The following is a 121,896-nucleotide window of genomic DNA, read 5'->3' on the forward strand; positions in this document are numbered from 1 at the left end:
AGCCCAAGTGCTGGTAAAGGACCACCGTTGATCTCATATCAATGGCCTGACTTAAAGGGAACCTGTCAGATCCTTATAGCCCAGGGGTTTAATGTCCTAAATCACCCCATTTAAAAAACATCTGTGCCCACATTTTTTTTTTTTTTTTTAAATAAAGCTTTATACTTACCTAGAGAGAAGTCTCATCGGACTCCTCTCTGGGGTCCCGGCGCCTGCACAGTTCTTCAGTGAATCTGAGGACGTACACCTCGACTTCCCTGCGTAAATTTGGAGATGTGGGGCATACACCCTGAAACCAAGGTGAAGAACTGCACTGGTGCGGGGAGTACAGTGGCAGGGTGAGTATAAAGCATTTTCATTGCAGGCACAGATTGCTTTGCAACAGGGTAATTTGGGACACTAAACCCCCAGTCCATAAGCACCTGTGGGTGGTTTATCATCCCAAATCACCCTGACAGATTCCCTTTAAGGACAGGCCACCGATATCACAACCCCAAAACACTCAAAAAATATTCTAGAAAAGGTTTTCCCTGCATTTTATGTAATTTTTATATAGAACTGTGTTCAGAACACTAAATGAAAATGAGCCCTAGACGCTGCATATAGGGGTCAGAACAGGGTGTTAGAGAGGAACTTTGACCAAGGACCCGGACATTTTTACTGGTTAGACTGCTGAAAATATTGCACATTATTAAAAAATAATAATAAAAAATAAAGCTACATTTTTTTCTGTTTAAAAACCCGGAGCACATTCTTACAGCATTGCAAAAGTCTTGGTTTATCTATCTTACGTAATCTACATCTCTTCACCAATGAATCTCTATTACTGTCATTTGCTTTAAAAAAATATTAAGGCTAAAACAAGTGCATTTGATTTGGACAATGGCACAATAAATTTCCAGCAACGATCTGAAGGCCCCCCCCCCCCCCCCCGACCACCGACCCCAGACACGAGAGCGCTCCGCTTATATATACCCTATTTTACAATCACTTTGCAGGATTTCGTGAGGATACAATGGATTCGAGGCAGGTTATGAACGGCTTCACAGTCTGGTACAGCAGATATTCGGCAACGCTCGGCAGAGTCGCAAACAAATGAGAAAAAACTAATTTGAGATTAAAAAAATATATATTTTGTTTTACTTAAAATTCCATCAGAACTTCTATCACATATAAAACATAGACGGACACCAGACGGATTCATGTGCAATGGCCACGTCTCGTACGAACAAGTCTGAATGATTTTCTATAGTCTGAAGGTCTCGCCACCGCTATATAACTGCATGAAGTAAATGCATGGTCAAGACGAAAACACTTGGTTTTATACATATATGCCGCAACACGGATTACTCCACCAGCCCAGGATAAGAACACGAGGTCACGGATTATACCACATGTGCTGCTGGGGTAAGAGGCCGCAGAAAATGACAAAATGGCCAGAAAATTCCAATCTGTCTTTTTGAGGATTAATCTAGAATATTTACGCTCAGAATATTTATTCAAGCTATAAGATTTACCGTCAATGACATGACATCGCTAGAAGATAGCGAAGTCACTGACATGACCAAAGTGAAGGTGGCCATACACATTACATAAATGTTGGTTGAACCTGATGATTTTGGCGGGCCAGGACGCCCATCTAATTTGTAAGGGGTGTCCCAATTCTCCATTTGCAGCGGATATCCAAGATTTGAACTCCAAAAAGAGAACCTGCCACCAAAAAAATGCAACTCATTCCTCTCTTCCTACTGAACCGAGCATGCATGTATAAACGGATCACCATAGTGGCTTCCATTTCACAAAATCATGGTCAACCCCTTTAACAGCGTGGCAACAAGTTTCTCCACATCATGGTGACCACATTTGATCCAATTATGTTCTCCATTTACCACCCTCTTTATATAGCCAACAGACTGCCCCAAAAGCGGTCAACAACCCAACTGGTTTAGTTGGGGCCAAACCAGAGAACATGCACAACTCCATACAAGTTTCACACGCGTGCTGCCCTGTTCACATCTGAGTCCATAACCCCTGTGCTGATTTACTAATCCTGATGGGTCCTATGCTGTTTAGTAGAGCGAGGATTGATTGATAATCCAAACAAACAGAGGAGAATCAAGCCCTCCCCTCTTCATCATGGGCCCAAGGGAACCAAAATGTTGAGAGCCAAGCGACACAATCCCCTAAGGTTCTCTGCATCTGGATGACCCACAGATCAACCATAATAGATTATGTAAGTATACTGCATGAAAAATAGTTGTTAATACCCACTTTCTTTTCGATTTCAAGAATAAAAGACTAGGATATGACATCTAAAAAAAAAAAATGTTGATCATCTCTAAGTAAGCAGCTTTACAAGTGAAAATCGTGATTTTCCATCTCGATACAGAGACGTAATTCCAAAATAACATATTAAGTGCAACCGTGACCAAAATTGTGCTCAGGAAGCAACCATAAGACGCCGTCACCAATCAGTTGTTGGGAAAGAGTATATGCCAAAATTGGGGATAACTATACATGCAAGAAATGCACATTGGGTACACGTTTTCAGGGTTAATCCTCATTCCGCGAATGCGTTACATAGAATGACCTGTTTGTGGGAAGCGTGGTACTGAGCCATGATATTAACTTCAGCAGGTGGTCGCCATCTTTGTAAAGATTAAAGAGAATTAAAAAAATCCAATAGACACCATCAAGACTGATTGCATATTAAGAAAATCATAGAAAAGCAGAAAAAAAAACAAAAAAACCCTCCCTAATGTAATACAGATCTGCACAGATGGAGCTTAAGAAGTCTGTTGCACAACTGTCCCAGGCATCGGCCTGGTAAACCGCCATGTCCTCGGATACCGATCTGATTTATTAGCCACCCTCCTGCTACATGGGAATGTATCTCCTAGCCCAATGTACGCCGGACTCCTGCTCCGCATTGCCATCATTGCACGATTTCCCAGCTTTAGCTCAATCCTGTTGATCCTCCAGCGTAGCAATGTATTTGTGCTTGATATTAATGTAGAAAAATACAATCTGGCACTTATTCAACCACTGGAACGCTCCTATCACGCCCTTCTATGTCCGAATCCAGAAGGTTCCATCTCTGGTCCTGGTTCTTCAACATGATTCGAATGCACCGATGTAAGACATATACAGTCCCAGTCAATAAATGGTTGCACAGCAGGTAGGATGAATAGAGCCACACAGCTTATGGATGCATCGATAATCTATATGACACGATATGACCGGTGTGGAAACGTCAGCAGCCATTTTGGAGCCCCGGAAACGATGCCCAAACCGCTATTATAAAACACTGCAGAGTTTCTAGGGCACAAGTTGACAGGCCGGAGTGTCACCTTTTCTGTAAGGCAGGTGCAAGATAAGATTGCTGTCTTTGTCTATATTTCCTCATTCGCTCCGACCTAGAGTGCAGTTTGTTAAAAAGCTCGTGGAATTTGCATTGTGAAAATAAGGTTTCCAGAAAGCCTTCTAAAAAAACGTACACAAGTCTCCTGTTTAGTTGGGTGTGCTGAAACATTTCAAAGACCCGAAGGATTCCCTTTCTAGTTGTTTCTGCCCCAATAATGTGCTTCAGTTCATCTGAGGGGGGGACAAAAAAAATAAAATCATGACATATCACAGTATAATAAAGTACCCCTAGAAATACACTATCACTGATGCAACTTTATAGGATATCTGTAAGAATATTATATCCAGATACAAAAGTGTAGCAAAAAGTAACACTATTATACTTAAAGGGGTGTGCCGGGATTTGAGAGCTAGGATAGGCCATAAATATACGATTGGTGGGAAGTTGATACCTGGCCCCTCGCCAATCAGTTGTATGAGATGAATGCCAGGTCTGGTGCTGTATAATGTCAAAGACAGAGTGCTCTATACATTGTATACGGATAAATCGTGGCCAAGCATTAAAGGGATCATATCATTGGAATCCCTTTTTTTTTATCCCTAACACTTAGGAATAGCCTTAAGAAAGGCTATTCTTCTGCTACCCTTAGATGTCTTCTCCGCGCCACTGTTCGGTAGAAATCCTGGTTTTCGTCAGTATGCAAATGAGTTCTCTCACAGCACTGGGGGCACCCCCAATGCTGCGAGAGAACTCTCCAGCGGCACCTCCATCTTCTTCCATCTTGGAACGCCCTCTCCTTGTGTCTTCTTCCATCCTCGGCTTCAATCTTCTAGGCCTTGGGCAGAGCTGACTGCGCATGCCCGGGCCACAAGAAAATGACCACTTACACCAGCTTACTGTGTAAGCAGACATTTTCTTGTGGCCCGGGCATGTGCAGTTGGCTCTGCCTGAGGCCTAGAAGATTGAAACCAAGGACAGAAAATGACACAGGAAGAGGCCGTTCCAGAAGAAGATGGAGGTGCCGCTGGAGAGTTCTCTCGCAGCATTGGGGACGCCCCCAGTGTTGTTTGAGTGCTGGGGCCCGCCCCCAGTGCTGTGAGAGAACTCATTTGCATACCGAAGAAAAACGGGATTTCTACCGAACGACGGCGCGGAGAAGACATCTAAGGGTAGGGGAAGAATAGCTTTTCTTAAGGCTATTCCTACGAGTTATGGAGAAAAAAAAAGGGTATCCAATGATAGGATCCCTTTAAGATTTCTTGCCATAGGCAGAGTGCAATGAGAAGGTTATGTGTGGCCATATTCTTCTGTCCTCCTGTTTCACATGATTTAAATAAAAGGGTCATTTACAATACCTGGCATGATTTCCAGCAGCTTTGTTTTTGCAGCAACTCTTGTCCGCATTCGTATGCTTCTGTCTCTGCGGGGAGCAATCTCTGCCAATATCCCATTAGGCCAAAACGAGTCTCTGCAACCAATGTAATGTTAAAAAGACATCACAGTATTTGATTCCATCATTGTGTTCTTACTCCCTCAATATACACCATTCAGACAGAAAGGAATCCATAATATAAGGTAACACTATTCATTAATTTGCTTACTTATATAGCGCCATATTGCTCAGTGCTTTACATTATCCGATATCGGGCTCACAATTTAAATTCCCTAAAAGTATGTGTTTGGAGTGTGGGAGGAATTTGGAGTACCTGAAAGAAACCCATGCAAAAACTGGGAGAACATACAAACTCCTTGCAGATGTTGTCCTTGGCTAGACTCCAGTGTTCCAAGGCATCATAGTTGATTCAGAGGATCCTTCTATTGGTTTGGGTCCGATGATCTGATGGTAACCCACTGAAAATTATATATTTTCCGGGCCCCTGGGGGAAAGGGGATCACTATCTCAGGCACCAGACCTTAGTGAATAATGAACTGCACAGGTGCTCCTGCATGGGGGTGGGAGGGGGTTTATGGGGGTGCACAAACTCCAATCACAGTTACTGGTGATGGTTAGGCGCCTTCTATCACAAGCTATAATAAAAAAAAAAAAAATCACAGTGTATATATTGGTTTCTTAGATTTACCAGATAGACATTTACACTATCTCCAGCAGGCAGAGATAGGACTGTCTCTAGCTGCCCATGTGCCGCTGCTCTCAGACATCATGGGATTAAAAGGCAGAGCACAGGGAAGAGAAACATTAACTCAATGTGGTGCCTGAACCACATGGACCAGAAACGGAGAGGATGATGGACTGCAGGTATTACAGTAAAGCAATATACATAAAAGTAGTACAGAGTTCAATAAACAGGTGAGGAACGTATGGATGGAAAAAAAGTTTTGGTCTGCTTCTTGAATAGTTTCCAAAAACTTACAGTATGTAAAGTACCCGGAAAGAAAACTGTAGTATGCTTTTTTTTTATCTGAAGTTTTTGATGTTACTGCTTTTACACTATAAAAGGTACAAAGGCTCTGTTCACACCTGTGTGAAGCCTGCATTGCAGATACTATTGTGTTTTTATGACAAAATAGCACTACAGACACCAGGGCAGAACCCAATGAGATTTTAATGACATGTTCATCATGGACATATCCTTGGCTTACCTAAAATGCTTGACATAGTCCGCTACTTGGTCAGGTGAGGTCATGGACTCCACATGATCAACTATTTTTCTGGTGAGAAAGAAATAAACGGATTGTTAGTTCTCGGCTACTGATGAAGAAAACATCCCGTGTTGGTTGAGGAGTTTCCCTCCTACAGCAGGGCTTGAGCAGTTACCTATTAATGGTGTCTCCATATGTTGCCCGAATGAGCTGCTGGAGAAGGCTGGTGATTTGTCTTCTTAACCACTGATTTCTTTCCTTCAGGTCAAAGACTTCATCCATGAGCAGAAGCATCACACGAAGAGGGATATTGTCATCAACCTAGCAACACAAGATTGATGGGATCTCTCAGTTAAGACATTTAACAGGGACTGTCAATAGTCGCTGGCCCTTTACATGGGAAATGACACGGGAAACAGGTTTATGTAACCAATAAATCAGAGACCATGGAAAGGTCTTTCAAGTATTATTGGCAATATGAATCATGATACAGTGTTGTATGGATTGTTCTTCATATTATCCTCAGGATAGGGGATCACTTTCTGATCATTGCGGTCTGACTGCTGGGACACAAAGGGTCCAGAGACGGGGGACTTATTTTTCCCATCTGAAAGGCGTGATAGGCCGAGCAGGCAGGTTGTTGTTACCTTCTACTGAGCAGCAAGAGATGGCTGTCCTGTTCATCTCCAGAAAAAATGAACCCATTTTTATTAACTGATGGTACAAAGAGCACTTATATAAAAGTAACAATTCAGATTAGGGAACAGCAAGCAAGAAGGGGAAGCAATGCAGGTCCAGTCTGATGACGCGGGGGTGCTCGGAGCACAGGGGGGAATGCACCCTGTGCTCCCGGAAGGCTGATTTACATAAGGAAAATACGTTTATTTCGTGAAAACGCCTACGCGATCAGGAAACAAAATGTCTACAATAGCCTTTCTAAGCTACAAGAAGATAAATGTATTTTAAAAAATTTAAATTCCAATAATAGACCCCCTTTAAATGTATTTGAAATTTACCAGGCTGTATCCTCACTCTGGTCTGCCTTGGTCTCAGCCCATCCAGTTTCATAAAAAGTGGTGAGTGGGGTATAGAAAGAACAATGTGGCGAACCTTTGGGACAAGAAGGGGCCAGATACCAAAGGTGTGTCACATTTACACCCCATCTGTGCCCGAAAACTGGCACAGGTGATAGTAAATGTCCTCCATTGGGCGAAATTGTACATACCGGTAAGTTCTTGTAGCAATTTTTAGCCAAACAGACTGGATACGAAAAGTAAAAGTATAGCAAACACTGACACTTCTTTAGCTCAAAAACTGCATGTAATATTCTAACCTAAAGTATATTTAAAGGGGCTCTATCATTGGGAAAAGTCATTTTTAGATAAGCACATCCTTGCATGGCCTTTAGAAAGGCTATTCCACACCTATCTTTTGTATGTAAATCGCCTCAGTAGATTTGGAATAAGTCCGTTTTTATTCATATGCTAATTAGCTTCCACCATGCACCGGAAGTATCTGTGTGCACCGTCTGCTCTGTGTGTATGCAAAGCAAAGATGAATCATCAGCACAGCAGCCTCTGCTATACATACACAGAGCAGGCAGCGATCACAGACACTTCCGATGCACAGTGGAAACTCATTAGCATATGAATAAAAACAGACTTACTCAAACACTACTGAGGCGATTTACATAGAAGTGGTATGTGTGAAATAGCCTTTATAAAGGCCATGCAAGGATGTGCTTATCTAAAAATGACTTTTCCCAATGATAGAGCCCCTTTAAAGGGTTATTTAATATAGTAAATTAAATCGGTGAGATATATCTACTTTACCCCCAGGAACAGCATCACTCTTGTCAATGGGATGTGTCTGGTATGGGTAAGTGAATACAAACCCCAGACTTAACTCATCTTAAACATCTTTAAGAATCTAGTAACATACGCCATATACCATACAAATGTGGACAGGGAATAAATGCTAAGAAACCCCTACAAATATACAAGAATTATAGGTCTAATTTACTGCTGTATGGAATATCCCAATATTTTACTATTGATTTCCAACCAACAGAAAAAGTTATGTATTGGGAAAGTCACAGAGATGAGAAGAAATGGTGTCAGCAATCCCTACACAGAATGTAGTATAGAAAAGATGAGAAGACAGTACTAAGTGAAGCACCTGATCATTTTACAGCCATGACGAACAATCCTAAGTACTTTAATACAAAGGCATTTATCAATGTGATGGTAACACGGGGATGTTCAGGAAGACACCGCGGAATGCTTTGATGTGACATATAAAAATTCACAGAGGAGGGCAGGTGCAGATTTACGACGATGACCAATATCCATATCATTACTGTAAGTTCTGGTCAGAGATAAAAGATTTCCGATCTCACTGGAGAACCTTGAAGGTGGCGTTCTCCATAATCTTAAGAAAATACATCAGGACTTGTGTATGCACAGAGCGTATTTTCTAGAGGTGTGAAGTAGGACTACATGATCCAGCTGCATTCAGGTGTTTGTAGTCTGCAGAACATGAACATTCATACGGACACACATTGTTTGGAACGTGCGCTGATATTTGACTCAATAATAAAACGTGAATGAATAAAACTACAAGTAATAACTAGAGAGTTTACAGTAACACCCTACTGGCCAAAATGCCTCTTACGAACTGTATGTCTTATATTGGCTCCTATTAATACAATTTTTTTGGGGGGGACTAGTTTGGGAAAAGTTTACCTTATTTCAGTCATTTTGGATAGCTTTATTGGTTAACTAAGTACTGGGTCCCTGGTGTGATTCTATTGCGCGTTGAGTGCTTTGTCTTCAACTATTATTATTGTTTTTTATGGTTATGCTTTAATAGTTTTGCCCATTTGTCACTTAAGGCAATACCTTTGTTCGGTATGTATCAGAAAAATAACATGATCATAGGATATTCCACTCTGCCATCAGCTGTAATTGATATTAGAGTTGGCATTAAAGGGGCTCTATCATTGGAAAAAGTCATTTTTAACTAATAACATCCTTGCATCGCCTTTAAAAAGACTATTCCACACATACCACTTGTATGTAAATCACCTCAGTAGTTTTTGAATAAGACCGTTTTTATTCATATGCTAATTAGCTTCTCAGTGCACCCGGAATTCGCTTTGTGCACTGTTTGCTGTATGTACAGCACAGGCTGCTGCTGATTCTCACACATAGCAGGGAGAGGAGAGCTGGCTGATAACTTCCTGTGCACGGAGGAGCCTAATTAGCATATGAATAAAAATTGACTTATTCGAATACTGAGTCCATTTACATACTAAAGGTAGGTGTGGAATAGCCTTTCTAAAGCCTATGCAAGTATGTGATTAGTTAAAAATGACTTTACCCAATGATAGAACCCCTTTAAGCGTTTAATTCCCCTGCAGCGTCACCACAGGAGAAAAGAATCACTACAAGTTCTCATACGTGTATTATACCTAGGGCCCACTCTTTTTAGTGGTAAGTGTCCTCCAGAAAAACAGACACACTTTGTAGCATCTCCTGATCCTGCTCCGTAAAGTGAGAATATCCTAATAGGGTATGTGAAGATGTTCTTGCTCAACCACTTAATGGCTTAGAAGACTTATTTTCAGAATATCATGTGCTCAATATTTTTAGCTGCTTCTTTTTTGGCTGAGAAAAGCACACAGCTCGCCTCTGGATAAAATTATCCGCTGCCGAATTCCCATGGCGTCGTGCGTGTGACACCGCATTAACAAATAAAAATAAAACCACTGTCTGCAGATAAAAGACAAAAAATGAGGAACATAAGGAAATAAAGACTTCAACTAATGCTGTTGTACAAGTAGCGGTATAGGACAGACATGTACCCCGCAGCAAGAAGAGCGTGGACTATTTACTCACATTGTCATCTAGTTGTGCGGACACTCTGCAATGTTCAGGATCTGAATCAGGCTTTGGTACAAGGATTGGACCCTTAAGGAAAGAAGACAATCAGTACATTACACGCCAGAAAGGCTAAAGGGTGCACTTACAAAAACAACCTAATGAAATCATGTAACTCTATGGATGTCTGAAGGGAAGGAGAGGGAGCCAAGCTCTCAAATACACAAAAACAATGAGTTTTTAAGATTAAAAAATGATTAAAGAAAGGAAAAAAACAAACTTTGTAGCCAAAGAATCTTAGTTAATTTGAATAGATGGGATGATTTGGGGGCAACATATTCTTTGCCCTCTGGAAGTATTATTACATGAGTACATGATGCCAATGCAAAGTACACCCAGATGCAGATGGTCCTGTCGGCAGTGCTGGGTCAAATGTTTTCTCAATTTTAGTTCTTTTTTTATGTTTATAATTTTACTAGATATAGAGGAAGCTTGGGTAATTTGCAGTGGTATAATGATCGGGCCCGGCGGAGTATGGTGTCGGCGGCCAGCACCCTGAATCACTATGATATGGGACGGGGAAGTCCTGGTTTCCGACTGCTATACATAATGGTATTGGAAAGGGGCCCTGGCATATTGGCAGGCCCCTTTCCAATAGATGGCAGCTCAGGGGAGGTGACTGGAAATAATAACTACATATATTCAGCTCTCCTGGGCTCAGCGGTCTCTCTGGTGCTCTTCTGCCATGTATCTGAGGCCTGTGATTAGGCCCCAGTGGTCACATGGGGCACAGTGGCCCAATTACAGGTCTCAGCAGTGACGTCTGAAGAGGACTGAAGACGCAGAAGACCGCAGGATGGAGCAAAGGATGCCCAGAAAAGGTGAGGAAAGCGAGTATGAGTGTTTGTTATTTTTAATTGCCTTCCCTGGGCCTCCGATTATTATACTCTATGATCTGAGGAGCATATAATACTCCACTGTATCAGGGCACTGTGGAGCATATAATACTGTGCAGGACCCTGTAACCATCACTATCAAGAATTTGCTGTAGGGATGGGGTAGGGGGCCCAGGACATAAGTTTGCACCAGGGCCCACAAGGCTTTAGTTAGTTAGCCACTGGTAATTTGACCTATTTTATTTCAGTATTCTTTTATATGATAAATACCATATATTCTATACAAAATAAAAATGTAGTGAAAGACATCAGCCAAAATATTAAAAGGGTTTTCTGAGGCTGGCAACTTATTCTTAGGATAGGCTACCAATATCAGATTGGTCCAATACCAAGGACCCCAATGATCAGCAATTTGAAGATACCGAAGCATTCAGGTGATCACGGCAAGCTCTTTACTGAACACCAAACACATTACTGTACATTGAATAGGGGCTGTGTATGGTATTGCAGCTCAGCCCCAATGACTTGTATGAGACTGAGGTGCAGCTGTACCATGTGACCGATGAATGAGAGGTCGTTGGCACAGAGAAGAGCTGAATTGCTTGCAAGCGCCATGGTCTCTTCAAACGATTGATCTGTGGGAGTCCAGGGTGTCAGACTCTTATAGATAAGGGCTTCAGTTTCAGAAAACCAGAAGCAGTTAAAGGGGAGTAGAGATAAATTATATACGTCAACCCGGATATCCTTGCAGTGTTACGCAGCTGCTCAATTTAAAGAGCAATACCTCCCATAAATAAAAAGAAGAATAAAGTAAAAAAAAATAGATAGAAAATAAAAAATTGAAAACTAAACAATGTCACGACCCCACACACACTACAGGTTATAGACACAACCCCAATGACACAATAATGTGTGTCACCGGTGTAAAACGTATTCGCACTTACATAGCAATTTTATACCATGAGATACAATTTTAGCTGACCGAAGAAGTTACAGACCTTAAAAAAAGATTGCTTTATATCTTGGCCGAGTTTTTCAGACATTTTGCCCATGTTGTCAGACATCTTATTCATCCCTTCAGCTAAGCTGTCTGGTATGGATTTCACGGCATTGGAGACATTCCTCATTGAATTGCGCAGCGGGTTTACAAACGTGTCCATCTATGAGAAACCATATGAGTGACACATTGCTTTTCTAAAAATGATACTGTATTGTATAGTCTGTGAGCTGATACGTTGTTACCAAAGCTAGATTTCCTAAAATGGAACAATTGTTTTCACTAAACTATTACTTTTCAGTGGCGTAATATTTTATCGTCTCCTTCACCAAGTATGATTGTCCTGCAGAGTGCATAGGGCAGTACTGGTAATGTTCCATCTCGGGAAACGGAACGTCACTGGAAATTTAGAAAATATGCCTAGGTCGGACCACCTGGTGATCTGGGGAAATATACATTTTTGATAAAGTAAGTTAGTTAGAAGTTAGGCGGAGGGGGGCTGTTTAGTTTAGGGTTAAATTGTAATTTTATCCCTTTTTCTCTACAATAATTCTCCTTTTCTCCTGTCCATGAGATTAGATTTATTAGACTGACATTGGCAATACACGCCAACCATCAGATGTGTAGAGAGGCTTTGTAACTCTTCCTGATGGTTGGTGTAAGGAGAGAGACACATCAGAAACATCAAGCATGTCCTTTCCCTTACTTATGCTAGAACCAGCGACTTTCTCTCCTCTTCCCATGCAGTACACATGGATGCTCGGCTAAGCATGTGGATGGAGGTGCTGGGAAAAATCTTACGTGTATGGACAGCTTATGTCGACCATTTTAAGCCCTATATTTTTGAGTGGGATTGCCAATTTGTTTTTCTATACATAGAAGCGCTGCTTGTCAGAAGTCCAGTCTAGGTGCAGGTTAACTGTATTCTGGTCCAATATCACTACAAAGATCATTATAATCATTAAGGCCCCAAGCACACAACCAATGCTTCCGATGTGGGACATAGCTTGCAGTGGAAGGCATTCTGTGATACCACACTTCTATGGGGACTTCCAATCCGTTCCATTCCGATGACATGGAGGATAGGACTTGCTTTATAACCAACCAGGACATCAGAACGGAACAGATCGGAAGCCCCCGCAGATGTGAATACATCAGGGAATGCACTTACAGGTCACTCCAAGCGACATCTGACTTCATTCTGCTGCAAAATCGGCCCCACATCCTAAGCACCCTCGGTCATGTACATGGAGTCTGAGGGACATTTTTAAAGAGGGACCTGATCCTTTCATGTCTGTTTCAGTAACTAATTAGATTTTAATAATCCTGAAGAATTTTTTCTTAAAAACCTGCCTTGTGCCATTCCTCTGTTAATCTCATTAGAAATGTATGAATACATTGACAGCGGGATGTTACCAGTTGGGGGATGTCCATTATGTATTGACGGTATTGGAGAATGGACGCATTGGAAGAGGAAAGGTAAGACCCATTGTCCATTTATTACTAAATTTCTAAGCCGAAAAACAGGACTAGCACGAGGTACAGTATGAGAACATAATGGAGAATTGTTATGTCATAGGGAATGGAAGTATTTACATAAACTAAAAAGAGAGGACTGACGGGCCCTCTAAGACTTTCCAATAACTGTCTCTATATACAGTATATCCTGAGGTATCTCTGCATTATTACATTTCAAGACTTTATCAAGAACACTTTTTGTTTTTAGTCAGTTTTTTTTTATCATCCGTACCTTTCGTGCAAAGTCTCCTTTCCCTTTATTGTAGGCTTTGTTCTCAAGAAAGTCAAATACACAAGGGGCAAGGGCTGGACAGGCCTTCAGCAACTCAGGACTTAGTAGTAACTATAAGAAATGGTAAAAACACAAGTAATAAATTCTTGAACCCTTCACAACCTGTCCACCACCCCCCACCCCCCCTAAAAAACCCTGACACTTTAAAGCAACCACCTTACCCTGTAAAGACTACATACCAAATCGCTGCTGTTAATATTGGCGCACAATGACCGACTATAAACCATAAATGCCGTAACCCTATAAAACTTTACAAACCTTACCTGTAAATACGCATTCAAATCATTTTTTCTCTTTTCCAAAAAATCTTTATCCATGTTGTTGAAGGTCTTCTTCCCTGGCAGCTTCAGGACACCAGCAAGGTTCTCAAACTGAAATAGATCACCCAAAAATAAATAAATAAAAAACCGCCAAAACATCAGAAAGACAATTTAAATACTCCAATATACAAGCGAAAAGATAGTCCCTTACTGAAGCCAGTCATATACTAAAGTGCCGGTACTGACAGGTGGACTCAAAACAAAACGAGACAACTAGATGGACTGAAGTGGCACAAAAGCCCTAGCTTAGATGGCTAATGGGGCAGCAATGAGGGTTGAGTAACCTTACTTTCTTATCACCCCCTTTAAGTAGGCCACATACTATGCAACATTATCTCATTAAGACTGTCCCCTTTCTGAGCGTTACTAAAGTGAAAAATGTAATTTAAAGAGGACCCTTCATGTCCGATACACTGCTGGAAAACCAGCAGTGCACTGAATTCAGCACACTATCGGCTTCCCATTACGTGCCCCCAGTGAAGAGCTATCAGTGCCGGTACCGTAACTCTTCACTGTCAGAAGGGTGTTTCTGACAGTCTGTCAGGAACGCCCTTCCTCACAGTAGCGTCTATCGCGCTGTACTTTGAGAGGGGCCATGAGGCTGAGCGGTGAGGAACGCCTCCTCAGTACTCGTCCATAGATGAGTGCTATCAGGAGTAGAGGAGGGAGGGGTTTCTCATCGCTCAGCGTCATCCCTGGGTGGTAAGGAAGACATAAGAATGGATCATTGGGGGAGGGGGGGTCACACCTCTTCTACTTAGATGTAAATGTAATGTGGCAGTCACTGTCTTAGGGAGCTATGGTGTAGCTTCTCTCTGGCCCCCCATACTCCCACTTTGTATACTCCTATGTAAAATCTGAAAAGAAAAGAAGGGTAAGGGCAAATGAAAACATATGGTTTTCTCTGAACGGAATGGTTGGCATAGATCTGTCTGGAGAACTTTGGCGCAGCTGCATAAGATATATTCCTCCTATAAAGCATGACTGCTGGTTTCAGGTGCGTATTTCAGACTATCACTATGAATAAGCAGGATTGATGGGGAGGGAACATCTTGAACTCTTAAAATTGCCTGTCAGGAATGATGTACTCCAATGACAGTATATGCTACGGGTAGAAGAAGAGGAGCAGGTTGGGGCTTTGTGTGTGGCATGACAACGAATATTCACGATTTTTCTACTATTTAGCATCGCTGACTTGCTCAGTAGGTTTCTATTTCTAGTGTTACAGAGGTGATGGAAATGGAACTATTCAAAAATAATCTATAGAATAGTACCGTAAGGGGGGTTTCTCACAGCCCAGTGATGATGCTGAGCTGTAAGGATGGCCCTCCTGACGGTGGGGAGATATCGGTGCTGAAATTAACAGCACTGGGGCACAAACTGGGAAAGCAGACTGTGTGCTGAATTCACACTGCTAGCAGTATATAATACTGCACATCAATGAGGACATGAAAGGTCTTCTTTAAAAACATTTGCCCCATTAAAGGGGTTGTCTTGTTTGTGACCAATATCAAGGGACAAATGTAAAGGTTGAAAGTTCTACAATTTTCCATTATACTTTTCTACGTCTCTGCTTAATTCTAGTGGATAAAATACAGTCCATGGTGATGTGATGTACAGCCCATGGTGATGTGATGTACAGCCCATGGTCATGTGATGTACAGCCCATGGTCATGTGATGTACAGCCCATGGTCATGTGATGTACAGCCCATGGTCATGTGATGTACAGCCCATGGTCATGTGATGTACAGCCCATGGTCATGTGATGTACAGCCCATGGTCATGTGATGTACAGCCCATGGTCATGTGATGTACAGCCCATGGTCATGTGATGTACAGCCCATGGTCATGTGATGTACAGCCCATGGTCATGTGATGTACAGCCCATGGTCATGTGATGTACAGCCCATGGTCATGTGATGTACAGCCCATGGTCATGTGATGTACAGCCCATGGTCATGTGATGTACAGCCCATGGTCATGTGATGTACAGCCCATGGTCATGTGATGTACAGCCCATGGTCATGTGATGTACAGTCCATGGTCATGTGATGTACAGTCCATGGTCATGTGATATACGGATGACCACATACGGTCCATGGTCATGTGCTGGACACACAGGTCCACAGCTCGTTACTTAGCAGATGTCTGATTACTGTGCACCTGTGTGTCCATCACACGACCATGGACCGTATGTGGTCATCCGTATATCACATGACCATGGACCGTATATTACGTGACCATAGACCGTATATCACATGACCGTGGACCAATTTTTATCCACTGGGAGTAAGAAAAATAGAGAAAAATATAGAAAACCATGAAAAATTGATACAGAAAAGATGCTGGAAAATTGGAGAACTTTTCATTATACATGCAATAAAATTTGTCTCTTAATATTTGTCTAAAACTGAACAACCCCTTGTATAAATCAAAGCTCTATTCTTTCATAAGCTTTCTAGTTATTGCTAAACCACATGAAATATCTCAAAGTAAATGTAAAAAGCAATATGTCCTCCAGTGTGATAACCGCATGTGTGCTGCGGCAGTCACTGCACTATTCATGGTCTGGAAACCAATGACAACAGGTAAAATATTCCCTGTGCTAGGTTACAAGGCAATTCACATGAAGTGTTAGGCTGATTTTTTACGTTGCTGAACAAGTGCTAAATTCAGTGGGTGGGAAAGACGACTAAGCCCGGAGATCAGGAGTTTATGGACAGCTGGAAGTAGGATCTGCATTCACATTGCCTCATCTACTTTAACAATGGATCTGGAGGGGTCACTTTAGGTTCAGAACACGTTTTGTAAGATTTGCCTCTTAAGTCACTTCATTTCATGTACTTCAATTAGACTGAAAACAACTAGCCTTGGAACAGAAGAAGAAAACTGTTCCTCTAGAAAGTGGCAAAACGATATCGGAGGCAGAGACAAGTCATCGCTTCCCATCGTGGTTAACCCACTACATAACTCATGATCTGACGCTAGAAAGAAACTCCTTACCTCGGTTTAGAAGGTAATATAACAATATGTGGCTGTTTATGTGAAAAGGGCCCACACTGTCGATATGGAGTTCTTGGTATCATTGTAACGGTTATGGTGTAACATTGTCTAGTCTCAACAAGTCTCAACAAATTTGTAAACTTGACATATTTTTTAAAAATTTTTTTGCATAAAACAAAATTGTGATTTTTTTACCCAAATATGTTTTGGACTATTTTCTCTATAATTAGTATCGACGATCTGGGCCCTTTTCACGTAAACAGCCACATATATGAGAGCCAATAAAAGGCACATTTCTGGTGGCACACAGAAATGCCTACAGCTGTCTCCGCTCAGACCCCACAGACCCATAATCTGTCGCCCAAAGCCTCTACACTCAATTCCCAAGCTCAGTTTTTAACTTCCTAAGCCCTGTGACCAATACAAGAAATGATCTGAGCCACTGTTCCCCGGCCATTCTTCTGCGCTTCTCCGCATTAGCCCACAAATGATCTGGTTACAAGATAAATAGGACTGAGCTTCAGTGCGGAGCTGTGGGATACATCACTGCCAAACACTAGACAGGCAAAAGGAAGGAAAACACCAATATCAGTCTGTGCAGATCGGGAATATTCAGGATCCGGCCCAGTAACCCTACAGGGATGAATGACATCAGTGCTGTCCGTGCTGCAGGTTCTACTGTCGGGTCTTTGTAGACATCTACAAGCAGCTTTTCCTTGTCTCAGCCTAGCCAGTCATGCTTGGTACCGATGGATGAAGAGGATATTGTGTACCTACAGTGAAGAAGCACACACAGCAGGGGCACTGCATCCCCTCTCCTGTATATTCCCAGAACTAGAACATATACCTCCACAGCCGGTTGAACGCCTTCTTAAAGGGGTTTGCAGGATTTGTTAATTGATGACCGATCCTAAGAGTAGTTCAGATCCGATACATGGGACCCTATTTAAAGCAGCAGTGGCACTCCCTGAGCACAGCTTCACTTTCACAGGCCACATAAAATCACACTCATTGGTGGTCTGTTCACAGCTCAGTCCCATTCAAGTGAGCTGCAATAACAGTCACTATAAGGGTCAGGCCGCCCCCCTCTGACATTTTTGGTGAAGCTACTCTACTTCTGGCTAATCCCATCCACACTTTGCAAAAAATAATCTGCAGCGGAAATGCTGCAACTTGAAAAATGCTTGTGTTTGTGCAAATTGCAGCATGTCAATTATACCTACGGAAACAATGATGTGCTCTGTAGAGGCTTAATGAAAAGCAAAAAGTCTGCAGAGGAGAAAACTGAAGAACTTTTGTGACAAGCGATGTGGGGGAGAAATTAAAAAAAAAGAAAAAAGAAAAAAGGGAGGTTAGTCTAAAGGTTTCCTTCTTTCATAGCCAGCGTAATCCTCCATAATATTTACATGCCAAGGGGAGTTCTTCTCACTTGCAATACAAGGTTTCGAACAGTGCTGCAGTACCTAAAGCCACTACTTCACCTTATGACTAGTGAGCATCGTCCTGACACTTAAAACTTATCAGGAGCAGTGTCGTCTCAAAGGGGCTGATCTGCGTGAGCCTTGAGTGCTGGACACTCGCAGATGTAACATTGATGACCTATCCTAAACATAGGCCATCAAAGTTATAAAGTGGTCCACCAAAATATATTTATTCCCTTATCAATTGAAGGACATGTGGATCAGGCATTCATATTACCCCATTCATTTACACTATATTGGCAGTTTTGTGTGTCCTTACCGGAAATGAGAACCTTGTTTGACTTTTTGCAACCAAAACAAAAAAAAAAAAGAAAAAAAGATTTTCGATTTTTCCCATGCTCCTGAACACAGTCACAATGTGTATACCCTCCCTACATACGTCAATTACAAACCTAGTCCCATACCTGTTCAGTGATCCGCATATGGAAGTCATGGAAGTCACTGTACCGGCGATAGGTTTTCCATGTTTCTTCAATGCCATCTAAGCCTCGCCGCTGGACAGTGATAGCGTACAGTGCATAGGTTTTTCCATGTTCATTACAAACTCCTGCCACAGCATATGGGTCACAGTCAACATGAACTGGTAGTATACAATGTACAAGGACACATGCACATACAAAAAAGGGATAGAAGAGAGAGCATGAAATGGCCGGTGGAATGAACAGAAAATGAAATTGTATGAAATCAAACAATCTTATGTTCCTATAATAGGGAGTATATGAAGAATGTCAGTGGGCCTAGTATAATGTGTGTCAGTTACCGATTTCATACAGGTTCTCTAGATAACTATATTTACCTATAAACTGCTTAAGACACCGTTCAAACTGGCACTTTTCCCTTTCTATGGGTCTAACGATAAGAAGCCATCAAATATACTGGAACCTTGACAAAAATGTAATAGATCCTATAATAGACTGTTTCAATAGCAGAACATCATATCTGTTAGATACGGTGTGACATTTCAATCTCGTGGACCTTTATCAAACACCGGCCATGCTGGGAATACAAGAAGGACTGTGGGTGCAATGAAGACTGGTAAAATCTCAGGGTGTATGAGGTTTTACCACTACTCGTGGTGCCCACAGTCATACCTGGCATCCCAGTGCCGCAAGTGTTTGTGAATACTTCACCCAACAAATGTATACATATATTGCATCATAACGGAGTGCCTGGTTTTCCTTTAACATTAGAGTAAATTAAGAGACAGCTGTAGAAACAAAATAACCGTATTATATGGTTGCAATGGTGGACCTAGCCTGTGATCCTGAAGAAGATGTAGAAGAACTCTCTCCAGTAAAGAACTCACACACTTATTACTTATTAATATTATATAATGTAAGCATTTTATGCTGCAGATTGGCATTGGGAATTATTTTCCAAGTGTTCGAGAAATTTAAAAAAAAAAAAAAAAAAAAAAAAAAAAAGAAGGCTTGAAGCGTTTCAAGAATGTGTTGGCTCTTCGTCTGCTCAGACAGTGAGCACATACTTCATATCAAGCTGCTGGTATCATCTTTCATATGGTATTTGACTCGCCTATTAAAAGATTTATAGTTCAGGAAAACATTTAGCACTGTCAAGTAATGATAATGTCCTGGGACTAAGCGCAGGTTGTGATACTGTCCAGCAGGACCCTGCTATCCCTTCAGAGACTGAGGAATCTGTGCGCAGGGTCTTCAACATTCTTCTGAGTTGTCTATGGTAACATCTTTGGGTCAAAATAGATAAATGTTAGCACCCAATGCTACATTTACAATGGCTGATGGGCACGTTATCCCCGAGAGGTGAAATTGTATATCCAATAGTATATAAGATTTCATTCAATTGTAATCACCCACTAACACTGCCTGACCCAGAAACCAATGCTCTCAGGCCAGTCACTTTGGGGCAAGGAGGTTTTGTGGCCACGGAGTAAATTGTGCCAAACTAACCCATACTGCATATCTTGTTTCCATTTGCAGTTGGATACTGTTCAGTGTTATCAGCCATTTCTGACTAGAAGCGAGCTGCCCTTTCTTCAGGCGGATTCTGTGGCTGCTTCAGCCGCGGCATACGCTTTGCGGCAGCACCCTTCCGGACTAGGTTCATTCAAACTGTGATGTTTTTGCTTGGCAGTGGTGGCTGCTGATGTGCATCCTCTTCCCCTCAGTCCTCTGCTATTCTGGCTGGGCTAACAGGTATGAATGCTAGGACTTGAACAGTTGGTCCCGGCCTAGCAGCCCTCCTCAGCTTAGGAGTGTATAAGACGTCTCCTGGGCATGTAGCCTAGTCCTGGAGCTGTTTTACAGTATACAGCTGTAAAGGGGACATTTATCAAGCCTCTTGAGATGATTTTTGAGTGTTATTATGTATCTTGAGGCCATTATCTTGGGCCTCATTTAAATTGAAAAAAAAAAGAAAAAAAGAAAAAAAGACAACTTGTACTTAGAATGAAAAACAGAATAGTAAAAACCTGGCCAATACCCGGGGCAAATATCAGCAAAGAACACTGATCTGATCGCAACTTTGACACAGGATAAAACATGCAGGTCATCGATGGGGTATCACCTGTAAAGTCTGGGCAGAGCTGCCAATAATCCCTCAACTGAATGTTCCTCCCTATTCAGTTTGCATCAGCTGTGTAATAAAACCAATAGAAATGAACACCGATCAATGGGTTTCTTATTGGTAATCACTCCTGGTGGCGGACATGTGGCTCTCTAATACAACCTTAAATCTTCCTGACTTAAGATTACGAGCCCCTATGTCTAGCGCAAAAACATATATCCAACCATATTAATGTATCGCTGCTGGTCAGAGATAAAGACTATCAGGGTGTAGAACCGGAAGGCACATTCATCATACGTCACACTGTTTGGTCACATGGCCTATTTGCAACTCAGTCCCATTCAAGTGAATGAGACTGAGCTGCAATAACAAGCAGAGAAGTTATACTAAGCAAGGCGCTGATAACACTAACTAGCTATCTCCAGTGTTGGTTCATGAAAACTGTGAAAGCATGGCAGATGTGGGTGCATATGATAGAAATAAGAGACAGCAAACCAAATACAGAAACACGAGAGGCAAAAACGATAGGAAAAAAAAAAAAAGTACAATCTCTCACCAGTGTCAGAAATAAAAGCATTGATTTGTATCAGTTCTTCAGTGGTGACGTTTGACAGGTCATCCAGAGACTAGAAAAACATGTCAGAGAAAAATTGCATTTTATTAGAATAGAATAATATAAAAAAGAGATAAAAAAATGTAAACAAAATAAATAAATAAATCGCACAATACATTTCTACATAAAACAGCCCCCTATAGGCATTCAGTCATAGTTTATGCCACTTTCCTTTTAAACGTGTCGAAAATTGTGCAACTCGCTGACCTTCAGGGTGACCTTTCCCCCCAATTCATTGCCTGTTCTGTTTATTGTAACTGAGTGACACAGGGGAGCTGTATTATTTGAGTAGGCATTTACTCCAGACATGGAGCCGGGCCAGAAACAACTAATCTACTAGTGTTCAAACACCTGCACAAGCACGGCAGTCCCAGAATAGCACTAAACCCTGCACACCGAGAGGAAAGGAAAAGATTCCTTCATATACGCACTATTGTTTCCCGGACCTCATACCAACACCAAGGTTTCCTTCTCACTCACTGAAACGTTCCTTTCAACATTAATAACACAAGAATGCCATTCACTGGGGCAAGCGGACACTTTCCCTCACCAGAAAGGTCAGGAGTGACGGATATAATTTCTTATGGTCAACAGATCAGTCTACTAAAAATAGAGCTTTTATACAGCGCCTCGTACGGGGGGGGGGGGGGGGGGGGGGGCTCGGGAGCCGCAAGGGCTGGATTTTCAGCTTTTATTAAAAGAGCCCAAGGAGTCTTATTTACCTAACTGAAGATTACCAGCCCCAATGTCTCGCGCAAAAATATATATCCAACCATATACAATGTCTAGCCCAAAAGTATATTAATGTATCGCTGCTGGTCGGAGATAAAGACTAACAGGGTGTCAGGAGCAACGTAGAACCGGAAGACATTATTAATAATGTATCTTATCAGGGGGAAAATTCACATTCCATAAGGGATAGTTGACACAAGGCAAAGTGGTCAGGATTTTGACGCGGAGTCTGCGTCAAAATCCTGCCGCCTCCCATTGAAAGCAATGGGAGCCAGTCATCTCCTGTTTCCATGAGTGGTTTTGTTCCCGCTCATGGAAAAAAGAAGCGAGGTGCCGGATTCCGCAGCTAATTCAGCCCCAGTGTCCGCCTCGCAACAGCACCCTCCGGACTAGGCCCATTCATTTGGGCCTAATCCGGAGCAGAAAGCAGCGACGGGATGCCAATACACTGCACCGGCATCCTGTCGCGGTAGCCGCGATGGAATATGCACCGCAGAATCCCCATGTGAACTAGTCCTAAACCTTTTTTTTTTATTTATTTTCAATTTTTATTTATTTATTTTTTACAGTGGCTCCTTGTAAACTTTTTACCCACAGATCAGACCATGATAAACTGCCACATGTTATCATGATAGCTGACTATGTCCCCCACCTCTGCAAAAATTTCTGCTTGTTATATCCACATGCTGTGACCCCCCTCCTCGTGTCCTACAACCAAGTCGGCTGTATTATTATTATTATAATTATTATTATTATTAACATCAATCTGCACAGAGAACTAAATGATCCTGCAGTGTGTCTGTGTTTCTTTCGTTTTAGTTGCTATGATTCCTAGTATTTCTCTATCTGCCATGAGCTTCTATGTGTTTCTCTCTTGTTATATACTACTGTACCATCTATGAAACTGTATCACTGAAATTTCCCCATTGTGGGACTATTAAAGGAATATCTTATCTTACTAGTTTTATAGCTTTAAATGATACAGTACGCTACATTGGCTCTATAATTCACAAATTTTCACTTCTCATGGCAGTCACGCATTTCTTTTCTGACTTTAAGACTGACAAAGATGTGCCAAATTTATTAAGAGATATAGGATTAAAAAGTTGGTGTATTTTACTACGACAGTCTTTACTCTAAGACTGTTGTCAGTCTTAAGGGATTTCCAGACTTCTAAGATTGAGGGCCTATCCTTTCATTCCGTAGGGGTCCAACATCTGGCATCCCTGTGGATCAGTTGTTTAAAGCAGTACAAAGGTCATGTGATGTCACATTGGTCAATTTTTTTGTAACTCAGTCCCATTCAAGTGAATGAGACTGAGCTGCAATAACAAGCACAGAAGTTATACAAAGCAAGGCGCTGTGCTTCATATTCAGTAAAGAGTCCACAGAACTTGTCCGATCTCTGTTGTCAGCAAATAGCGGAGTTGCAGTGGGTTTTATGTGTTGGATCATTGCCCATCTTGGATGGCCTACCACTGGATAGGTAATCAGTAATCTGGAAATCCTCTTTAATAAGCTTGCTCTCTAATATGAATAATGCCTTGTTAGTTGCACTCAAGTAATGGGACAGAATAATGTAAGTGAAGCCATCTTTGACATCATATACCAGGGAAATGCAAATACTGTATACTAGACTTGTGGACAATACTGATAACAGTGGGGTATAATCTTCTGTCAAAATGAAGAGAATACAGGGTAACATTGACCATTATATATATTATTCTCACACTTTCTTGTTTACTGAGTGGAAAAAAGAATGATCTCCAGCTCCACCTTTTGGAAGGTCGCTCCCTATAGATTAATGTATGATGGCACTGGAGCCTATTCCTCTTTTCCACCAATGAGGTGTTATTTGTATATTCCTTACGGTAGGTTCACATTAGCATTTGGGTTTCTGTTGTTCGGGTGTAAATGGGGAACTGAAAGATGGAGAGCCTGTCCACTTAAAAAGCGGTTACCCGCAGACCTCAAAGACTACAAAGGGGTCTGTTGAGTTTCCGACGGTTTCAGTATACTGAAACCAGCAGAGAGAAACGTCTTCCTTGGAGGACTTTTCTCCCCACTGATTACAGGCAGAATCTGTGACAGACGCACCTACATAGACTCCAGCACTGAGGTGAACCGAGACTTACCCCAAATTCTTAGCAGGACATGCATGGTCTAATAAGCCCCTGTACCATTCTCTCCCTTCAGACCCGGTTTTACCTACACAGTAACCCTATAACTTGGATGTCTGGCTGCTAGTTTAGTCTGAGCAAATATAGTCTTGTACTTGGCTACAGAACAGGTTGGTGCTACATTACGAATTCATTATTTATTGATGTGAAAAAACACACAAGGAAAATGTAGATACGACGTAAGAATTACATACCAAATTGATGCTGCCCGTTGGTGACCCATTAAAAGACTCTGGGTTAAAGGGAAAAAAAAAAGACAAATCAGGAAATGATTTTAGAACACAAAGGGTTAATCAGTTCTTGTAACCAAGGCTAAAAATCCCATCAGCTGAAGCATGCATAGCCCAGAACAGTATACAGCACACACCCAGCATCGCAACGAATCCCCCATAGGCCTCCAGCATAAACATTGTAATGAAGCCGCTGGTGCACCTGCAGCAAGTGAAGCGCCGGTCACTGACAGCACTGACCCCAGTACATCACGTGTCATGTGACCAGCGTACAGTGCGGGGCAGCGTCTGCAGTCAGCGCATTATTTAACCCTTTAAGGACCAAAGTCATTCTGGTATAAGGAGAACAGAAACGTTGCTTCTCTTAACAGTCTAACATTTATCATTTTTATTATTATTTTTAGCGAGAGGTTGTGTCTATAGACTAATGGAGTTGTACTTTCTATATGTATTATTTTGGGCTAACTTGACAAAAGTATTTGAGTCTTTTTTTAAACATTTTTTTTTAGGAATCTCCTCTTTCTATGTTTCACAATGCTCAAGATATATCTATTTAAAGTGATCCCCCCACATTGATTTCCTCTTCTTTACACACACAAGCCTGTAGACTGTATACAGCGAGAAGTATAATAATGCAGGATTTAAATGAAAAGAGACAAAATCAGCTTATAAAGGATATTACAAAAGGTAATAATGCCAGAACTTGCCAGAAAATATAATATTATTGAAAAGTTTAGTTACGGTACATTTTAAAAGGAGTTTAAACTATATTTAAAACGGGTTTCTGGGGCATACAGATTGTGGTCCTATCCTTATGATGGGTCATAAGTTATTGGGGGAGGTCTGACACCCAGGACCCACACCGATCAGCTGATAAAGAGGCTGCAGCATTCAGGTGGGTGTCTAATACCAGGCAAAGCCACTACAAAAAAAAAAAAAAAATTGAGCTACACCTAATAAACAATGAAAGGGATGTTAGAACAGCGGGAGTCCTACTACTGATATGCCCAATGACCTGATGGACAATGGCCTACTCTAAGGCTTGTATTACAAATACTGAAAGGGCTACAGCCAGAATGGGAGAAGAGCAGGCTGTAGTGGAGTTAGTATGGCTGCCTATTACCAGTAACAGTAATGGTACAGGCCGTGTCTGTGTGATCATGTTTATGTATAGCAGTAACCAGCACCGGCTCACATCATATAGGTACATTGGTGATGCGGGAAGTGTGTAAACCCCCTACAGTTTTGGACGATCGGGGCTTGAGATAAGTTTATTACAGAGCAGCACATTCAGAGACGCTGTAACGTTAAACTGCTCTAACTCTGGAGCCGCGGGGGCAATCCTGGTCTTGTTTAAAAGCCAAGAATATTGGCATTAAAACCAGACCAAAAATAATGTCTATAACCCCATAGATTTACAGATATCACTGGTTAAAGCGGAGTTGCATATACTCACACATTTGGGTTAACCAGTGTGCAGGAGAACACAAACAGCTGACAGCGCGGAGAGGAGAAAATGATTTTATTATTCATCTATCTCTTTAGCTGACCTGAGGGAAGGGGAGACCATGGACTTTTGCTCAAGATATGAACCCCCATTATCAATCAGACGCATACTTGCCATTTAACCCCTTATATGCTGCAGTCAATGCTGAACACAGCACCTAAGTTGTTTTACAGGGGGAATAAAAAAAAAACCAACAAAAAAACAAAACAAAACAAACAACCCACACAATTGGTATCACCACATCTATAACAGTCCCTAAAATAAGAATAGTGTGTAATTTATGCTACACAATACACGCCATAAACCTTAACAATTCAGATGCTAGAACTGATGTTTTACGATTATCTCACCTCTCAAAAACAATAAGTAATAAAAACTGTCTTATGAACAAAATACAAGGTCTCTTAAAGCTACACTGAAATAAAATGAAAAAAGGTAATGAAAGTGGGAATACAGAGAGGGATGAGATGTTACTGGTTTAAGGCTAAAATGTGATAACCCGGAGATATGAATATGAATCAGTAATATTTATTTCAGCCATGAAATCCTCAACGTAATATCTCTGCTTTCTTTCAGTATATGGAAGTGCTGGACATCTCCCCGCACAGAGTTGTGTACACTGGAACAAGCCACGCACACTCCTTAGTTTCCGACCACATTCTTACTTGGCTATTCATACTACAAACTCTATCACCCTATGTATGCCGCATACCTCTTAATATAGATAACAAAGAGTTAACTATTATATCCTATGTTATAGATCAAAGAACCAATAAACGGTTACAGTATTACGCCTTTTAAATGTCGATATTCCAGGATCATCTAGAGACAACGTTTGACCACTAGAGGGCATTGTAACACTGTATAACAGGAGCTCAGGTCTAATCCATATAAACTTGTCAGGAGTCTTCGTCACTTCACTCCCGACTAAAACTTAAAAGCACAACCTCACAAAGACAGAGGAAAGGTGACAAATCAGAAAGATTAATACACTGTTTGTATGTTACAAAGTTCTTTAGCCCCTTCTGACAACTGGCCGGGAATGCAGCCTAGAATAAAATATCCAGATATAAAAAAAAAGTGAACAGAAGGTTCTGTAGTATTGAATATGAAGTATTGGTGGGGGGCTAGGTGCTACAATCTCCCCGCTGATCACTGTACCCCTTTATTTCTGATACCCACCTACCCCAGGCCCCCATGACAGAATCACACCCCCCATTGTAAACTTGCTGGCATTGGCAGGGCCAGAAGTGAAGCAGCCCAGGTGACCGCTGTTGTCCATTTACTGGCCTCACTAGTCACATGTTGGGTACCGGTGACATATTAACATTGATGTCACCGCTCGATTGCAATCAGTGGGGCCATGAAATGGAGCGAATGCTAAAGCATAAAAGAACCTACACACTCAAAAGGTACACAAGCTGAATGGTATCTTTTATAAGGTCTGAGGAAGGAAATATATGACATTTTGGGTCATGGACCAAACCTGCCAGGGGTCTGGGTGCAAGAGATGAAATGCAGCAATACAACCATAGAAGGGCGCATTTCACTTTGTGCCCCAGTCTTTGGCTAGTACCTCTACAAAAGCATGTGCTGTTACCTTTCTTTATTTCATCCCACCCCCTAAGTTTTCCAGTTTGTCTGGAAAATGCCTTTAATTTATTCAGAAATTCCTAGGAGAAATAACTGAGGAATGACACAATGCAGGGTTACTATAGACAAAAATGGATCCGTAGTCTGCAAAAAACAAGTCCGCAGTGCATCAATATGTCAGTAATCCGGGACTGTAATTTAGGACAACAGGAAAGCGTTACATGATAGGACTGCTGACAGGTCCTTTATAAAGCAGTTACCCAGATTAATATCTATAACAATCATCTTATGTCAGCCTTGACACAAAGCTCCAGAAGGTCCCGGGGGCCCTATTTAGTTATCTGTAGCTACGATGTACCAATCCAACAAGTCACTATATGTCATTTATACAGACAACATAAACCAGCAGCGGGACCACCACACCATCACAGCTGGTTATGTAAAAGTGGGTGCGATTTCATAAGGTCATAATTTCATATTGGGTGTGATTTCATAAGTGATAATTTTGTAATTTGTGTACTATTCTTTATCTTTTTTTCCCCCATGTGAATATTAAACCAGTTCTGAAGGACTAGTCCAGGAATAGGATGCTCCTCCTAAGCGCCGTTCAGGTCCTGTGTCCATATAAAAATCTTACTGGAAAATGATGCATGATGATCAATACAGCAACATTAATGGAGCTATGAATAATAAATGCTAATAAATAAATTATTTAGGAATAAATCTGAAGGCTGTGTTTAGTTATCCAACACACGGTATGTAACACATGACTGCCTATAAATAGCAGAGCCATCTTTACCATGTACGCTGCTCCTTACCTCCATCGCCATCATCAGATCCTTTAAAGCTTGGTTCTTTTAGCATGTCCAGCTCTGCGAGCATCCGAATATATAGAGGATTGTGGCGGAATGAGGGATAAAATCGTTCATCCCGCAGCATGATGTCATAAACCTGAAAAAAAAAAAAAAACAATTATATATATGGATGAATGGATAGATGGATAGATAGATAGAACATTATACAACAAAAGGATTAAAGTGTAACTAAACTTTCGGAAAACTTTTGGTTTCCTGGCAGTATTTGTGTCATTAAGAAATTTTCTAATGTATTTTATGAACAAAATTTGGCTCCTTTCAGTGAAATCCTGCATCATTTCACTCTTTCCCTCGCTTCTGTATTGAGAGCTGTAACTGCCTCTCACTGGATGTTACTGTGCATGGAGTATGGACTTGGAATTTGAGCTGTGTAATATGTAGAGTAAAGTGAGGTCCTGTTATCTCTCCGGCAATATAAAACACAGAAATGTGTCGGGACACAGTTGGGATTAGGATATTAATATCACATATATTATGACGCTGCTTACAAATATCCTAATTTTTTATTTAATTTTTTTTTTTAAATGTAGATTGTAAGCCCCATATAGAACTCACAATGTACTTTTTTTTTCCTATCAGTATGTCTTTGGAGTATGGGAGGAAATCTACACAAACACGGGGAGAACATACAAACTCCTTGCATATGTTTTGTCCTTGGCAGGATTTGAACCCAGGACTCCAGCGCTGCAAGGCTGCAGTGCTAACCACTGAGCCACCATACTGACCCATAAATATCCTAAGCTTGACTGTGTTTTTAAACAGTGATATCTCTGGACAAAATTTAGATAGTACTGCAACATATCAAAATCATATGAATGAAGAGAATCTCCTCTTTTATACGGCACCAAAAGCAAGTTTCCATATTTTACAACCTCTATGATATAACTTTTGTATTGACCCCCCACCCTCATTTTTGTACATGTTACACTGCCCCCGTACTCCATACACAGTTACTGGGTGAGTGGCAGGAACAGCTCTCAATACAGAAGCAAGGGAAAGAATAAGAAATGCAGGATTTGACAGAAAGGAGCCAAAATTTGTTAATAAAGTATATTAAAAACGTATTTATGACACAAATACTGCCAGAAAAGCAAAAGATGTCTGACATTATAGTTATACTTTATGGATCAAATATATGTCCCCATCCGGATTCTGCTACCTGGGACGTACAGAGGAGGTGCTGTGCTGTGAAGACTCAAGGGTGAATTTCTTGGTGGTAACACCCAAGACCAACTACAGTATTTGGGCTCTGTTCATATCCAAGCTATGGCTACAGTTCATACTGGAAGCCATACTGGAGTGTCAGAAGCCTCAGTGACTTATAATTTGGTATACTGCGGTATTTGTTCAGTGAATAATTGTTAAATGTCCACGTACTGACTCCTCGCATGGAGATGGAGTAAATCTACTACTAGTCAGTAATCTCTGAGAAGGCAGGAAAGGAATCAAAATGGAATGAGGTTTAATAATTTTTCTGTCAGATGGGGGTCCCATTTCTGGGAGTACCTCCTAGTTCATATCAAGGTGGTTGAGCCTGCAGCAGCGGCATATAAGAGGGAATAAACTGGATACATATATTTGTGGCTCAGTTAATGTAAGTCTATGAGATTAAAGGAAATCGTCAACTACACAGAAAAAAACCCAACAAAACTAAAACATGGCCGACAACTTAAGACACTTGCCTTTTTCTGGACCTCATCAAATATCTCAGGCGTGGGGTCTTCATTGTTCACCACTTCCTCAAGCTTCGCTAACAAATAGTCGTCGATTTGAACTCTTGGTGAAGCCTGAAAAGCAAATAAATAGCCTGAAGTTCTGATGATGGAAAACTGATCCAAATCCTGCACATGAGTATCAAGAACTGGAAGTGATGCACATACAATGTGGTCACATCGGACTGCTGATAGACAGCTGCTCGCTACTTACTGCTACGTAATGCAATCCTGCACTCTGTTACAATAACCGATTGTACATTAAAAGGCTTTTTCAAGTAAACTGGAAAACCCAGGTATATTGGGGTGAGGTAAAATAAGCTAAGAAACTATACTATGAATGGTCCTCCATTGTAGTGCCGAAGCTCCATTGCATTGCATGTCAGGGTTGGCTAGGCCAGACGTGAAGCGGCTTAGATGACTGCTGAGGCCTTTGAAGCTGTATGTGCACGTTCTGGTGTAGATCAGGGTGGGCGCCTTCTCTTTTACAAAAGTGATGTATAAAAAATTGAGAGTCTTCAGTAGCTGAAACCTTTTTTAATGGCTAACTAAAATGATAACAGATTGCAAGCTTTCGAGGCTGCTTAGGCCTCTTCATCAGGCATAGTAACTATGAACATAGAAACAATGTCTGATGAAGAGACCTAAGCAGCCGCAAAAGCTTGCAATCTGTCATCATTTTAGTTAGCCATTACAAAAGGTATCAACTACTGAAGACTCTGAATTTTTTATATTTCATATCCACTGGATAACATGGTACAAAGATATTTTTCCTTATACAAAAGTGATGGTAACCTACAGTATGTACCACCAGCTTTTCTCACTCTCGCCTTATGCTGATTATAGCTGCTAGTTCTTGGTGGATAGGTAAGCATTAGAGATGAGCGAACAGTGTTCTATTGAACTCATGTTCGATCGGATATTAGGCTGTTCGGCATGTTCGAATCGAATCGAACACCGCGTGGTAAAGTGCGCCATTACTCGATTCCCCTCCCACCTTCCCTGGTGCCTTTTTTGCTCCAATAACAGCGCAGGGTAGGTGGGACAGGAACTACGACACCGGCGACGTTGAAAAAAGTAGGCAAAACCCATTGGCTGCCGAAAACATGTGACCTCTAATTTAAAAGAACAGCGACGCCCAGCTTCGCGTCATTCTGAGCTTGCAATTCACCGGGGACGGAGGTTTCCGTCCAGTTAGCTAGGGCTTAGATTCTGGGTAGGCAGGGACAGGCTAGGATAGGAAGGAGAAGACAACCAACAGTTCTTATAAGAGCTAAATTCCAGGGAGAAGCTTGTCAGTGTAACGTGGCACTGACGGGCTCAATCGCCACAACCCAGCTTTCCGCGGATCCTGAATGGAATACACTGTCAGTGTATTCCCGTATACCCGATATATACCCCCGATACCCGTTCCAACGGTGTGCCCCCCCACCTTCACCCCAGAAATACCCTGCAAGTCCCCTAGCAATAGAATTGGGGCTATATACACCCACTATTTTTGCTACTGCCATATAGTGCCATTGTCTGACTGGGAATTCAAAGAATATATTGGGGTTACGTGCACCCACAATTTTTGCTACTGGTATATAGTGCCATTGTCTGACTGGGAATTCAAAGAATATATTGGGGTTACAAATACCCTCATTTCTTGCTACTGCCATATAGTGCCAGTTTCTGACTGGTAAGTCAAAGAATATATTGTGGTTACGTGCACCCACAATTTTTGCTACTGGTATATAGTGCCATTGTCTGACTGGGAATTCAAAGAATATATTGGGGTTACAAATACCCTCATTTCTTGCTACTGGTATATAGTGCCATTGTCTGACTGGGAATTCAAAGAATATATTGGGGTTACAAATACCCTCATTTCTTGCTACTGGTATATAGTGCCATTGTCTGACTGGGAATTCAAAGAATATATTGGGGTTACAAATACCCTCATTTCTTGCTACTGCCATATAGTGCCAGTTTCTGACTGGTAATTCAAAGAATATATTGGGGTTACGTGCACCCACAATTTTTGCTACTGGTATATAGTGCCATTGTCTGACTGGGAATTCAAAGAATATATTGGGGTTACAAATACCCTCATTTCTTGCTACTGGTATATAGTGCCATTGTCTGACTGGGAATTCAAAGAATATATTGGGGTTACAAATACCCTCATTTCTTGCTACTGCCGTATAGTGCCAGTTTCTGACTGGTAATTCAAAGAATATATTGGGGTTATAAATACCCTCATTTCTTGCTACTGGTATATAGTGCCATTGTCTGACTGGGAATTCAAAGAATATATTGGGGTTACAAATACTCTCATTTCTTGCTACTGCCATATAGTGCCAGTTTCTGACTGGTAATTCAAAGAATATATTGGGGTTATAAATACCCTCATTTCTTGCTACTGGTATATAGTGCCATTGTCTGACTGGGAATTCAAAGAATATATTGGGGTTATAAATACCCTCATTTCTTGCTACTGGTATATAGTGCCATTGTCTGACTGGGAATTCAAAGAATATATTGGGGTTACAAATACCCTCATTTCTTGCTACTGCCATATAGTGCCAGTTTCTGACTGGTAATTCAAAGAATATATTGAGGTTACGTGCACCCACAATTTTTGCTACTGGTATATAGTGCCATTGTCTGACTGGGAATTCAAAGAATATATTGGGGTTACAAATACCCTCATTTCTTGCTACTGGTATATAGTGCCATTGTCTGACTGGGAATTCAAAGAATATATTGGGGTTACAAATACCCTCATTTCTTGCTACTGGTATATAGTGCCATTGTCTGACTGGGAATTCAAAGAATATATTGGGGTTACAAATATCCTCATTTCTTGCTACTGCCATATAGTGCCAGTTTCTGACTGGTAATTCAAAGAATATATTGGGGTTATAAATACCCTCATTTCTTGCTACTGGTATATAGTGCCATTGTCTGACTGGGAATTCAAAGAATATATTGGGGTTACAAATACCCTCATTTCTTGCTACTGCCATATAGTGCCAGTTTCTGACTGGTAATTCAAAGAATATATTGGGGTTACGTGCACCCACAATTTTTGCTACTGGTATATAGTGCCATTGTCTGACTGGGAATTCAAAGAATATATTGGGGTTACGTGCACCCACAATTTTTGCTACTGGTATATAGTGCCAATTTCTAACTGGGAATTCAAAATGCGCAAGGCTCCCGGAAAGGGACGTGGACGAGGCCGTGGGCGAGGTCGGGGGAATGGTTCTGGGGAGCAAGGTAGCAGTGAAGCCACAGGGCGTCCCGTGCCTACTCCTGTGGGGCAGCAAGCATTGCGCCACTCCACAGTGCCAGGGTTGCTTGCCACATTAACTAAACTGCAGGGTACAAACCTTAGTAGGCCCGAGAACCAGGAACAGGTCTTGCAATGGCTGTCAGAGAACGCTTACAGCACATTGTCCAGCAGCCAGTCAGACTCTGCCTCCTCTCCTCCTATTACCCAACAGTCTTGTCCTCCTTCCTCCCAAAATTCCCAAGCTTCACAGAACAATAACCCCAACTGTCCCTGCTCCCCAGAGCTGTTCTCCGCTCCTTTCATTGTCCCTCAACCTGCCTCTCCACGTCACGATTCCACGAACCTAACAGAGGAGCATCTGTGTCCAGATGCTCAAACACTAGAGTCTCCTCCATCTCCGTTTGATTTGGTGGTGGATGACCAGCAACCCACCCTCATCGACGATGATGTGACGCAGTTGCCTTCAGGGCATCCAGTTGACCGGCGCATTGTGCGGGAGGAGGAGATGAGACAGGAGTTGGAAGAGGAAGTGGTGGATGATGAGGACACTGACCCGACCTGGACAGGGGGGATGTCAAGCGGGGAAAGTAGTGTGGATGTTGAGGCAGGTGCAGCACCAAAAAGGGTAGCTAGAGGCAGAGGTCAGCAGCTTAGGCGAAGCCAGGCCACACCCGGAATCTCCCAAGATGTTCCAGTTCGTACCCAGCCCCGAAAAACTCCCACCTCGAGGGCACGTTTCTCGAAGGTGTGGAGTTTTTTCAAGGAATGCGCCGAGGACAGATATAGTGTTGTCTGCACAATTTGCCTCTCGAAATTGATTAGGGGCTCTGAGAAGAGCAACCTGTCCACCACTTCAATGCGCCGTCATTTGGAATCCAAGCACTGGAATCAGTGGCAGGCAGCAACGGCAGGACAAAGGCCGCCTGCCGTTCACGCCACTGCCACTGCCTCTGCCACTGCCTCTGCCGACTGTGCTGGCGATGCACTCCAGAGGACGAGCCAGGACATCACTTCATCTGCCTCCGCCACTTTGTTGACTTCTCCCTCATCCTCCCCTGTTCCTGTCTTATCTCCTTCTCCTGCACCATCAAAGGCACCATCAGGCGCTTCTTTACAACAACCCACCATCTCTCAGATATTGGAGCGGTGGCAGAAATACACTGCTAACCACCCACACGCGCAAGCCTTGAACGCCAACATCGCTAAACTGCTGGCCCAGGAGATGTTGGCGTTCCGGCTTGTTGAAACTCCCGCCTTCCTGGACCTGATGGCAACTGCGGCACCTCGCTATGCCGTCCCTAGCTGTCACTACTTCTCCCGGTGTGCCGTCCCCGCCTTGCACCAGCACGTGTCACTCAACATCAGGCGGGCCCTTAGTTCCGCGCTTTGCACAAAGGTCCACTTGACCACCGACGCGTGGACAAGTGCATGCGGACAGGGACGCTACATTTCACTGACGGCACACTGGGTGAATGTAGTTGAGGCTGGGACTGCTTCCCAAACTGGCCCGGTGTACCTCGTCTCCCCGCCTAACATTCCTGGCAGGGACACGAGAAGAACACCCCCCTCCTCCTCCTCCTCTACCGCCTCCTCCTCCGCCACCGCCTCCTCCTCCGCCACCGCCTCCTCCTCCGCTGTTAGATTGACCCCAGCTACGAGTTGGAAACGTTGCAGCACTGGCGTTGGTAGACGTCAGCAGGCTGTGCTGAAGCTGATCAGCTTGGGGGACAGACAGCACACTGCCTCCGAGGTGAGGGATGCCCTCCTCGATGAGACGGCAATATGGTTTGAGCCGCTGCACCTGGGCCCAGGCATGGTCGTTTGTGATAACGGCCGGAACCTGGTAGCAGCTCTGGAGCTTGCCGGACTCCAACATGTTCCATGCCTGGCCCACGTCTTCAACCTAGTGGTGCAACGTTTCCTAAAGAGCTACCCCAATGTTCCAGAGCTACTGGTGAAAGTGCGGCGCATGTGCGCCCACTTTCGCAAGTCGACAGTAGCCGCTGCTAGCTTAAAATCTCTCCAGCAACGCCTGCATGTGCCACAACACCGGCTTTTGTGCGACGTCCCCACACGCTGGAACTCAACGTTTCAGATGTTGAATAGAGTGGTTGAGCAGCAGAGACCTTTGATGGAATACCAGCTACAAAACCCTAGGGTGCCACAAAGTCAGCTGCCTCAGTTTCACATCCATGAGTGGCCATGGATGAGAGACCTTTGTGACATCCTACGGGTCTTTGAGGAGTCCACAAGGAGGGTGAGCTCTGAGGATGCGATGGTGAGCCTTACAATCCCGCTCTTGTGTGTTCTGAGAGAATCCCTGATTGACATCAGGGATAACTCAGATCACACAGAGGAGTTAGGGATAGCATCCGATCCGTCACAGCTGGAGAGTAGGTCCACACATCTGTCCGCTTCACTGCGTTTAATGGAGGAGGAGGAAGAAGAGTTGTCCGATGATGTGATGGTGATACAGGAGGCTTCCGGGCAACTTCGAATCGTCCCATTGTTGCAGCGCGGATGGGTAGACATGGAGGATGAGGACGAAATGGAGATTGAACTTTCCGGTGGGGCCAGAGGAGTCATGCCAACTAACACTGTGGCAGACATGGCTGAGTTCATGTTGGGGTGCTTTACAACCGACAAGCGTATTGTCAAAATCATGGAGGACAACCAGTACTGGATCTTTGCTATCCTTGACCCCCGGTATAAAAACAACATCTCGTCTTTTATTCCGGTAGAGGGGAGGGCCAATCGCATCAATGCTTGCCACAGGCAATTGGTGCAGAATATGATGGAGATGTTTCCAGCATGTGACGTTGGCGGCAGGGAGGGCAGTTCCTCCAGTAGGCAACCAAGTTCTCACCGGTCCACACAAACGAGGGGCACACTGTCTAAGGTCTGGGACACCTTGATGGCACCCCCTCGCCAAAGTGCCGCCACGGAGGGTCCTAGTGTCACCAGGCGTGAGAAGTATAGGCGCATGTTGCGGGAATACCTTTCCGACCACAGCCCTGTCCTCTCCGACCCCTCTGCGCCCTACACGTATTGGGTGTCGAAGTTGGACCTGTGGCTTGAACTTGCCCTATATGCCTTGGAGGTGCTGTCCTGTCCTGCCGCCAGCGTCCTATCTGAGAGGGTGTTCAGTGCAGCCGGTGGCATCATCACTGACAAGCGCACCCGTCTGTCAGCTGAGAGTGCCGACCGGCTCACTTTGATAAAAAATGAACCACCACTGGATAGAGCCTTCATTTTTGTGCCCACCTGTGTAAAGCACCCCAACATGAAACTCCATGTCTGTACTCAACCTCTCCAATTCCTCCGCATCCTCATACTCATCCACCATAAGCGTTGCACAATTCTGCTAATACTAGGCTCCCTCCACCCTGATTTCCCCCAACTCTGCTGGTTAGAGGCTCCCTCCACCCTGATTTCCACCAACTCTGCTGGTTAGAGGCTCCCTCCACCCTGCTTTCCCACAACTCTGCTGGTTAGAGGCTCCCTCCACCCTGCTTTCCCACAACTCTGCTGGTTAGAGGCTCCCTCCACCCTGATTTCCACCAACTCTGCTGGTTAGAGGCTCCCTCCACCCTGCTTTCCCACAACTCTGCTGGTTAGAGGCTCCCTCCACCCTGATTTCCACCAACTCTGCTGGTTAGAGGCTCCCTCCACCATGAATTGGTCCAAACTGGGGTTTTTAGAGGCTCCCTCCACCATGAATTGGTCCAAACTGGGGGTTTTTAGAGGCTCCCTCCACCATGAATTTGCCCAAACTGGGCTGTTTAGAGGCTCCCTCCATCATGAATTGGTCCAAACTGGGGTTTTTAGAGGCTCCCTCCACCATGAATTGGTCCAAACTGGGCTGGTTAGAGGCTCCCTCCACCATGAATTTGCCCAAACTGGGCTGTTTAGAGGCTCCCTCCACCATGAATTTGCCCAAACTGGCCTGTTTAGAGGCTCCCTCCACCATGAATTTGCCCAAACTGGCCTGTTTAGAGGCTCTCTCCACCATGAATTGGTCCAAACTGGGCTGGTTAGAGGCTCCCTCCACCATGAATTGGTCCAAACTGGGGTTTTTAGAGGCTCCCTCCACCATGAATTGGTCCAAACTGGGCTGTTTAGAGGCTCCCTCCACCATGAATTGGTCCAAACTGGGGTTTTTAGAGGCTCCCTCCACCATGAATTGGTCCAAACTGGGGGTTTTTAGAGGCTCCCTCCACCATGAATTTGCCCAAACTGGGCTGTTTAGAGGCTCCCTCCATCATGAATTGGTCCAAACTGGGGTTTTTAGAGGCTCCCTCCACCATGAATTGGTCCAAACTGGGGTTTTTAGATGCTCCCTCCACCATGAATTGGTCCAAACTGGGGTTTTTAGAGGCTCCCTCCACCATGAATTTGCCCAAACTGGGCTGTTTAGAGGCTCCCTCCACCATGAATTTGCCCAAACTGGGCTGTTTAGAGGCTCCCTCCACCATGAATTGGTCCAAACTGGGGTTTTTAGAGGCTCCCTCCACCATGAATTGGTCCAAACTGGGGTTTTTAGAGGCTCCCTCCACCATGAATTTGCCCAAACTGGGCTGTTTAGAGGCTCCCTCCACCATGAATTTGCCCAAACTGGGCTGTTTAGAGGCTCCCTCCACCATGAATTGGTCCAAACTGGGGTTTTTAGAGGCTCCCTCCACCATGAATTGGTCCAAACTGGGGTTTTTAGAGGCTCCCTCCACCATGAATTGGTCCAAACTGGGGTTTTTAGAGGCTCCCTCCACCATGAATTTGCCCAAACTGGGCTGTTTAGAGGCTCCCTCCACCATGAATTTGCCCAAACTGAGCTGTTTAGAGGCTCCCTCCACCATGAATTGGTCCAAACTGGGGTTTTTAGAGGCTCCCTCCACCATGAATTGGTCCAAACTGGGGGTTTTTAGAGGCTCCCTCCACCATGAATTTGCCCAAACTGGGCTGTTTAGAGGCTCCCTCCATCATGAATTGGTCCAAACTGGGGTTTTTAGAGGCTCCCTCCACCATGAATTGGTCCAAACTGGGGTTTTTAGAGGCTCCTTCCACCATGAATTTGCCCAAACTGGGCTGTTTAGAGGCTCCCTCCATCATGAATTGGTCCAAACTGGGGTTTTTAGAGGCTCCCTCCACCATGAATTGGTCCAAACTGGGGTTTTTAGAGGCTCCCTCCACCATGAATTGGTCCAAACTGGGGTTTTTAGAGGCTCCCTCCACCATGAATTTGCCCAAACTCTGCTGGTTAGAGGCTCAATCCACCCTGATTTTCAAAACAAATGTTGGTGCCAACCTCAACTTACTACAAGGGCCAAATTCACTGCTGGTGACAAGCTCTCCTCACTGCAAGTGCCAAATACACATGTTTCAAGGTGTTTTCCTACTGTCAGAGAGGTGGTATTGAGTGTGTAAAGTGTGTAGTTGTTAGGCTGTGATGTTGGGGTAATAGAGGGTCTTTGGTGTGTTAGATGCCCCCAGACATGCTTCCCCTGCTGTCCCAGTGTCATTCCAGAGGTGTTGGCATCATTTCCTGGGGTGTCATAGTGGACTTGGTGACCCTCCAGACACGGATTTGGGTTTCCCCCTTAACGAGTATCTGTTCCCCATAGACTATAATGGGGTTCGAAACCCGTTCGAACACACGAACATTGAGCGGCTGTTCGAATCGAATTTCGAACCTCGAACATTTTAGTGTTCGCTCATCTCTAGTAAGCATCACTTCTGTTGCTCTGTTTGGTTCCCCATCTGTTTCATGACAAAATGACCACTGACTTCCAATGGAGTGCATTAGTATGGAGGGTCCTTGGGAAAGTGCACTATACATATTTACTGTATAGCCAATTTTTGGTTAGCATGGTGGTGGATTGCATTACAGAGTCACAACCATTTTTTTTAAAGTTGCAAGAAGTACACCAAGAACTTCATGGATCAGAATTTCCTGGCTCTTTTAAAAGGTGGCTGCTTGAAATCGATTTGCCAGTAACATGCAGCTTTCCGATGAAAGCCGAAAATGTCAACAGCACATCTGAAGACACAGGCAGATGAAAATGTCTTCTAGAGCAAGAATTCCCTCAAAGCAAAGGTCCCTAATTTCCATATAAATAAAAGTACAAGACATTTATCACCTATGCCCAGGACTAACGCTCTGCTGTTTTTGTTAGCCCCATGTACATTAAATAGAGTCACTGGCTTTTCTTTTAAATGGGGCCTCCTGTGGTCACACATCTATATATCCTGTGGCTCGAAAACAAATGCCCTTTTTGGATAGCCCCTATAAAGAGGACCTTTCACCACAGCTACCAACAATCAGTTAAAAGGCACCGCACCACTGATTCTGCCACAGTTGGAATTTTATCTCTAGCTCCCACCCTTCACAAGCAATCAATGCTGTTAGTTTTCATGCCTGATATACTATTCAGGCTCTGTAGTGTCAGGAGGGCGGTGTCAGGCAGGAGCAGACAAGGTGTGTGATTCTGAGCTCTGACACTGGCTGCCTCTGAATCACACCCCCTACCTGACACCGTCCTTCTGACATTACAGAACTTAAATAGCACATCAGGCAACAAAACTAATGGTTCTTTTTGCTCAGGAATGGTGGGATATTGAGAGAAAATTCTAACTGCTCTGGAATCAGTGGAAGGGCATCTCTTAACAGATACTAAGAAATTAAAGTGGTGGAGGTGATAAAAGGTCCTCTTTATGGCCCTACAAACAGGTTTATTAAATTGTATTACTCATTTCACCTTCTACTATGAAAGCCGTACCTTTTCTGATAAGTATTGGTCAAACACACCAACTGCAGCCGCTCTTAACAGCCCCTTTGTTTGATTGGTTTGGTGTTTCCCATCACGTTGACGACTCCGAAGCACCTCCAGCTGCTGCTGAGCAGTCACCCGGTACCCCTCCACTGTAAGCCAGAAGAAGAGATGTGCTTGCCCCCCAGTCTGCTGCATAAAATCTACAGCAACAAGAAACCTCATCAGAAATTAAACACATACATTGATTCTTCATACATCATAGAAACATGACAATTAGTACAGCCAATACACCCTGAATTGGAGATAGGTACATCTGAGCCACATGAGCATACTATATGAGAATCTTTCTGGTTTTAGGTTTTGAAGGTACAGAATATTATGAAAAATAATGTGGTGAAGCTGCCTATGGACATGCGAACATTCCTATAGATAGCAGCTCTATAGGACAATAAACCCAATATAAGGAAAAGCGGATGTGGATTTGCATTGCTTAGCTAATGACACTTAAATAGAAGCGATCTTGAGCTTTTTAGAATTGCTCAAGCATCTGTGTATTATGCTGAAAACAAGCAGATTTCTGTCATGGCTAATTGGGACTGGAGATAAGGAGTAATATGTCTCCAAGAACAAAGATGTCTTCATAGCGATGATCAGATCGGTGCAATAATCTAATTATAATAGTGTCAGAGAAGGGGCAGCACATGAGAGGCGAGTGACTGTCTCATGGGCTTGTGACATCAGTATACAGTCAATGGGATATATAACCGGGCAGTATTCAAGACCTATTCAACTTCCTTCACTAAACACCCCAAGAAGCAGAATATCTATCAGTGCACAGATCTCATGTACATACATTATATTAATAGTTACTCAATGAAACCAACTTGTGAAGTGTCCAATTCCAGGGCTCTGTACACTGTGCAGCAGCAATGATATGAAAGATGGGAAGTCTGAGTGTGGGACCCCCACCAATCTAATAGAAACAGCCTATGCTAGGGCTAGCAATATCTATGGACAGAAGATAGCTTGCTTATGTGGGAAAACCACCCAAGTGAGAGCCTTGAACACTTGACTTTGCTCTGCGGAAAAATCGTGGGGTTTACAACACATGAGGCTCCGGCCTTAAAAGGTGAACAAGATCTGAATGGTTGAGGCAGCGTAATCTAGAGTATAGAGGAAGCACAAGAGGAGTCTTGAAAATGTCTGAGAGAGGGGCAAAGAAGGAGGTCCTCTGCGAACTGGAGGCTACTGGGAGGGGAGGTGTCAGGAGAGTAAATCAGATATTTATGGAGCAGACAGGTTGTGAATGACCTTAATAAAAATAAATAAATAAATAAAAGAATCATAAAATCACTAATTAAAAAATAAAAAATCATAAAAACAAAAACATAATTAATTTTAAAAGACTGACAGTGTTAAAGACCGAAACAAAAACAACGGCTGTCATGTTAAAAGAATACGTCAATGGGTATCTGCACAATCTGCAATGCACATAGAATAAGTAGTACAACCAAAGTCCTTTCCCTTCGGATATCTGTACCATATTTTGCTCCGCACAATCAATTGCTCAGGAAATAAAGCATGTCCATTTTAATGTTGACCTTCCTCCCCCACCTTCTCAATATTCATAGTCTGGTGGCCTTTGGGAAACAAACTATTTGCATCGCTCAACCATTCCCCTTAGGGTATTGATGAATACCGCCGACTCTCCTCATGTAATAACACTACAAAGTGCTAAGTTTTTAATATTTGGAAAAAAGAGGACAAATCAGCAGCTCGAAAATCCCTGCATACTCTGCAGGTTATGTCATTGGTTTGTTATTCTATGCAGTAACACAAAGTACCGCACTATAGTAGCCACATACACTGTACAAATATTGATATATTTCACAGCAAGAGATAATGTACACAGGGTTGGCTCTGGTCAGAACAAGAGTTACAGCAGTACATCAGATAAGATGACGCGTGGAACTAGTGCCGCAATAAAATCTACTAATACAACTGGCGTGTGGTTATCTTTCTTTAAGACTTCCTGGCTCTCTGGCATTCCTTTGCCCTATGGCATCACATACATATAATATGGGTAACCTTTCATAGAGTAGTGCTCAAGCAGTGGTTTTCAGTGACCTGATACCATAAACCTCTTAATCCAAGACATTTCATCCAATTACCAGCCAAGTCTATGAAGCCATTGTTACTGTCCCCTATTCGTCCTGGGGAACATGTGCGAGTATAAGAGCTGGGCGTCTTCTTATGAAGAGTGGCTTACAACATAATTCTCTGTATAATAAGACCATCTTATTAGGCATCTTACAATCATCATGCTCCTGTTGTAGATTTGCCATAATACAAATGCATTGTTATTTTAACTATACCATGAAAAAAAATGATTTTATAATAAGGTAGGGGGTTATCTTCAGTTAAAAAGGATGCACTAAGCTTCAGGCTGAAATTTTCAGGCTTTTCTCTTTCCATACACTGTTACATAGTCTATGTGATTTCCCTGTGCGCTCTTCTCGCCATCTACAATCTGATACTGTGCACAAGATGATCTGCTCTCCCTGAAGACTTGGATGTCTTCACCCACTTCTGCCATGTGCATCCTCTTCCCTCTCTGCAGCTGTTTGTAACAGTAAGATTAGGGGAGGGGTAGACACAAGAGCTGTCAGGTCTAAGTTTGACATATGTTTGAGGCAGCAGAACAATCTTCTATGCACAGTTACGCAGACTCTACAACAGCAAAAAAATTCTCAACATACTCTCCAGTCCAAATTTGAGAATTACCAGCAAGCTGAGGAGTGTATTTGCTGAGGTACCCATGTATAATACTCGCTGATGCCTCCTACCCCCTGGTGCCTCTGCACACCTGATGTCGGATCAGGCAGGACAGTATTCTTGGATCTACACTCAGTATAATGCTTTTAAATCATGTAATCACATAATCGCTATAACTATTGTACACACAATGCATTTCGTTGCTGATCAATTGTACCAAACTCCGAATCGTTAATAAAATCTTAGCAAGTACAAGCAGCTTTATTCATAGTTTACCTGCACTACTATAAAGTGCTATTAGGAGGATACAAACTTCCCTATTTACAAGGTTCATGTCAAGGAAAAAAATGAATTAAAGGATATTTCACTCACCCATAAAAAACTGTAGTGCAACATTGTGTACAAGAATTTTGTCCAGCGGGACTGTGCAAAGTTTTCCAAAGTTTGCAGCCAACTTCACAGTATCAACTTCCTGTAAGAAATGTATAACATGGTATCACGCTTGGAGGGTATTCACACAACATGATCACTACGTGCAACAAAGCAGACATGGGGCAATGTAAGATTTGCATGTCTACAGAGAAACATGTGAAACTCAGCAAGTTGCAGGAGCGATGGTGGAGAAACATATATAGAAACTTTAGCCAGAAGTGGTGCAAAACATCAAAAGCTACAGCAAGCCTTTGGGCAATACCCTTTAGATAACTGGGAAACTATGCAATATCATGACTTACAGAGCTAGAAAAACATGTCTGCTAGTGTGTAATGTTGTAATATTAGTCACAGTCTGGGGATAGGTGCGGGGCTGATGTTCTTCGCACAAAGCAGACGTGTTCTAATATTGCACAACCCCTTTAACCCCTTCCCGACATTCGCCGTAATAGTACGGCGCTGCTGGGAAGGGCTTCCCGCAAACCGCCGTACTATTACTGCGGATGCATGGTGCGCACACAGAAACTGTGTTCGCACCATACACAGCGGGTGACAGCCGTAATACACGGCTGACAATGCCCCGTAACACCCGCGGTCGGAACCGGGTCCGATCGCGGGTGTTAACCCCTGAGATGCCGGTGATCAACATGACCACCGGCACCTCCGGGGTTACAGTGTCATATGGTGCCGATCGGCACCTCCCGCGCCGGTTTCGGGGGGTGCCGGTGTTCGTAGGGGGCAGCCCGGGGTCTGATCAGTGACCCCGGTTCTGCCCCTTCACTTACCCCGTCCTCGCGCCTGGCCGATCCTGCCGTAAATGAAGCTGTCAGCCTGTGCGTCTACACAGGCTGACAGCTTCCTATACAATGCAATACACGTGTAACACGTGTATTGCAGTGTATATGTAGTGAAGCGGTGATCAGCCGATCACTGCTTCAATCCCCCATGGGGACAGAAAAAAAAAAGTTTGAAAAAAGTAAAAATAAAAAAGTTTAAATAAGTTTAAAATAAATTATAAATAAATAAAGCCCCAAAAATCCCTTTTTCCCCATATAAAATGTTTTATTATGTAAAATAAAGAAAAATGGAAAAAAACATTACATATTTGGTATCGCCGCGTCCGTAATAACCTGAACAATGAAATTAAAACATTATTTAACCCGAACGGCGAATGTCGTAAAAAAAAACCGTAGAAAACCGCACAAAATAATGATTATTCACCACCTTTCCCTTACAAAATGTTCAATAAAAAGTAATCAAATGATCAGATGAAAACCAAAATGGTACCAATAAAAAGAAGAGGTCTTCCCGCAAAAAATAAGCCCTCAACCAGCTCTGTCTAGCGAAAAATAAAAACGTTATGCCTTTCAGAAGATGGCGATGCAAAAACAATAGATTTTTTTCTTGAATTGAATTCTATTCTGCACAAATAGCAACGCATTAAAAAATCATATAAATGAGGTATCGCCGTAACCGTACCGACCCGCAGAATAAAGGTAACATGTTACTTATGCTGTACACTGCACGGGAAAAATAAAAATGCTAAAAAGCAATGCCAGAATTGATGTTTCCTTTTACATCTCACCCAGAAAGAGTTAATAAAATGTAGTCAATAAGTTACAGACCCCAAAATGGTGGCATTGCAAAGTACATCTAATACCGCAAACACCAAGCCCTCATATGGCCACATTGCCAGAAAATAAAAATAAAAATCTACCTTGTACAATGTGAAGACAAAAACCACAAAAGTCGCCAAATCATTAGGACATAAGTGGCTGCGACTAGAAGGAAATGTGTAAGCGGCGCGAGTGTTTTCAGGGGACACCCCCATATTTAGAGCTTATGAGAGATAATACACCAGCGCTGACCTCCCAGAATGCCCCTCTTCCCCGTCCGTGTCATAGGAGCTAGTGGGAAAATAGAATGGGATTTGGTGTGCCCAATTTACTCCGCACAGCTTACACATTCACTTCGGGGTTACTAATGCTCACTACAGCACTTGATAAATTCTTTGAGGGGTGCGGTTTTCAAAATGGGGTCACTTTCTAGAGGTTTCCACTGTTTTGACTCCTCAAGGGCTTTGTAAATGCGACATGGTTCCTGAAACTGATCACAGCCAGATCTGCCCTCTAAAAGCTCTTTGGCGCGCCTTCCCTCCTGCGTCTCACTGTGCGTCCATATATTAGTTTACACCCACAAGTGGGGTACTATGGTAGTCGGGAGAACTTGCCTAACAAATTGTGGGATGCGTTTTCTCCTTTAACCCCTTGTGAATGTGCAAATTCTAGGGCTAAACGAAAATATTAGTAAAATAAATTCAAATTTGAAAATTTCACCTCCATTTTGTATTAATTCCTGTTAAGCACTTATAGGGTTAAATTACTAGGTATATGTTGTTTTGGCTTATTTAAGGGGTGCAGTTTTGAAAATGGGGTGATTTATGGGGGGCTTTAATACAAGGGTCTTTCAAAACGCTTTCAGAACTGGATTAGGCCCTTTAAAAAATGGGTTTTGGAAATTTCTTGAAAATTTTGAATATTGTTGTTTCACTTGTAAATCTTATAACGTCCGTAAAAATTAAAAGGGTGACTAAAGTTTGATGCCGACATAAAGCAGAGATCTGGGACATGAGATTTATGATATAATTTTGGCGGTCTGACTATCTGTATGTAATGCACATCATTTCAAACTTTGTAAAATGCATATTTTTCAAAATTTCCACCAAATTTCCAATTTTTTCATAATTAAACACAAAACATATCAACCAAAATTTACCACTAACATGAAGTACAATGTGTTACGAAAAAACAATTTTAAAATCACTTTGGTAAGTTAAAGCGTTCCAAAGTTATTGCCACATAAAGTGACACATGTCAGTTTTGAAAAATCGAGCTTGGTCAGGAAGTCAAAAAGTGCCATCGGCGGGAAGGGGTTAAACATGAATGACCTAAGCTTAGGTTCGGATCTTATACTTAAACTGTAAGATCCGCACCTAAGAACCATTGAACCTCTGTAAGTTGTACAGAAGATGCAGGAGTCAGACTACCAGAAGTGTCCGACCTCCTCCTTGTTTAGATGGCCGTAATACTGACTCCTACCTGTTAAACATTGGTAGCTTTCCTATAGACAGGGCATCAATGGTTAAGTCTTAGAAAACTCCTTCAATATTGTATTATGCAGAAAATGCAGGCCCAGGAGAACACATAAGTACGGTGCGAGCTCTCTCTACTTCAACAATACTTATCATTTTTAAGTAAACAGTGGTCAGAAGGGTTACATTACATAAGCTTACATAATTCACAAAAAATGTCAAGTTAATGTGTTCTTAAAGGGGGGTGGGGCAACTCTTTAGACATATTTATTAGGAAAATGTAGAGATATTATCTGATGTTGCCTTAGAAACAATATCATTGTGTTACGTGGTATCCATAAAACAAGCAATAAAAAGTCCAATTATAAAATAATTTCTATGATGAAGATAGAATATAATAGGTGGTAGGTGAAATAAAAGACATTACAGTGCCAGAGAAAATACACTATTGCTACTTCTGTAAAGTCAGTAAACCCTTTACTCTAATCCTGGACAATTCCTACCAGACAACTAAACTAACAATTGTTTTGCAGTTTGCATGGTGCGGCCACCATTCACTGCATCATCCTAATGCAGCTGTCACGGTGTGTGGTCTTGCGGGTTGGGTTTTGCGTGTTGGAAAGTGGGGTTTTTTGCATAATTTTCTGTACTTAAAATTGTAGTATTATATATATATATATATATATATATATATATATATATATATATATATATATATATATATGTTAATAGAACACCCTGTCACGGTTTACGTTTCATTCCCAAAGTTTTACAAACGCCAAACATGCGGGGGGCTTTATATAGGACTGGCATTTCCTAATCCATTCCCCTGCTGGGGAAAGATGCGTCTGAATTATTAAGAGACTTCCAGCTCTTAATAATTCAGATTCGGTGCAGGAGGTCTTTTGCACCAGAAATGATGCAATACCTTAGAGTCTAAGGCTTAGACACATGGTATAACTCAAGCTATGAGTAAAGCACCCCTTCCCCAGACTGCCTTGGTCTCAGTCCTCTTAGTCTCGGGGGCAAGTAGGGCACAGAATCAAAAATATGGTGCACAAAAAATGGACACATAAAGATATGTCACATCCTTTGTTTTTTTGTTAGATCGATGGTGGTCAGTTATGACCATCAGAGGAGGAGACCTTAAAGGGGTTGGCCACTTTCAGACCAATATTGCGAAACAAATCTTATTGTTTGTACAATAAAAAGATATACAATTTTCCAATATACTTTCTGTATCAATTCCTCACGGTTTTCTAGATCTCTGCTTGCTGTCATTCACTCTGTTACTTCTAGTGGATAAAACTCTGACCATGGTCATGTGATTTACGGTCCATGGTCATGTGATTTACGGTCCATGGTCATGTGATGAGCACACAGGTGCACATCTGATTACCAGGCAGATGTCTGATTATTGTGGTGTGATTATAACGAGCGGCACCTGTGTGCTCATCACATGACCATGGACCGTAAATCACATGACCATGGACTGTCTATCACATGACCATGGACTGTAAATCACATGACTATGGTCAGAGTTTTATCCACTAGAAGTAACAGAGTGAATGTCAGCAAGCAGAGATCTAGAAAACTGTGAGGAATTGATACAGAAAGTATATTGGAAAATTGTACAACTTTTTATTATACAAACCATAACATTTGTCTCTCAATATTGGTCTGAACATGGACAACCCCTAATCACCCCTTCCTTCCCCTGTAAAGCTACCGTTCTCTGTTCTCCGTGGCTGAGGACTGGCAATTACAAACACTCCAGACCCTCACCACCTTGAAGTGATCATACTGGCACAACAACCATGCCCTGGTGATGAATGTGCCTTAAATGTAAGGATAAGTGTCCAAACCCTCGGGGCTTGATCGTCGGGTTCCTCAGTAATTTGGAGAAAGGGAGACTGAAAGCCTCACTGTGAATGGAGTGCCATGGGGCAGTCTCTGGGAGTGCCATGGACTATCAAACACTTATTCACTGTCCTTTGGATAAGGGATAAGTCTCCATAACGGCACAGAAACTGACACAGACCAAGCAGAATAAAGAGACCTATCTGAACAAGGGAACGTCAACATATAAACTTACTTTTCCAGACTGCAATCTCTGTATTCGGGTTTCACAGACTTTCTTTACAAACAGTAAACTGTTTATCTGGTTTTTTATAGTGTTGATGTCTAAAAGACAAAAGTACAATATGGAGGTTTCCAGGGTCACATTCGAGGCTGCATATGTTAATACATTCCTTATCTATGGAAACAGAACATTTCTCACAGTTCACAACAATAAAATACTCGTACATTTCTATCACTTCTTTAAATAAAAAAAAAAAAAATGGTTGTCATGGTGTCCTACATGTAAGGGGGTGTTCAAACTACCGTTGAAAATCTGTAATAATGGGGTCCATTTAAAAAATAATTAATAAATAGTGCGCATCATAACAGATGGTAAATGGAAGCGCAGAAAAAAAAAAACCTGACTGTATAACAGATGACTGTCTATTACCATCTATCATACATCCATTAGCTATAGACATCGATGTTAAAGTACCCCACATTATCTCCGCCAAAATACCAGACCAGTGATGGACGCCAACAGATCACAGCCTCAATCCAGTCTGAAACCCCATGTTGTGGAAATGCAGCTTTTTTTGTTACAGATTTTGCTACTTTTTCTGAGTCAATGGCTACAAAAAGAACGTCAAATATATAGAAAGATCTTATCCTTTGCTCAATCCACTTCTGTCTTTGGCTCAAAAAAAGCAGCACCAAAAAAAGTTACGTTCCTGCCATGTAGGGCCTCAGCTTAAATTTTTTTGCAATGTATTTTAATTCCTTAGTATCATGTGTACATGACCCTCTGGTATGAGAAGCCCATCACTCTAAGGGTTGGTTCACACTAGCGCTTGGATTCCGTCCAGAAGGAGTCCACATGGAAACCCCCCGACGGAATACAATTACAAGAACTGTGCAGTTAAGCACATGGACCCCATAGACTATAATGGGCTCCGTGTGCTTGCCGCGATGATGATTGGTGCAGGCAGTGCGCGGCAAGCACACGAAACCCATTATAGTCTATGGTGTGCTTAACTGCACAGTGCTTGTAATTGCAATTGTATTCTGCCCGGGGTGTCCATGCGGACTCCTTCCAGACAGAAGCCGAACGCTAATGTGAACTGTCTGCAAGTCTATTTTAAGACCCTTTTGAACCAATGATCAGAGAAATAAATGTTACAAGCTCGGACAGGTGTGAACACGCTCCTGATCACCTGGCAAATGAGCAAAGGCTTGTTTGTTGGGTGATCGATTGCTTAGGAGTGCATAAAACCGCCTGCTGGTTAGAAGAACATGGCTCTGTGTAAACTGCTAAGCTGCCAAACCGTATGGAGACAACTGACCAGAGAATGTCAAAAAATAGAGAAAGTGTTTCTGCAAATCCTGTCCCAAGCTAAAGACTACACAGACGTTACAGTAAACTAAAAAACTAATATAAAAATGATGAGGTAACGTTAAGAACAGGAACAAAGGGCATGTATGACATGGATGTGAGCACGACGTATAATCCTGAACCTAACAAACCGGTTTTATTTGTGATCTGGCAGAGGTAATAGCACATGTGAGGGATTACTGAGCGGCACTGACGACTTGTCACAGAATTCTGTAATTATTGCTATAGGCTTTATAGGAATACCGTCATGTCAGCTGTCACGTCTGCTTTACTAATAACTGATAATTCCCAAAATTGCTTTTTTATCTACATTTGTATGACAAAACAGTCATATCAAATATATAGTAATTTATATGTACTGACAAAGAAAACACAACTTCTCCCGCATAGTACAATGCCTAACACAGCCATGTCAAAAAAATGTATGACTGCTGAGTGGCAAAAAAAAAAAAAAATTAGTTGGAGAATAAATGGGGAACCTGCCAAGGTGATTTGGGACACTAAACAACTGAAAGGTCCTTATGGACTGGGGAATTAGCCACCGTTCACACGGGGCGCGGTATGGTGTATTTTGGTCCTGATTCTGAGGCGGGAAGCTCCATCCACACTCACAGCTTCAATAAAATGTGAATAGCTCAAAGATAGAGCAGATCCAGTGCCAAAAGTGCCTCAGAACAATATTGTCCCCAAATGTCAGCCTCGTTCTACTACTTACCATCTCCCACGGTATCTAATGATCGGAGATACTGTAATTCTTCAGCAGCTTTGTCTCTCACAGCTTCCAACTCGCCAATATTGTCACTTAATTTAATGACATTCATGAAGGCCTCATAATTGCAATTGGAATCACGAATCTGAGGGGACAAAAAGAACAGAATATTTCATCTGTCTCAAAGTTACACTTCTATTAGCATCTTGTACTGCAGTTGGGAGGACACCAGGGCTGAGGAGTCGGAGTTGTGGAGTCAGGGTTGTGGAGTCAGGGCCGTGGAGTCAGGGCCGTGGAGTCAGGGCCGTGGAGTCAGGGCCGTGGAGTCAGGGCCGTGGAGTCAGGGCCGTGGAGTCAGGGCCGTGGAGTCAGGGCCGTGGAGTCAGGGCCGTGGAGTCAGGGCCGTGGAGTCAGGGCCGTGGAGTCAGGGCCGTGGAGTCAGGGCCGTGGAGTCAGGGCCGTGGAGTCAGGGCCGTGGAGTCAGGGCCGTGGAGTCAGGGCCGTGGAGTCAGGGCCGTGGAGTCAGGGCCGTGGAGTCAGGGCCGTGGAGTCAGGGCCGTGGAGTCAGGGCCAGTTTTTATTGGTGTTGGAAAAAAAAAAAAAAAAGTTGTTGACTGACTATAAAATAAAATGATTAATTAATGATATAATTATTGATATTGTATAATTTGTTACATATTTACTGTCATAGGAGCTAAATCATTTCCAGAATGAGGAGATCTTCATGGCTTCTGTCTGACCATGGCTCTCGGCTTTTTATGAAGGTTGTGTAAAAATAAAAGTCGGCCAAACAGCCAAGTGTTGGAGGGGGAAAGCTGGAGGATTTAAGGAGTAGATCACCATTTTTCATTTATGTCTTAAAAGCGGACGGTGACATATCACTTTTTTATAATCTGTTTTTATTTTCTGATTGTAGATTTTTTTTAAAAAAAATTCTATTTTCTGTATATGATTACAGGGGCGGCTTCTCTTCGGCTCTGTTAACAGCATTTAATGATAGGCTTAAACATCAGTGTCATGGTGGCAGGAAGCAATAGTCTGGGGCCGGCGCATTGAGGTCTATGGGAGAGTTTTCTAGGCGCGCTCTGTGGAAGGGAGGGGGAGCAGATGTGCTGTATCATCATCTATTGTCAGTAGTGGATGTAATAATAGGTCACTATTGGTGTTATCTATAGAGGTGTTTTCTTCTATTGGGATCCTGCCTGTCTCATTTGTGATGTAAATGAGGTCACTGCTGCAATGAAAACCTTCGCAGAGTCTAAGGCTGCTATTAGACATATGAGACACAAATGAGAAGATATAGTATTTATAGCACAGTTTTAAAAGAGAGGTCATTTTTGATCTCTAAAAATGCCTAATATCAGGGGATAACAACACTCCTTGAGGAGTGGGGGCACCTTTGCAGGGGGCCCGATCATTATACTCGGGGGTCCGAAAAGACCTATATACCGACCGAGTATAATGATAGCAGCGGTAGCAGCTGTCACCGGGCCCCTAAAGTCCCGGGCCCTGTGGCAGCTGCCTCTGCTGCCTCCGTGGTAGTTACGCCACTGGAAGGGGCAGACAGACAACCAAACACCCCCTCCCCTTCCCCAGCATCTACTGCACCGAAAAACTCCGACCATTTTAAGTTTTGAAATTTTCCAGTAGCTGCTGTATTCCCCCCCCCCCTCCCCCCTCGGTTTATACTCGAGTCAATAAGTTTTCCCACTTTTTTGTGGTAGAATTAGGGGCCTCGGCTTATATTCGGGTCGGCTTATACTTGAGTATATACAGTACATATAAAATGAATGTAAATGTCCTGAGACGCTCACCATCCAAATGATATATTGATTAATATAATCAGGATCACTGAGCTGGTTTATTAAAGGAAGAAGAATTCCTCGTGAAAGGATTTCCTACAAGAAAAAGCAAATGGTGAATTGTCTGAACAACAGCCCAAAATTTATTAGCCAAGTCATATAGCAAACATTTTAGTTATTAAAAAAAACAAAACAAAAAACCTTACCCTCACAAAGTATCGCATGATCTTGTTCTGGAAGTCTCCAGGAGGTAGCAATAAATACAGTAAAACTTCACATAAATCCTTCAGGAACCCTGTAAACACAAACATACAATCGTACATGATACACATGAGAATACGTACTGTGGCCGCAGCTTTGACCTTATATATTATACCAAATGTATTATACCACATAAAGGTCATCACAGATTAGGAAATCTATAGTTACAGCAATAGGCAAGCTTTGGTAAGTATTGCATGTATCGTATTTTTCGGACTATAAGACTATATTCCTTGGAAAACGGGGGTGCGTCTTACAGTCCAAATGCAGCTGCTTTGGTGCGCTGCTGTGAGGACGATGAGGCAAGTTCAAGAGTAGATAAATACTGTACTTGTCTATGTACTTGTCTATGTACAGTAATATCTATCTACTCGTGAACTTCGATTAATTTACCTGCTGGCGATAGGTTATTCAACTGAATGGGTGGCATGTATTGCCACATTTACCCCAGCAGCAGCACTATGTTACAGTAACAGCAGATCACTGGGGGTTAAAGAAGAGAGATCCCATGCAAGCTTCTACTTAAATAGAGACGACTTCATTAGATAATCCCCTTTAATCTACAATCCTTTTAATGGCTGACCAAGACATTTGCATTAACAAGCACACAAAGCACAAAACAACAATAAAATAGTGATTTAGGAATAAATAACAACCACATATTACATGGGGATATTTAACCACTTAAAGACTGCGCCTATATTTTGTCTTTTGCGTTTCCGATTTTCCACCCCACAATCCAAGAGCCTGACTTTTTTTTCCAGCTCACATAGCAGCTTATTTTTAACAGGACAACACGTAGTTGGTAATGGCATCATTTAGTTTTCTGTGCATTGTACTAGAAAGATGGGAAATATTCACAACGGGGTTAAATCTGGTAAAAAATGCATTTCTTATGGGTTTAGTTTTTACAGTATTCACTGGGTGGTAGAATTTACCTAAATTCTGTGGGTCAGTATGATGTCAATGATACCAAATGTATATAGTATATTTATATATATTTTATTTTAAAATTTGGCCATTTAATTTTTCACTATAAATATTTTTAAATGCTGATTTTTTTTCACGTGATCTGGGAAAAAGGGTGATTCTTATTAGAGATGACCGAGTAGTATTCGTTCGAATATCGAATCCTATTATAGTCTATGGGAAAATAACGGGAATGTTGTTCCGGTTTCCATGGAAACCAAAGTTCGACACCCTGGATCCTCCAAGTTCCCGAAGTAGCCGGATGAGGAGCACGAGGAGGTTTTTGCATTGAATTCAATGGATTTTTCCCGCGTGGTATTCGACCGATACGAGTATTCGATTGAATAGTCGTATTCGATCAAATACTACTCGCTCATCTTTAATTCTTATATATTTTTAATACACTGCAAAATTTTATTTATTTATTTATTTTAATATTTGGTAATTGTTACAATATGGCAACCCCCATGGCACTGGCCCAGTTTAGATGCTGTGGTCAAATCTGATTGCAGCATCTAAACGGTTGACAGCCACATATGGCGAAAACAATCCATCATAAAGTCGGCACACCTTCCCCTTCATATGGAGAAAGTTCAGCTCTTGGCCCCTCTGCATATAAAGGTCTATTCACATGGAGGAGAACGGTGAAGAATTTGGTGTGGAATTTCAGCGCTAAAAACAAAACAAAAAAAAAAAAGCCTCCCATTCACTTCAATGGGTTCCTTTTTCCAGCGCTGAAGAACACCACATCAAATTCCTCACCATTTTCCGCCATGTGAATGGACCCGAAGCCCTCATGACCAATGACGTACATGTATATCATTGGTCGTTAAGTGGTTGAAAGATACAGAAGAATCAACCCACCTTCCTCATCTTTGGAAGAAGTACACACGAGGTCACGGCAGACAATTTTCTCCATTTCAACTTCAACCTCAAAAAAAGTATCTACAAATTCTTCTGCTGCGTCTGCTAGTAAAAACACAAATGAGGAAGAAAAAAGTGATTAACACATTGATGGGCTAAAGAAAGCAGCTAATTCAGCAGTAACAATATGCATGCCATGCAGTGTCCAATACGTAAGGTTCATGGGCCAATACAAAACCCTCACAATAAAACACGCAATTCACAATAGTAAAGTAATAGGAAACAAAAAGCAGAAAACCATTATCTGCTGACAATGTAATAAATCAATAGAAACCAAATGGAAAACTAATTAATAAAACATTCTCTAAATAGACTGCAGAAGAATAGTAAACCGCAGCAGCAATGTAGGAATGTAAAGACACTTACAAGGCAGCAAACGCTGTACAAATTTACATTGTGTGGCTGCAACTAGTTCTTTGCCCCCTGGGGAAGGGGCGGCTTTACAGAGCACATCAGTTATAACAAAAAGTCAAAAGCAACAGATTTGCTCTCAGGGTCAACTTACTTGGAACGCTAAGCGTAAGTTCTGCACTGGGCTGTGGGAAAATTATAGGATTTAAAGGGACATTCCAGGGATTTTTTTTTTTTTTTTGGCTCATTGGGGTGGGAATTCCTAACCTATACTATACTATACTATACTACCCATACTATGCTGTATGCTATGGTACATCTTTTGTGCACAGTCCTTTTTGGTGCCATCTTGGTGTTCCATGCCGCACTTGTCACTTTTACAAAACTGAGCAGAGCAGGGCCGAGACCAAAGCAGTGATGCATTGGCCCGACAAATTTACTATAGCTCATGCCAGAAAGCCAACGCAAGATATCAGAAATATACGCTAGTTCCTGGTTTCAATTCTGGTGCACTCCTATAAATCTGAATTATTAAGAGGCTGAAGCTTAATAATTCAGGCACAGTTACCGCCGGTAGGGGAATGGATTATATTGTCTGGTGATGGTTGTCCACTCACAGTGCCCTTATCTTACATTCACCTTCTTCAAAAAGTTATATGATCACCCTATAACTTTTCTATTCCCCAGCATGGTCTTCTGTGTACCAGGAGGTCCCTCTGCTCCATGCAGGTAATGAACATGGGTGCAGGGGTTTCGACCTCAGTGACTACCTTGCACAGCTTATAAAAACAAAACTAAACATTGGAGGGTCACTCCATGAAGGGTTCTCCAGCCATATTCTTCCACCCGACTTGTTATCTGGTATGGTGAGAACAGTTTCACATTGGGCAGTCAGGCTGCTGAGGCCTTCAGTCAGTATCGTAGAAAGATAATATACTAATTAAAAGGACTCAAGCAAGATCCGCCCTGGCAACCCAACTGCTCAGCATGAGACTTTCCATGCACAATGTCAGATCACGCAGACGATCCCTTTAAAGTGTACCTCAGTTGTTCAACAATGCCTCCTATACCTTCTTAAAGGATCTTCTCACTGATGCTAGATTTACACCAGAAATAGCTTGTTGTTCTGGTCCATCGAAGAACAGATAGGCGGAATGTGACAACAGTGGTTACATATGAGTCTGACAGACTCCATTATCTAAAATGGGATCAGTCAGGAGCGCACTGTTTAAAGCTGAACCTGCCAAACTAAACGTTGGACTTGCAGGACTTTTACTTCCGGCGACTTTTGGCACACACTGCGACAGGGTATCCAAATGGAGATTCCAATGCAGATGTGAACACAACCTAAAGTAAGTAATGCCTTATTTATAGGATGTGCCATCAGTTACTGATAGATGGGGATGGCCTTCCTAGACTCCTATTCTGGAGTCCTTTACAGCTCCCCCCCCCCCTGTGTAGGTAACTGCAACACAACCTGAGTCACCTGACCAGCGAGTATTGTTGTTCCCTGCCATGACATCACTGTACAGGAGCAATGCTGAAAGGATCTCCACCCACTTAATATATATGAGAGTGAGAAAGACATGGCCACCCATCTGCCATTTTTCAACACTGAACTGCTACCTTTCTTCTGCTCTTCTTTCTCTGCCATCCTCTGCTGAGCTTTTCTGAACACTCGGAGGTGGGTGGCAAAGTCATCTACCAATCGGGTGGTAAAATAAGGCTGCCAGTCAATTTCTTTAGACCTTATAAAAAGAGAAGGTACTTGATGACAACACACAATAGCTGGAAACACAAGAACAATAATGTCACATCATATAGGAATAGATCTATGTTACCCATTGCTACAATTCACATTTTACTGAAATGTATAATTATCAATGAAGGTGAAGTCAAAGAGAAAAAAAAAACCCAGTAAACAACCCGTCTGACCCAGACTTCAGCATCACACTATAAACATGTCATACATTATACACTGAAAGACATAGGGGCGATTTACTAGTAGCATCCTAGCAGACAGATGGCGGAGGCTCATGCTGAGTGTTAGATTGTATGACATTGATAAACATGATAAGACGCAATTCTCTTTCTTACGCAAACCCTTAGTTATTTGGCACAAAAAAATTTCGGTGCAATTTATAACAATTTGGAAGAATTTAAGAGTCCACTAGACACTTTGCATTAAACACTTTTTGTGCCTCACTAATCCGATTTGATGAGGTCCCAAATTGTGGAAACACAGTTTTTTTTTTTCAGATTTTGTTGCAGTTTTTTGAGTCAAAGCCAAGAATGGCTACAAAATGAAAGGGAAATATATATAGGAAGCTCTAATACTTCTCCCTTCTGCTCAATCCATTCCTGGATTTGGCTCAAAAACCGCAACAAAATCTGCAAAAAAAAAAAAAAAAAAGAAAAGCTACATTTTCATAACGTGGGACGTGGGACGTGGGCCTATTAAACATAACAGACCCAGCACAGGACACCAATAATTTAGGCACAAAGTGAGCCAGAATACAAGAGCCTTTAGCTTAGTAGTTATACATAGTATAGTAGCTCTGGAGGAAATGTGATTTAGTGGACATAATATACATATAATATTTAAAACATTATGTATTTCCATAAATCTATGAAATAGATATCTGTGCCAGGTTAAGGTGGATCTTAAAGGGATCCTATCATTGGATACCCTTTTTTTTCTGACTAACAAGTAGGAATAGCCAACCAGCTTACTGTGTGCTTATTGTGTAAGTGGCCACAAGAAAATGGTCGCTTACACAGCTTCCTGTGTAAGCAGCCATTTTCTTGTGGCCGCGGGCATGCGCAGTTGGCTCTGCCCGAGGCCCGATGGCACAGCTGACTGCGCATGCCTAGAAGATTGAAAACCCAGGACGGAAGAAGACACAAGGAGAGGGCGTTCCAGAAGAAGGTGGAGGCAGCACTGGAGAGTTGTCTCGCAGCATTGGGCACGCCCCCAGTGCTGCGAGAGAACTAATTTGCATACCGTAGAAAACCCGAATTTCTACCAAATGGCGGCGCTGAAAAGACATCTAAAGGTAGGAGAAGAATAGCCTTTCTTAAGGCTATTCCTACGTGGTAGTCAGAAAAAAAAGGTATCCAATGATAGGATAGGGTACTTTTAATAGTTATGCAAAGGAGTGCTGAAAGAGTTAAGGGAGTAAAAAAGCAATCAAGATCAATATTGATATACCAGATCAATCTGCATCCCATATATCTGAGAACATAACAGGGCACCTCATACAGGGTTAAAAGATATTCCATATGCCCGTAACACAGTTTTCTCGGTTTCCCGAGACTGTGGTGCATGGTGGGCTGGCATGTGTGGGTACGCAGGGTCATCTTCGACAGCCGCCTCTGTCCATAATTAAATGCTCATTAGGATCGGGATATTTTGGTGTGGTAATGGCTTTATGCTTTCAGATTTCTATGAAGCAATAGAACAGAATAACAGATGGGAAATTGTTTCCCTGGGCTCTAATAGATTTAACAGCAGTTTGCGTGTCTGACAACGCTCGGTCCAGGTCACATTAAGGTTTTATTTTTGCTTCCAAAAGAAGAAGCTAAAATGAGTTTACAATGACTCATCTTTCCCCGGCGTTGCAGAGCATGAAAGTAAAGCAAAGGAAAAAAGTAAAAGGTTCTAAAGTTTCAATATTCTAATAAACTTATTTTTATAACTCAGAAAGCTTTTGGATAACTGGTTTTAAAAATGAAATCCAAGCTGCCAACTATTAACATTAAATTACATTGATTGACCTCAGCAGCTTAAGGCAAGGGACCGGGACGTCACAGTCGGGCGAGGACTTCTGCTGCAAGAAGACAACGGAGCAGGACCAGACTATGCTGGGAAGCACTGGAGCACCGAGGACAGGTGAGTAATTTTTTCCTTTTTTTATTTTTTCCCCTTCACCTTCCCCAGCCTAATTCAGAAAAAAATATTTATCCTTGACAAACTCTTTAAGGGCTAGTTCACACAGGGCAAGAGGGGGCAGATTTTGACGCCGAATCCGCCCCCTCACAATAGAGATCTATGTAGACCACTAGCTTCTTTTTTCCATGAGTGGCATGTTGCCACGTCCGCCTCGCGACAGCACCCTCCGAACTAGGTCCATTCATTTGGGCCTACTCTGGAGCGGGAAGCCGCGGCAGTGCATTTTGGTCCTATTCGGACGCGGCTTCCCGCATCAAATTCAGGACCAAAACACGCGGTCCTGTGCCCCGTGTGAACTAGCCCTTAGGCTACGGACACTATGGAATTTCTATTAGGAGTGTTTCACTGGAATCTGCCGTGGCAAAAACTACCCCAAATTAGGTATTACCCGCAGCAATCTATGGATCTATCTTACAGCTTTCAGCATTTGCATTGTAAAGGATAAAAGACGCAGATGTAATGTGTCAATTATTGCTACAGGTTTTAAGTTTAAAATCTGCTGCAAAGGTCACTCTGCGCTATAGGTTTTATGTGGATAGGATTTGGGTAAATCTCATCCTCACTGGGTGCACGGCGACTTCCCTGCTGTGGGACTATTCCAGCTTTAGGATTTTTTTACATAAACTATAAAAGGACTATAAAATGATTTCCTTGTACCATCGGTCATCTGGGTCAGTGTAATAGTTGCTACCCTTTACTACATGAAAACACTAACAGTGACTACTCATTTAACACCTCTCCAATTGACCATAACTACATCCTTAGCCCCATAAAAGCTTCAAACCGTAAAATAAGAGTTCCTCCCCAGTCAGCGAAGAGCATAGGAAGAAACGTTGTGTGACCTTCTCTCAGTCGGAGCAGAGTACACGATAAAAGTGTTTACTTACCGGGTGGAAAATTGAACAAGTGCATTCTGAACAGTCTGCCTTATTTCAAGGAGAAATGATTCATCTTCGCTAAGTGTGTAATACCAATACTGGATATAGTCCCTCAAGGAAAACTGGATGACCTAGAACACAGAGAAAACCATTTTACAGGTCTGGAAAAATAATGAGCGCAGGAAGAAATGGAGTAATATATATTGTATGGCCACAGGTACAAGTAAGAGGCCGTGTGCCGCCAACGCTGGAAAAAGGGAGCGGGTAATACCATCACTAACACTGTCCACTAAGAGCAATTGTCCAGCTACCTGGATGGTGGGAAGGGCAACCAATAACCAGCCAATTCCTTTTAACATGGTGTGGTCACCCAACCTTGTGCTGGCCGCTGCGGCGAGTGAGGTTTACTCATTTGGAAGCAATTTCCAGACTGACTACCTATCCACAAGATAGGGCATCAGTATGTGATCGATCAGGGACCCCGCCCGGATCAGCTGTTCTACAAACCACCAGGTACCAATAGCTGCTAGTGGATGGGGACCATGTACAGCACTGCTCCTATTCAAGTAATAGGCGCAGCACTGCAATGCCATCGAATAACCAGTCATTGGACAGGGCTGCTGAGACACTCCTATTACCGAAATAGAAGTGAAGCTGCTCCACTTCCACTAGGAGGTCACATACAGATAACCTAACCTGTGCATCGGCCATCAGCATGGAAAATCAGTTTGGGGCCAGAAAACCCCTTTAATACAGTTGTCAGATGACGGCACAGGAATCTGCTGTTCCCGATATTCCTCCACAAATTCCTCTGACCTTACAAAGTCAAACACTTGCAGCACCGATTGGGTAGGAACACTCCCCACATAAGGTAACACTTGTTTTTTTTCTAAAAACGTATGAATAAATTGACAACATAAAAACGACACAATGTAAAGTTGTAGGAAAAGATTCCGAAGATATACGGGAATTTCACGGGAAATGAATTCGCTAAAATAGACATGTCAGGAGAGGTGACAGCGCGTCTAGAATTGAAAAAAGTGAATCTTCAGTCTATGCACTAAATTCTCCCTTTTAGGTTCGCCCCCAGCATGGTCTTATTTCACATAAAAATATATTCTTGGCTAAGGCCACACAGAAGATAACTGGTACACAAAATAATGCAGTGAAAGATACAATACAAAGAAGGTTCTGCATTGCATTTTGCCATATTTTACAGTGGGATCACCCATAAAGTTATATGGGAAAAAAATTACAATAAACATGCTGCAATTAGAAGCTTAAAGGGATTCTCCAGGAATTAAATAGTGAAGGCCTATCCTCAAATAAAGGGAAACTAAAATAGATATATCCAAGCAGGAAATGTATAGTTGTCGTGTCTTATGATCAGCTTAGAACAAATGTATTGCAGATGAGTGAAATCTTTCCTAACCAACATGGTAATCTGCCAAGAAGCGGACGCCGAGTGGATCCCGAGTGCTGACAACATGGACATGTTTCAATGTCCTCAGCACTTTGTTATTGCAGAATTTCCTTTTTCATTGTCTATGTGAGAATTCACTTCCTGTCTGCTTAACAAAGAAGCAGGTGAGAAGTTGCATAACACAAAAACACATCTACAGTGAATAATAGCCATGATACATAGAATGCAACTCCGCAGAAAAAACTAAATCTGTGTTTGCCACATAAAAGAATCAAAGCAGTTTTCTAATTGTAATCAGAAATTAATAATACCCTTTATTTCTATAGTGCCAATATATTCAGCACTTTACAAATCAGAGGGTTCACGTCCAGACGAAATGAGACGTTACAGCAGGGGTAGGGAACCTTCGGCTCTCCAGCTGCTGTGAAACTACAACTCCCAGCATGCTCCATTCACTTCCATGGGAGTTCCCAGAACAGCAGAGCCAGTATACACGCTGGGAGTTGTAGTTTTGCAACAGCTGGAGAGCCGTACGTTCCCTACCCCTGCGTTACAGTGTAAGAAACTGAGTCACACAATAGGAGTGAGCTTACAATCTATGAGATAGTTGTAGGTGTCACGAGAGGTAGAAGTACTTATACAGTGGGCCAGCCATTTGTAGGATAAAGTTACTTTAATTACAATGTTAAAGGTTACTAATTATAGGATACTAATTACATTATTAAATAGATTCCTTTAAAGAGGGCCTTTCACCACCTCACGTCTCCCCAACAATGTCTTGGGACGTGATTTGCAACAGGTAAATCAATTATTTAGCAGCGCACTGATGCATAAAACTTAACATTTATTCATTATTATTAAAAAAAAGTGCTCACAAACAATAACTTTAAAAATTCCCCTATTGGAGATAATACATAGAAAAATGCTCATATGTGCTAATGAGCCCACAAAATAGAGATTTTTGGCAATGTCACTTTAAATGATAACCATAAAGTATACTGACCACCAACTGTTCGTTATAGTCTGCCTAGTAAGATGACAAAATGAACGGTCTTACCAGATGTCAGGAGTGGGAATCTCATTCAGGACCAGGCCCATCACAGGAGGACGTTCAATCCCTGTTGTTTACCTGCCGATGCGTGCTAGCCCCCATTGACTCCCGCCCTGACAAGCTCCGTGCACTGACGTGCGGCAAACTACTGCGCATGCACGGGATCGGGAGTGCGATCCCGCGAGACATGAATACTGGGAGTACGTCGATACGAGCGGCATCATGAGTATGCGCGAGATGGCGCCAAAATCGGAATGGTATCCATTTACCCCCTGGAAATACAGGTAAGGGGAGGAGCGCCACAAAGGTATTTAAAGTTCTTGATTGGAGCAACAGGTGCAGCCAGTGTCACTACACTTAGCGAGCGCTAGGAGATTGAACTATTTAGATGTCCTACCACTGTGGGCATGAGTTTGAGATGAGAGGAGTCTGCGGTTAGCAGTTTAAAGTAAGGTCCCCTGATGAGCGGTGCGTTACTGCGCTGTGAAACGCGTAGGGACAACTAGGGTCTTGCTTGAGGGCTAGTTTGGGACTGCCCTTGTCAGGGCGGGAGTCAATGGGGGCTAGCACGCATCGGCAGGTAAACAACAGGGATTGAACGTCCTCCTGTGATGGGCCTGGTCCTGAATGAGACTCCCACTCCTGACATCTGGTAAGACCGTTCATTTTGTCATCTCACTAGGCAGACTATAACGAACAGTTGGTGGTCAGTATACTTTATGGTTATCATTTAAAGTGACATTGCCAACAATCTCTATTTTGTGGGCTCATTAGCACATATGAGCATTTTTCTATGTATTATCTCCAATAGGGGAATTTTTAAAGTTATTGTTTGTGAGCACTTTTTTTTAATAATAATGAATAAATGTTAAAGAGGACCTTTCATCACTTTTGGGCACATGCAGTGTTATATACTGCTGGAAAGCTGACAGTGCGCTGAGTTCAGCGCACTGTCGGCTTTCCCGATCTGTGCCCGGTGTAAAGCGCTATCGGTCCCGGGACCGTAGGGCTTTACAGTCAGAAGGGCGTTTCTGACCATTAGCCAGAGACGTCCTTCTGCCTCGCGGCGCCAATCGCGTTGTGCTGTGGAGCCGGGAGGAACGCCCCCTCCCTCTGCTCGCACAGCTCGTCCATAGACGAGTATTATCAGGAGCGGGAGGGGGAGTTCCTCCCCGCTCCACAGCACAGCGTGATAGGCGCCGCGAGGCAGAAGGACATCTCTGGCTAATGGTCAGAAACGCCCTTCTGACTGTAAAGCCCTACGGTCCCGGGACCGATAGCGCTTTACACCGGGCACGGATCGGGAAAGCCGACAGTGCGCTGAACTCAGCGCACTGTCAGCTTTCCAGCAGTATATAACACTGCATGTGCCCAAAAGTGGTGAAAGGTCCTCTTTAAGTTTTATGCATCAGTGCGCTGCTAAATAATTGATTTACCTGTTGCAAATCACGTCCCAAGACATTGTTGGGGAGACGTGAGGGCTCGATATTTTTGCTGGTTTATTTATTAGTCAATATAATTGAGCATGGCTGGATTGCTGTCTGTTGGTTTGGACAAAGAGGCATGGCTAAGTGAAGCAAAAGAGGTATTTTCAGAGAAAAACTTTGAACAAAAAAGATATACTCCATCCTTTAACACGGCATTTAAGGATCTTACGGTAGCCTTTAAGGAACAGATAGTTTCGTGGTGGGAGATCCAGAGTTTGGAAAACTATATAAAAAACGGTATAGTTCCTAGAGGCCTAAGGGTGGGATTACTTCCCGCGAACCGTATTAGGAGTGCTAATTTATTAGCCAAGTGGGAGAAAGAAGCCACAGGCTTTTCATTGAGATTGCTTCAGTTGCTTTTGGAGGAGGAGAAAAGTCATCTGGAGGTGTTGGAAAATCAACTAAAAGAACACTTGGAAATAATTAAGAAGTTTCAGGGTGAATCTGAGTTTGGGTCAAAGGAAATTCAGTTACAGAATACGCTTGATAAATTTCAATATCATTTGAAAGAACGTAAACACAAACAATTCGCACGAGACTTACAAGATTTCAGGGAGAATAAAGTATATAGCACAATAGGGGATAGATCTACGTTTAAAGGAGGAGAAACAGATATCTCCTCAACTGATACAGAAAGATCTGACTCGGAGACTCGTACTAAAACAAACAGAGGTAGAACAAGGGGAAGAGGAAGGGGACGAGATAGAGGTAGTAGGACACAGACAGTTTTTTTTTTAGAACAATCATACCTCCTGAGGAATCGGAATCCAACTCAAGCTCAACAGAGCTCCAAGTGATTAATTTGTCCTCTATCCCTATTACTGAAACCGAGATGTGTGTTTTAAGTAGAGGCCTTTCCTTTGTTCCCAGCTCTGATCTTGATGTCTTTAATTGGGTGAAGGATTTACATCTCTTCACCCGAAAACTTAGGTGGAAAAAGTTTTTCTGTAAACAGGACGAGAGGTTAAGCTCAGAGCTGGGTATCTCAGTGGATCTGTTACCTGATGTGAGACTGCTAGCTGGTTTAGGAGAGGAAGGTGGGGAAACAACTGGCTGTGGTCCTTTCACGAACCTTCAGGTTAAAAATTCTAAACTTCCCCCTATAGGTGAAATATCCTGTATTGATGTATTTCTTAGTAAGGTGACATCGGACCTAGAGAAGATTAAGCACACGCATTGCCCCCTAAATCTAAGCAGAGCCGAAATGGAAGCTCTTAAAAAACTGGAATCCAATAAAGAACTGGTTATTAAACCGGCGGATAAGGGGGGCAATGTGGTGCTTATGAATGTCTCCCAATATATTGGGATGTGTGAGTCCTTACTCCTGAATAAAGAGAACTATGCGATTCTGCGAAGCAATCCAACTGTAGAATTTAGTGGCGCTTTACGTAGTTTACTAATGGAAGCAAAAACGTCTAATTTGATTTCTGATAAGGAATTTGAATTCTTGATGCCACTACATCCAGTGGAGACGACTTTTTACTGTCTGCCGAAAGTCCACAAAGGCCTGTCCCCCCTAAAGGGACGTCCAATAGTGTCGGGTGTTAACAGCTTATGCCAGAATGTGGGTATATATCTGGACAAGATTCTGAGACCGTATGTGACTTCTCTTCCCTCATTCATACAGGATACCTCTGACTTACTACGTAAGCTGGAGGGAATATGCTTGGATGAGGAGGTTATCTTGTGCTCTATTGATGTGGAGGCCTTATACTCATCTATACCGCATCAGTGGGGCATGAGAGCAGTTGGCCACTACTTGCGTTCGCGAAGGAATCAGTACCGCGCCCACAGCCAGTTCATCCTCGATCTTCTCGAATTTTCCCTCACCCATAACTACTTTGTCTTTAAAGGGCAGCACTTCCACCAGCTCAGGGGCACCGCCATGGGGAATCCATGTGCGCCCACTTATGCGAACTTGCTCCTGGGCTGGTGGGAGAAGACAGTGGTTTTTGGGGAGGAGTACGAGGAATTTACCAATCGAATTGAACTGTGGGGCGGTACATAGATGACGTGCTGGTCATGTGGAGAGGTACTCCTGAATCTTTCCAGAAATTCGTTGAACATCTGAATGTAAATATAATAGGCCTATCATTTACATATGAAATAGGTGGTTCCTCGCTCCCATTTCTGGATGTATTAATCTCAAAGGGATTAAATGGTACACTTGAAACAAAGGTGTACAGAAAAAGTACAGCCACAAATTCCTTTTTAAGATGGGACAGCAGTCATCCGTACCCATTAAAGAAGGGGATTCCTCGTGGCCAATACCTGAGACTGAGGAGAAATTGTTCTGAGGGGCAGGCCTTTGTGGATCAGGTGGCAGAATTAAGGTCCCGTTTCCGAAAACGGGGATATCCAGATGAGATATTAAGAGAGGCTTACAAATCCTCTTTGGCTTGTGATCGCACCCAATTGTTAAGAGCTAGAGAGAGAAATAAGAGCTCGGACAATGTGGTCCGTGTAATTGGAACATATGACAATGGAGCATTGGAGGTGAGAAAAATATTGCAGCGCCACTGGGATATTCTAACCCTTGACCCAGACATAAAAGCGCCAGTTGGAGATAGACCACAGATAACGTTTCGCCGGGGTAGATCCCTGCGGGATCGTCTAGTGCATAGTCACCTGAATATACAAAAGAATCCAACATGGTTGTCCCCACCAAAGGGTTGCTTTAAATGTAGTGGATGCTCTACCTGTAAAAATCTGGAGACAGGCAAACAATTTTTTTCTGAGGTTCTGAAAAAAGTCTTTGAAATCAGACATTTCATATCATGTAGATCAAGAGGGGTGATCTATAAGATCACTTGTCAATGTAAGTTAGAATACGTAGGCAAAACAAATAGGGAGCTTAGAAGAAGGATTGGTGAGCATCTGGGGGACATACGAAATCAGAGGGATACACCAGTTGCGAGACATGTTAATTCCTGTCATGGGGGAGATTCAAACTGTCTACGATTTATGGGTATTGATCTGGTTAAGCCACATCAAAGGGGAGGGGACTGGTCAAAAATGACGTTGCAGCGAGAAGCCAAATGGATATTTAGATTAAAAACGGAGTCTCCACGGGGTTTGAATGAGCAACTAAATTATTGCTGTTTTATTTAGGAGATTTTTGGGTAATCTCTTGAGTCTTAAAAATTCTCGGCATCTGAGTTCTAGTTTCTGTGAAAACTACTAAAAAAAAGTATATTGGTTTATTTGTTATTTCTTAGGGTATGCGTACAGACCAATAAATAGGGACAGTATCTGGTTTAGTAAATGCTTATTGAGCAATGAGGTGGATGAGGTTTGTTTCACAATATACTCACCGTTCCTAGGAAAGTATGGGGGATGGGGATAGAAAATTGTTGAAACTAGGGGTTATATGTTTGTTTATATTTGTTGGAGTGCACTGATTGGATTTGTGCAAACCCCTTTTTCCTCATTCAGATGTCTGTATAGACAGAGAAGCGCTACTGCGCATGTACGGAGTATGCTGTGAAGCTCCGTGCACTGACGTGCGGCAAACTACTGCGCATGCGCGGGATCGGGAGTGCGATCCCGCGAGACATGAATACTGGGAGTACGTCGATACGAGCGGCGTCATGAGTATGCGCGAGATGGCGCCAAAACCGGAATGGTATCCATTTACCCCCTGGCAATACAGGTAAGGGGAGGAGCGCCACAAAGGTATTTAAAGTTCTTGATTGGAGCAACGGGTGCAGCCAGTGTCACTACACTTAGCGAGCGCTAGGAGATTGAACTATTTAGATGTCCTACCACTGTGGGCATGAGTTTGAGATGAGAGGAGTCTGCAGTTAGCAGTTTAAAGTAAGGTCCCCTGATGAGCGGTGCGTTACTGCGCTGTGAAACGCGTAGGGACAACTAGGGTCTTGCTTGAGGGCTAGTTTGGGACTGCCCTTGTCAGGGCGGGAGTCAATGGGGGCTAGCACGCATCGGCAGGTAAACAACAGGGATTGAACGTCCTCCTGTGATGGGCCTGGTCCTGAATGAGATTCCCACTCCTGACATCTGGTAAGACCGTTCATTTTGTCATCTTACTAGGCAGACTATAACGAACAGTTGGTGGTCAGTATACTTTATGGTTATCATTTAAAGTGACATTGCCAAAAATCTCTATTTTGTGGGCTCATTAGCACATATGAGCATTTTTCTATGTATTATCTCCAATAGGGGAATTTTTAAAGTTATTGTTTGTGAGCACTTTTTTTTTAATAATAATGAATAAATGTTAAGTTTTATGCATCAGTGCGCTGCTAAATAACCTTTCACCACCTCCAACTCTTTATATCCTTCATAGGTGCTCCACTCCACTGATTCTGGCACAGTTGAGATTTTTCCCCCAGCCCCCACCATTCCTGAGCAATTATTTATGTTAGTTTCAGTACAATTAGTTTCTCTGCGGTCAGGTGGCGGTTCTGGGCTGGAACAGAAAGACAGACTGCCCCCCTGACCGCAAAGTGCAAAATTGTGCTGAAACTAACACCACATATATACAATCTTTTATGCAAGCCATTCTCCAATGGCCTGGCCCTGTCTCCCTCGGCACAGGTAATAGTCTCCCCCATAGACTGATACAGGTAATGTTATTAACTGTGGGAGGCGCTATAACTGTAATGGGGGAGAGGGGGGGACACTATCAGTATGTCTTCGGAGTGTGGGAGGAAACCCACGCAAATACGGGGAGAACATACAAACTCCTTGCAGATGATGTCCTTGGTTGGATTCAAACCCAGGACTCCAGCGCTGCAAGGCTGCAGTGCTAACCAATGAGCCGTGCCGCCCCTATATCAGTTTATAGTTTCCCCCACAAAGGCCATGTTATTGACTGTGGGGGCACTTTTAGTGTAATAGTGCCCCTACATGGGTAATAGACTCTCCTTCCCTCATACAGTTACTATAATTAGTGTGCATCTTCTATTCTGCTCCTTGGTCCCAACAGCACTATGGCAAAGGTTCCTGGGAACAGAATAGAAGATACATCTATATACTGTGCACAAAAACAGGTCCTGAGATCTGCATTAATAACCAGGTAACTGATCTCCTGGTGTAGGCTACAGATCTCTCCAATGAACAGGCCAGCCCAGTAACAAGTGATCTACAACCTGGTACTGGTCCATGGCCAGGTCAATGGGGACCTCTGGTATACAATACTATAGATAGCAATATCAAAACCAATACAACAAGCACATTTAAATAAAACAAATCCAGTTCATTGTATTAAATACATATAAATAACATATGACCATTGGCAAAATCACCATATAATCAGTCCAATACTAAATTAAAAAAATATACATATATGTATATATATGTATATATTTTATTTATTTATTTTCACATACTTACACTGTATAGCATTCGGCCAATCAACGCTGGTTCAGAATCAAATATTTACTGCGAATAGCTAGTAGTATTCGATCGAGTACGAATATTTCGAATACCGTAGTATTCAATCGAATACCTACTCGCTCATCCCTAATCACAAACCATAGTGTTTTAGGAAATATAATAAAGCAACACTGGGTTCTATTTGCTATTTACACAGTTATATTTTCTTCATCTTGAGTATAATAAGAAGTGTACCTAACCTTTCAACAGACTTTGCATAAATCAATAGTACAGAGCATGTTTAATACATGAGGAATAACACCATCCCTGGCCACTAGATGACTATTTCATTTCATTGGATTCCCCCTGCAGGCTCTAGCTCTAATTTTTAGTTATCTATGAGCTGATGGGTGTCTCCAATACACTACACACAGACATTAGAGGATAGTCTGCTCATTTAAGTCTCCCGAAGCATTAAAAAAAAAAAAAAAGAAAAAAAAAATCATATAGGACATTATAGAGAAGTAGCGACCTGTATTTATTTCAATAAAGTACTTGCGGCAAGACAGAAACTTCCTATTCAGCTCCAGTAGCCTCTGCCTCGCTCCAGAAACTTCTATATAAAGCTGTAATCTGACACTTTGGGAGTTTTAGTCATATTGCTATATTTTATAGATTTTATAGAAAGGGCATATTCAAACCGCACTGATTTTGGAGGTGTATTCTACCTCAAAATCAACACAACTACACCCCGAATCTGCCTTTTATTCAAAGGGAGTCAGTAATTGAAGCAAACAAAGAAACACTACACATTCTGCTCAGTCTTGTAACAAACTTTGTAGGTGATTTAGCTGCTGAATCAGCGCGTGACATTCATCTGATCTGGCCCATTCATTGAGCCTTATTAGGACACAAAGGAGAATGGTGAGGAATTTGGTGTGGAATTTCAGCGCTGAACAAAAAAAGAAAAAAAGCCTCCCACTGACTTCAATGGGTTCCTTTTCAGCTAGTAGAAAAAGGAACCCATTGAAGTCAATGGGAGGCTTTTTTTTTTCAGCGCTGAAATTCCACTCCAAATTCCTCACCATTTTCCTCCGTGTGAATACTATACTGCTAGCTTATGTGGATTTAAGAGTTTTTCTAAATGCATTGCTTTATCAAAACCGCTATCTTAATTTATTCACTTCATTGTTTTCATGCGTTTCTATGACCAGTGGCCTGGTGCTGAGCTTATCTGCTGTCCCCAAGTGACGTAGGTGCCTGCTCTCAGGGGGGGAGGGAGGGGCCGAGTGCTCGGCAGCAGCTCTGAGCTGTGTATGTCTCTGCCACAGACAAGAAACGGAGCTCCTCAGATAGGGGTTGGGGGAGGTGAGAGCTCTGGTATTTCTGAGCTGTTTTATCTCCTGCTCTTCCACTTATCAGTCGGTTTAATTGAATTTGGCTGATAAGGGCTGAGATAGGGAGTCTGGTAACCCCGGATGTATTACAAACTGATTCAAATCCAGCTCTGCTACATCAGCTTCATACTGTGGCAATCCATTTACAACCAATCCCTCATTACTGACTGCAAACATAGCAGATAGCAGAGCAAGTGAAACCCCACCCACCAATGTGCCGAGAAAACTAGGAATTGAAGAGAGCACAGAGCCTGCAGGTTGGTAAACAAGCGAGATGGGAATACACCTTTAACAAGTAAAAGACACAGCAGAAAGGCAAATATCTTCTTCAGCTTTCTGTTGCAGGTATAGGGAGGGGCGGAAAGTGGTGACGAGTTTGAGGAGTAAGTCTGCCTCAAATTCCTCCTCCATTTCCATCACATGACCATTTCCTAAATGTCAGTTTAGTAGGGTGGAGGACGGAGGAAAACTACCAAATAAGAGAAATTCTTTATATCTGTTTATACTACTGATTTTTGCAGAAAAGTTAGCAATCATTTTCCACATAATAAAAAGCAAAAACAAGTCTGCAATAAAGACTTACCTGCTGCAGGGGTTCATCAATCATATTGGCACCTGTCACCCTTCTGTCAATTTTGATGGGTCTAGCTTCACGTTTCATTTCTTCCAAGACCTAAAATAATAATAATTAAAAAATATAAAAAAAACCCCTGCTAAATGTTAAATAAAACTAACAACCACCAGTCTGATTTGCAAGTACAGCCCCAAACATTTGCTTTACAGCTAGCACATGGACAGAAAAAAAAATAACATATTTACTTCTATGGCAAAGTGTGGGCATGCTCTGTGAACTGTGCAGAGGTCAAGGTGAAGGGAATGGGGGAATGCACTTATCTGTCTCCATCACCTATTGTCAGTGATTGATCCTGTGGTCCCCATCATTGTGTCCTACCCTCTATGAACACCGCTGATCCTTCCCCAAGTGTAGACAGGAGTGGTTATCCTACTATCAGTGCTCAGTGGTCATTGTAGAGAAACTGTAGTAGTTGTTCTTAGCCTTAGATGGGACACTATGACACTGTCAATACATTGATACTAATGTTTAACCCATAATGTTGATTTAAATATATATATATATATATATATATATATATATATGAAGAGATCCCTAATATAAGGTATTTCTCTACTCCACTGAATCATCGGATACATATAGCTCCCACAATGCAGTAAAACGAATAGTAACCTGAATTTAGCTTATTAGGACCTCTCACCTCCAGTTCTTAGCATATGTTAATAGGTACTGTTCCACTGATTCTAGCACAGTTAGAATCTCTATAGCTCCCACCATTCCTGAGCAAATAACACTGTTAGTTTTGGTGTCCGTTATGGAGGAGGGGCGGTGTCAGGCAGGAGCAGGAAAGCAGGAGCGATTCTACGCTCTAATCAGAGGTGGACAGTGTCAAAGCTCAGAATCGCATCCCCGCCCCTGCCATACCCAGCCCAAGTAGTGTATCAGGCATCAAGACTGTACATATTACTCAGGAATGGTGGGAGCTAGAGAAAAAAAATTCTAACTGTGCTGGAATCAGTGGAGAGGCGGCTATTAAATGACGCAAAGAGTTGGACTTGTCTTAAAGAGGACCTTTCTCCACCTTCGCTAAGAATAAAAAAAATAAGCAAATTAGTGTTCCCAAAGTTATTCATCCTATCGAGAAAAGTCATAAGACGACTCTTCCTCTGTACAGTAGATTCATTCTCTAATGGGGCACCTCTGTCTCAAAGACAGCAGGAAGTCCACAAAGACAACACAAACAATGGCCAGAATTGTGTCTTCTATAGAGATTATTCCAGGAAAGCTGCATACTGTACCAGTCTGAGCAGTACAGAGCTGTAGCCTTGAAAATGTATTGTTTCCAATTACTGTCAAGGTTTGCACAATATGGCCATTGTATAGTGCAGGCATGGCTAAACTTTCGAGCTTGGATTTTCAAAACTTGTAAAAAAAAAAAAAAAAAAAAAAAAGGTATATATTTTTGATATATTTATATTAAATGTATTTCTGGGCCATCACACGGTATATGACCCCCTTTTTCTGGCCAATCACACGGTATATAACTCCCTTTTTCTTTTAGCTATCACACGGTGACCCCATTTTCTACCCCCCCCTCCCAGTATATCAATCCTTTTTTTTTTACCCTCTTCCCACCACATGCAGCATTAGGATACCCCTATTTATGGCCCTCACACCTTTTATACGCCCTCACAGTATATGACCCAGTTATCTCCACACCCCCACACAGTGTAGTGGCCGATACTTTTTACTCACCTGTCCTCTAGGTGGCGCTACTAACGTCACAATGCTGAAGAATGCTGGGACGCTACATACAGTGTACCAGTCTTCTTCAACATCGGCAACAGCGCACCCTGGAGGCGGCAGTGGAGGGCGGCCAGGTCTGGAGCATGGACAGGGGAGTAAAAAATATCAGCAGCTGCTTATTGCAATAACACAATAAGTAGCTGCTGATGTGCATCACCCAAAATGTCTTGGCGCGTCACCTGTGACACGTGCGTCATAGGGTCGCCATCCCTGGTATAGTGTGAGGTTGGTATTGAACAAGCACAGATTTCCTCAGCCACAATTTGCAGAGTGTTTCACATTTCATGGTCTGCAAAAAGTAAAACAGGTTTCATTATGTTCATCATTTGATGATGTCGTCGACAGTCAAGCTCCAAAAGGAGAGGGAAGCCAGTAAATGACCGTCCTGTACTCCCGCCATACAAGGTTTATACGACGATAGAGGCCTGTTGGGATGATTTCCAGGTTTATATTATGGAAAGTCATCTTGCTACAGCACAAGCCAAGGTTTATAAGGCCCCGGTGATAGCAAGCCAATCGGATTCAATTTTATGAGTAGGTGAATTATATACTGGATTTCGGGAAGGCTGGTGACGTAGTAGGTTTAGAGATTTATGGCATTTGATAATGTCTATAGTAAAAACTGTAACACCATCGACTGAGGGAAAGTAGCTTCAAGCAGAAGGCAGTCATTCTGAATAATGTGATTTGCCATTTAAAGGTTGGTTTAATATAAAATTTCAGAAATCTTGCATTTTCACACTGAATACTAAGACCGACACTTCCTGTTCTGTAGAGATCACTTCTCAGCTGTCATTTCACTAGCATCGCAGGCACCATTAGGGTCAGTTCACACGTGAAAACCGCCTAGCTTATTTGTGCGAGGTAAAAAACCTCGAGGAGTTTTTTTGACGCTGTTTTTTGCATTCCACGCGGTTTTTGACGAGGTTTTTGACGCGGTTTTCGCTAGCGGTTTTCGCTAGGGTTTTTTTTTCCTATATGTGCTATAGAAACTGCAGGCGAAAACCGCGCGGTTTTTTGCAAAAAACCGCACGGTTTTTTACCGCGCGGTTTTCGCCTCCCATTCACTTCTATGCAATTCTTCAGGTGTTTTCCGCCTAAAGAAAGGTCATGTCGCTTCTTCAGGCGGAAAACGCTAGGAGGAAAAAAAAAGCTAGTGGTCTACATAGACCACCATGTTAAAGGAGAGGTTTTTGAAGCGAATTCCGCTGTCAAAAACCTCCCCTTTGCCCACGTGTGAACTAGCCCTTATGTCCCAAGGTAACCTATATTATAATTATGGGGGGAGATAACACAGAATCACTCCACTGACAATAGGTTATAGACACCGCTCACACCCTTCCTCGCCATACACAGGTCAGAGAGCATGCCCACAATCTCCCACTGAAGTAAAGGGAGTTCATTTTCTAAGCAAGGTTATTCAGTCCACTCTGTACTCCATAAGGGCAGGTTCACACTATAGTTGTTAATGCCCATTGCTCTCATCCATCATACAATGGGTGCAATAAACATTAACCAAAGAAAGCAAAGGGAGTCCCCTTCCCTCGGGTGTCCATCTCCATTCAATCTCACATTAAAAAAAAACATCACTGAAGGTTTCCTGCACGTAAGACCTTTACTTCCATTACAAAAGTAAACAAACCTGATGGAAGACAGCGTCCGTCTTTCTGTTTACATTAGAGTCAATAAAAACGGACATAGAAATTATTATTATTATAAATGAAGTGAAGTATACAGTCTTTGTGAAAATTGGGATGTCTAGATCATTCTGAGTTACTTAAAAAGACGCTGTTGGGATTTTTTTCTTTTTCTAGGAGTATAATGTGTTTGCTGTATCTAATTTTAGTTACATCTGTGCCCCTGACAGCTCCATTCATATGTTAAAGCCCCTTATTTGTTCCCGTGGCCTGCCAATTCACACAATCTGTTGTGTGACATACAAGTCCTCTCTCTAGGGAAGATTCCCACCAACCTGCCTATAGAGAAGACTTCTAGCAAATGCTGTGTGAATCAGCAGGTGACGTGCGCGATCAGGGGCACAATTACAACAAAAAGTAGGCACGGCACAGTACACTCCTGTTTAATATTAGTGTTGTGGAGGACAGCGTATGGACAAAGTAGAACAAAGACTGGATGTCGTGCGTAAAGGAGAGTCAATTAGGCGACCATACACACAAGGAGTCAATGAGCTGACCTGATGATCCGATGTGTTGAGGGGGGGGGGGGGGGGGGGGCCGAATCTCTGTTCATTGACAGCAGGTGTCAGTCTAACAAAAATAACCCTTAAATGTTTAGGTTCACTTTCTGCTTATTAGCATCTTACCATTAAAATAACATGCAAGCTTACCATAGCAGAGCCTTATACCATAGCAGAGCCTTATACCATAGCAGAGCCTTATACCATAGCAGAGCCTTATACCATAGCAGAGCCTTATACCATAGCAGAGCCTTATACCATAGCAGAGCTTGCATGTTTATCAGGAGGAAGGGGGAGAAAAAACACTCCCCATCTAATGTCTCTGGCTGCCTTTATCCCCCCTTTTTGTCTGACAATGGCTAAAATCTAGTCTGTGGCAACTGATGCCACTTTCTGGCCCTTCTGCTTCCCGCAGAGCTTGGGATTTCTATTGCGGCTGATAACACTCAGATGAATGGGACTGACCAGTCGTGTCTCGTATCACGGGTTCTACAACCTAAGCAATAGTGGAATTCAGACTAAGTTTGAGTAAAATGCTTATTTTTTCAGCAACCCGATTTAGTCTATGCCTTCCACTGAATAGAATGGGAGGCACAATTTGGATTTTACCCCTGTGAGTAAGAATTGACTGACGTGAAGAAAACATAGTAAGTCAATAAACAGACCATGGCCTGATGACATGACTTACTAGGACACTACTATGAGAACGATACATCCAGAACTAGAAACAGCTCCTTTTTGCTGTCACTGATTCCATTATGCTGGCATATGGCCAGGAGCCTGGCAGCGTACCTATGTAGTACTGCTCCGCTCTATGAAGTGAACTGGTGCATGACGGCAATAGGATGAACACACCCATCATATTACCAGAGCAAGGAGGCCGCGCAGAGGTCACAATACAAGTAATCCATTCATTATCTCCTAAGTGACTGATGGAAAGGGATAAAGTCATGGCAGAATGCTAATGTAAGGCTTCCTGACAAGAAGAAACCTAGTAATGCGCTGTACACCCGCACTGAAAGCAAAAGGAAATCAACGCCAGACTTCATTGGTATCTTCCTGGTTATTTCACAGGGTTTTAGTGGACTGCCCTGGGTAAACACATGCACTATTACAAGGGATTTGCATCATGTCATCCACAGACAGTGCGACTTTCCGGGATGTTTTCTATTTAGGTCTATGGAAGTTCCCACTGCGCATCTCTCAAGTATGTCCGTGTGGCTCTGTACATGGGCAAGATATCTCTACGGCTTACTCACAAGAATCAAAGGGGTGTTCTGTATCCAAAGGACAGGGCAGATCACTTGGGAGTCTGACTGCTCACACCATCCCTGATCAGGAGAACAGGAGATGGAAGTAGTCCTCCTTCACCTGATCAGTGGTGATTTGAGCCGTCGGACTCCACCCCATCACCAGCAAATTATGATCCCGGTCCTATTGATGTGTAATACCTTGCTTTGTGGGGACACCCCTTTAACCACAGTCCGTGGGGGGGATGCAGCAATTCCTGGGCTGACTAGGCAATGTGAGTAGAGCTCCATGTATCATAGTCATTCCTGTAGCAATCTGGCTCTCCAGTGAGTTACTTTCACATGGTCATGTTCAGTCCAGGACATACAGCCGCTCATGGACGGTGTTTCACAGATAAAACACGGTCATGTAGTTAAGCCCTTATAGTATCTAAGAGAGTATTTTGCATATGGACACATAAGCATGTGCAATGAGGGGACCAGCCATATGCTTCAGTTAGCTATCCTGTCCAACTCCCCCATACACATGCATGCCCAGCTGAGAAGTGCATGTATACAGAACTGGGGGAGGGGAGAAAGCTGTTGTCACTTTCTTGGCACCTGCTTAAATCTACAAGAACAAAAGAACTGATCAAGTGAATTTCACCTTCCATCAGGGGAGAGTTGGAAGTGGGTCTTGAAATTGCTGACACACTTTTAATATGTAAGGTTAGCTTAAAGGGAAAGTGTCATCATGAAATTACATATTTTTCTACATGAAATTTTCATGTTAAACATTAAAGAAATCTTCATGTATATTTTTTAAAATATTCCATGTCACTATCAATATTATTTATTAATTAAAAAGTACTATATTCAATTTTCACTCTGACCACCAAGCTTAAAATATGTTGACAATTCTCAATTCTGTAGGTGTTTCCTCTGCAACAGCCACCTCATTTCCATTACAGATGGCAGCACATGCACTAGCAGGTCTAGAAAACTATCCCATAGACCTCAATGAGTCAGCTATGGTCTTGGCTATGCTGTAAATCCCCCATAACCTTGTACTGAAAGTAGAATAAAAAATAAAAAAAATTACAATGTGGAATAAGAACAGATTAGAATTAAAAAAAAAAAAAAAAAAAGATTTCACCAACTGGTTTTAGTAAACAAATAGTTTGGCGATACGTTTCCTTTAAACCATGTTCACACACAGGTTATACATCAACAGAATTGTACATCACACTAACCTACCCTTGAGATTCCAGCAGAAGTGGGAGGAAGAAATGAGTGCTCACATCTCTCCAGGTACTTCTCAGAGGTTATCTTCCCAAAGAGAAGCGTGACCACAAAACCCCTAAAAGGAAAAGAAATTGTTAGATTGCAAGAAATTAAAACAGATTTTAAAAAAGGATTTGCTTCCAATTTATCAGATTTGCTTCTCAATTACACCATTTAAGTATTGCACTACAATAATCTACAGGGCTCACTAATGTACAAAGAACAACACAACCACTGACTGGGTGCAATGTTCACTTCATACAAGTCCTCATCGGGTCCCGGACGGTCATGTGATCGACTACCAGACCAACTAAGACAACCACCAGCTGGAAGTCCCTGATGTCTATGCAAGTCTATGGAAACTAAGCTCCAGGTAGTGTGCTGATCACATGACCAGCCAGGGACCTGATGAGTGGCTGTGTTGTTCACTTATATTAGTTGTGTCCTAAACTACAAGTTAGAGATTATTGCAGTCCACTGGCTTTAATGTAATGTTTTAACGGGGCTGTCCGCTTGATGTTTTTATGGTTAAATAGGGGTACCACTGGGGATATATACATACAGAAAAGTACTCACCTGTCCCTGGCCTCTGCTTTTGCTTAGTGTGTAAATAGATCCCTTGTTGTTCATGGGATAGCCAGTCACAGGCCTCACTTCTGCACAAATGGCAGATCACAGCACGCATGTGCCATTTGTCAAGAGGTCACTGCCGAGACCTGTGACTGACTAAAGCAGTCCAGGGGACTAGTATACAGTCTAACCCAGCGGCCATCACTGGAAACAGAGACACAGGGAGAGGTGAATAATGGTTTGTTGTGTTTATATCGCCAGTAGCAGCCATATGAAATCATAAAAATATGAACTGGAAAACTTCTAAGGTTATAAATTGAAATAAATAAAATAAAAACATATATTAGACTATATTAGACTCCCATACGTTGCTTTACATGTTTCGGCTTGTGACTCAAACTAGCATGACTTCTCTTTTATCCTTTTTCTCTGGAACTTTGTGCAGGTGAATGGTTTTCTATGGAAGCGCTAGTCATGACACGACAATGTTGCACCACTTCAGGGTGAAGTCCTAACCTCAGTGTGCTCATATTTATATTCTTCTGCTGAAAGAAAATTTGGAAAAGTAATGCCCCCCAATGGTGAGGAGCATGGCGGCTCAGTGGCCTGGAGCACTGGAGTCAAATCCAGCCAAGGACAACATGTCCATGCAGTTTGCATGCTCTACCTATGTTGGGCATGGCTTTCCTCCGGGTATTCCAAAGACACAGATAGGGAACTTAGGAAATCCTTATTGATACTGTAGAGAAACCACAAGTCCTGAACCACAGCCTAGAAGAGGTGCTGAGAGGAAGTCTTCATTTTTAAAGTAACTAAACTTTCAGGCAACTTTTGATTTTTCTGGCAGTATTTGTGTCATTGAAATATTTTGGCTCCTTTGAGTGAAATCCTGCATTTTTACACCCTTTCCCTTGTAACTAAACTATATCTAGATATATTACTGTCTGAAAACAGTCAGAATCAGGATTTTTATATCATATATATCATGCAGTTACATATAAATATCCTAATTCCGACTGGGTTTCATTCCATGATATAATTTAGATATCACTGCAACACAAGAATATCATATGACATAAGAGACTCTCCTCTTCTATAGGACACCAAAAGCAGGTTTATACGTTTTATAATGTGTGAGATCTAACTGTTAGAAGTGACTCTGCCCTACCCTCATGTTCTCTACATGTCACACAGCAACATTCAGTGAGTGGCAGGAACAGCTCTCAATACAGAAGCAAGGGAAAGAAGAAAGAAATGCGGGATTTCACAGAAAGGAGCCAATATTTGTTATGTGATAAGGTCAAAACTGTGTTTATGATTACAGTATATACTCGAGTATAAGCCGACCCGAATATAAGTAGAGGCCCCTAATGTTACCACAAAAAACTGGGAAAACTTATTGACTCGAGTATAAGCCGAGGGGGGAAATGCAGCAGCTACTGGAAAATTTCAAAAATTAAAAGGGTTGGAGTTTTTGGGTGCAGTAGGTGCTGGGGAAGGGGAGGGGGTGTTTTGGTTGTCTGTCCGCCCCTTCCCTGAGATTGAGGACTGGTTTTTTTTTTTTCCCCCACTTGTAATTCAGCCTGGCTGAATATAGGGTATCTGCAGTGCTCCTATTAACCCCTCCCCGACGGAACAGGAGCACTGCAGATCCCCTATATTCAGTAGACCGGGAACTTTCAGACACAGGGATACCTAATGTGTATGTGTTTTACAGTCATTTTCTACTTTTATATGGATTCTAGGGAAGGGAGTGATTTAGAACTTTTATTTATTTTTTTTATACATTTTTTAAAGCTTTTTTTTTTTCCTTTTCACTATTTTATGGGAGATTCTATACATTACTATCACGGCTGGTCATAGACCCCCCCCCCCCAAAAAAAAATAAATAAATAAATAAATAAATAAATAAAATAAATTTGTTTTTCTTTTGCATGACTCGAGTATAAGCCGAGGGGGGCTTTTTCAGCACAAAAACTGTGCCGAATAATTCGGCTTATACTCGAGTATATGTTATTTTTGCACCCATCCTGGATGCAGGCGCCATCTTATCATATAACATGATACCAGTTTCAAGCATAAACAACTATATCTAGCATTCAGCTTTTAAGGATAACAATGTTTTTCATACATTACATGATTGTAACCTTCACAAAAGTAGATTACAAAATGTTTTTTATCACACAAGCACCGTCAGAAAACCAAAAGTTGGCAGAAAGTTTAGTTACGCTTTAAGCAGAAGCTCACCGCTATATTAACCTGCTGAGTCACATTTACCTATAAGAGATGTACTAACCCTTGGAAAAATTAAATTGCAAATGTGAAGATTAATATTTCATTGTAAAACTCTGACGCTCTGGAAATGTACAAGGAGCTCCAGGCAGTCCATCCATATCAAACTGACGCTGTATGGGGGATAAATCTGCAGTACTATCTAAGTGGAGTTTGTGCCGTAGCCACGGGAAGGTGAGAAATAAGCTGGGAAAGCAGTTTCACTAAATTTGCATAATAAAACTCAAAGGAGATCTAAAGGTGGCAATATGTATTACAGGAACATCAGCCGTACCTGCTGATCATGGATGTAACTTTGTACGGGTTTATCCAGACTCGCCCACAATGCCAGATGGCAGAAGAGAGGGATGCATGCTCTAATTTTTTTTTTTTTTTTTTTGGGGGGGGGGCACCCTGGATTCTGAGGGGCACCCTCTACCACATACAATTAACCACTAAATAGAATGTATTACTTAGTGGCCCCATTACAGATTTTGCATTAGGGCCCACATTACGCCTCTCTGCAAACATCCAATTGCAAAAGACCATAGTGAAAATGTACGGACATTGCTAATAATAGAAAAAAACCTGAGTTGTTTATTGGGTTAAAATTCTGGCCAGAGCCCCGGGGATTATGAGTGCCCATAAATCAGAGCACAGATTAGCATAAAGTGCAAACTACCTTATAGACATCTCAATACAAGCAAGTGCCAGCAATACCAGGCTTGTGAATAATTCCAGGAAAGAACAAGGCACAACAAGTCTCCGCAAGGATAAAGCAGGTGATAAGGATTTTAGGTCCGTGATACAGAGTGAAACAAATGGAGCCGGATTAGAAATCATGAGAATAGTGAGACGTGGGGTGGGCCGTGAGGGTCTTGTATATTGACAGCAGCTGCAGGACTTCTTTGGCATGGATACCAATCCTCGTGGCACATTTATATTTAGCTTATGAGTTGTAAATGCCCAACAAATGACAGGGTATATACACCATAAATATCCCATAACACCCATGTCATGACAATATACATGGACTATATCAACTATGCCGATTTTTTTCACTTACAGGGTTAACAGTCAGCAAGGGAGCGCACACTCCATTTGTCAAATAAGATAAACTACCATAAGAGGTGCTGACCAAAAGTCAAACTGAGTAAAAGGCCGCAGATTACAGCCGATGGCTAGGAACCCCATAGGGTGGGCACTTGATAATCAGTTTATCATTGGACAAAAAGGAAGTAACATAAAGACGGATAATAATAGGCAAGTGGATCAGCAAAACTCAGAGCAAAACTCAGAGAATTGTGACCAACTAACCAGATGGCCCGAGCTGAAAACATAAGCAGCAGTGCGCACATGTACATGGGATTCCTGTGCACAAATCATTCAGGCCATGTTCACAAGTCCTCTAACAGGATGTTTTATTACCAGACTGCGAGCGCTGAATAAGGGGATATTTAAAAAGCTGAGAAGTTCTCATTTACACATTTTACCATCTATATTTAATCTCTGGAATACAGCCAGAAACCCTTTTAATGTAAAATTACTCAGGGGACTCCTTGTATCTACTAGACCAAACATGTTGTACACGTGTTCATAGAACTGACTATGCACCGAGCCTTAAAGGGGCTCTATGATGGGAAAAGTCATTTTTAACTAATCACATCCTTGCATAGGCTTTAGAAAGGCTATTCCACACCTACCTTTAGTATGTAGTCAATGGTTTTTGAATGAGCCTATTTTTATTCATATGCTAATGAGCTTCCAGCCAGCACAGGAAGTTCCGAGCAGCACTGGTCTCTTCTATTATCTCCTATCTGTGTGTGCAAACAGGAAGTCATCAGCAGCAGCACAGGCTTTATAGGAAAGAATAGCAAAGGGAGTGCACAATGAGACTTCCGGGGTGCACCAAGAGGCTAATTAGCATATGAATAAAAACGGGCTCATTCAAAAACCACTGAGGCAATTTACATACTAAAGGTAGGTGTGGAATAGCCTTTCTAAAGCCTATGCAAGGATGTGATTAGTTAAACATGACTTTTCCCAATGATAGAGCCCCTTTAAAGAGGTTTTCTAGCCCCAAATCCATCTGTCATATTGAAGACCAATCAGTATGTGTTGAAATCCATAGAGATCAGCTATTCTTACAGCCATTGGGCGCCAGAAGCTGCCAGTGGATGAGCAGCGCATATTCAAGTAACACTATGTAACAGAGTTTTTATCCTTGTTCATCAAATGGTATTTCCTAACAGTGCATAGGTTGGCATTGCAGAAAATAGTAATTATTATTAATCAACTTTGTTTATATGACCAGGGCACTGAAAACAATAAAAATGTCTGATATTAGTAAAAAAAACAAACAACAAAAACGATTATATTCAGCTGTGTAGCTTCATACACAATAACAAAATGTCATAGAAAAATAATGTCATTGTACAGGACTGTAAGAGCCGAGATATTAAACTTAAAACTGGGTTTGCTTTCTAGATTTACGATTATCCTGTAAGTCACTTTCTCGAACATGTCCCCAAATGTAATCTCCCATCATGTTCTCGTTGTACAGTCCTTGGTAGCAATGTTCAAAATCCAGTATATCTTGATGAAAGCGTTCTCCTTGCTCCTCAGAGAATGGCCCCATATTCTCCTTAAACTTATTGAGGTGGGCATCCAGAATATGAAATTTAAGAGACATCCTGCAGCCCATTTCGTGGTACTTGTGCACAATCTGATGTGCCACTTTCTTCAGATGGCTGATTTCTTTCAGGAGGTGCAGGTATGAGGAGCTCAGTGCAGTGTGGTACTGGAGCAACTGATGATGGGATATAGGGATATAGTACTGGAGCTATTCATGATGGGATACGCCACTGGAGGACCATTCTTGCCACTTCGACGTTTAGAAGGATCGACCACACAAAAGTAGCAGTTGCTTGAGTGGTCTCGCCAAAGTCTTGGAATAGCAAACTTCATGGCTCCTCTTTCCCCTCGGAACCATTCCTCCAGTGTTCTTTTGCAATTTTCACAAATGTAGTGAGGTCCCCAACCTGTACTCCGAAGTATACCTTCACTCACCCTGACAGATGTTCTCATTGAATATTTCTTGGCTTGCGTCTTGATTAATTCGCCATATATGTAGCAAAACAAATCAGCAAAATGCTTACAGTCTCTTGATGCCATCTCTGCATCTAGCTACAGTACACACTAGATTTCTCAGTCCTATTCTGCACTTGCTCTCAGACTATATTGCTATCACACTATCACACTATATGGCTATCCACTATCACACTATATGGCTATCCACTATCACACTATATGGCTATCCACTATCACACTATATGGTTATCCACTATCACACTATATGGCTATCACACTATCACACTATATGGCTATCACACTATCACACTATATGGCTATCCACTATCACACTATATGGCTATCCACTATCACACTATATGGCTATCCACTATCACACTATATGGCTATCCACTATCACACTATATGGCTATCCACTATCACACTATATTGCTATCCACTATCACACTATATTGCTATCACACTATCACTACAATTACAATAAGTCCTACTGTCCAGCAGACGTGCCTATATAGTAAACAGGCAGACGTCTAGAATATTCTACCGACGTCTAGACATAGCTAGAATGATGTAGACGTTAGAAGTTTTCAGAACAGTCTAGAATATTTCACCAATATCTAGACATATGATATGCCTGTTAATTAAAATATATGACTTTAAAATATCAATGTCCTGTAACAAAAGCAAAGTTTGAGTTGAAATTAGCGTTTCATATCCTTTCAGATCTAAATAATCCGAAAATAACATTATTATAACAAAGACAAAACAAAAATAAAAAATTTGTTACATAGTGTCATAGGAGCGGGGCTGCATGTGCCCCATCCACTAGCAGCTTGTGCCACCCAAAAGCTGCCCGAACAGCTGATCTGCGCGGGGTCCAGTGACAGATGCTAACAGATCAGACACTGATGACCTATCCTGTTGATAAGTCAGGAACATGAAAACTCGATTTTAAAAAAGATTTCCATCTAAAATGTAAAAATGGTTGAAGTTGAGGGAATCTGTGGGGTCCAAAACACCCCCAAACCAGTAATGGTGCTGAGACGGGGCATTTAATATAGAGAGAGCGAGATGCAACATGGGGCATGGAAGGGGGAAGTCAAAAACATACCTCTGTGACCACAAACCAATGAAGAAATTTAGAAATGTGCATCGAAGGAAGGCCGGATTTGCCAGAAAATAAGGTAACTTTCCAAACAATTAAAAAAAAAAAAAAAAGTCCCTATTATTTTACTGCTGTGCAGTCTGTGTAGTCTCTTCACATAGCTAGCTGTCCTTCGCCCTCTGAAATAAATTAGGCAGTACTCTACTTTTGGCTGCCATGTGCTCAGTGTTAGAGACAGCAAAAGAGGTGGAGAAAGATGTATACAGCAAATCCTTGTGAGGAGGAGAAAAATCATCCAAGTCATCAGGGAAGAGCTGATCACACAGGCTGTATATGGGGGGGGGGGGGGGGAATCACAGCTAAAGACTAAGGAAGACTCTGCCGGGGGAGGTAAAGGGAAGTAACATACACTTCAGAATCAGTGTCTATCAGGAAATAGACAGCTATGTTATTAAAGCTTTATAAAGAGTTTTCCTTAACAGGTCATCTACATCTTATAAGCAGGGGTACAACTCCTGGCACCCCAGAAGAAAAGCAATCCAGTCAGTAACCATATAAAGCAGAATGAGAAGTTTCTGCATGGGTTGATACGGGGTGTGCGTCCCGGGTCATGTGACGTCAGACGTCATTAAACAAGGACGGCAGAGGAGAAGGCAGCGGAGAAGACAGCGTAGGAGCCGGAGACAGGTAAGTAACAGTAGTTTTTTATGTTTTTCTCCCCCTGGGTCTCCGATTATTATACTCTGGGGTCTGAAAAGACCCCAGAGTATAATAATTGTTTATGAGTGTCCACTATGGGGCATAATACTATGTGCAGGGGCCCCTATGGTGGATAATACTGTGTGCAGGGGCCCCTATGGTAGATAATACTGTGTGCAGGGGCCCCTATGGTGGATAATACTATGTGCAGGGGCCCCTATGGTGGATAATACTGTGTGCAGGGGCCCCTATGGTGGATAATACTGTGTGCAGGGGCCCCTATGGGGGATAATACTGTGTGCAGGGGCCCCTATGGGGGATAATACTGTGTGCAGGGGCCCCTATGGGGGGTAATACTGTGTGCAGGGGCCCCTATGGGGGGTAATACTGTGTGCAGGGGCCCCTATGGGGGATAATACTGTGTGCAGGGGCCACCATGGGGCATAATACTGTGTTAAGGGGCCACTATGGGGCATAATACTGTGTGGAGGGGCCACTATGGGACATAATAGAACGCGCAGCAATGCGTAGGAGGCGGGGTCGGTCGAGGTCTTCGGAGTCGGTCGGGGGGGGGGGGGCGGCGGGGGCAGGTCAAAAGTTCGCCACGGGGCCCCGCCATTTCTAGTTACGCCACTGTTATTAATACAACATGCTGATAAAGGGACATGTGACTGTCAATTTTTATGTCAATGGTGACAATATAGCGGCACTTCTGATAATCGAAAAGTAAAAAAAAAAAGCCAACATCTTTGTAAATAAAACATAATTACCAAAAAACTTAGCTACTCCTCTAATCTACATAGATATGTCTATTTTTCTTTTCAGCGATAGGAACAGAAAAATGTATGTCATGGCATCTGTCATGTTCCACACCCATATGCAGAACTCTTTAACCTGTGATTTTTGATGGAACATCCTGATGTGAAATGTGAACATACACCACAGCCTAATGGGCTTGCAAGGGGGAAAATATATATATATATATATATATATATATATATATATATATCCGGAGATCTCTTATTAACCTCACATGCTTCACCCTCCAGGCACCGATAAGACTAGAAATTGAAGAACCATGATAAAGTCCATAGTGTCTGACAAATAAAGCTTTGTACATAGGAAGATACAAGTATGTCTAATAAGTACAGTAATCTGCTTTATAGCTACTGTGGAAACTCTCCCTATATTCCTTCTCTATGTATACAACTAGAGCTTTATGGGCTGTAGTAAATAGTAAGTAATCAGATTGAGACCATTATATTGTATAGTTACTGCGCCCGTACTCCAGAAATACATAAAACAAAGTCTGGTAAATGACTCTGTAAGGAATAAACCGGATCCCTAAATAATAGTACTAATGGTAATAACAATAAGGCTAAGTTCACACACACCCATTAGTACAGCCCTTTGTTCCCATTTGTCATAGTATAAACGCAACGGACCTCAACGGCAACAGAACGACTGATGTAGATGGGGCCCCCTCCACCTGCATTCACTTCAATGTAAAAAAACACGACAGACGCTTTGTTCCGTCATGGTGGTTTACATGTCCAATGGGAATAAAAGTCTTGCACAGAGCAATTGATGGCAGAGAGTCCTGGCTTCTCTATAATGTCTGAAGACCATTCCAATACATGTCAGAAAGCGGACTGCCATATGGACTGCCAGAGTGGGGCCCATTTTTACAGAACTACCTTTTCAAAATGTCTTTAGGCCCAGGGTAGACACGTCTTATAATTCTACTCAATGGTATTCATTAGCTGGAGCCCAAAGGAATACATTAAGTTGTATGTAATATTGTGGTGTGTAGAAGATAACATATAGAGGCTAGATACACCGTGAAGCTAAATAATTCCAATTGTTTGTTTGTATGAACAATTATGCAGTATTTACTTTCAGCAGCTTGAATACACTGTATACCAATACATAGCAAGCTGCAGTATGCCATTTAAAGGGATTCTAGCATTAGCTCTAGCGATTTTTAACTAAGCATATATTTGCATAGCCTTTAGAAGGGCTATTCCACATATACCTTCTGTTTAGTAACACTCTCAGCAGTTTTTGAATTAGCTCGCTTTTATTGATATGCTAATTAGCCAGAACAGAGCGGTGGAAGTTCACTGAGCACCGTTTGCTGGGGGGGAGGTGAGGGCAGGGAGGCTGCTGCTGATGATGATGATGAAGACGACAACTCATGAACCTCCCTGCTCTCACCTTCTCCCCTCCCTGCAGGCAGTGCTCAGTGAACTTCCGCTGCGCCATGCTGGCTAATTAGCATATCAATAAAAGCGGGATAATTCATAAATGGCTGAGAGTGTTACTAAACAGAAGGTATGTGTGGAATAGACTTTCTAAAGAATATACAAATATACACTTAGTTAAAAATCACTAGAGCCAATGATAGAATCCCTTTTATGACAAATTAATCATATAAGCTTTCTGGCAGCTCTTCGCCAGGAATTTTTTGCAGATTCTGATCAATGATTGACAATCCATAATACAAAGACTCAGCAGATTCATAATGTAATATATATGGGGTCCTCAAGACGAAGTGTAGATGGTGAAATGTAACAAATTAGTCAGGCAATATCTTATTAGGAACAGCCACAATGTAGTTTACAGCCACCACTCCCAAATGTCCACATGCACGGATATAGTCCACCGGGCAAAGACAAATTGACTAGACACAAGAAAAAAAAGTTATATCCAGCACACCTGTAATCTTCAGCATAAAACTTAGCTTTTAATGGAAAGAATATGCAAATCTGACTTCCATGATGTAATTAGGAAGCTAGTGTCTCAAGAATGCACACCAATAGAGGGCGCTGGCATTGGTGTGCATTCTTGAGGCACTGACATCCTAATTACATCATGGAAGTTAGATTTGCATATTCTTCCCATGGTCCTTTGCACAGTGGAGCACTCATGGCTTAATAAGACTCCACACACCTAATTGGTGGTCTCTCCCTATGGAGTGACGATATCTTCTCAACCCTTTTAATAGTAAGCATTAATATTCATAAACATTCCTTGATAACATGAGACAGCGAGCATATTCAGACAAAAAGAAAAAATACTTTCACATGGACATACCACACCAACAAAACTCAGCCAAAGATTAGAGGCGTGCTGGATATAACTTTTTTCTTGTGTCTAATATCTTACTAGCTTCACTGAGATTATTACTATTATTAGTCCTAATTATTATTAAATTAATCAATACTTCACTCAGCCAATCAGGCTTTCCTCGTGGTGGAGTCATAAGAAACTGCTCGGAACTGAACCAGTGCTCAAAGTCAAACCCTTACGTATGATAAAAGTGCAACAGTTTTTTGAGGGGGGTTTGTTATCAAGTTTTTGTTGCATTTTAATGGCCACAATAGTTTCATGCTGCATTATTCTATGCAGTAAAAGATGGAAATATGAAGGACTCATTGAATCGGTTTTCCAGGAATAAATTGAAGGTCTATCATTAGGATTAGAGATGAGCAAGTAGTATTCGATCGAAAACCTCGCTCACATAGGAATGCGTGTAAGCGGCCAAACACCAAGGGGTTAAGCGCAGTGACTATTTGATGCGCTTAACCCCTTGCTGTCTGGCCGCTTACACGCATTCCTATTGGAGCAGGGAATTCGATCGAATACTACTAGCTCATCTCTAATTAAGATAGGTCATCAATATCTGAGGGGGTCAGGCATGTGGTCTACGCATGATCGGAAATGTATTATCTTAGTGATGGATACTATACATAATAAGGCCAAGAAAACCCTATAAAAGACTCTTTCCTAAGGCATCCATACAGAAGCTCCAAATTATGAGTTGACATAAGAAAAAGAAAAAAAAAAGTGTAATTCAGTACAAAGCCTATACATTAGGAGAGCTGAGATTTAAAGGGGTTGTCCCTAAAGCATCTCTTTTCAACTATCCACAAAATGAGATTGTAAGTGTCCAATTGCTGGGGGTCCAACCTCTGGGACCCCGCCATCGATTAGGACAATGAGGGTGGTTGGTCTCGCTGTTTAAATTGAGCAGTAGTGTGAATGCTTGTCTAAGTCTATGATGCGGATTCACTTTCACAAACTTGGAGGGCACATGCTCACAGGCTGTTTAAGGGATAAAAGGGGATCCCAATTCTTGCTACTGGTGAAGCTCCCAATGGTGGGACTCCCAGGGATCATACTCTTTGCCTACTGCATCACTGAAACAATATAAAATAGTAAAATTGTACAAGCGGGAGTTCTTCATATAGATTATCCATTTGTAAATTCATATTACTTACCCACCCACGAAGCAGAGGATGTAAAAGGCAAAATAAAATATAGCGAAGGGTCCAAACGTTATGAGGAAGAGCACGCCGCCAAGACTTCCCCAACCCCATATGGAAAGACTGGCCTGGAGCAAAAGAAAAGAACACGATCAATACACATAAAATATGAGCAAAGTAACAAAAAAAAAAATAATAATACTTTGTAAGACTCTCAAAAAAACATTGTGGTTCCTATTTGGAGGCTCGTGAACGAGGAGACAGTAGATGAGAATAGAAAAGTATTTATATTCATCTGCCATCCCATCACTCAGTGACTGTAGGGGGGAGCCCTAATGGATTATTAGCAGATTAATGACTTATTCACTTTACTTGGCCAACAGCTTTACTGCAAATAATACGATAACCAAAAGATGAAGGTGTCCACTTAAATGTGGATCACTTAGAGTAAACCTACTTTAAAGAGGTTAGTCCACAAAGACCGCTCAGACCCCCACATATCAGAAGAACGAGGGGCTTTCATCCCCTGTTCTCTATGGAGCAGTGGTCGGGAAACGTGCGCACAGCTCCATTCATTTCAGTGGGAGCGTGCGGCTATTTTTGGCGCTCCCAGAAACAAACTGCTTTGTAGGAAGACTCCTTTAGGCCGGAATTGCCGCGATTTGACATGGGAAAAATCGTGGTGTTTTACAGTACTTACAGAGTGGATGGGATTCATGTGAATCCCATGTCCACTTTGCGGGAAAAAAAACGCAGCACCGATACGCTGCGCTTTCCAAAACCGGCGCGGTTTTGGAAATCACAGCATGTCAAATTATATCTACGGAAACGCCGGTGGCTTTCCCATAGATATAATGGTAACAGAAAGTCAGTGGAGGAAAACGCTGAACTTTCTGTTTAAAGCAATGCGTTCCAGGCACGGTTTTTCCTGCAGCGCTTTAGCACTGACTCTCCGGCTAAGGCCCCCCCAGCCTTAGTCTAGGCTCCATGACACAGAAACAATGTTTTTTTTGTTGTTGTAGATTTTGCTAGGTTTTTTTTTTAGCCAAAACTAGCAGTGGCCACAAAAGGAATGAGAAATATATAAGAAACAAAGTCTACTTCTCCTTTCTGCTCAATCCACCCCTGACTGTAACAAAAAAAAAAAAAAAAAAAAAAAACAGCAAAATTTGCAACTAAAAAGCTGCTTTTTTGCAACATGGCACTTTAGCTTTTAAAAGGAACCAGTCAGGTCCCATATACTGGTCCCATCAACTGCAGCATCAAGTGCAGACCTTTTCTGCAGGCCCTTCACTAAGCTTTCTGTCACTGACGCTGGGTTCACACCAGCGTTTGGGTCTCCGCTTTCAGTTTCAGTCTTCTGCATGCAGAAGACGGAAACCTGTCATGCCAAGTCTGGCTGTGAGCACCAGTGAGTGTTTTATGCTCGCCGCGGCAAAATATTTTTTTTTTTTAAACTGGACACGTCTGACTCTGTGTCCGGTTAAAGAAAAAAAAAAAAAACGGTTTCGCCGCGGACAGCATGAAATGCTCACGGGCGCTCACGGCTGGACACTTTTCAAACCCATTCAAATGAATGGGTTTGAAAGATGCCAGCAGGTCTCCATCTCCCGTCCAGTTTCGTGCAGGAAACGGAAACCTGCATAATGGAGACCGGGCGCAGATGTGAATGAGCCCTAAGAATCAAGTTATAAGCGTTTAAAACCTAAGGTGGTATTCACACTACTGTCATTACCATTTGTCAGAAAATGTTAACAATGGACAATAAAAGATCCTATTGATTTGAATGGGATTTTTTAGGTCATCTGTTCGTGTCCTTTTTCATCAAATCCGTCCCAGGTCCATTATTTTGGCAGTGATAATCATGTGGGGGTGCAGAATTTTTGGCTCCGTTCAAAAGAACAGACAGATGTGAAGCGTCCATTTGCTTTTTATTTATTTCTTAACATTAATGTCTATAGCTAGCTGACGTATAATGAGTAGTGATATATGTCCATTAGTTCTGTACATGTTCCCAAAGCAGCACAATGTTAAGGTGTCAAAAACAAACTTTTAACTTTTAAGTTAAATGGATCAGTTAATAAAAATGGACACAATAACTTTCATTAGTGACCATTTATTATGTACCCCATCATAACAGACTTATAGTGTGACCCTACCCTTAGATCGACAAAGGCAAATTCACCTTATCTAGTCACAGGGGCGGGAGCAGCTTCATCTAGTCATGCAGTCATTGTGCTAAATAATAACTTGTGCAGTATGAAGGACATGTACCTCACTGCCAGATGTCGCAGCCTGACCCTACCTAAATACTTGCCTCACTGGGTGTGATTCTGTGAGATGACTATGTGACTAGATACAGCTGCCCGGGGCATTGCACATGAAGACAGTGCCCCTGTGATGTTTGTGGTAGCAGAAACTGGAGGATTAAAGTCTGGATTCCTCAGTTATGGCAACTGCAAGAAGACCATACATATAAGCATACTTCAACTGACTTTCCATATATATATATATATATATATATATATATATATATATATATATATATATATATATATATACACATACATACACACACACACACACACACACACACACTGGTCTCTCACTCTGCCAAATCAGTATCCCTGTGCTATGCTGAGGAGGCCCAAAGGACCGAAACAGCGCTGTCCATAGCTGGGAATCTGTTCCTTTTGGAATAGAAATACTAATTTGGCAATAAACTCCGTATCATGTCAGTAGGCTTATTATCTGAGTCATGCATGATGTTAAGGGGGCTGCCCTCTAGAGGGCAGCATACAGAGGGCACTGTCCTCTTAATTACATCCTGGAGAATAGATTTGCAAATTTCTTACCCAGAATCCGTAGCGGAGCAGGAATGACTTAAGTCTCTGTATGTCTATGTAGGCACACACTCTCCCTAATGTGTATGATTATCCCCTGACCTATATATATATATATATATATATATATATATATATATATATATATATATATATACATACATACATACATACATACACATTTATAGCGCTGTCAGCCTTTCTGAAGGTCAAAACACCCGACAGATTCCCTTTACGTGGGTACATATTGAAGCCTCACAAATTCTCCTGCGGTTCTATTGAATTTGCTCTCTCGCTACTTGGTAAAATCTCAGCCTGTAAATGTATTGTTTGGTTAAGCTACAAGTTGTGAACATTCATAAAGAGGACGGTTTTTCAGCAGCTCCGAGAGAACTAACAAAGCTCATTAGACTCGTTCCATTAGATTCCGCCGCACGCTCACTTAAAAGATCATTAGGCGGCCGAATAGTCTGAGCACAATCTCATTTTCTTACAATAATGTCTGAACATTTTACATTCAGCTGCTTTGCAGTTACATCCAGATCTTCACCACCGTCCCATATTAAAGGGATTACTTGTGCATAATAACCAGCATCCATCCCAAGCCATTGTGAGATATCCAAGCACTGTACTACAGCTGCCTCCATTACACCCAATGAAATGACTGAAGTGCATGCTGCCCGACCCCTGCCCCATAATCATGTACAGAAAATAAAAAATCTACATCTATAAGAAAATTAAGTTTAAGTGATCTATAAACCAGCTATATATGGTATTAAAGGCATGATTCACTTTGCTAATATATATGGCCTATAATGGATCTGTGAGAGTCCAACACCCATGACCCCCACACATAACAGCTGCACTGTGAGGGGTGGCCCCAGTAATGTTTACATGCCACAAGCAGAGCTGCTCACTCACAGTGCAAAGTATAGAGGTGGCTACTGCAGCGTTGCCCTATAGACAACATTGGGGCAGCGCTGCAGTACCTAAAGCTCCTCCTGACAGTCTGTCCGCAGCGCTGTACTGTGAGGGGGGAGTTTCTTACCGCCCAGCCATGACGCTGAGTGATGAGGAATGCCCCCCCCCCCCCCCTTCAATACTAGTCTATGGACAAGTACTACCAGGAGGAGGGGGCCGTTCCTCACTGCTCAGCATCATCGCTCCCTCCTATCATGAGGGGCATTCCCCATTACACTGTGAGGAACGCCCTTCTGATGGTGAAGAACTCTCAGGAAATGCACCACTATCTCTTCTCATGGGGTACAGAACAGGAAAACTGACAGTGCGCCGAATTCAGCGCACTGTCGGCTTTCTTGCGGTATATAAAACCGCATTTGCCAGAGGACATGAAAGGACCGCTTTAATAGTGGAAGGGGTCTTATATGCAGGATCCTCTCTTGGCTAGAATGGAGAGAAGGTACCAAGTATATCACAGTTTTGACCTGTTCCGGCCTGCATTACACAGATCTGTATGGGTACCGGGTAATGCTTCATTTCCCTGTGGTGCTGGAGGGAAACTATAGACATACTGCCAGGTCTCCGCACAGATCACAGCTGTTTGCTAAATGTGCCAGCAGGGAGATACTTTGTTACCAAAAAAGAAGCATGGACACACGTGGACAGAATTGGTGTTCCCTCTCGTTTAATAAAAGAAAAAACACAATGGTCACAGAAATAACTTGAATCTGACAAAAGTAATAATAGATAAAAATTCTATGAAAATTAACAAATGAAAGTCAGACATTGCTTTTTGCTTCAAATTTTTTCTTTTTTTTAAATAAAACTCATGAAACAGGCCTGGACAGAAAAGCAGGACTGGTCATTAGAGATGAGCGAGTACTGTTCAGATCAGCCGATCAGCCGATCCGAACAGCGCGCCCGCATAGAAATGAATGGATGTAGCCGGCACGCGGGGGGTTAAGCGGCCGGCCACCGTCAAAGCGGAAGTACCAGGTGAATCCATTCATTTCTATGGTGCGTGCTGTTCGGATCGGCTGATCCGAACAGTACTCGCTCATCTCTACTGGTCATGTAACGCACAGTCGGAGAGGGAGAAACGCAAAACTTTTGTCCCCCATCAGTACTATGAGAATGCATGCATCGGTCCGGGGGGGGGGGGGGGGGATAGGTTACCAATTTTTATGATGCAGTGAGTGCACTGGCCAAATATACTGTTCCCCCACACTGACCCTTTAAAATGTCAACATGGCCAGTGTTTAACCCTCACTGGACACAGAACCAGATGAGGAATGTGTTAGCAATGGCAATAAGACGCGAATGCCTTATTCAATAAAGTGTGTCCTGTTGGTGCCTGCAAAAAACCAGACCATTATTCATTTATGTGATAGTCCTTGCAAGGTCTGTCTCTGCTGCTCATCCCTTATTTATTTCCATAGGTTACATTTTTTTCTTCCTGATCTCACTTGTATTTCATTACCTCCTAGCAATGGATCAAGAAAACCGCCCAATATACAGAGATGGTGTTCGTGCACCGCCCCTTGTTTCTATATACGTAGTGACTTAGAATATAGAACAAATGACAGGATCGCATCTTTCCACGCAAGGATAACAAAGACCTAAATACCCCTACATACGTAATACCCCTACATACTATAAGGTGTCCGTGTACTGTTCGCTGGAGACACAGACAGATGTGGAAACCCTACAAAATTCTAGAGGAAAACCAGATGTATACAGATGTGATTTATCCTCCTCTGAATAAGCCATAACCTGCACGGCTGACCATCGCAGTGTCTGGATGAAAGTAAATAGATGGCAGGTAAGCATTAGTCATAGGCAGGGAATAGCGCTGTCACATTATTATTCCCATGACAACATAAAATACACACAATATTTAGTACAAAGACAACAAACAGCTGTTAGTAAATGGCCTGTGTATGGGGGTGGGTGGATATTTGTAAGGCTCCGCACCCTGTGTGTTACATTGTAGCATTAGGTGCGGTAAACTAACAAAAACATCTCCCTCCTACACAGCGGCTCCTGTACGGAGATTTGGAGACATGCTAGTCTGACTAATACGCTGTAACAGACTCGCTATTCACAGTCACCGGGGACTTGTCAGTACTGTAGACCTGTGATTATAGAAGACAACCAAGTAACTGCGCCCGAGGCACGAAAGCCAGAGCAGACATACAGGGGAGCTCCGACTACAGCCCATATGGTCCTCCTTGTATCGTTACATCCTCGCTATCCTTCTAGAATACCAGATTTCAGCTCCAATAGTCCTTAGGATACTGTATGTAATGTCTGTCCTTTAGCCACAGTATAGAGAATAGAGAAGAATTCTTTTAGTGGGGTCTCGTGTTTCGCCACAGTCATGTGTGGTCACCTTATGTGGTGTAAAGGCTGGGGGCACATGGCGTTACCTAGGGTTGTGTAATTAATCAGATTAATTCAATTAATTTTCCATTTCAAAGAATCGCGATACTGATTTTCAACAGAATCATGAAATTGCTGTTAGACCTGGTTCATATCTGCTTTCGGGGAGTCCAGTCTGCATGGGGACCCCCGAATGGAAACCTATACGCATTAAAAAGCAGTTACCTTCAGGAAACCCATGGACCCCATAGACTATAATGGGGTTCATGTGGTTTCTGCACGAAACATGCGGAAAGAAAAGTCCTGCAAGCAGCACTTTTCTCTCCACATGTTTCATGCGGAAACCACAAGGACCGCATTATAGTCTATGGGGTCCATGGGTTTCCTGAAGGTAACCGCTTTTTAATGCGTATAGGTTTCCATTTGGATAAGGGGGTTGTCTCCAAGCAGACTCTCCGAACGGTAACCTGAACGCAGATGTAAACCGGGCCTTAGTCCTGCCCCAGAGTCTATTATCTCCCATGCAGGCTTCCTCCCCCGCTGTAAACTATGATCCCCAGTCACCTCACTGTAGTCAGTAGATGGGTGGTAGGATGGAGAAGCCCGGATCATATATATCAAACACCTTCTCCTAGCTTACTGACCCTTAAGTTTCTTCTACAAAAAAAATAAATAAATAAGGCCCCAAGGGATGACCCGCAGCTATAAAGCACTGTTGGAAAAACCACAGCAGGAACGCATTGCTTTAAACAGAAAGTTCACAGAGTTTTCCTCCGCTGACTTTTTGTTACAATTATATCTACAGGGAAGCTGCTGGCGTTTCCGTACATATAATTGACATTCAGCGATTTCTAAAACTGCGCCGGTTTTGGAAATCGCAGTGTGTCCGCACTGCGGTTTTTACCGCAAAGTGGGCATGGGATTTGCAAGAATCCCATCAACTTTGCAGTTACTGTAAAACGCCGCGATTTTTCCTGCTTCGTTTCCAACCCGTGGGACCACGGCCTAAGTCTGAAAAAAAAAAAATTTAAGTTTTAATTTTGGCAATAATCTCCTAGCCCTGGTGTCACCCGAACTTTCAAGATTGGCATAGCCACTAATAACATTGCCAAAATTAAAGCTGAAACAAGACAGCAAAACTAAAATGTAGCTGGTAAATCCCCCAACTATGAAGCCATGAATGACTGCAGTAGGGGCTCCACTTACGCAAGCAGGTGCAGTTCGCTCCTGTAGTTCTATGGAGTACAGAGTGTACTGCTCCTGCTCGCGTAAGCGGCCACAAAAAAAATGCCCCCCCGCATGTGAAGTCGGCTCTGGCAGAGCTAACTTGCGCATGCGTTGGCGGTGCTGGAGAGAGTTTTCTCGCAGGATTGGGGACGCCCCCAGTGCTGTTTGAGCGCTGTGGCCCGCTCCCCGTGCTGCGAGAGAACTCATTTGCATACCAACAAAAAACGGGATTTCAAGAGAAGTGTGGCGCGAAGAAGACATCGAAAGGTAAGAATAGCTTTCTTAAGGCTATTCCAACGTGTGAGAGAAAAAAAAAAAAAACGTGTTTGAATGATAGGATCCCTTTAACCCTTTCGCTGCCAGGCACGTACACTGTACGTGCTCCCAAGGTGGCACTTCAGTAGCGGAGGACGTACTTAGTACGTCCTCCCTACTAATGCCGATATCTCTGGACTGCATCAACATATCTTGATGCTTTAAAATGCATTTTAAAGAAGAGACTATCATCTTTAAAATGATACCAGGGACTTGATGATTATACTTACAGTCTTGGAGCCATTCACTGTTGAAAACACTATCTGGCATTGAGATCCAACTGCAGATCTCAATTCCCGACAGCGTTTCAACAGTGAATTACTCCAAAACTGTACATCCAATCATCGAGTTCTTGATATCATTTTAAAGATGAGACTTTAAAATGCAAATGAAAGCATCAAGATATGTTGATGCAGTCCAAAGATCTAGAGCTCCAAAGTGTCCCCCCTCCTCCTGTCTAAGCAAGCAATTTGCGATCTAACAAGAAAGGAAGAGGGACACGGAGCAGTGCAGCAGAGAGAAAGAGAGAGAGAAACGATCTGACTCTCTGCATAACTTGTATGTGACAGCAGGAGGGGGGTGGCAGGGACTCTATTGTCCCTATTAACCCTTCTCCTGCCAATCAGAGCGTATACTATACATTTGTCTCTGATTGTCACATACAGTTATAATGTAATTCCCACCTGAGCTTTACTAGTGGGGTATTCTTATGTTATACCTCCTGAACATAACCAGGAAGTTTGTTGGCACTGTGGCCCAGACGTTTACCATTGTCCAGGTCGCAAGCCAAAAAAAAAAAAGTCGCACCAAACACTTACACAACATATACATAAAGTCGCAAATAAAGTTTACATTTCACCCAATCCCTGTCCTGTCTATACCTGAGCTTTCTACAGTAAAATACGTCTCTAGTGATGTCCGTTACATGCTAAAATAATAGTAATAACGATTATCACTAGAGATGAACGTATAGATTGCTAAAATTGGCGCATTTCTGCGATTTTTTAACACCCGCCCCTGTAAATATATACATGTGTGGTATGTATGAACTCCTCACATATTGCAGTTTTATGGACAGTACATTATGTTTGCAGAAAGGGATTTCTTGAGCCGCACTTTAGTGGCAAATTTGATTTTTTGCGCAATTTTTGCTAGCAATCTCTGTTTGCGGCAAAGTTAAATTGTGTTTTTACATACGGTATGCTGTGTACTCTGAAAAAAAGTTAGATTTTGGTATCACAGTCACCGTTTGGTAGGTGCAGTATAGCTTTTTAACATATTAGTGAACAACAGCAAAATCCTGCTTGTCTTCTGTATTTGTGTTTTTGGGAGTCCGAGCTCTTGTTGTAGTTGATGTTTGCGGTACATATAGTATATATACACATTGTATACACCATAAGCTATTATTTTAAAAGTATTTTGTATATGAATGTGAGATTGAACATGAGTTTTAGGTGCAAATATGTGTTTTAGCGTATTTTTTCAAAAAATTATTTGTGTTGGTCGCAAAGTTGCATGAAGGTGGATGTGGCTATCGATGACCCATTAAGACATTTGTAATCTTCAGGTTGTCTACTTTCAAAAAATATATATGGTTTAGGGGTTCACTTACTTTTCATGGTGTGTAATCCCTACATTTTATAGGATGATACTTTTTTAACATTTCCAGCTTCAAAGCAGAATTTTGTACCTTCCAGTTCTAGTGATTGTCTGAAGACACGTGCATGCAGGTTCAGGCCATAGTGATATGTATGAACTCTGCACATGTTGAACTCTTATTTTTAGGAGGTTTGGTGCATTTAATTTTTTGTTTGGTTTCCGCTTTTAACAACTAATATACATTTATTTGCATTTTTTCATAAAACATTCACTTTAAATCAAAATTGCATGAAGGTGCCTGTTCTTATACAGTACCAAGTGGCATTCTGACAATGCTGCAGGTGTCTACTTTAAGAAAATATATAAGTATGGGGGGGTTGGATGCTCTTTTAATGTTGCAAATTAGGTTTGATTTGTCCATCTCAAAACTGTGAAAATTGCTCTGGCTACTGGAGGTGCAAAATTTCCAGAGACCCTTGGCAGCGAAAAGGTTAATGAACATGTGACCGAAAATGCATCATTGCCGCGCCGCAGGTAGACCGAGATGACGGTTTTCTATCCCTCGTTACGCCATGTGAATGGAGAAATGAAGAAGAGAAAGCGCTTTAATGGGAAATCAGTTTAATCACTGTTACTTATTTACAAGAATTGCACCAAGTGCTGTCCCCCTGCCTCGATGAAAGCAGTGCAATGCCGGGAGATGGACTGGTGCACCCGTTCACAGACTCCTGGCATGGCCCTCACCGCGATGAACGCAGCCTGGATGTGGTTCATGTGCTCTTCGCAGGTTGGCACAGGTGTTGAGTCCACAACGGATTTGACATGTCACCATGTGAATCGATGCATGGCTTATGTCAACAAAATGCCTGAAAGCGAATCCGCCTACATTTACTGTTTCGGTCTACCTGCAGCGCCACCACGGTGCATTTCTGGTCACATGTTCATTAATAAAAAAAAAAAAAAAAAAACGCTTCATACACCGGCTAAAGTCCACCCTTTCATTTTGTATACTTATTTTCCGGACACCCTGTATATACAGTGTAGTTATCTCTACAACATCACAATCTCAGCAGGTCCACTTATACTTTTTTCCTGCCTGTAGCATTTTTGACCGTACATGTAACACATGAAGCGTGTTGTAAGATTTACATAACATTCCCTTTGGCCGAGACGTCGTCATCAGACATGAGAAAAAAGGAAGCGACTACAGAAGAAAACCGCTGCTGTACGATATGCTGGCTGCTTCATGCTTCACTTCACTGAGGGGGTTAAATAAAGAGAGACTTCCAAAAACAATGTACACTGCGAGACTTGTGAAAGCAAGTGACAAACTGACTTCTGAAAATATCTTTACGCTTACAAAGTGCTTCGTAGCGAAAATAATACCGAGGTGTCAGAATGTAGAGAGTCATTACTTAACCCTCACACAACCCCGGGGAACCACAAGGCTGACATTACACGTTCAGATCATTTCATGGAACATATCTGAAAAATTACCCATTTATCTGCGGCCGACCAAATAGGAGCAAGCGGCTGTCAGATACCTCAAGCTTATCCATCCCCGACCATTGGAGAACAAAAGTATTGGAAATTCGTAATACCCCATCCAACCTTATCTGGTGAGGAAAAGCCAGAGGCCCTCAGACACAAATGGTGGTCACCTGGTCATGTCTATTAAAGCGTACGATGGTGATAGGGAGGACCGGTCACCAGATGTGCAATGCCCAATGACATCCCTTACCATTATACGTTACGGGTGCTGCCACCCTTTTCGGTATTTTGTTCATCCAGCCGGACTGACTGTAACGGGATCCATTGACTATCTGTTATGATGCTATTTTGACAGAGGATTCACTAAAGTCCACCATACAGGACTTCTTTCCTTCTCAATTTTAGATGGACCCTGCAACGGAGGCTCCTCACAGACCCTCCGACACAAAGGTGAACGTCCTCATACACAGAGGTGCAACAAAGACTTGCCTGATGAGCCATAGCTAGGCAGACGTAGGCAAACACATTTCATTCCAACTGGCCATACACATAGAGTAACACTGGGCGAAAGACAATCTGGGACCAACTGCGAACCAGCGACCATCTGGCTAAAATTTTAAACCATGGCTTTCCTCTTTCCATGTGATGACAGTCACTAGTTAGCTAAAAACTAATCGATTGTTGACAACAAGGTTGGAACACCATTTACACATGTAATCCCCCAACCCCAAATCAGGGGTATTCAGGTTCAGCCTCTTCAGTTCTGGTGACTATGTGGAAATATATGTCTATAGATCTAGGCATAAGTGACTGTGTGAACTCTGCACATAGTGAACTTTTATATATAGGAAGTAATGGGTGTCTCAAGCTCTTTGGGTCAGACAGTCACAGACAGAACATTTTATTCAATTTTTTGAAAAATATTTTTAATTTTTGAAAAAAAAATTGTTTCCATCTCCATGATGTCCTGCTTCACCAGTTCTAAGTCTCTACTTAGTATACCTAGCGGCACAACATACATTCAGATGTCACATGACTAACAGCGCTGCGGCACGATTGGTGGCATGGCTGAATTAAAGGGGCATGCCCTATCCTGTGTCACATTACTGATGTTATGACCATTGGGTCTCCGAGCAATCAGGGGAATTAAGGGGACTGAAAATCCCGCAAGCCGTGTGTGTAAATTACACGCCAGTATATTTGTGTAGCCAGCGCTGCATTTACTACTATGAGACGGTCAGTGCAGTCTCCAGCAGCCCCACAAAAAAGAATGGTGCACCAGGAACCCAACGTCCAGCCCCCAATGATGTAATATTTGTCCCCCAACCTATTGATGGGGGGGGAAGGGGGGAATTGGGGACAACGCTTTTAATGTTACTAAATGGTAACTGCTGTGTTAATGCTGCAGATAGCGCCCATTCACTATAGCGCTATTAGGGTAAGTTCACACGGGGTTTTTTGGATCAGAACCTGATGTGGAGGCCGCCTCAGGTTCCGATCCAAAAACCGGGTAGCCGCGACTGAGCCGGTGCACCATATCGGCAATGAAAGGGCCTAGTCCAGAGGAGGGAGTTTCTTCAGGCCGAATCGTGAGGCAACTCTGCCTGAAGAATGAGCTTCTCGCTTCTTTTTTTCCGGGAGTCGGAAGAAACGGCTCCTAGAAAAAAAGACCTGAGTAGCTCCCATTGATTTCAATGGGAGCCGTCTTTTTGGTCAGGGTTTTGAGGCGGATACGGCCTCAAAATTCTGACCAAAAAAAACTCTGTGTGACCTTACCCTTACAGTGGCTGTTTTTACTCCAGTTAACGCATCTGCTGCTTTTTTTTTTTATACTGGTGAAAATGACTAACTCATCAAAAATGGAAAATGTGTGCGTGGTTTCAAAACACAGAACAAGAAGAAGAGAAAAACGTAAATCAAAAGAGCGGACATGAATAGAGCCCGAGAGACCGCACAGTCTTATTCTTAACTGAAATCAGTGGACGAAAAAGTTGGTTTGCGGGAATTTTTTATCCTCTGATCGCTGACACATCTGCAATACATCATGAGACATAGATGTGTAGGGTTTCTCTGTTAATTTTTTATTTATTTTTTTGAGGGGGGGGGGGGGGGACAAAGAATCTATTTTTCCTGCATTTTTTTTTCTGTAATGAAATCAATAAGAACCCGCCTGAATGAATAAAAAACTGGTTGTGGGCCCAGAATCCTCACACTGCCTGGGGCCCATAATGACCTATTGCAGCAAGTGGTTACAGTTTTCTCCTTACAGGTATCTAAAAAAAAAAAAAAAAAAAAAAGAAGCAGAAATCCAGTAGGTTACACATCTAGAATCTGCTTCATCATGATTTACAAGTGACAAGTCAGCATGTTACACAGAAATAAATAAGAGATCAGCTGACCGAGTGAGCAGAGTAGCGGTGATATAGTCAGTGGCCCCATACGGGTGTTTACAAGCTGATCTCTGGGCATTTATCAGGTGGTTGTGAGAAGAAAATCAATACAAAGTGCACAAAAGCCCAATAATATAATGGAAAAAACAGATCACAGCACTAAACTAAACTACGTGCAGATGTGGAGGAGGCTAGAAGATGAAGTACAGCGGACATTACATTGCTAACACCCTCCCTCACAAACTATTACAAAACCCATGCACATCAGGAGTCTCGGCCTGTAGACTAAACACTTCAGGATCTGTTCACACTAGACGACACAAACTCCCACCACAAAACACTTACATGGCAATTTTCTCAATACCATTTAGGGTAAGTTCACACGGGGCAAGAAAGGGCGGAATTTAGCGCGGAATCCACCTCAAAATCCGTCCCCCCTCACAACAGAGGTTTATGTAGACCGCTAGCGATCTTTTTTGCTCTAGCAGTTTGTTCCCGCTTGCGAAAAAAGTAGTGAGCTGCCCTTTCTTCAGGCGGATGACAAGACACGTCTGCGTCAAGGCAATCCCTCCGGACAAGGCAATCCCTCCGGAGTAGGCCCATTCATTTGGGCCTACTCCAGAGCGGGAAGATGCATCTGTCGGAAGTCGCAACAGGCGCATTTTGGTCCTGATCCTGACGCGCTTCTCGCGTCAAAAATCAGGATCATAATACACAGTCAGTAGCCCGTGTGACCTAGGCCTAAGAAAGTTAAAAAAAAACAAAAAAAAAACAGTCTGTATCCTAAAGGTGAAAGTTTGTGAGTTTGGATGTATGTGGGTTTGTGTGTTTGGATGTTTGTTCCTCAATCACGCAAAACCACTCCACCGATATGGCTGAAATTTTCCACAAACATAGTTACTACACTCGATTGCGCAATAGGCTACTTTTCGTCACAATAGCTCACATACGTTTTTCCCAGACCCCCAGAAAACTAAAACTCACATCACTATCTCTGCAATCACATACACTTTGGACCATAGCAAGGCACACGTGCCAAGAGTGGCACTCCTGCCATATTTCACTGGCACACCAGCAGCACAGGACCTGCAAGAGTTAAATGAAGTCCGAGAGTCCCTTCAGTGCTCTGCTAGAGCTGAGGCATAAGGACACTCCCCTTTGAGAGGGGTGCAGGAAACCCAGGGGGTGGAGCTTAATCGCTCAGGTCTCTGCCTGCTATAGTGATAGCTCCTGCTGTCTGCATCATGCAAAGATTCCCCGAAGCAAGGAGGACAGGAAGCTGCTAGCAAAGTGAAACTGAAAAACACACAGGTACATAGGATTACTGTTCTCATTAATGTCAGGCATTTGGGGTTATTAGTTTAGTCTTAGTAACTCCATGTGCCTCACATTAATAGGAATAAACCCCATCATGTCCCTCATATTAACCCCTGTGTGCCTCATATAAAGGTTACTAATATGTGAGACATGGAGGTACTAATAAAAGACCTCAGTAATGAAGATACTTAATTATTACCTCCAAGTCTCTCACATATCAGTAACTCTTACACAAGGGTTAATGTGAGGGACATGATGGGGTTAATTGCTATTAATAAGAGGCACATGGAGTTACTAAACTGTCATGCACAGGGCCAGACTTTATGTTGCTTGCTCAAGAGTATCCTGTGGCCAAAACTTACATGTACTGGCGGAAAATAACAAATCGTACAATGTCGTATATCGAAGTATATTCACTTGAAATACCTCTGTCCCAAAGACACTATGTCCAGTTTCTCAGAACACCGTATAGCAGCTGAAATACAAATTACATTCAACACAAAAGTCTCATGTGCTCTCAGAATTACAGCAAAAACAAGATACACAGTTACATTTCATATCCCATACCTTATACACAGTACGAAAACCTTACCCGTGCCTGCTTACCCAGTTCTACAATCACTACAGACGAAGTCGCGGGTACCAGCTAGTATGTAAATATATACAAAAATGAATGCACTCCTTACAAGGGAACAAATTATTCCCATAAATGGGTGCCAAAAAGTATTTGGGGAGTGCACTGGTCAGCCATCCATGACTTGACTAACCACCTTCCTTCTATAGATTTACCCGAGTGTCTCCAGAGAGGAATAGTTGCAAACTAAACATGGTCAGAAGACGTACAATTTGTGATTCTGACTTTGCTTTCTGGTCATGGCGACTTTTCCTTTTTTCTCATTTAGCAGGAAAGCCCCCTCGAGACCTCACCCAAAATAACAGGTTAATTGTCAAGGAACTAATTTTATCCATCAAGAACCACAAGTTAAGACAGATCTGAACGCAAGTGATGAAACAATCTCAAGATCAGACTCCAGATATAATCACAAAACGGAAAAATAAGGGAGATTTATCCCGACTTGTACGCCATGTTTCTGGTGTGCAGACCATGAAACAGTCCCAAATCTTAGTGCCAACCTTTTTGAGTAAAAAAGTAAGGCTTTTTCACCTTTTCAGTGCCTTCAGGGTTGGGATTAGGTGGGTGACGGTTGGAGGCACCGCTGCCCCTCCGCAGACTGATGACCATTTATGGCAGTTTACTGCTTTAATTGATCCAAAAATTCTGCCACTTACAAGCGGGTGTAGATTTCTGTGCAGGCCGATTGCCCTGTGAAGAGTGCACCCAATCTATGATATGGCATACACTGACCCATTCTTTTCTATGGCCACATATACTTGACCGTGATTTTCACAGTCCCATGTGTGGGCCGACAGTCTGGGCTGCATCAGGTCCTATTCTGTTTTTATGTAGATTGTGAGTCCCATATAGGGATCGCAATGTATGTTTTTCCTATTAGTATGTCTTTGTAGAATGAGAGGAAAGCCATGCAAACACGTGAAGAACATACAAACTTCTTGCAGATGTTCCTGGCAGGATTCGAACCCAGGACTCCAGCGCTGCAAGGCTGCAGTGCTAACCACTGAGCCACTGTGTTGCCCCAGGACAGGTCCTATTCTTGTCCTATTTTGTGGCCCATCCTTCCGTGGCTCCTATTAATTTATTGAAAGGAGCCACGGAAACACTGCTCATGAACGGATGACACACGGGGTCATCCCCGTGTCCCCTGTGTGTAGCCTGTGCTTTTAAAGGGATCCTATCTTTCAAACAAATTTTTTTTCTAACATGTAGGAATAGCCTTAAAAAAAGCTATTCTTCTCCTACCTTTTGTTGTCTTCTCTGTACCGCCGTTCGCCTACAATCCCGGGTTTTTGTCGGTATGAAAAAGAGTTCTTTCGCAGCACTGGGGGCGGGCCCTAGCGCTCAAACAGCACTGGGGCGGCCCCAATGCTGCAAGAGAACTATCCAGCGCCGCCTCTATCTTCGACTGGAACGAGGTCTTCACCGTGTCTTCTTACTTCTACGCCTCGGGCCTAAGGCAAGCCGACCGCGCACGCTCGCAGCCACAAGAAAAATGGCCGCTTACACAGTATTGGAAGCGGCCATTTTCTCATGGCCGGCGGGCATGCGCAGTCGGCTTGCCCTAGGCCCGAGGCCTAGAAGTAAGAAGACGCTGCCGGAAGAAGACCTTGTTCCAGAAGAAGATGGATGCGGCGCTGGATAGTTCTCTGGCAGCATTGGGGACAACCCCAGTGCTGTTTGAGCACTAGGACCCACCCCCTGCGCTATGAAAGAACTCATTTACATACCGAGAAAAAACAAAATTTCAAGCGAAGGGCGGCGCAGAGAAGACAACGAAAGGTAGGAGAAGAGTAACCTTTCTTAAGGCTATTCCGACGTGTTAGAAAAAAATTTGTTTGAAAGATAGGATCCCTTTAATTCATAGTAGGCCGGTTGCAGCACAGTTGTCTAAAACCGGCCTTAGGCTGTGGAAAAACAGTTGGAGGTGGATTATTTGGCCTATCAACTACACAGCGCTGGTATACAGTCTATTTTTCATGGACCGTGGCTAGGAGACACACGAACATTTTGTATTTGCACAGTTGTGACCTTTTTCAATGCTTTAGATCTGTAGACCTACACCCATTAAAAAAAAAAAAAAAATAGCACACAAAGGCAAAAAAAAGTGGTGAAAAACAGACTACATTTTCATGGATGAAAAGGGTAAACAGATGTGTGAATAAAGGAGTGTTCACACTACCGTCGGTGTCCGACAGCTAGTATCCACTACTAATGTCCGTTCAAAATCTTGTGCAGACATTAGCAGCGGACACTAGCTGTGCCTGTGACATTTTGCATTCATTTAAATGGACATCGGGTGCGTTCTTTTACTGTCCATGCCTGTCCTTAACTGTCCGTTCCTAAAGATGTTCGATTTTTTAAGCGGGCAGCAAAACCCGACATGTAGGATTTTTCTCTCCGCTTGCATAGGCTTTAGAAAGGCCACTCCACACCTATCTTTAGTATGTAGATTGCCTCAGTGGTTTTTAAATAAGTCAGTTTTTATTCATATGCTAATTAGACTGGGTGCACGATGCATTGTGCACTCCCTTTGCTATTGTTTCCTATGGGTGTATACTGTGCTGCTGATGACTCAGCTTCCTGTTTGCACACACACATAGGAGAGACGAGTGCTGCTGGGAACTTCCTGTGCTGGCTGGAGGCTAATTAGCACATGAATAAAAACGGACTTATTCAGAAACCACGGAGGCAATTTACATACAAAAGGTAGGCATTGAATAGCATTTCTAAAGCCTATGCAAGGATGTGATTATCATTGGGAAAAGTCATTTTTAACTAGAGCCCCTTTAAAATCCACCCCCCAGCTTATAGACCCAACACATTATGTGCAGATTTCTTCCACAGTGTGTGGATGAGACGTCTGAGCACCTTTCCCACTTTGCTGTTACTATAGTATTCTGTAGTTTTTCAGTATCCTAGGTGAACAGACAGCAGGTACATAGTCAGATGTGCACTTGACACCTTACAGATCCCTCTTAAATCTATTCAAGGATCCATGAAATCGGCCAACATCATGACAGATACTATTCTTTTTTCAGAACAGTCACACCTGCCATTAAAACAATAGTCACATGAAGAGATTCATTGATACAATGGCTAGCTAGAAATCTTCAGCTGGGAAATTTGTATGGGAAGTCCATACTGTACAGCACAAGGCAAGGGGTGAAGTTCACTGTAATGTCTACATGTCACTCATCACACACACACACACACACACATATATATATATATATATGTGTTATTTCCTTAAATTTTACAAAAACTACTCGAAGACCAAAGATGAACAAGAAGAGCCTGGCCTTCCCCGCCGATGTCACCTAGCCTCAACCCTATTAAACATTTATGGGGCACCTGGAAAGTGTGAAAGCCTCACGGCCCGTTACATCACAGGATACTCGTTGGAACACTCTCTTGTATTATCAGGTTTTGGAGAAATTGTGACACCCGTGCCAGATCCACTGCACGGAGAGGATATCTACCCCAGAAATAGCGATTATCGCCGGGTCATAAAACAGCAATTCAATGTACGTCAATCTTGTACGTGCTAATAGATACCACGCTGTAAAACAAGTTCTGCACACCAGAATTTGCTGTCAAAAAAAGTTGCGAAAAAACTATTTGGGCTTATTTCCACAAGAATTCTGTGACTTTTTGCAGCTTTATATAATTTACTTTACTGCTGAAAATCGGGGGAGAAAATAGATGTGGTTAGTCTGTCGAGCCCATAGTCTCCAGATTTGTATAAATGGGATTTTTGCCCTTCCTTCTTTATTGAGAGCTGTCCCTGCTTCTCATTGTGTAATGAAGAGAAAAGGAGGATTGGGGGGGATGGAATCACTCGAAATTGTTATATCTCAGGCTCTATACTACAAACCTGCTTCTGCAGTCATAGAAAGAGGAGATGTTCATATGACAAAGGTTTGCAGATCTACCTGTAATATTTCGTGAGATATCACTGCAGAGATTGGAAGCAGCTGAATATATCTATAATATATATATATATATATATATATATATATATATATATCTTTGTAAGGCCCAATTCACATCTGCACATGGGTTTCCATTTGGGGAGTCCACTTGGGAACCCCCCAGAACAGAAACCTAACCCGCATAAAAAAAAGCAGTTACCTTAGGAAACCCACAGACTCCATAGACTATAATGGGGTCCGTGTGGTTTCCGCTCAGTTTCCACATGAAAAATGCAAAAAGAAAAGTGCTGCTTGCGGAGAGCGGAACAGAATGACCCGAATGCAGATGTGAACCAGGCCGAAGAAAGAAAATGCTAACCAACTTGATGCAAGTAAACAATAACCCCAATCTCCTGGCATTGCATCAATCCTATCCTACTAATCCTACTAATATTATAAATGTAAATCCTACCCTACTAAGCCTATCCTACTAGTGAAAGTTTGTGGGTTTGGATGTTTGTTCCTCAATCATGCAAAATCGGCTGTACGGATTTGCATGAAATTTGCCACATAGATAGATAGGAACCCCGATTAAAACATAGGCTACTTTTTATCCTGGTAAATTACATCACTACACGACCGTATTCCAATGACTGGTCATCAATATTAGGAAAACCTGTTCAAGTAAAACATTACAATCTATTACATACCACCTGTTCTGGCCTACAGATATCAGACTGCAGTACTTAGTCATGGACTAAAGACTCTCATCAGAAATGCAGAAGCTAACTGAACAGGTTTCATGCCAAAAAAATTTAAATTTTTTACTTTGTAAATGGGAGATTTTATCTAAATGTAATTTCCTTGCTGGACTTTCTGTGATTTATGTCTGCTAGAAACCTCATCTGGGTCTCCTCCACGCACAAGTGCATTCCCTGGCTAGTGAAGCAGGGAACCGACTAATCCTAAAAGCTGTGCACCCCACCTCTGGGACGTCCATCTGTCAGAACAGGGAGTGCTGTGACCCATGTGTGTCAAGTGGCCAATAAAGGAAGCATGAGAGGGAAGGTTAAGTAGACATGGCACTTTCTTGAAGTGTATGGGAGTTATGCAAACAGATAAGCAAAGTGGCTTGGCGATTTCCATAACTCCCACAGACAAGCAGAGAATGCTGTCCACAAAAGAGAAGGGTACTAATATAGGGGGAAGGGGCTACTCAGCTCTACACCAGCATTAAAGTGGTTTTCCAGGAGTTACCCTAGGTCATCAGTATCTTATCGGTGGTGGTCAAATACCTGGGACCCCTACAGATCAGCTTCTTTACAGGCTATTGATGTCACAATCAATAGTCATGTGACGTATCTGCAGTTCAGTCCAATTCAAATGAATGGGGCTGAGCCTCAATACTAAGCATGAATAATGTACGGAATTGTTCTTGGTAGTCTGTGAATAGGCTTCAGCACTCACCCGAATACTAAAGTCTCTGCAAACAGATGATCTGCAGGGGTCCTGGGTGCTGGATCGGATAGATCATCAAAATGTAATTTCGGGGCCTCAGAGCGGGCCCCACACTACAGTCTCTGTACTGTACTGAGCCTGCTATAGTTTTGACTCATAGTGGCACGGGGGGTGGGGGTGTACTATGGAGCCCTCAATGGAAATACAGCTCTGGGGTAAAAAAAAAAAAAAAAAAAAAAGTTTTTCACGGCTACACTGCTAACAACAACAACATATAGCAAGGTAAAGAGATCTGTCAGCAGTTCTGCTATAGAAATGCCCGTAAATATTTCATGGTAGGACAGCCCCTTTAAGAGTGGTTTTGTGATGTGTCTAAAGAGACCCTGAACATTCAATATATATTATGTTCTCTATTAGAAGGAAAATCTAGAATAATATATGCGATTTTGAATTACATGAAGGTGAAGCTCTTACTATGCCAGGAGATCGGCCTGAGATTTACCCTCACGGTTACATATATACAGTGACATCTAATAGGTGTGCGTACAATGTTTACACTCACTTGTAGTAACTTACTGTCACCGCGCTCACAAAAGACGTCTTACCGCATAGAGAGCAAACAAAGCAAGCGACAAACTAGAAACACCAGTTGTGATTCAATATAGTAGTGATGGATCAAAAGCACCTACACAGATCAGATGTCAAGACCTGGAAACCACAAAGATGAACTTACGATAATACACCCGACACACTCTGACAAATGATCTGGAGGAAATGTACTACAACACAATATCACACAGATACAGCTGACGCTAGGTTCACACCTGCGTTCTGGTCTCCGTTCTGTGGTTTCCGTCTTCTGCATGCCAGAAGACGGAAAGCACAGACCGGGTCCGGCCGTGAGCGGCCGTGAGCGTTTTATGCTCTCCGCCGCGAAACCGGATTTTTTAATCCAGACACAGAGTACTGCATGTCCGACTGTGTCCGGATTAAAAAAACCCGGTTTCGCGGCAGAGAGCGCAAAACGCTCACCGCCGCTCACGGCCGGACAGCTTTCTCACCCATTCAAATGAATGGGTGAGAAAGACTCCTGCAGTTTTCCGTCTCCTGCTCTGTTTTATGCAGGAAATGGAAACCTACAGAATGGACACCTGGGCGCAGATGTGAACGAGCCCTTACTTATATAACACCATCATATTCCGCAGTGCTTTAAAGATATAGGGCGCACAATCTAAATCCCCAATCGGTAGGTCTTTGGAGTGTGGGAGGAAACCGGAGACCCTACAAGAAACCCAAGCAAACTTGGGGGAACAAACTTCTTCGGTCCCAGGACTCCAATGCTGCAAGTACTACCCATTGATCCACCGTGCACGCCAATAACTATCTATAACAATCCAGTACATATAGATTAGATACAAGTAAACTCAAATAATCTGAGAGGTTACTAGTCTGTAGTACATACATGAAGTGGTGTCATGGGGCCACTAGTCAACCCGGAAACATTAGGCAACCAAAAAGTCACAAGTTTGTCCATCAAGAAATAAATAACCTGAAAGACTGAGCACAAAAACACAATAAAAGTTCACCTCTGAACACCGTATTAGCTCACTTGTAGATGTTATCGCCACTTTATATAACCTTGCTCTTATCGTGAGCTGCAATATAAAACCCATTAGATCTGGTGTATCACTGGAGAGATCAGCTGCTAAAGGTTGGAAACCAGTGGAATTTAGTCTTCGCAGTAGAGCAGAAGACTGGCGTAGATGGGAGCATTAGGAGAACTGTGCAGCCTTGTTTTGCGCCCCACTCACCACTTTTTACAAAAGAAGGTAGAGCAAGGAGTCCTTGGTGTCAGCTATTCCAGAAAACTTATGCAAGTGCTAGTGTAGATATCACTTCTGGAGACCGGGGCAAGAGACTCTAAATTTAGACTCTTCTCACACCGGCATGGGGATTAAGACTGGCATAGAAAACACCATTCTCAATAAATGTCCCCCATATTTTTTTTTATAGAGCAGGGATACATAAACTGGACCGCAGATGCAAGCTGCCTCCCAACACCTTCATTATGACAGTGGGCAGAAAAACCTTCCTCTCCTGCCCCTGGTGCCCTGCACTAGCGGCAGCAGGAATCGGTAATCACTTTGCACAGGCCTGCCGCTTAGTGTAAGGGATCAGGTTTGGGGACAGCAGGTGGGAGATGAAGGTTTCTCTAGGCCGCTGTTAATATCGGTTATTGTACTGTGTGTGTGAGGTTTCCTGTGGAAAGCACTGCGGGAAAAAACACAATGTGTCGCCACCGGGGGTTTTCTCGCAGCATTTTTTTTTTTTTTTTTTTACTGCAGCCCACTACGTGGAGCTTTAGCCATAGGCCCCATGCAGCATAAACGCCACAGAAAAACAAAAATCACAGGGTTTTACAGTCATAGCAAAGTGGATGGGATTCTAGCAAATCCCTTACCCACTCTGCAGTAAAAACCATACTGTGGACATGACACGATTTCTAAAAAAGGCGCAGTTTTGGAAATCGTAGCATGTGAATTATACCTACGGAAATGCTGACGGTTTCCCGATAGGTATAACAAACAAAGTCCACAGAGGAAAACTATATTAAATATATATATATATATATATATATATATATATATATATATATATATATATATATATAGACCCACACAGCCTGAGGGAAGGGTAACAATACAGCATTGTCCCTTAGGGATTCCTATACACCTGGATAGGACTCCCTCTAGTAGCCCCATATGGGAGGTTTATATTTGGCCATTTTTAATGTGTATAACTATATGAATGGTATTTTTAGCATTCTGATATCAGCCAGTGCCTCTGCTGTATAGCGGCACACATAACAGCCTCCCCTGTGTGTATTAATTCCTCACGATACAGCTTTACCCTGCTGTGAGTGAATGAGCTGTGCGAACTGGAGCCTAGACAGATACCGGAGAGGTTCATTTAAATAGCGGGGAGTACTTCCGAAAAAAACACCCCATATCAGATGTTATTTGTAAAGGCAGCATTCGGAAAAACTGCTGCTGATTTTTGCTGATGGGAAGCCAACAGCGAAGGGGTCCTGTGTGACCGCAGTCTTATTAATAATAATTGTATTTATATAGCACCAACATACTCCACAGCACCTTACAACTCATAAACAGACATTTTCATTTAATATTAAAATGTGACAGAAATATCAAACAACACGAGTGAGGCCAATGAGCACAAGAGCTTACAATTGAGATAGGGAGACACGAGAGATAAAAGGGCTTGTTTGGTACAATGGTCCAGCTATCTTTTAATAAATAAGGTCATATAAGGGCTCGTTCACATCTGCACCCGGGTCTCTGTTCTGCAGGTTTCCGTTCTCTGCACAAAACAGGCAGGAGACGGAAACCTGCTAGCATCTTTCAAACCCATTCATTTGAATGGGTTTGAAAAGTGTCCGGCCGTGTGCGTTTTATTTTCTCCATGATGAAACCATTTTTTTTTTAACCGGACACAGAGTTGAACATGCAGGACTCTGTGTCCGATTTAAAAAAAACGGTTTCACCGCGGAGAGCATAAAACGCTCACTGGCGCTCACGGCTGGACTCGTAGAAGACGGAAACCTGATAACGGAGTCAAGACACTGGTGTGAACCCAGTGTACCTGAAGCTGTACGAGATGTCACCAGCTAGTATCTGTGTATATATACAAATAAGTGCAGGAAGTAGAGTAACTTCTAGATGGAGGGGTCAGGAGGAACAGAGAAGGAAGGATAGCTTAGGATAAGAAATGTTAGTGTAAGGTGCAGAGGTCTTGTGATAAGCCACCTAACCAGATGTGATTTTAGGGCAGTTTTTTATTTTTAAATGTAAATTGTGAGCCCCATATAGGGATTACAATGTACTTTTTTTTTTTTCCCCCATCAGTAGGTTTTTGTAGATTGGAAATCCATGAAAACACCGGGAGAACATACAAACTCCTTGCAGATGTTGTTCCTGGCGGGATTCGAGCCCAGGACTCCAGTGCTAACCACTGAGCCACCGTGTTGCCCCTAATTTTAGGGCAGTTTTGAAGCTGCTGTCGATAAAGCAGTCCAGTGCACCAATGCAGCTCAAGTCTTGGAGACAGGAAGGGATGTTCAGAAAACAGAAGATACAAGTCTAAGGTCATTGGCAGAATGGAGAGGATAGATAAAGCAGCAGACAGCAAGGAGATATAGGGGGGGGGGGGGGGGGGCAACACTATGAAAGGATTCATATGGTATTCTGTGGTTGATGGGCATCCAGTTCAGTGACTGACACAAGGTAGAGGCGTCTGTGTGATGGTTTCTCTACTGCACTGGTGGCCGTATTCAGGACAGATTGTAGATGGAGAGTTTAGTAAAAGAAGATCAATTATAACGGGGGCATTCACACGGGGTAACGCGGTGCTGATTCTGGAACGATAACTCGCATAAGAATCAGCGCTGCAAAACAGAATCCCATTGACTTCAACGGGTTCTGTTTAACGCGCGTAACACATTAAAATCAATGGATAAAAAAGCCTCTCATTGATTTCAATGTGTTACACGCATTAAACGGAACGCATTGAAGTCAATGGGATTCTGTTTTGTAGCGCTGATTCTTACGCGAGTTATCGTGCCAGAATCAGCACCGCGTTACCCGCGTGAATGCCCCCTTAGAGAACTGCAACAGTAACGAGGAGACCGAATCAGAGCGACTATGACGGGTTTTTGATGTTTCCACATTGAGAAAAGCGACAAAATGGAGATGTTTTTGAGGTGCAGGTGACAAGAGCGTGCAAGTGTCTGAATATGTGGGGAGAAGGTAAGAACCGAATCATATACAACCCTGAGACTGCAGGCGTACAGCCTCAGTGTAACAGTAAGACCACGGACAGAAATGGAGAGATCAGGGTTAGAAGTTCAGTTTTTGACAGATTCACTATCATTTTAATAACCTTTAAGATATCAGATGTTCCCATCAGACTAAATCGCTGGCACAAGTTGCCCTGTTTGTTATATAAGGTCAGAGGTTTAATAAGTTGAGCGTGAGGATACAGCAATTCCCCTGACATAGTCTAGTTGTGGGAATCCCTGGCGCACCTACCAATAGTTAGATTATATTCACATGGCCAGTCCACTTGTCAGACATGTCTATCACACATCCACGAGGGATCGCAACTCAATGAGCGAATAGAGTTTGTGAGAACAGACTCAAAAGTCTTATCTGTGAAAAAAGTAGAACACGCGTCATTCATGGTGTATACTTAGGCAGGCTGCAACTGCACCAGATTTACCACAGTGACTTAAGTTGTATGAGAAATCTGGCACAGACTGCGCTGTCACACTGCCTAATGGGTAGCAAGCTTGTGCCTACATTGTGTACCAAATTTTGGTGCAAAATGTTGCATATCAAGCCATTAAAGTACGCCCCTTGTTGACCAAATCATAAAAAAATAGAATAGTAGTGACATTTTCCCCCAAAAGCCACAAATATATTATTAACTCCGGTCTGCCTTCTTTAAGGGCAGCAATGATATAGGTATATATATATATATATATATATATATATATATATATATATATATATATATATATATATAGGTCATCTCACTCACAGCTGCTCTCTCCACCTCCATAAGACAGTGTTCACATGCTGCAGACACGGTTTTTCAAAATTGTTATAAAATTGCGATATTTGAGAAATGGTTCATGGCCTCTATATTCTCTGAATAGACAGGAGTGGGGGCTATCTTCATGTGCTGGCACCCATCATAGTAACCTCTAACAATAAATGGTACCTGTATGATGTCACAGCAGATTGGGTATATAGCTGTATATACTGTCTCCCCCCCCTATACACTTGCACTATGAGGAAAATGGCATATAGGGCTCTTTAAGGCTGGCCTAGGAAGACAGGATGACTACGAGTCTCTTGTTTCTGGGTCTCCATTGCTGTCTGGCGATATTGATCACGGCAATAACAACAAACAGAAACACGCGACTCTCACGGGACCATCTGAGCTTATTTTATAGCTGTGGTGTTCAATCAGACATGACTCTGGTAGAAAAATCACAGAGAGAACAGTACGATCAAATGACTCCTTAGCCATAGCTGCTTCACCAGGGGCAACTACACCCAAGACACCCATTTAATAGGACAGATGGAGAAATAGACAATTGTATCTTCCGTGTAACTTGTATGTACTATCAAACACTGAGAGCTCAGCTCATAGATCAGTCAATGGATCACTCAGGAGGGTCATGACAGATCTGAGCGTGCCAAAAATGTCACTGAAATACCAGAGTGGACAGCGGCCACTAAGACAATCCAAGTCAAGTCAAGTGTGAGCCTGTCACCCCGAGGACAAGATGAATGGTCAGTACGGAGACAGGCACACGCCTTGGCAGAATGGAAAGATAACATAGAGGGGGACAAAATATATGGAAGATATATAAAATGACTGGGGTATGAATGAAGACACTCTACAGCTCTACAGACACAGCCGGACACCTAATCCTACAATGTTCTAAACAACTAACTGTTGTCTCTTCTCTCCACCGTCACCTGATTTTGTTGTAGTCTTGTACTACAGTCAGGTCACCCACTGCTACCCCCCCCCCCCCGCCCCCCAATAATGCAGCATACCCCCAACACCTGAGGACCCAAGAAACTGAAAGCTAATCCCCTGCAACAACCCCTCCAATCCATGTCACCCCATGCAACCCCTCAGTCACTCTCATCACTGCCACCCCTCAGTCCGTCACCCATATCACTGCCACCCCTCAGTCCGTCGCCCATATCACTGCCACCCCTCAGTCCGTTACCATCAGCACTGTCACCTATCACCGCTCTGTCTATTAGTCTGTCACCCCTGTATCTGTCACCTATCACTGCCACCCCTCTGTCACCTATCACCCCTGTATCTGTCACCCCTCTATCAGTCTGTCACCTATCACTGCCACCCCTGTATCTGTCACCTATCACTACCACCCCTGTATCTGTCACCTATCACTACCACCCCTGTCACCTATCACTGCCACCCCTCTATCAGTCTGTCACCTATCACTGCCACCCCTGTATCTGTCACCTATCACTACCACCCCTGTATCTGTCACCTATCACTACCACCCCTGTATCTGTCACCTATCACTGCCACCCCTGTATCTGTCGCCTATCACTGCCACCCCTGTATCTGTCGCCTATCACTGCCACCCCTGTATCTGTCGCCTATCACTGCCACCCCTGTATCTGTCGCCTATCACTGCCACCCCTGTATCTGTCGCCTATCACTGCCACCCCTGTATCTGTCGCCTATCACTGCCACCCCTGTATCTGTCGCCTATCACTGCCACCCCTCTCATCTATCACAGCCACCCCTCTATCAGTCTGTCACCTATCACTGCCACCCCTCTGTCACCTATCACTGCCACCCCTCTGTCACCTATCACTGCCACCCCTGTTTCTGTCACCTATCACTGCCACCCCTGTTTCTGTCACCTATCACTACCACCCCTGTATCTGTCACCTATCACTACCACCCCTGTATCTGTCACCTATCACTACCACCCCTGTATCTGTCACCTATCACTACCACCCCTGTATCTGTCACCTATCACTACCACCCCTGTATCTGTCACCTATCACTACCACCCCTGTATCTGTCACCTATCACTACCACCCCTGTATCTGTCACCTATCACTACCACCCCTGTATCTGTCACCTATCACTACCACCCCTGTATCTGTCACCCCTCTCATCTATCACAGCCACCCCTCTATCAGTCTGTCACCTATCACTACCACCCCTCTGTCACCTATCACTGCCACCCCTGTATCTGTCACCTATCACTATCACCCCTGTATCTGTCACCTATCACTACCACCCCTGTATCTGTCACCTATCACTACCACCCCTGTATCTGTCACCTATCACTATCACCCCTGTATCTGTCACCTATCACTACCACCCCTGTATCTGTCACCTATCACTGCCACCCCTCTGTCACCTATCACTGCCACCCCTCTGTCACCTACCACTGCCACCCCTCTGTCACCTATCACTGCCACCCCTCTGTCACCTATCACTGCCACCCCTCTGTCACCTATCACTGCCACCCCTCTGTCACCTATCACTGCCACCCCTCTGTCACCTATCACTACCACCCCTGTATCTGTCACCTATCACTGCCACCCCTCTGTCACCTATCACTGCCACCCCTCTGTCACCTATCACTACCACCCCTGTATCTGTCACCTATCACTGCCACCCCTCTGTCACCTATCACTGCCACCCCTCTGTCACCTATCACTACCACCCCTGTATCTGTCACCTATCACTGCCACCCCTCTGTCACCTATCACTGCCACCCCTCTGTCACCTATCACTACCACCCCTGTATCTGTCACCTATCACTGCCACCCCTCTGTCACCTATCACTGCCACCCCTCTGTCACCTACCACTGCCACCCCTCTGTCACCTATCACTGCCACCCCTCTGTCACCTATCACTGCCACCCCTCTGTCACCTATCACTGCCACCCCTCTGTCACCTATCACTGCCACCCCTCTGTCACCTATCACTACCACCCCTGTATCTGTCACCTATCACTGCCACCCCTCTGTCACCTATCACTGCCACCCCTCTGTCACCTATCACTACCACCCCTGTATCTGTCACCTATCACTACCACCCCTGTATCTGTCACCTATCACTGCCACCCCTGTATCTGTCGCCTATCACTGCCACCCCTGTATCTGTCGCCTATCACTGCCACCCCTGTATCTGTCGCCTATCACTGCCACCCCTGTATCTGTCGCCTATCACTGCCACCCCTGTATCTGTCGCCTATCACTGCCACCCCTGTATCTGTCGCCTATCACTGCCACCCCTGTATCTGTCGCCTATCACTGCCACCCCTCTCATCTATCACAGCCACCCCTCTATCAGTCTGTCACCTATCACTGCCACCCCTCTGTCACCTATCACTGCCACCCCTCTGTCACCTATCACTGCCACCCCTGTTTCTGTCACCTATCACTGCCACCCCTGTTTCTGTCACCTATCACTACCACCCCTGTATCTGTCACCTATCACTACCACCCCTGTATCTGTCACCTATCACTACCACCCCTGTATCTGTCACCTATCACTACCACCCCTGTATCTGTCACCTATCACTACCACCCCTGTATCTGTCACCTATCACTACCACCCCTGTATCTGTCACCTATCACTACCACCCCTGTATCTGTCACCTATCACTACCACCCCTGTATCTGTCACCTATCACTACCACCCCTGTATCTGTCACCCCTCTCATCTATCACAGCCACCCCTCTATCAGTCTGTCACCTATCACTACCACCCCTCTGTCACCTATCACTGCCACCCCTGTATCTGTCACCTATCACTATCACCCCTGTATCTGTCACCTATCACTACCACCCCTGTATCTGTCACCTATCACTACCACCCCTGTATCTGTCACCTATCACTATCACCCCTGTATCTGTCACCTATCACTACCACCCCTGTATCTGTCACCTATCACTGCCACCCCTCTGTCACCTATCACTGCCACCCCTCTGTCACCTACCACTGCCACCCCTCTGTCACCTATCACTGCCACCCCTCTGTCACCTATCACTGCCACCCCTCTGTCACCTATCACTGCCACCCCTCTGTCACCTATCACTGCCACCCCTCTGTCACCTATCACTACCACCCCTGTATCTGTCACCTATCACTGCCACCCCTCTGTCACCTATCACTGCCACCCCTCTGTCACCTATCACTACCACCCCTGTATCTGTCACCTATCACTGCCACCCCTCTGTCACCTATCACTGCCACCCCTCTGTCACCTATCACTACCACCCCTGTATCTGTCACCTATCACTGCCACCCCTCTGTCACCTATCACTGCCACCCCTCTGTCACCTATCACTACCACCCCTGTATCTGTCACCTATCACTGCCACCCCTCTGTCACCTATCACTGCCACCCCTCTGTCACCTACCACTGCCACCCCTCTGTCACCTATCACTGCCACCCCTCTGTCACCTATCACTGCCACCCCTCTGTCACCTATCACTGCCACCCCTCTGTCACCTATCACTGCCACCCCTCTGTCACCTATCACTACCACCCCTGTATCTGTCACCTATCACTGCCACCCCTCTGTCACCTATCACTGCCACCCCTCTGTCACCTATCACTACCACCCCTGTATCTGTCACCTATCACTGCCACCCCTCTCACTGTCCTCCTGTATATAATCCTCTTAGCTCCCAGCTGACTACAGGCTGCGCTGTCACCTGCCATGTATATCCGCAGACAGTGCCGGCTCCGGCTCACTGTACACTGGGGCTGTTACACCCGATGTCCTGCAGTCACACGTCTAGGACGTCCCTGCTGTCATCCCCTCAGCCCGGTGCTGTCTCCGTCCTGCAGTCACCTGTCTCATGTCCGGAGCCCTCGCTGCGCCTGTCACTGTCTAGTCCCGGCTGTTATCTCTTCACCCCTCAGCAGACCCTGCAGCCCGTGACCCCATTACTGCCACCATGTACGCGTCTTACCTTTGGGGTCATGATTACCGCCGGCCGAGCCGCTCCTCTATCCCCACAGCATCATAAACAAGAGTTACCCCTCGCCTGTGTATACAGACCAGAGCCTGCCCGGCCCCGTATATCCCTATCCTCCGGTAGCTGCACAGGCTGACCCACCCCTACCCTCCGGCCGCCTCCGGAAGAGCCGCCATGTTGTGGAGGGGAGGTAGGGGGTGACAAAATAAACATGGAGCTGTAACTACAGACTGGAGAGCGGGAGGCGTGGCTAGTCAGTCACTCCACATTCACTGCTGGGAATAGCGCAGTCCCGCCCTCCGCTAAACCACGCCCACTTTTCTTCTCCAGCATCTATTCTGTCTCCATGATCACGGGGGGCGTTCCCTGTCCGCCCATAAATAACATACAACTGACGGCTCGTCCTCTTCCCTGATAGGCGGTGCCTTGTTGTGACGTCATAAATGAGGGCGGAGTCCGCTCTACTGCTGAAGAAATATAAACTGCAGCTCTCCTGAGTCTGAGGGATTGAGGGTTGGTGTAGCCGGGAGTGAGCAGCTAATGCGGACTAGTGAGGTGGCTTCAGGCCATGTTTAGTCACTGAGGGCTCTGCTGTCCTAACAGGATCTGATAGCGTCCTATCAATGGAGTCATTCACGTTCAGTGCAAAAAATAAAACTACTCAAAATAATGACTGGGCCCCGGAATGTGTTTATAGGGAGTTTATAACAAAGATTTTGTGTCTGAATTTTTTTTTTTCTTAACTAAACTATATATCAAACAACAGGCCTGACGAAGTCTCATTGTCTACAATGACAGTGGCAGATGCTTTCATTTACCTTTTATGTATGTTCACACAGGCAGATTTACTAACAATAGAGAAGCTTTCGGGTAAGTTCACACTGAGTTTTTTGGTCAGGTTTTTGAGTCAAATACGGCTCCCATTGAAATCAATGGGAGCCGCTCCGTTCTTTTTTCTGGGATCCGTTTCTTCCGGGTCGTTCGAGGTGCTCGTTCTTCAGGCCC

The 121,896-nt window shown here is 43.0% G+C and overlaps 1 protein-coding gene across 4 annotated transcripts; it reads right to left on the reverse strand.

The window, feature by feature from the left end:
- Window positions 1-964: 964 nt before the first annotated feature.
- SNX13 (sorting nexin 13) lies at window positions 965-121,100 on the reverse strand. 4 transcript variants are annotated; one of them, XM_075271417.1, is made up of 26 exons: window positions 120,886-121,100; window positions 89,789-89,901; window positions 77,744-77,846; window positions 71,264-71,353; window positions 59,995-60,116; window positions 56,782-56,903; window positions 54,745-54,846; window positions 52,857-52,945; window positions 52,663-52,746; window positions 50,855-50,993; window positions 48,781-48,869; window positions 43,535-43,634; window positions 40,394-40,587; window positions 30,311-30,415; window positions 28,572-28,704; window positions 24,618-24,655; window positions 21,455-21,524; window positions 18,759-18,901; window positions 13,813-13,920; window positions 13,490-13,600; window positions 11,741-11,902; window positions 9,865-9,936; window positions 6,141-6,286; window positions 5,966-6,034; window positions 4,720-4,832; window positions 965-3,594 (listed from the first exon to the last, which is right to left on the reverse strand). In XM_075271417.1, exons 1-26 carry the CDS (start codon window positions 120,895-120,897, stop codon window positions 3,347-3,349), a joined length of 2,877 nt encoding a protein of 958 aa, XP_075127518.1. In that variant the 5' UTR covers window positions 120,898-121,100; the 3' UTR covers window positions 965-3,346. The 4 variants fall into 4 exon arrangements, with proteins under 4 accessions (XP_075127518.1, XP_075127516.1, XP_075127517.1 ...); XM_075271415.1 differs by having other exon boundaries at window positions 18,759-18,934; XM_075271416.1 differs by having other exon boundaries at window positions 54,745-54,849.
- Window positions 121,101-121,896: the final 796 nt, after the last annotated feature.

Source organism: Leptodactylus fuscus, chromosome 4 (genome assembly GCF_031893055.1).
Source record: "Leptodactylus fuscus isolate aLepFus1 chromosome 4, aLepFus1.hap2, whole genome shotgun sequence".
Lineage (NCBI taxonomy): Eukaryota > Metazoa > Chordata > Amphibia > Anura > Leptodactylidae > Leptodactylus > Leptodactylus fuscus.

What these genes read in the sequence shown, in the direction of transcription:
- SNX13 (XM_075271414.1), bottom strand. An exon ending in TTGATGAACCCCTGCAGCAG is followed by an intron (nt 60,117 to 71,263) that starts GTAAGTCTTTAT and finishes TCTGTGTTCTAG; the next exon opens with GTCATCCAGTTTTCCTTGAG. An exon ending in ATCTGATGATGGCGATGGAG is followed by an intron (nt 24,656 to 28,571) that starts GTAAGGAGCAGC and finishes CCTTTAACCCAG; the next exon opens with AGTCTTTTAATGGGTCACCA.